The sequence below is a fragment of the Helianthus annuus genome, chromosome 15 (assembly GCF_002127325.2).
Source record: "Helianthus annuus cultivar XRQ/B chromosome 15, HanXRQr2.0-SUNRISE, whole genome shotgun sequence".
In the NCBI taxonomy this organism is placed as follows: domain Eukaryota; kingdom Viridiplantae; phylum Streptophyta; class Magnoliopsida; order Asterales; family Asteraceae; genus Helianthus; species Helianthus annuus.
Genome location: NC_035447.2, coordinates 91,590,688 through 91,734,866, shown reverse-complemented (window position 1 = coordinate 91,734,866; position 144,179 = coordinate 91,590,688). Strand labels below are relative to the sequence as shown.

At 37.4% G+C, this 144,179-nt stretch overlaps 7 protein-coding genes and 3 long non-coding RNA genes across 22 annotated transcripts; 6 read left to right on the top strand and 4 right to left on the bottom strand.

Annotated features, from left to right (window-relative positions):
* Positions 1-30,718: 30,718 nt before the first annotated feature.
* On the bottom strand, positions 30,719-57,925 carry LOC110885130 (protein WAVE-DAMPENED 2-like). 3 transcript variants are annotated; one of them, XM_035983941.1, is made up of 6 exons: positions 56,460-57,925; positions 33,456-33,497; positions 33,149-33,232; positions 32,699-32,770; positions 32,221-32,331; positions 30,719-31,068 (listed from the first exon to the last, which is right to left on the bottom strand). In XM_035983941.1, exons 2-6 carry the CDS (start codon positions 33,492-33,494, stop codon positions 30,913-30,915), a joined length of 462 nt encoding a protein of 153 aa, XP_035839834.1. In that variant the 5' UTR covers positions 33,495-33,497; positions 56,460-57,925; the 3' UTR covers positions 30,719-30,912. The 3 variants fall into 3 exon arrangements, with proteins under 3 accessions (XP_035839834.1, XP_021988514.1, XP_021988515.1); XM_022132822.2 differs by lacking the exon at positions 56,460-57,925 and adding an exon at positions 34,964-35,267; XM_022132823.2 differs by lacking the exons at positions 30,719-31,068; positions 56,460-57,925 and adding exons at positions 31,081-31,588; positions 34,964-35,280.
* LOC110885131 lies at positions 46,931-51,441 on the top strand. The gene is made up of 6 exons (XM_022132824.2): positions 46,931-47,760; positions 48,783-48,885; positions 49,590-49,645; positions 49,914-50,078; positions 50,963-51,076; positions 51,166-51,441. The coding sequence occupies exons 1-6, from the start codon at positions 46,942-46,944 to the stop codon at positions 51,256-51,258; spliced, it is 1,350 nt and encodes a 449-aa protein (XP_021988516.1). The 5' UTR covers positions 46,931-46,941; the 3' UTR covers positions 51,259-51,441.
* A 2,316-nt stretch (positions 57,926-60,241) lies between the features above and the next one.
* LOC110885132 lies at positions 60,242-63,376 on the bottom strand. 3 transcript variants are annotated; one of them, XM_022132826.2, is made up of 7 exons: positions 62,415-63,367; positions 62,206-62,299; positions 61,699-61,754; positions 61,437-61,583; positions 61,134-61,247; positions 60,568-60,660; positions 60,242-60,311 (listed from the first exon to the last, which is right to left on the bottom strand). In XM_022132826.2, the coding sequence occupies exons 1-6, from the start codon at positions 62,868-62,870 to the stop codon at positions 60,568-60,570; spliced, it is 960 nt and encodes a 319-aa protein (XP_021988518.1). In that variant the 5' UTR covers positions 62,871-63,367; the 3' UTR covers positions 60,242-60,311. The 3 variants fall into 3 exon arrangements, with proteins under 3 accessions (XP_021988518.1, XP_021988517.1, XP_035839833.1); XM_022132825.2 differs by lacking the exon at positions 60,242-60,311 and having other exon boundaries at positions 60,376-60,660; positions 62,415-63,366; XM_035983940.1 differs by lacking the exons at positions 60,242-60,311; positions 60,568-60,660 and having other exon boundaries at positions 61,171-61,308; positions 62,415-63,376.
* Positions 63,377-76,777: 13,401 nt separating this feature from the next.
* On the top strand, positions 76,778-80,875 carry LOC110885134. 9 transcript variants are annotated; one of them, XR_002561885.2, is made up of 10 exons: positions 76,778-76,935; positions 77,083-77,282; positions 77,424-77,481; positions 77,568-77,632; positions 77,730-77,768; positions 78,014-78,157; positions 78,428-78,576; positions 78,698-78,790; positions 78,882-79,858; positions 79,935-80,875. It is a non-coding gene; the product is annotated as an uncharacterized LOC110885134 (long non-coding RNA). The 9 variants fall into 9 exon arrangements; XR_002561884.2 differs by having other exon boundaries at positions 77,398-77,481; XR_002561882.2 differs by having other exon boundaries at positions 77,389-77,481.
* Positions 80,876-85,974: 5,099 nt separating this feature from the next.
* LOC118487259 (cytochrome P450 2F3-like) lies at positions 85,975-87,008 on the top strand. Its single transcript, XM_035983939.1, has 2 exons — positions 85,975-86,124; positions 86,215-87,008. The coding sequence occupies exon 2, from the start codon at positions 86,218-86,220 to the stop codon at positions 86,935-86,937; it is 720 nt and encodes a 239-aa protein (XP_035839832.1). The 5' UTR covers positions 85,975-86,124; positions 86,215-86,217; the 3' UTR covers positions 86,938-87,008.
* Positions 87,009-117,125: 30,117 nt separating this feature from the next.
* LOC118487486 lies at positions 117,126-118,662 on the top strand. The gene is made up of 2 exons (XM_035984369.1): positions 117,126-117,255; positions 117,956-118,662. Exons 1-2 carry the CDS (start codon positions 117,126-117,128, stop codon positions 118,660-118,662), a joined length of 837 nt encoding a protein of 278 aa, XP_035840262.1.
* Positions 118,663-120,327: 1,665 nt separating this feature from the next.
* On the top strand, positions 120,328-123,206 carry LOC110881740. Its single transcript, XM_022129907.2, has 6 exons — positions 120,328-120,501; positions 120,640-120,742; positions 121,397-121,452; positions 121,562-121,726; positions 122,371-122,484; positions 122,891-123,206. The coding sequence occupies exons 1-6, from the start codon at positions 120,406-120,408 to the stop codon at positions 122,981-122,983; spliced, it is 627 nt and encodes a 208-aa protein (XP_021985599.2). The 5' UTR covers positions 120,328-120,405; the 3' UTR covers positions 122,984-123,206.
* A 2,981-nt stretch (positions 123,207-126,187) lies between these two features.
* Positions 126,188-131,746, bottom strand: LOC110885135. The gene is made up of 7 exons (XR_002561892.2): positions 131,387-131,746; positions 130,368-130,500; positions 129,454-129,581; positions 129,212-129,283; positions 128,496-128,597; positions 127,975-128,076; positions 126,188-126,597 (listed from the first exon to the last, which is right to left on the bottom strand). It is a non-coding gene; the product is annotated as an uncharacterized LOC110885135 (long non-coding RNA).
* Positions 127,188-127,962, bottom strand: LOC110885136. The gene is made up of 2 exons (XR_002561893.1): positions 127,455-127,962; positions 127,188-127,368 (listed from the first exon to the last, which is right to left on the bottom strand). It is a non-coding gene; the product is annotated as an uncharacterized LOC110885136 (long non-coding RNA).
* A 2,013-nt stretch (positions 131,747-133,759) lies between the features above and the next one.
* Positions 133,760-137,590, top strand: LOC110885137. The gene is made up of 7 exons (XM_022132827.2): positions 133,760-133,947; positions 134,637-135,094; positions 135,282-135,384; positions 136,131-136,186; positions 136,299-136,463; positions 136,682-136,795; positions 137,266-137,590. The coding sequence occupies exons 2-7, from the start codon at positions 134,666-134,668 to the stop codon at positions 137,356-137,358; spliced, it is 960 nt and encodes a 319-aa protein (XP_021988519.1). The 5' UTR covers positions 133,760-133,947; positions 134,637-134,665; the 3' UTR covers positions 137,359-137,590.
* Positions 137,591-144,179: the final 6,589 nt, after the last annotated feature.

Below are 144,179 nucleotides of genomic sequence, written 5' to 3'. Positions count from 1 at the left end.
TTAACTCTTGGAGCCGATAAGAGAATCCATTCTTTAGGAATCTTGAAACCAGGTTTAAGCACATAACAACCGGCATCATCAAAATGCACGGTGAACTTTTTATCGCAGATTTGCGACACACTGAGAAGATTATGATCAATTTGACGAACATAATTGATCTTATCGAAACACACAATACCATTAGAGATACTTCCCTCTCCAGTGATGTATCCGCCTTTGTCTCCCGCAAATGCGACATAGCCTCCTCTAATATTTCTCACATCATACAGAAGCCGTAAGTCACCTGTCATGTGCCTGGATGCTCCACTATCAACAATCCAATGACTATTAATAGTTCCTCTTGGAACATCCTGCACATATCATTGAAAGATCAGTTGAGGATGGGGACCCAAGCCTTAGTGGTCTTGGGTCGTCCCTAAGCATCACGAAAAGTGATCTCAATTTCTTGATGATTTTCAAAAACAGCAGCTCCCCTGAACTATCACCCGTCTTAGGTTTCCAAGTTTGTTTTTGTTTACCAGATTGAGTGTAAACAGATTTTGAAGCTTCTGGTTTTAATGGTTGTGAGACACTTGGTTCCCTTTTTACTGTTTTGACTTCCGATTTTAAAGCCTTTTCAACAGCTTTGATGTTCTTACGTCGTTGTTTCGTTTCTTGTTCTTTAATAGTTCGTTTATCATGTTTTGGTGAAACTGGACGACGTTGAGGGTGAACCTTTTCAGGTGGTGCTTTCTCAACAAATTTATTTTTTGGAGTGTTTGTACAATTCTTAATGATATGCCCGAACTCCCCACATTTAAAACATGTTCTCCTTTCCACAAACTTAGGAGAATTTGATTGATCAACAGATGTCGAGCCCGTAGAACCTGAGGTACTTGCTTTCTCATCACACCCGTTGGTATGTTGAGTGTAATTGTTTTCACTGTTACGTTTTAAAATCGTGACTTGTTGTACAAAATCGGTGTTTGATTTGTTTTCAAAAGTCTCAATTTTATCCGTACCCTTCGATGCTACGAATTTGACATCTTTTGCTTTCTTTTGATAACGAGCTCCTTTTGTTTCAGATTTCGATTGAGAAACGTTAGGATTTTGAGCTCGCCTTTCTGGTTGTTTACCCTTAGAAGCAATAGGTTGTTGCTTTGTTGGTGGTTCTTGATTTCCAAATTTTTTTCTAATCTCAGCCTTAGGAACTGGATCACATTGAGTTACAACGACTCCTGGAAGTGTTTTTCCCAAAAACTTGTTTGTGTCATTTTCAAAAACTTTATCAATCGAAGATGGATTGACATTTTTAATTGGAAAATCGTGATCTGAATAGATTCTAGAATCACCAACCAAAGTATACAACACATTACTGCTCTTAATGGTAGACACAGATGTCTTGTCGTTCTTGACAGGATCTATCACTTGTTTGGCCACAGGTTGAACAGCAGGAGTATCAGGATTACAAAGAATATGATTCTCAAGTGGAATTTCTACTCCTTTCATCTTGTTAAGTGATTTATCCTGATCACTAATATCTGATTCAGATTCATCATCAGACGACTCATAGTCCTCAATGATTGGAGGACTTTGTTTCGTAGATGTTGAGGTTTCTGGTTGCTCAGATGATGTGTTTGAAGAACTGTCCGGTTTGAACCCTAGGCCAGTAGAAAATTCCTCATAATCAAGAGGCACACTGGGTTCATACCGTGGCATATCCTCTTCATCAGGCATTTTGGTATAGTTGTGTCTCAAAGGGGGCGGACATTTCTCATACCCTACGCCTTTCTTGTTTCCTTTCAGTTGTTGAACATCGATGATGTGATCAAGCACAAATCGGGAGTTAGAATAACTCTCCAATTTTTGCTTGATAGCATCATGCTCGCATTTGGCAATGGCTAGTTCCTTTTTGGCTTCCTCAACAATGTTTATGTAATCGTTTATGTTAACTTGTTTATGATAAACCACTTTGTTAACTTCAGAAACGCTTTTCTTTAAGGTTTCGATTACAGATTTAAATTCCTTTTCGTTTCGAACTAAAGCCATATTTGCCTCTTTGCATTTAGACAGTTCAATAACCAAACTTTGATTATGACTATAAAGCTTTTCGGATTCAAGCTTCATATCTGCACAAGATTTACAAACACTAGGAGCAGGAGTTTCAGAATTTACCTGACTCGTAGAGGCTGAGACATTTGCCATAAAGGCAGTATGAAAAGAAAAAGATCCATCTTCAGAGAAGAACTTCTCCATTTCCTTAGATGCTACAGCAGCCTTCTTGATCAGAACTGATTTCTGACACTTCAACTCCTCAGCTTCATTTAATAAGTCTTCAACATCAGAACTTGCTTCTTCTTTCACATCAGAATCAGAGTGATCATCTCCCGAAATAGAACTTTCTTCATCAGAACTCCCGGTATAACCCGAACTGTCGTCACTTTCAGAAAATTCCTCCTTATGAACATGCTTGATGTGATTGATGATCTTTGCATAACATGCTATTCCTCCTCCTTGATCACCTTCCCCAAACTGTACAGACCAGTCACACCCTTCGTCAGCTTGGACAGTCAATGCTCGATTGGGATTTGATGGTCCAGACTGGTTCTGATTGTAATTCACTGCTACAATCCTCCTATCATGATTCTCTTGTTGGGCATTGACATTTGAAGTACTCGTCTGGTTTCTGAATGGGTTATGATTGCCTTGTTTGGTTGGTCGGGTGCACTCACGTTTGAAGTGCCCCTTCTCGCCACAATTGAAACATGTGACAGCATTTATATCAAACCCGTACTTCGTATCCTTTTTGCCTTCCAACGAAGTTCTTCCAATTCGAGCCATGAAGTCTTTTGCCCTTCTAACTGCACTAGCAAAAGCCCATTTGATATCCATTAACTCCATTTCATCCCTATCGATCTGTTGATAATCTTCATTGGTCATATTGATGTTTCCAATTTGACCTGCGACCAACCCGCAGTAAGCACTGACCATTGTATTAATGAGTTCCATATGCTCCTTTGCTACTTAAATGCTAACTTGTGAGAGGTTTGAAGTATCGACTCTGACCGTGTTAGGGTTTAGGGGTGGAGGATTGTTGGCATAATGAGCTTGTTGTTGTGGTTGTGCTTGAGGTGTGGGTATTGATTGTGAAAGATAGGCACTTTGATCGAACTGTGGTTGAGCAGTGGTAACTTGAGGTGTAGGAATGGATTGTGAAAGATAAGCACTTTGATCCCACTGTGGTTGTGCTTGATTGAACCGTGGAAACGGAGAAGAGTTTGTATTGGATACAAACGCCGTTTGTAGCTTTGGTTGCTGAACGGAACTAGAACTAGCTGAAGGACCAAAACCAGGCAAATACATTTCTGTATTTTGAGGAGGTGCAGCTGCAATTCTTTTAGCCTTCCTAATTTCTTCTTCATTCTTGTGCTCCAACTTCTGAATGAATTCATAGAGACTGGCATTGGCTGCATCCAGTGCACCTGTATGTTTCAGAAGCTCAATGAATGGACTCCACTTAGGAGGTAGAGCATCAGCAAACCGAGCAATCATTTCCTGATGGGTAGCATTAACATTGTAAGAACTCATTTCACTAATCAAATGATAGAAACGAGAAGTCATATCATTTAGAGTTTCATTTTCCAAGAACTGAAATGATTCAAACTCTTTCTTTAACAAATCATGGCGAGTCTTCCTAGAAGCTGCATTCCCTTCTCCTCTCGCTACCAATGCATCCCATAGGCTTTTCATGGTCTTACAATATCCAAATTGATGATAGATTTCCTTGTGAAGCGCTTTTGTAAGAATAGCAAACGCCTTTTTCTCCAAGTCATAGGCTTTCTTATCATCTTCAAGCATATTAGCATAACCTGCTGAAGTTGATGCTGCTACTTCGAGGGCAGGGTTGGCTGCATTAATGAAACACGTCCAAAGTTCGGTGCTTTGCCCTTGAACGTAGGTATGGAAACGTCCCTTCCATGATGGATAATCATTCATGTGATTTAACTTGGGCGGGCGATTGTTGCTACCCGTCTCACTCTCGCTCAGCAAGAGATTTTGAATGCTTTGGTTTTTATTCGATACCAAGGCCCATTGACTTGCACTTATGGAAGGTTGTTGTTGAGGTATGGAGTTTGCTAAGTATGAGGCCATAGATGTCTGATTTGAACTTTGACCTGGTCGTGGGTGCATACTCCAGTCCCACGGACTTGTGCAACTCATCCTTAATGTATAAAAGTAGAATATCTGGTCAAACACTTGAAAACACAATGTTATGACAAATTTGCAGACCTTCTGTTTAAAAATGACAACACACACGACAAAACAGTTTTCCACAAAACAGATTCTGTTTCGTCGAAATCACTTATGACGAAACAGAGTGTGTTTCGTCGATGTATTATGGCGAAACACTTTTGAATTCGTCGAAGGGACCTTTGGCGAAACACTTTTTGATTCGTCGAAGAGACCTTTGGCGAAACACTTTTTTATTCGTCACGAATATGTTTCGCCGATTGTTCGATTCGTCGAGGCTTGTTTCGTTGAAAAAGGTAACCAGAGTTGGTGAGGTAGGTCAAATCTTATCCTTAAACTGTCAACTCACACCAACTTTCTCACTTTACCCCATGCTACGATTACCAACCAAGGTATGGTAAACAATTGTTTAATACTTTTCAATTCTTTTTCTGTTTTAAAAATTAATTCTATATCCAATGAATATTCAAGAACAACTTGAATATCCTTTGAATAAATGAAGAACAAACCCAGAAATTATGAACTTTCCGGTCACCAATAAATTTTCCGAAACACTAAAATGCACAAGACTTTCATTAAAAAACCCGGTTTATCACACAAACAAACAATCTAACGGGGTTTTTGATAAAACTCTTTAGCAAACAACCATATTTCAACAGATTTTTGAAGAACTTTTCCGGAAAATATGAGTTTTAAGAACAATTTTCTGAAAAACACACAAACACTTGATAAAACCGAACTATGTTTGATTTTAAACAAAGATAAGAGCCAAGGCTCTGATACCACTTGTAGGTCCCGAAATTGGAGGATCGATATCAACAACCTAATCCTTGTTTATAACAAACAATGTTACGGGTGCAGAATCCCCGTAACTATGCCAAATCAAACATATAACAAAGTAAGAACAATGGTTTAACCAATGAAACACACTCAATTGATTAAACTGGATAAGAGTACAACTGATACAAACACAGAATGACCTTTGGGTATACTCTTATCTCTAAGTTGTAAATGAAACATCTGGTGCCTATTTATAGCAGCTGGGCCATAGAACTCGACGAAACCAAACTAGGCTCGACGAAACGGAACTGGGCCCAACACTAAGCCCATCAGACGACGAAACAGGTCTGTTTCGTCGCTGACCATGAGAAACAGAAAGATAAATGTCACAAGCCTGTTTTGTCGTTAAGTGTTCGACGAAACAGTCTGTTTCGTCGATGGCTGCAACAGATCAGTTGTTTGCTGCAAACAGACAACAAAACAACAGACAACAAATAAACACCTAAAAAATGACAGAACTACCCTTTTCATGCAACATGCATTGTTCAAAGACTATTACATAACAGACGAGACAAAAAGTCGGACACAAGCGGATAGGAGGATATCCGACTTGGTCGACTGCAAATACAGACTCGATAAACGATAAAAGACTGTACAAAATACATCGTAAATTACAAGACTAGTGACAGACACAAAAATGCATCAACAAAATGAGGACTGAAGGGTTAATTGGAACGTGGGTAGTGGCTCCGGAAATGGCACATAACACTGGAACAGAGACCAAGGCCTACCATCCTTTAAAATACAAATAAAATCATCACATTAAAAAACAAAGAGACGTAAATACATACCGTACCGATATGTGTGGAAAATTCTTATAAAGAGATGAACTCCCCATCAGCGTCGTCTTCATCTTCTTCATTGTCAGTTCCAGAGTGTCACGGCCGCCTAGCTTCCTCATGCTTCCAAATCGTTGTCTCACACCCCAACCGATGGCGGAAACATCGGGGTGCGAGCACTAGGCATTCAGATTGCTCATGAGATTTCCATAACACTATTGTTTCGATAAAGATTAATTGTTTTCATGCAATCGTCTAACAAACGCCAACACAAATATCATATTAAAATCAAAACATAAATTGTTCAAATTGTTTAAAGGACTAAATTATCTAGGCGACGTTTCTAAGCATCCCCTAGCTTGATTTCCATGCATTCCAAGCAACCTATTAGCCTGCAACATGTATTAAAATATCAATACAAAAGTATTGGCGAGTATACAAGTTTGATAATAGAATAATAAAATAAAACAACTCATATCCACAATGTAAGTGTATAAAAATAGTTTCAGCCATGCTAGTGTCGTAGTCCACGCAGTGATAGCCCAAGTATCCCGATGCTTTAGTGTTTACCCAAGACTCAAGGTAAACTAGAATCCTCCTAACAATACCCCCTGAGAATAATGGGAGAGGTGCACCCCTTATAGCGCTATTATTGTTAAGGCGGAACTATACACATTGGATTAAACGTCACATAGCACAAAATAGAATACTAGAATGCACAAGTTTTCACATACACATAGGATAGAGTTTAGACTTCAAATATTGTAGTTTAATAGCATACATGTTACACCCCAAATTTTAAAAGTAGAAAGGGGATCGAGTATACTCACAGTGATTGCTTAACAGTCGCAGTTGTTATTGGATCAAAGGGAGCTCTTTTAGGATTAGCCTGATTAGGTTACAATAGGATAAGAGTCGGGCAGCATAACGAGATTGCATAATGTGTTGGAAACTGTCACTGGATCGGATGGTTGTCCAATCGGATGGCTATCCGATCGGATTGCCAGTCGAGTGGTGACATGGGTGTGAGGAAACGGACGGCTGCCCGATCGGATGGTTATCCGATCGGGTTGCCTTTTGATTTACAATTCACAAAGTGGGAGAACAGGGTGGCTGCCCGATTGGGCGGCTGTCCGATCGGGTTGCCACTCGATCCAAGTGTTAGAGTGCTCTGGTTCCCCCGATCGGGTGGCTGCTCGATCGGGCGGTTGTCCGATCGGGTTGCCACTTGATTGAGGTCTCCAAAACTACAAGTTTTTGAAAAGTTTCTAAGTGTTGGAAGATTTCAAGACTAAAGGGCAAGTGTCACCTGATAGGGTGGCTGTCCGATCGGACAGCTGTCCGATCGGGTTGCCGCTCGATTGGGCGACCCTTGTTCTTGTTTACCATTTTGTAAAATTTCTAAGTTTCTAGCTTAATGGTGACGGCACGACATGTATTGAGACAATGGTAAACTCTTCAGCACACAGGCATTCTGATCGGGTGGGAATCACCCCCGTCCGATCAGTCGTCTATCTCTAACGGGTTTATGTCGGAATCCGTTGCCATGCTCGTCTTCACCGGTAATAACTTAGATCCAAGCCGACTTTAGACTATTTATCAAGTCTACAGCCAATTTAGACCCGGTTTCCACCGAATAAAGTAAAAGTTTTGAAGAAAGGTGTCACGGCCCCCGACCCGGTTTGACCCGTTTCAGGAGCCGCGGAACAGAAATCCCGTGATATTTATTTATGTGATTTTAGCAGCGGAATTTTAACATTAGGATCGTTATAAAGCTAAAAACTTTTCCCGATTATTTTATTCACAACTCGGGATAAAACCCCGATAATTTACAGTAACAAGATTTTTCTGATAAATCTTTATTTCAAAACATATTTCTTTATTTTATATTGAGCCACTATCTTAAGCTTGAAATGCTCTCCGGCACTTTTCCTGAATTACAGTAGATCACCTGAAACATGTTTGAAAAAGATTTTGTCAGCGGGGAAATACTGAGTGAATCATTCAGTTTACTGAAAACGACACATTTGTTATAATTCACAGTATTAAGAGTTTTTACATATGTTTATTATCTACCAACTACCCACAGTATTTGTCACTCGACCGGATCTGTGACTGTGGTCATATCACCATTGGCTGCCCCAATGAATGACGAATATCACTTAATTTTAGGTTCGCCCACCTAATGTGATTAAAACTGTAGTAATGTGCACAATACCCCACATACTGGCTGTAATTTGGTGATTACATAAACTTAATCACTGTAATTATAATTCTGAAAATAATTTGGAGTATTGTAAAACGTTTGATAAAAAGAGAATGACTCACATTGCAGATTTAACACGGACAGAATATGATTTAGTCTTGTTAACCTAATTCCAATAATAATGCACACAAAACTGGGTTAGTGATCAATACAGCAGTCACGATAACTCACGAAATCAAATTCTCACAACGAACGACAAAGTGCAATACTTAAACATTCACCGATTTAACGACGAACGACAAAGTATAACCCAATGTGGGCGGCACTTAAACATCCATTGGATATATTGATCTCGGAAAATGAATCGTAATAGCGATCGAGTAATTACCCTGTTTTGCGGCAGCAATTCGAAAGCAGTGTTTGTTTAATTGTAGTATAACGACTGTAACTCAACGTACAGACAACAACTTTACGTCGTTTTCATTTCCAAATTCAAGTCCCAAGGTCGGCTATTTATAGCCAGAAAATAGCCTCGCTTACGGACCGTAAGCCATAACCCTTACGGTCCGTAAGGGTTCGGTCTAATTTGTAGAGTAGCCTAGTCAGTGGTATAGGCTTGATGAATCAACTATTTCGAAAATTCTCAGTTTAGACAACGCAATTTAAAGATAATTATCAATTAGGGTTTTACCCCCTTGCCCTTGAGTTTTAGGGGCCCTGATCCTAATTCCGATTGTTCCGATAATTTTAGGGTTAGTGCAGAATTACTTGGGTGTCTCAATTAGGGTTTCCTTATTGACTAATTATCATTCTAATTATAAATTTTAATGAGAGTTGTTACATCCTCCCCACCTTAAGAAAAATCTCGTCCTCGAGATTCATTGAAATAGATGAGGGTATTTCCGCTTCATTTCTGACTCCAGTTCCCAAGTATATTCTGGTCCTCTCTTTGAATTCCATTTGACTTTCACCAGTACTAGTCGCTTGTGTTTGAGAAACTTGATTTTCTTATCTTCTATTTGTTAGGGTTTCTCTATGAATTTCAGCTTTTCATTTACCTCTATGTCTTGAAGAGGTACTACCAGGGATTCGTCTGATAGACATTTCTTAAGATTGGATACATGAAATACATCATGTACTCCAGCTAGTTCTTCTGGTAGTTGTAAGCGATAAGCAACCGGTCCTATTCGTTGAATCACTGGAAATGGTCCAACATATCTTGGACTCAGTTTTCCTTTCTTACCGAATCGTACTACTCCTTTCCAAGGAGATACTTTCAACAGTACTTTGTCTCCTATCTGGAATTCTAGTGGCTTGCGGCGATTGTCTGCATAACTTTTCTGGCGATCTCTGGTTGTTTTCAATCTTTCCTTGATTTGAGTTATCTTGTCTGTGGTTTCTTGCACGATTTCTGGACCTGATAATTGACTTTCTCCTATTTATGCCCAACATACGGGAGTTCTGCACTTGCGTCCATACAATGCTTCGAATGGAGTGGCTTCGATGCTTGAATGATAACTATTATTATAGGAGAATTCGATTAATGGTAAATGGTTATCCCAATTACCACCAAAGTCAATTACACATGCGCGGAGCATGTCTTCTAGAGTTTGGATCGTCCTTTCACTTTGTCCGTCTGTTTGTGGATGATATGCAGTACTTAGATTGAGTTGGGTTCCCATTGCTTCTTGGAAACTTGTCCAGAAACGGGAAGTTAAACGACTATCTCTATCTGATACAATGGAGAGTGGAACTCCATGTAAAGATACTATTTCATCTACGTACAACTTGGCTAACCTTTCCATGCTAAAGGTTTCCTTTATTGGTAGAAAATGAGCGGATTTGGTTAATCGATCCACAATTACCCAAATCGCATCATTACCTTTTCTGGTTTTGGGTAACTTAGTAACAAAGTCCATTGTTATGAGTTCCCATTTCCATACAGGCATTTCTAACTGTTGTAGTAGACCTGAAGGTTTCTGATGTTCGGCTTTAACTTGTGAACAGGTTAAACACTTAGATACGTATTCGGCTATATCCTTCTTCATTCCTATCCACCAGAAATTCTTTCTTAAATCTTGGTACATCTTATTGTCTCCTGGGTGTATAGTATACCTAGATTTATGAGCTTCCTCTAAAATCTTTGATCTTAAATTTCCCTGCTTAGGTACCCAAATTCTGCTTTTGTGGAATTTCCAAATTCCATCATTTCCTTGTTCCAATTCTTTTAAGTAACCTTTCATTCCTTCGGCATCGTCCTTGATTGCCGTTTCCTGAATTTCTTTCAATTGTTCCATTAAATCTACTTGTAGATTTATTCTAAGAGCACGGACTCGCCTTTGCTTCTCATGATACTTACGACTTAAGGCGTCTGCGACTACGTTTGCCTTTCCTTCGTGATATTGAATATCACAGTCGTAATCACTCAGGATTTCCATCCATCTTCTTTGCCTCATGTTTAACTCTTTTTGCCCAAATATATACCTTAAACTCTTATGATCTGTATAAATAGTAAACTTACTTCCATACAGATAATGTCTCCATATCTTAAGGGCAAAAACTATAGCTCCTAATTCTAAATCATGAGTCGTATAGTTTTCTTCGTGCTTTTTCAATTGTCTGGAAGCATACGCAATTACCTTCTTGCGTTGCATCAACACACATCCGTATCCTAATTTTGAAGCATCACAATATACCTCAAAATCTTCTGTTCCTTCTGGTAAGGCTAAGATTGGAGCATTGGTTAATTTCTGTTTTAAAATTCTGAAGGCCTTTTCTTGTTTAGGTCCCCACTCAAACTTAGTGGCTTTACAGGTTAGCTTAGTTAATGGTACAGCTATCTTGGAAAAATCCTTAATAAACCGTCTATAATACCCGGCTAAACCTATAAAACTTCTAATTTCCATTGCAGTTTGCGGAACCTTCCAATTGGTAATTGCTTCTATTTTAGCAGGATCTACGTGAATACCTTCGTGATTCACCATGTGTCCTAAAAATTGCACTTCTTGTAGCCAAAATTCACACTTCGAGAATTTGGCGTATAACTTTTCTTTTCTTAACAAAGTTAAGAGTGCATGCAAATGTTGACAATGTTCAACCTGACTTTTTGAATAAATAAGTATATCGTCTATGAAAACAATTACAAATTTATCCAGATATGGTTTACAGATCCTGTTCATCATGTCCATAAATGCTGCAGGTGCATTAGTTAACCCAAAGGGCATGACTGTAAACTCATAATGTCCATACCTAGTTCTAAAAGCAGTTTTAGGTATGTCTTCTTCTTGAACCTTTAATTGATGATATCCGGAGCGCAAATCTATCTTAGAAAAATATTTAGCGCCTTGTAATTGATCGAAAAGATCATCAATCCTAGGTAATGGGTATCGATTCTTAATTGTAACCTTATTTAACTCTCTATAATCGATACACATTCTCATTGATCCATCTTTCTTTTTCACAAACAACACTGGTGCACCCCAAGGGGATGAACTAGGTTGTATAAATCCTTTGCTTAGTAATTCATCTAATTGCTTCTTTAATTCTAGCATTTCGGTAGGAGCTAATCGATAGGGTGCCTTGGCTATCGGTGTAGTTCCTGGAATTAGATGAATCCTAAATTCTACCTCCCTATCTGGTGGTAACCCAGGTAAATCTTCTGGAAATACATCTGGGTATTCTGAGATTACAGGAATTTCCTTAAGTTCTTTTCCTTTAGTACGAATGATTACTGAAATCATATATACTATTCCTTGTTTCCGTTCATAATTAGCAACTTTCATTACTGATATGAACTTTAGCGGCTTTTGAGGTTTATCTCCTGTAATCATGATTACTTTCCAAGTAGGTGATTGAATTTCTATAGAGTTTTTATAACAAATGATTTGAGCATGGTTGGCTATTAACCAATCCATTCCTAACACAACATCAAATTCAGCTAATTTTATAGGCAATAGGTTTGCAGTAATATGACCTGAGAGTTCTATTTCTACTTTTTGCAAAACCTGATTGATTTTTACTGAATTCCCATCTGCAGTTTCGACTGTAAAAATCTGCCTAACGGTAGTTAAGGGTAACTTAAGAGCTTGACAGAATGAAGTATTTATAAAACTTTGGTTTGCACCAGAGTCAAATAAAACTTTTGCATAAACGTTGTGAACTAAAAACGTACCGGCTATGACATCCGGAATGAGCTCTGCTTCTTGTGTAGTTAGCTGGAATGCTCTGGCATTCTTCTTAGTAGCTCCTTCAGTTGCCTTGGGTTTATTGTCTACTGGGTTGGCTAACTTAGGACATTCTGTTTTGAAATGTCCGGCTTCTCCACAATTGTAACAAATTATGGATTTATTCCTGCAGTTTTCTTCACGATGTCCTATCGTTTTGCAAAAATTGCAAAGTTTGTTACATTTTCCAAAATGTTTCTTTTTGCAAATTTTGCAGAATGGCTGTGCTGAAGATTGCCCTGCTCCTCTTTTCTTGAAATTACTACTATTACCCACCCTAAATCCTTGGGTAATTTTCTGGGCTAATTCCTTCTTCCTGTCTTCATCTCTTGTGCGTATCAGTACATCGGTTAGGGTGTTAGCTAATTCTACTGCATCGTCAATAGTGCGAGGTCTCGCAGCCTTAACGATATTGCGAATTTCGCAATTAATCCCCAAATATAGCGAGAAATGAGTACCGGTTCTGGCGAAGCCAGTGTTGGTACCACTCTAGCATATTCAAAGAATGTCGAAGTATAACCACGACAATCCACACCTAACATCCGATGAGTTAGGAACTTATTTGCCATTTGTTCCTTTTCATACTCAGGACAGAATTTTCTTTCTACGAGATTTTTAAATTCTTCCCAAGTCATAGCATAAGTCCTATTTCTTCCTTTAGCTTGTAACACAGTGTTCCACCATTCAAGTGCTCCTTCTTTAAACAGATTTGATGCGTACATGACTTGATCATCTTTGGCACACTTGCTTATTGCAATTACTGCTTAGGTTTTCTCTAACCAACGCAGTGATGCAGTTGCCCCTTCATTGCCTGCAAATTCAGTGGGTTTACAAGCAAGGAATTCTTTGAAAGTGCAACCAGGTGTTGCAGCTTTCTGTTTCTTAGGGAGCGGCGTGTGCTGAGATTCATTGTCATGATTATTGCCCCCATTTATACTATTACTGAAGTTATCTTCAGAAGTACGTTTACTAGGAACGATATGTTGCGGTTCGATTGGACCTTTTACAGCAGCAACGAATGCTGGAATAGCATTGGCTATCCCTTGAGCAACAATATTTTCAATATCTTGTCTAGTCATATATTGATCCCCTGTATGTTGCTCCGACTGATTAACTTCATTTACCGGTTCACTACCACTATTTGCCATCTGATAATATATATAATATTTTTATTAGTATCTGATAATTAGTAGTTATACACAAACAATCAGACAATTCACAATACACGTAAAGTCAAAACTATCGATTTCTCGATTCCATTTCATATCCGTTATAGTATGCATCATTGCACACAGATATTTTACAAAGTTTTATTCGGAGTTATGTTACAGACTGATTTCACTATTTACTATACTATTACACAACTATAGTTTTACCATCCTCCTATCCCTCGTCACTTGTCATCCTAAAAACGAAGTTCCCTTTCGTCATACTTCCAGGCAATCTGTCCCCCTATCTCCCTGATTCTATTCCCTGCATCCATCAACTCTTCACCGAAATGGTGAAGTTCAGCCATGTTCTCAGTGCTCAATGGTGGATTAGGTAGGGGTTCCGGATCGAATTGCGGAAGGAAGGAATAAGGGTCGTTGACAATATTTTGAAATTGCCAATCATTCGTCCACCATTCTTCCATTTCTATAGGTTGAGCGTGGACTATTGGTTCTGGGATTGCTGGTGCAAAATTCATAGGGATTGGATTTTCGATAGGATAGGTAAAAATATTCGTATTGACAGGCTGAATAGTCTCACAGTTTGCCAATAGGATATCTATTTCTTCCTGAAAAGTTATTCTTTGGCTTTGGTTGGAGCTCTCTCCGATTTCTACCTGAGTTGGTCTAGAACCTTGCCCTACTTCTATTTCTATTTCTTGAGAATATTCCTCAAACTGTATCTCATTTGCCTAGAATCTTTCTTAACTCCAATTTCCATCTTCGGCTGTTTACCAGTTTCTTTTGCTATTTCTAAAGGATTGTTTATTTTAGGAAGTTTTGGAGCTGGCTTTTTCCTACGTATACGATGTCCCCACACGTAATTCTTCTTTTTCTTTCGTTTTGGCTTTGTCAAAGGTGGAGCATGGAATTCTACAGGTTGGTCCACATCAGCAAAGTATCCAGTAAACTCTTGGGAAACTTCTATATTCACCGGGTAAAGATTGAGGTTCTGAAAAGCTTCAGATATCTCGCTCATGCCGTGTAGCATATATGCAACATGCACAAAATGCTAAGTTAAAACTTTGGAACAAAGTTTAACAAATAAACATCAAAGTTTTATTGCACACTATTTGTACAAAATAACAGGAAAGAACACACTCAGATTTATTTATTTATTTACTGGGAAATGCTATTACTAGATTTAGGGTATTTAAAGATTTGCATGTTCTGCTACAGTGGCTAGCATATACAAATTTGCCCATTTCTCATCTAGCTTGTCTTCCCAAGGTGATTTATTGATTAACTCCTGGGTTTCCTTTTTAATCCTCTTTTCTCGGATTTGCTCTTTACTTTTCTTAATAATCATACTCCTTTTTCTAGGAGAAAGCGGTTTCTCATATTGTGCTTTTCGCACAAATATTCCTTCTTCAGGAATTGTAGGGAGCTTTGTAAATTTAGTTTTGGATGAACTTCCCTCTTCGTAGACTGACCTATCTAATTTAAGATAGATATCTTGCAGCTTTTGCTTACCCATACTGTAACTAACAAATAGTCAATTTAATAAAACACATAATCACATAATAGTAATCAGGAAAAATTAAGTATCTTTTAAATACTTAATTAGCTTAACTCAGTGGCTCTGATACCACCTTATTTCTATCACGGCCCCCGACCCGGTTTGACCCGTTTCAGGAGCCGCGGAACAGAAATCCCGTGATATTTATCTATGTGATTTTAGCAGCGGAATTTTAACATTAGGATCGTTATAAAGCTAAAAACTTTTCCCGATTATTTTATTTCACAACTCGGGGTAAAACCCCGATAATTTACAATAATAAGATTTTTCTGATAAATCTTTATTTCAAAACATATTTCTTTATTTTATATTGAGCCACTATCTTAAGCTTGAAATGCTCTCCAGCACTTTTCCTGAATTACAGTAGATCACCTGAAACATGTTTGAAAAAGATTTTGTCAGCGGGGAAATACTGAGTGAATCATTCAGTTTACTGAAAACGACACATTTGTTATAATTCACAGTATTAAGAGTTTTTACATATGTTTATTATCTACCAACTACCCACAGTATTTGTCACTCGACCGGATCTGTGACTGTGGTCATATCACCATTGGTTGCCCCAATGAATGACGTATATCACTTAATTTTAGGTTCGCCCACCTAATGTGATTAAAACTGTAGTAATGTGCACAATACCCCACATACTGGCTGTAATTTGGTGATTACATAAACTTAATCACTGTAATTATAATTCTGAAAATAATTTGGAGTATTGTAAAACGTTTGATAAAAAGAGAATGACTTACATTGCAGATTTAACACGGACAGAATATGATTTAGTCTTGATAACCTAATTCCAATAATAATGCACACAAAACTGGGTTAGTGATCAATACAGCAGTCACGATAACTCACGAAATCAAATTCTCACAACGAACGACAAAGTGCAATACTTCAACATTCACCGATTTAACGACGAACGACAAAGTATAACCCAATGTGGGCGGCACTTAAACATCCATTGGATATATTGATCTCGGAAAATGAATCGTAATAGCGATCGAGTAATTACCCTGTTTTGCGGCAGCAATTCGAAAGCAGTGTGTGTTTAATTGTAGTATAACGACTGTAACTCAACGTACAGACAGCAACTTTACGTCGTTTTCATTTCCAAATTCAAGTCCCAAGGTCGGCTATTTATAGCCAGAAAATAGCCTCGCTTACGGACCGTAAGCCATAACCCTTACGGTCCGTAAGGGTTCGGTCTAATTTGTAGAGTAGCCTAGTCAGTGGTATAGGCTTGATGAATCAACTATTTCGAAAATTCTCAGTTTAGACAATGCAATTTAAAGATAATTATCAATTAGGGTTTTACCCCCTTGAGTTTTAGGGGCCCTGATCCTAATTCCGATTGTTACGATAATTTTAGGGTTAGTGCAGAATTACTTGGGTGTCTCAATTAGTGTCACACCCCCAAATTTCCACCTAGGGCATGTCCCTAATGGGGATGCAACGATCCAACAAAGAGCCACCAATCATATCAAACACAAGTTATAATGTACTGAAATACCCAATTGAAAGAAATGTATCGTTTGAAAGTTAAGCCAAAACCAAAGTATTGAGCGGAAGCATAAATGTATAAGCGTTTAAATGTATGAAAACCAAATCAATATAATTGTTTATTATGACCACAACCACTCCAGCAGCATCAGACGGCAAGCTCCCAAGTTCCTTCAATAATTACCTACAAGCATGTAAACAAGTGTGTCAGACTACGCTGGTGAGTTCAAGGTTTGTGTTTGTTTACCAAGTAGTGTTACCAATCAGGTGAGCAAAACAGTTTACAAGACAATATGTTGTTTGTTGTTATGATGTTTGATGTTTCGATGTTGTTATTACTCGATTACCGAATGGCCCTATGATATGTGATTGCCAACCCCAATGCCTCTATCAAAGCATTGGTCATGTTTTAAGGTAATTAGTTCACGCCCGTTCTCCTCGAACGTCGTGAGGGTGCCAAACCTAATAGCGCTATCAACTAATAACCCCCGTTGCCCTACAAGCAACGTGCCGGTAGATATTGTGGTCTTACAATGATAGAAAACTGAGTACAATAACCAACATCCCATTACCCATGCATTCCTCCTCGGAACGTTACCCGTTATCCCTTCCCTGGGATCCATGCTTGAGAAAGAGCAATGAACTCACCTTGGGTTTGCTCGGTTAGATGTGTTACTTGTTATTCAGTTGAACAAACACGTCCTAAAAGGGTTACCGATAACAGTCAGTTTTACATGCACAAGTACCACACCTTTCGCGTTCAACTAATTTAGGTATTCATGGTTCACATCAAGCATATTTATTGCTCACGTAACACACACATGTAATTCGAATCATGACAGTTTATTCATCCATCTAGAGCACCAAACAATCGCTTAACATGTAATCGCTCAAACATGTCATATACACACATACATAATCTGCTAGCACACACTTCAAGTCTAGTTATCAAACGTGTATGGCCCCAAAGATAAAACATGTATGTGTCACAATTACTAAAAAAATCTAAAACATTCAAAGTCTAGTCAAGTTATATCATGTGCGGCCCTGTTGATGTTGGGCCTGATAACACCAGTCCAGTCAAGCGAGCTGGCCCTGTGCCACCCGCAACTGGGTATTGCCCAAGGTACCAAAAATGTGCCATTCATGTGATACTTAATATTTTCTAAACAGACTACATACAAGTTCTCGGCCCCACTTATTACATATGATTTCATACAAGTTCTCGGCCCAAATTCTGTGTAACATGCAGCCCAATGTTCATCCAGTTTGCATTACCAAGCCAATCATTCATGTCATCATCAAGCAACAGTTCTCATTCCTCTCATTAATTAATTCACATAATTCACAAAAATCACCGACATCATTTATCAGATCTCATTAAACATTCATCACATCATTCAATACAATTATCATTACTATAACACTCATTGGTTTCACAAAACCCTATCACTATCCTAGCCACATGGAATTAAATTGAAGATAAGACAGCCACATGGTTGTATGGTGCGGCTCAATCAGATTGCAGGTTATTGACTCAACTTCATTAAGTGAACGTGCAGCAATGATTGTCATCATGCAATATAAGACAGACATCATCACATCGATTTTCTTTGACTATTTTGACAATAACATTACAAGATAACACATGGCTGATCAAATCGAGACTACACTTATACACACATAACAGCTATTTACTCATACCAACTATGTTCAAGATAATATCAACTATGTTCGCTGTTCGAGATAATATCAACTATGTTTGTAGTTTCCGATCATACTTTATTCATGTTATTTGCACATGGTTTCACTTAGATAACACAACAACCAACCAAGTTCAATAAACGTAATAAAATACTAACCGGAAGGCTGGGAAGAATGGCTGATCACTACGGGGGGGGGGGGGGGGGGGGAGGGTCTTCCTGTTGTGCGTAATCTTTGAAAGAGAAGGTAGGGTTTGCTTATTATACACAAACTATGTAGACGTATCCTACCAGGCTTATTCTTAAAGATATCCTAACTAACAACCTATCAGGCTTCCTTATGGGCTCTAATCTAATTAGGAGATGTGCGCATAAAGAGTCGGCCCCAAAGTAAAACCTATTTGGGCTCCACCAGGCCCAAACATCATCATGAATGTTAAGTATGAATGTGCTTATTTAAGCATACGGTGCTTAATATTAACCGGCCCAATTCAAGAATGACCGGCCCAAATCAAGAATGTGTAGTAATTTAATATTAACCGGTTCCATTCTAGCACAATGTTCGCAAGTAAAGGAATAATAACAGAAGACTTGGATCACAAGGTTAAACGACGCTGACCTTGAATGCTCGGGTTGTCACAATTAGGGTTTCCTTATTGACTAATTATCATTCTAATTATAAATTTTAATGAGAGTTGTTACAAAAGGATAAGATAATTCAAGTTTTATATGAAAAAGGTCTAGATTTAGCTTGGATTTAGTGTGAAAATGCATGAAATACCTTAGATCTGAGCTAGATCTTATCGGAAATGACGTCACATAGTAGTTTGTACAAACCACCATGATGACATCACCCTCAAGAACTCGGATCTGAGAGATTTCACGGTGAATCAAGAAAAATGGAGGAGAAAGGGTGCTTGTGGGTCTCAGTCGAGCAGCGCTGTCACATCAGTGAAGGACTGATGTGATAGCTCCTAGTTATAGTGTGGGAGTGAAATGGAGGCGGTGCACATGGATAGGGTGGTGGCCCGATCGGGTGGTAATCCGATCGGGTGGCCATCCGGTCGGGTGGTAATCCGATCGGATTGCCACTCTGGCCAATCCAACCTTTCTGTGTTCCCGTCCTTGATTCGTTTTGCGAGTTAGATTGAGTGTTGCGTATTATTGAGTAATAGAATAACTAGATTACAACTTACACATCAAAAGTTTACAAGATTAATAGATTCTGACAGTGACAAGACTCTAGTCTCTCGTTCAACCAAGAATCAAGTTTCACGAGTCTAAAGAGTTAAGCACCAAAGTATATAGATTTAGGCATTCCAACATAGATTTAGACATTCCAAACATAGATTTAGACATTCCAAACATAAATTTAGACATTTCAAATATGGAATTAGGCATTCCAAGCATATAGATATAGACATTCCAAAGATTTAGACATTTCAAGTATATAACATAGACTTCCACATAGATTAGGGGCTTAACATGACAGATAGACAAACTCCAGGGACTAATCTTGACAAAATCCTAAAGTTTAGGGACGCTGGGCGTTACACGTTGAACCTTAGCAAAATCGAAGGAGTATGGTGGCTACTAATCGTGGCGGGTGTTGATGTTGATGTTGAAATGTGACTTGCGATTTAACAAACTCTCCACAATCACCCATATAGTATCGTTCCCTGCCTGTGTTCGGTAACCCCGTAACAAAATCCATAGCGATCTGTTCCCATTTCCACATAGGTATCTCCGGCTGCTGAAGTGGTCCCGAAGGCTTCTGGTACTCTGCCTTGACCCTAGCACAGGTCAAACACTTACTCACGTAGGTGGCAATAATAGCTTTCATGTTCGGCCACCAATACAAAACCTTGAGGTCCTGGTACATCTTATCAGACCCTGGATGAATAGAATATCGTGACTTGTGTGCTTCGTCCATCACAAGTTCTCGAAGATCACCAAATGAAGGAACCCATATCCGTTCCATGAAGTAGTAGATATTGTCAGACCGTTGCTCGAACTTCTTCTTGTGTAGCCCTCGTAATCCTTCGGCTTCGATATTTTCTTCCTTTAACGCTTCAATCTGAGCTGAACGAATCCGGGCAGGTAAATCAGAGTGAATAGTAAGCTGTAGGGCACGAACACGCTTCTGTTTCGGTTTCTTGCGACTAAGGGCATCAGCTACAACATTAGCTTTACCCGGATGATACTTGATAGCACACTCATAATCATTGAAAAGCTCGACCCAACGACGTTGCCGCATATTCAATTCCTTCTGGTCGAAGATATGTTGAAGACACATGTGATCGGTATAGATGGTACACTTGGTACCGTACAGGTAATGCCTCCAAATCTTCAACGCAAAGACTACGGCTCCTAACTCCAGGTCGTGTGTCGTATAGTTCTTCTCGTGTACCTTCAACTGTCGAGAAGCATAAGCTATCACCTTGTCTCGCTGCATCAACACACAGCCGAGACCCTGAATAGACGCATCGCAATAAACCACAAAATCTTCAGTAACCTCTGGTAGCGATAAAATCGGCGCGCTGCACAACTTCTGCTTTAAGAGCTGAAAAGCTTCTTCCTGGTTCGATCCCCAATAATAAACAACTTTCTTTTGAGTCAGGGCGGTGAGGGGTTGAGCAATCTTAGAAAAATCCCGGATAAACCGACGATAATATCCCGCAAGACCAAGAAATTGACGCACCTCCGAAGGATTCTTTGGTGCCGCCCAATTTCGAATAGCATCGATCTTGGCAGGATCCACATGAATACCCATTTCGTTAACGATGTGCCCGAGAAAGTGTACTTCCCGAATCCAGAAGTCACACTTAGAAAACTTTGCGTACAACTGCTCCGTCCTCAGGAGCTCCAAAATAAGGCGAAGATGGCGCTCGTGGTCTTCCTTGTTCTTGGAGTAGATCAATATGTCGTCAATGAAAACGATAACGAAGTCGTCAAGGTAAGGTTTGCACACGCGGTTCATGAGATCCATGAAGACCGCTGGTGCGTTGGTCATCCCAAATGGCATAACCAGAAATTCATAGTGGCCATACCGCGTTCGAAAAGCTGTTCGAGGCACATCCTCCTCTCTAACCCGTACCTGATGATATCCGGACCTCAAATCAATCTTGGAATAGAAACTTGACCCCTGCAGCTGGTCAAACAAGTCGTCAATGCGTGGCAGAGGATAACGATTCTTGATCGTCACCTTGTTGAGCTCGCGATAGTCGATGCACATACGAAAAGACCCGTCCTTCTTCTTCACAAATAATACAGGGGCTCCCCAAGGAGAAGAGCTAGGACGAATGAAACCCCTGTCTAGTAACTCTTGAAGTTGATTCGATAATTCTTGCAACTCTCCTGGTGCAAGACGGTATGGAGCACGAGCAATCGGTGCTGCTCCTGGCTGGAGTTCAATCTGAAATTCTACCTGACGGTGTGGAGGTAAACCAGGGAGCTCTTCAGGAAAAACATCAGGAAACTCTCGAACAACAGGAAGGTCTTCGAGTTTCCTCTCGTCAGTCTGAGAGTTAGTAACAAGGGCCAAAAGGGAAGGATAACCCTTACGTAGACAACTTAGAGCCTTCATGGCTGAGATAATACCTACTGTAGCACCGCTACGATGACCCTGAACCGATAAAGATTCACCACTAGCAAGGGGAATACGAACGACTTTCTCCTTGCAGAGAATTTTCGCCTGATATTTGGATAACCAACCCATTCCGACAACTACATCGAAGCTTCCGAGCGTGACAGGGAGTAGGTCAATGTCAAACACTTGACCTAAGAGATCTAATTTGCATCCCATGAGGACATGAGACGCTTCAATAGTTTTACCATTTGCTATTTCCACTACATGCTTAACAACAAGAGGTGTAGGACTCAATCCTAGAAGACTACTGAACCCCGTAGACACATAACTCCAATCGTCACCCGAATCAAATAAAATAGAAGCATAAACACCATTCACAGAGAACGTACCAGTAACTACATTGCCGTCGTTCCGAGCTTCACCAGCTCCAATAGTAAATCCACGCCCACGCGCCACGTTGCCCCCATTGTTCCCATCATTGCTCCCCGCGTTGTTACCACCTGTATTCTGTTTCAATTGTGGGCAATCCCGCTTCATATGTCCCTCAGCCCCACACTGATAACATCCTTTTCTAAACCCCTGACCCTGCTGAGATTGCTGCCCTTGCTGTCTCTGATTTGGCTGAGTCTGCTGCTGCTGCTGTTTTGGCTGAGGAGCCCTACAATCCTTGGCCTCATGGCCTACCTTGTCGCACCTGCGACAAACTCGAGCACACTGCCCATAATGATGAAACCCACATTTGCTACACTGAGGCTTCTTTCCCACATAAGAGCTCTGATTTTGATTTACTGAGGATGATTGGCTAAAGCTGCGAGTACTGCCAGTGTCTGTCTTCTTTTGGGGCTGAATCGAGTGGGACGCCTTGTCCATATCACCCCACTTGCGCTTACTATCAGTGACAGGAGTAGTGGCTGTGGTGGTGGCAGCAGTAGCTTTAGAAACACGCGGTGGTAGTGAGTTGCTTTCCACCTCCTGATCAATAATCTTGTGAGTCAACCGGACAATCTGGGTTAAGTTATTGAGGTTTGTAGCAGTAACCAAACCCTTCACTCGTGGAGGTAACCCCTTGATGAATAACTCAATCCTTCGAGACATAGGTCGAGACAAATTCGGACACAAGTCAGCCAACTCATACGACCGCTTCACGTACGCTTCAACCTCAGATCCCACCAGTTTCAGATCGTAATACTCGTTCTCTAGCTTCTGTATCTCATCACGAGGACAGTATTCCTCCCTCATTAATTCCTTGAAGTCGTCCCAAGTAGTAGCGTTTGCTGCATCAATACCCAGCAGCTGAACCTGGGCATTCCACCAGGTTAAGGCACCATCCTCAAGCGTGCCTGTCGCATACTTCACGCGGTCCCCCACGGGACAGTTGCACATAGCGAACACTGACTCAGCTTTCTCGAACCACCTCAATAGTCCCACAGCCCCTTCCGTCCCGCTGAAGGTCTGTGGCTTACAATCCATAAACATCTTGAACGTACAGGCAGGCTGGTTGTTCGGGTGCGCTGGGTGAAAGAAGATACAACATAGGAGTAAGAGTTGTGTACACGATACAGGATTAAAAGTATTTGGTACAGTTCATACCAGCTTGGTAGGCTGCCAGAGCCTCAGCCACACGTGTGTTTATCAGATTTGTTAACTCAGCCTGCGTCATGTTGATGCTACCACGTCCGTGTCCTCGTCCACTCATGTTTCTATATATGGAAATGAACTAATTTAGGAGTCGAAAACGAGGAAAGTGTTCAGGTTTATCACGTTAAGAGCGATTAACTACCATGTTCACACACAAACAGGGAAGAACCCCTCTTACACTCGTTAAGCCTCATTGGGATTTGCATGCACCACGCGTTATTATTATGTGTGCACCCATGATAATAAGGCGGTTTGCATGCTCCTCTCGATGCTTCTTAACTTATGTTTGAAGTTTCTTCCACCCCAATCAACACAAAATATGCACTACCAACAAGATTAGGATTTACTAGATGCAAGTGTTATGTTACACTGTCAATGTGTCATGATGCCTACCATGTCGTATCGTGCATGCTATAAATATAGTTGCGTTTACTAGACATATAATGCATAAGCTAACGAGGAACGAACCTTGCAATCTGAAGCTGAGTGTCATGGTCATCGTTTGGATCAATTCGGTTATAGTCTGGTTCTATGAAAACATTTTAAAACCGTGTTCTCTATAACCAGTGGCTCTGATACCAAACTATCACACCCCCAAATTTCCACCTAGGGCATGTCCCTAATGGGGATGCAACGATCCAACAAAGAGCCACCAATCATATCAAACACAAGTTATAATGTACTGAAATACCCAATTGAAAGAAATGTATCGTTTGAAAGTTAAACCAAAACCAAAGTATTGAGCGGAAGCATAAATGTATAAGCGTTTAAATGTATGAAAACCAAATCAATATAATTGTTTATTATGACCACAACCACTCCAGCAGCATCAGACGGCAAGCTCCCAAGTTCCTTCAATAATTACCTACAAGCATGTAAACAAGTGTGTCAGACTACGCTGGTGAGTTCAAGGTTTGTGTTTGTTTACCAAGTAGTGTTACCAATCAGGTGAGCAAAACAGTTTACAAGACAATATGTTGTTTGTTGTTATGATGTTTGATGTTTCGATGTTGTTATTACTCGATTACCGAATGGCCCTATGATATGTGATTGCCAACCCCAATGCCTCTATCAAAGCATTGGTCATGTTTTAAGGTAATTAGTTCACGCCCGTTCTCCTCGAACGTTGTGAGGGTGCCAAACCTAATAGCGCTATCAACTAATAACCCCCGTTGCCCTACAAGCAACGTGCCGGTAGATATTGTGGTCTTACAATGATAGAAAACTGAGTACAATAACCAACATCCCATTACCCATGCATTCCTCCTCGGAACGTTACCCGTTATCCCTTCCCTGGGATCCATGCTTGAGAAAGAGCAATGAACTCACCTTGGGTTTGCTCGGTTAGATGTGTTACTTGTTATTCAGTTGAACAAACACGTCCTAAAAGGGTTACCGATAACAGTCAGTTTTACATGCACAAGTACCACACCTTTCGCGTTCAACTAATTTAGGTATTCATGGTTCACATCAAGCATATTTATTGCTCACGTAACACACACATGTAATTCGAATCATGACAGTTTATTCATCCATCTAGAGCACCAAACAATCGCTTAACATGTAATCGCTCAAACATGTCATATACACACATACATAATCTGCTAGCACACACTTCAAGTCTAGTTATCAAACGTGTATGGCCCCAAAGATAAAACATGTATGTGTCACAATTACTAAAAAAATCTAAAACATTCAAAGTCTAGTCAAGTTATATCATGTGCGGCCCTGTTGATGTTGGGCCTGATAACACCAGTCCAGTCAAGCGAGCTGGCCCTGTGCCACCCGCAACTGGGTATTGCCCAAGGTACCAAAAATGTGCCATTCATGTGATACTTAATATTTTCTAAACAGACTACATACAAGTTCTCGGCCCCACTTATTACATATGATTTCATACAAGTTCTCGGCCCAAATTCTGTGTAACATGCAGCCCAATGTTCATCCAGTTTGCATTACCAAGCCAATCATTCATGTCATCATCAAGCAACAGTTCTCATTCCTCTCATTAATTAATTCACATAATTCACAAAAATCACCGACATCATTTATCAGATCTCATTAAACATTCATCACATCATTCAATACAATTATCATTACTATAACACTCATTGGTTTCACAAAACCCTATCACTATCCTAGCCACATGGAATTAAATTGAAGATAAGACAGCCACATGGTTGTATGGTGCGGCTCAATCAGATTGCAGGTTATTGACTCAACTTCATTAAGTGAACGTGCAGCAATGATTGTCATCATGCAATATAAGACAGACATCATCACATCGATTTTCTTTGACTATTTTGACAATAACATTACAAGATAACACATGGCTGATCAAATCGAGACTACACTTATACACACATAACAGCTATTTACTCATACCAACTATGTTCAAGATAATATCAACTATGTTCGCTGTTCGAGATAATATCAACTATGTTTGTAGTTTCCGATCATACTTTATTCATGTTATTTGCACATGGTTTCACTTAAATAACACAACAACCAACCAAGTTCAATAAACGTAATAAAATACTAACCGGAAGGCTGGGAAGAATGGCTGATCACTACGGGGGGGGGGGGGGAGAGTCTTCCTGTTGTGCGTAATCTTTGAAAGAGAAGGTAGGGTTTGCTTATTATACACAAACTATGTAGACGTATCCTACCAGGCTTATTCTTAAAGATATCCTAACTAACAACCTATCAGGCTTCCTTATGGGCTCTAATCTAATTAGGAGATGTGCGCATAAAGAGTCGGCCCCAAAGTAAAACCTATTTGGGCTCCACCAGGCCCAAACATCATCATGAATGTTAAGTATGAATGTGCTTATTTAAGCATACGGTGCTTAATATTAACCGGCCCAATTCAAGAATGACCGGCCCAAATCAAGAATGTGTAGTAATTTAATATTAACCGGTTCCATTCTAGCACAATGTTCGCAAGTAAAGGAATAATAACAGAAGACTTGGATCACAAGGTTAAACGACGCTGACCTTGAATGCTCGGGTTGTCACAATTAGGGTTTCCTTATTGACTAATTATCATTCTAATTATAAATTTTAATGACAGTTGTTACAAAAGGATAAGATAATTCAAGTTTTATATGAAAAAGGTCTAGATTTAGCTTGGATTTAGTGTGAAAATGCATGAAATACCTTAGATCTGAGCTAGATCTTATCGGAAATGACGTCACATAGTAGTTTGTACAAACCACCATGATGACATCACCCTCAAGAACTCGGATCTGAGAGATTTCACGGTGAATCAAGAAAAATGGAGGAGAAAGGGTGCTTGTGGGTCTGAGTCGAGCAGGGCTGTCACATCAGTGAAGGACTGATGTGATAGCTCCTAGTTATAGTGTGGGAGTGAAATGGAGGCGGTGCACATGGATAGGGTGGTGGCCCGATCGGGTGGTAATCCGATCGGGTGGCCATCCGGTCGGGTGGTAATCCGATCGGATTGCCACTCTGGCCAATCCAACCTTTCTGTGTTCCCGTCCTTGATTCGTTTTGCGAGTTAGATTGAGTGTTGCGTATTATTGAGTAATAGAATAACTAGATTACAACTTACACATCAAAAGTTTACAAGATTAATAGATTCTGACAGTGACAAGACTCTAGTCTCTCGTTCAACCAAGAATCAAGTTTCACGAGTCTAAAGAGTTAAGCACCAAAGTATATAGATTTAGGCATTCCAACATAGATTTAGACATTCCAAACATAGATTTAGACATTCCAAACATAAATTTAGACATTTCAAATATGGAATTAGGCATTCCAAGCATATAGATATAGACATTCCAAAGATTTAGGCATTTCAAGTATATAACATAGACTTCCACATAGATTAGGGGCTTAACATGACAGATAGACAAACTCCAGGGACTAATCTTGACAAAATCCTAAAGTTTAGGGACGCTGGGCGTTACACGTTGAACCTTAGCAAAATCGAAGGAGTATGGTGGCTACTAATCGTGGCGGGTGTTGATGTTGATGTTGAAATGTGACTTGCGATTTAACAAACTCTTCACAATCTCCGTCACCTCGCGAAGAAAGAGATTTGTTAGGTTTTGAATTTCAGAAGGTAGCTGATCCTTTTGATTTGAATAAATAGTCAAAAACTTAAATTTCTTTAAGTAGGTTATTATTTTAACTATAGACTATTTTTGTTATATAAGATTTATTTATTTTTATTATTTCAGAAGTGTAATTTATAACTAATTGTTTAGAATTTAGTTAAAAATAAAGGAGTTTAAGTGTAATTAAGATGAAGGATTAAAATGTTAATAAGAACAAAAACAATTAACATAATTGCCTTTTGTTAAATATCATATGAATACATTGCTTTAATGACTTGTACACTGAAGCTTCATTTGCTTGTACCTTTTAATATGTGCGTTGATACTAAAACAAAACAAGTATCGAAATGTCGACAAAAATATGTAGGTCGTCATGATATCTTTGGATTTTTTTTAAACATTATAGTTTATAAGATTTGACAATAATACATAAAAAATTATAAGGTTGTTGTGGATGGGGAAAGTGTAACTAATTATCTATAATTTTGTTAAAACCTTAGGGATTTAAATGTAACAAGTTTAGGGGTTAAAAAATAAATAGTGTTTAAAAGACCAAACTACCCTCATTTTAGGGGTCTTTCTATAAATAAAAGGGGGGAAAAGTTCTTATTTTTTGGGTATCTTAAAATGCCCTTGTCTCATGCATTATAATATAGTATACATTGCTTTAATGACTTGTACACTGAAGCTTCATTTGCTTGTACCTTTTAATATGTGCGTTGATACTAAAACAAAACAAGTATCGAAATGTCGACAAAAATATGTAGGTCGTCATGATATCTTTGGATTTTTTTTAAACATTATAGTTTATAAGATTTGACAATAATACATAAAAAATTATAAGGTTGTTGTGGATGGGGAAAGTGTAACTAATTATCTATAATTTTGTTAAAACCTTAGGGATTTAAATGTAACAAGTTTAGGGGTTAAAAAATAAATAGTGTTTAAAAGACCAAACTACCCTCATTTTAGGGGTCTTTCTATAAATAAAAGGGGGGAAAAGTTCTTATTTTTTGGGTATCTTAAAATGCCCTTGTCTCATGCATTATAATATAGTATAGATATAGATATAGATAGATTAAAATTTGGTTTATTTTTAGTTATATCTATACTACATTATAACTAGTGGAGAACTCGCGTGTTGCAGCAGTGTCGACAATTTACACCGGTAAAGATGTAGCTAATGTTGTAAATATTGCTTTTATACGTACAGATTTATAAGATACAATTCGAAATGCATACACGTTGATGACTCCATTGTTTAATATTTTGGTTTTAGAGATGAAAAATATTAAAATTTAAAAGTTAAATATTTTGAGTTTTTTTTCATATTCTATTAAATCTTAGTGGTGAAATTAATTTCTCTATTGATTTTTTTATCTACTGTTCACTTTCAAAATTTTATTTTATTACTTCTCACAACCATTCTTTGATTATTTATTCCTTTGTTCTAATGTTTAGCTAAATATATAAACCCAACTTTGTTAATTATGGAATGAGAGATAACTACACAAAAGTAATTAAATAAAACAAATTAAATAATGTTTCATATGAGGAATCGGAGTAATTAATTGTTTAGATTGTTACAAAATCAGAGGTATTACTTGTAGTCATAGATGAACATAAAACCAGTCGACCCAAATAGAACATGACATGATTTTAAGTGGGTTTGACACCAGGGGCGAAGCATTGAAGGGGCCCGGGGTGCCGATCCCCCGAACTTTTCGCTCAGTAGTGTTATTTATGTACGTTTTTTTATAGAATTTTTTAGGTATATACGTTTTCGACCCCCGGTTTTATAAAAAAAAAAATTAGGTAAATCCTTTTAGGTCCGGTGACTTCCGACCCCCCGGTGAAAATTTTCATGCTTCGCCATTGTTTGACACGATATGGGTCGGGTTAGAGTTGAAGAATTCAACTCGCCAACGTGACACGACTTAACCCCTAGTTAGAATCTGATGTCTTGTGGCCTCATACTCCAGTTTTAATCTTGAAAGTGTTGCAACCACAAAGCACTTTCTTGTTGCACAATGTCCATTTTGTACGTGTGTTGACAAACAACATAAGTGCATCAAAATCTTGTATAGGTGTATAAGACTCCCTACCGCCACATTGTTTCATAGTTTGAGGCTTTGAGCGTTGATAGTAACAATAAGCTGATGTTGAATATCCTTAGTGCAACATTTGGTTGATGTGTGCCACATCTACCATCTTCAAGACCCACGTCCAACTTTATTCACATGCATATTACCATTTTACTTGATTCTTAATTAGTTATTTTATAGTGGAGTAGTGGGTAGTTTTGCAGTTTATTCCCGTCAGTTGTTTCGTAAGGCAATAAAGCCATATGCATTTGTTTCTAAAAGATTATGAATGAAGAACATTAGTCTTGAATTCTCTCTCTAAATTGCTTTCTGGTTTCCTTTCTATTTTCTTTGGCCAACGAAATCGTCTTTTGAGCTTAATCCACTCAACGGATTATTTATCCCAAATCCGATTGGTTCATATCAATTTTGTTATGGACAAATACCATTGCAAGGTATGGGACTTGTCCCATATCGGTTGTATGGGCAACTAATGTGGGGTTTATATACCAAATGGGCTCTCTCACCCATCAGACTAGTTTTTTGAGTTGTGTTCTCCTGTTTGGTATGTAAGGTCAAAAAGTTGAATGATAGAAGGATTAATAAAATGTTTGGTCATCATGTTTTAGATGATGGTAGAATAGGTATTGACAACAGGATCTCCAAAAATAAAACAAATACTCTGATTGAAGATGGAGATCTCATAACCTTAAAAAAGATTAGGATTTTAGTGGCTGTGGCGGTTCCAATGACAGTATAGGGATGGTTATTTCACACTCGTAAAAAATTACCAGAATTTGAAAAGTAAGTGGCGCTTGGTGGCGTGGGTGATTTGGTTGTATCAATTTGGATAATGTTTGTGGATGATGGTTCTAGGTTGTGATCGAGGTGGGGTAGAAATGAAAAAAAAAAATGATAATGTAAAGAGATGGTAATCTGAAAACGATACACAGCTGCGGAAGGTGGTATCAGAGATTTTAATCAAATGAATCTGTATGATACAACTTTACAAGTAACAAAGAGCCAAGAACCCTAACAGGTTGAACTAAACATAATATATTCTAGATATGCATGTAAGAAAGTAATAGTTATATACCAAAAAAAAAAAAACTTATATGCAACGTACATGAACTTATAATCAAAAGTTGAAAACTCTGTACACAACTACTTCTAATGGAAGTACAACAAAACTAAAGACTAAATTCATGAGTTAACAACAACATTTGTATTGCTGTTCGCGGTTGAGTTACAAGATATAGTTTATGGTCGAGCCTCGTCGGCCCGTTTTGGGCAATTCTTACTTTGTGATTACTTATTCCTCTTGGGATTTGGAGTAATACTACGCCGTCCCTTGAGAGGTGTAGCCCGTGAAGACGGGCCCCTGCCATCCATGGATAAATGGCGTGTACCATTGCAGCTCCTTCCCCGGGTTAAGTTGGGTGATTTGGCACGGGTCACAGGCATCTGTAAATTTTATAAATTTTTTTAATACTGAAGTAAAAAATATCCACCCACTCGCAAACGAAATACAAGCATTCGCTATGCTTTTGTGGTTGTGAAACCGTTATTCTAACACGATGCCTAAAGTCTAGTTAGATGGACAAACACGACAAAGGCCTAACATGAAAGTAACCAGGTTTTGGGTTGGCAAGTGTTAACATATTTAATATACATGTCGTGTTTCCGTTGACATGTCTAGCCCACGGTTAATCAAACAGGTCATTTGCGGTTGTACACCAACCCGATCCAGTTACACCATGTCTAATTCGTTTACAATTTTATTACAACCCATTTATAACATGACGTCTCATTTATGACTTGTTTAACCCGTTTACATCTTGATTCCAACTCATTTAATCTGTTTTGACTTGCTAAACAGTTTAGATAATAAACAGGTCACACAGGTGTTTGGGTTACTTTCATAAGTCTTTGACATGATTAAATATATGAGCCATATTCGGGTTTATCAATTGAACCCATAAACCTGGAAACCAAAACTGCAAACCCGTTAGCGTGACACAATTACCACATTGAAACATTCTGATGCAACGATAGCAATAAGGATGAAAAGGAGGTAAGATTTTTTTTCTATCTTGCTATAAAATAGAGTAAAATATATACGATAAAAAGAATTTAGTCTCCGTTGCTGGTTTTGGCATGCTTAGAGCTTGCTATTTGTTTGTGGAATTATTTAATCTCATTTTCTTAACTACTTTGATATTATAAAAGGAAAAGTGGATTTAATAATCCAAACCATTGCCTGATAATAATAATTCATACTAGCAATGTGACCAACAACACTCCTAAAGTTCACTTTGTTTCCAACGGCAATTCCACTATAACGGAAGCGTAGCTCTGTATGCCCCCTAAGGAACAATTGACTGATAATATCCTTGTGGCAATGTTGTAAATTGTTTTAACTACTTCTCCATTAGAGTGGGATTGTCATTGGCAACGAAAGTGAAAGTTATGAGTGTCACTAGTCACATTGTCAGTAAGAATTATTATTGATCAATGAGTCATAGTTTAGATTATTAAAATCCAATTGCCTTTATAAAATAATTAAATATAAAATATATGTTGTTTATTTGTTTAAGATGATGAAAGGTCATGTACCTTTTTAGGTTCAAACTTGGGTGGAGGTTCTTCATAGTAAAAACTTGGAACAGTATGTGCTTTTACAACCATGCCCTTTCGGAGCTCCTTTATAGCTGCTTCTTCCTCTTCCTACCATTAACATCAAGCAAAGTTTATGAAGAAAAAAAAAGACAAGCTTTGGGTAACGGGTCAAAGCGGGTTGAGATTAAACCGCAGCACTTTTGAGGCCCATCATCACTTTTTGTAACTTGTATGAAACTGGTCCATTAAATATGGTTACAAAACTACATTATCAAAATAATAATCATGAATTTTGAAAAAAAAAAAATTACGATGAGAGTGTTTAAATACACCGTGACTTAGTTTTGCTATTAAAAAGGGGTAGCGGCACAACTTATTGCCCGTTTACTAAACAGGTCTTTTTATAAAATATCTTTATTGTTTTCTAGATAAGTTTTAACAGTTTTAGCCATTTGATCGCTTATCTCAACATTACCATGGCCCTCATTTGGCATTCCATCTTCTCTGCTTCCAAAGCTTGGTTCTTTTGCTCTAGCTTCATATGGAACTAGAAAAAAATACCACTATAAGAATACAATGTTATTATTTAGATGACCCTTGTGTGGGTTACTAAAGCTTTGTATAATCTCTTTTGCTATCATTGATAGCTGGTAATAAATCATATCTTCGTTTTCATGTATTTAAAAACCAATAAAAATATATCTATAGTACCTTTTATAAAGTTTACTTTGTTATATTTCATGGGTAAATTGCATGTAAAAAGAATATATATTCAACCAATTACTATTTTAGAAAATGCACTTCCAAAATCAAGGCTTTAGCCTCTAAGGGCTTTATAACTAAATAAAGAACGTACTGTATAATCAAGTAAGGTAATGTCTACAGGAAATTACAGAAAAAAATGCAAGTAGAACTAGGAAATTACCTCCTTACGTTTCTCAGCACGTTCAGCACTTCTAAAAGAGGGAGCTACTCCAACCGTTACTCCTGGTAATCGAGATCTAGCTGACTGCGCAGAAATATTTTATTATAAATCAAAATGAAAAATATATTAGAAGGGGATACAGAGAAAGCTAAAGAGTAACTATCTTGTTTGATAATTTGAAGAACCAACAAATGTCTTCACCCCTAACTAATTACTATCATGTGACTAATCATTTCCTTTGTTTGCACACACACACACACACATATATTGAAATTGGAGAATGATACATCATAAAGAATATGTATACCGGTGGGGTCTTATCTTCATCCTCAATTCCATTGCCCATTACCTGCAGAAATTAATGTAGAATTAAAATTAACTACCAGAGTGATGTGTTATAGTCATTTGAAGTCTGAAGATGAACCTATATTGTTTAGTCTAGATTACTAATGCCTTCGTTTGCAAGGAAAAAAGACGATATTTATTTATTTATTCAAGATTGATGGACAAAGGAGCTATTGTAACGAACGATCATGCTATTAGGTAACTGTAGTTGCTTACATTCCATTCAATTATTTTGAATTTTCTCCTTATGCACTTTTCATCTTTTTTATAACTACTGCAAGCTTAAATTTGAGTAGGCCCATGTGTGTAACCCGCATATCAACTAAAAAGTATTAAATACGAAGTTACAAGGTGAGCTCAATGTGATGGGCCAAATGTGTGAAGATCGTAACTACTCAAAACGTGCTTAAACGCTTGGATTCCTGCATATCTTTTGGAAGTGCCTCAACATTTTGAGGAAAGGTGTGTGCCAGAAGTGTTTATTAACCTTATCATAACCACAAACTTCAAAACAGCTAACTAATAGCCAAGAAGCAACCCTGAAAAGGAAAAAAAAAAACAAAGAAAAAAAAGGCAAGCCTACATATACAAAACCCAAACAGAGACACCAATTATTGAGAATGTTTACCTAAGACCACCCAATTGTCAAAACATCATTCATGGCACCCAAATACCAATCTGATTCTAATTTACGCAAACTCCAGCCAAAACGAGCTCATAGGTTGCTAACTACTGATCAAGGGTTTTAACAACAAGTGTCTTTCACAACTCTTGCTAATAAATCCTAACAAGTCTTTTATGCAAAATTTCTTCTGCAAATGCACAGAACAAAATGTAACCCTTGACACATTAGGTCGTGGACTCTATTGTCAAGGCTCACCCAGGTGAGAGCCTAGGGCCCACTTTTTAGGCCAAGGGCAGCCTTCTCGCTTCGCTTCAAAAGCCCAACTTTCAGGCCCTCGGGCACATGTTTCAAGCCACATTTCGGCCGAAAACCATCTGAAACAATTATACCAGCCCAAAGCAAACCTGAAATCAACCTAAACAGCTAAACTAGCCCTAAACAAGCCTAAAACATGTCCAAAACCCCTAAAAATTGTACCACTGAACCCGAAAATCAAACATGAGATATTCAGCGTTGAGTTGCCTCATTTCACATTTGATGAGCACCCATGCATCAAATGATGATGTCAATAACCCTCACATTGCAAACCTATTTCAATTATCTTAATAACGTAACGCCTTAATTCCAAAATATGTACGCAATAACACTAATTAATTATTATTTTCAAGTTTCTGAAAAACTCAATTTTCGTCCGCATAAACAAACCCTAAAAATCCAAAATCAAACACATAAGCGCTAGCTAGCTCACACATACAAAATCAGACTAAAATCAAACATAATAACTAAACGATTACAGAATAATTGATACAATTTAAGGAAGCAGATTGTTAGGAAAAATTACATACGAGTTGATGTGTTGTGATATTCACGGTCTATAACGGGAATTGTTTCGTTGAAAACAAAGAAATGAAAACCTAAATTCTTCTACATTATCTATCTCTCGCTCTGAATTGAATGGTGGATCATGAATCTCCATTTTCAAAACCGTTATTCTCGGTCTGTTGTTCATTTGCATGACGACCTTCTTCGATTTGGTGATCCCTACAAAAATATTGTACTACGTTCGTTTAAGCAGTACATACAACTCACCCGCTACGTGGTGTATTTTTTTTCTAGTTGGGCCACCTTTTTTTAACTACAAACAAAAGCCTACCCATGTAAACTCAAAGAAAAAGACCATCTACGTCTGCTAACACAGATGAGACTAGTTGTTCTGTCATTAATCCAAAAGAAACCCACTCTTATTTTCGTTAATATAAAACACGCTTAAATATTTGATAAGTTATAAAAAAATTAGCTTAAAGAATTAAATATAACTTAAATAGTTAATTTGAGTTGATCTAGGTAAATATTTTTTTTTTTTGAATGGCGAATTTCTTCTGTTAGGCAACCACACTTTCCAAATTGACGAGCTATGTTGCCCCATTCTGGTCATACTATGTTGTCTTAACCAGACTCACGCTGGCTTTCGAGTTTGGCTTGGACGTTCCCCTAGAAAACCTACCGCCGACTGTCACTTGACAAATATTATGCCACCACAAGTGCTGAATGTGAGATTAAATATATTATTAATATAATATTTAATCTTTTAGCCATTATAATCATTTATATTATATTAGATCAAAATATAATAATAACTTATTAATAATTAGTTGGTAATTGTTGATGGACCATATTACCCTTATTAACTAATTAGGTTTCCTCTTGGGTGTATATATAAGGAGATTATTAGAGAGTTTAAGGGTTAGACAATTACACAATTCACACAACCCTCATAACATCATAATCAGCTCTCTCTCCCCAACCGATTCTCTCCCTAGTCTCGGTTCATCACCATCATAATCTTACACCCTAAGGAGGAACCAGATCATCCTGACAAGTATGTCGAACTCGATGGCTGCATCTCTGACTGGATTCTCTACTGGCCTGTCTGCTGTAACAGGTATTATTTACATGTTTTCCATTATATTTAAACAGAACTGATCAACATGTGGTATCAGAGCATATGTTGATAAATTAGTTCTGTTTTCGTATCCATTATTCTGGGATCAAAAAAATCTGGAAAACAGAAAATTTTAAAGCCTTAAAAATCTCGGCTGTTTTCGGTTTTATTTGAGCCGAAATCATTGTTTTTGTGTAAAGGATGGTTTATTATGTCACTCGAAATCATTATGGGTAAATTGATATCCGAAATCTGTTAATAAAAATCTTAAAATTTAGATTCGGAACCCAGAATTATGTTTTTTATTTTTTAGGGTTCATCACTTGTTCTAAGAAAACTCGAAAATTCATTAAGTTTTGGAATATAATCCGGATTAGTGGGTGTTTTACTGATTTTGATCTGAATTTTATCTATTAAAATTTTCGAAAACTGTTAATAGATTTTCAGTTATTATTTTCGAAATCTTTGATAAGTTTAGATCAGCAACAAAATAGGAAACATATTCCTAAAAGTTTGAGTTTTCAGTTATTATCACAATGACAGCTATTAACAGTGGGCTTGAGACCATCAGATTACGACTCGAGACCATCAGTCTCGACTCGAGACCATAAGGTCTCGACTCAAAATCATCAGGTTCTCAAAATTTTATAATTTGAGACAACAGTCTCGGCTCGAGACCACTGAGATCTCGACAAAGGGCCTAAAATCTTTACAACTCGAGACCATCAGATCTCGACTCGAGACAAAGGTTGCGACTCGAGACCATAAGGTCACAACTCGAGACCATAAGGTTGCGACTCGAGACCATAAGGCTACAACTCGAGACTAAGGTTGCGACTCGAGACCTCATAACTGACTCGAGATCTCAAAACTCAGTCGAGACCTAACTCGAGACCTCATTACCTTAGGTTGTTTGATGTGAACTAAATACTTGGTTTTGTTAACACTTAATTAACTAATCAGAATCAGATGATTTTTTACAAAACCAAAATAGCTTAACTTGAATGAGCTTCTGATGTATTAATTCTGGCCAAAGCTGATTTAATACATCTATTTATTGTTCAAGTATTATAAAAGCTATGTTAAGTTTGCATTACAAATGTGAAATGTCTTAATTCTGGCCAAAGCTGATTTAATTCATTTATGTTTAGCATGCTTGACAAGTGCATAACTAAAGTGATTGTCTCATTTCTGGCCAAAGCTGATTTGTCACGATTACTTTGCACACATACTTAAATGATTACACTTCTGGCCAAAGCTGATTTGTCTTCGTTTAAGTAGAATTTTTTAACTAAGTCTATTATTTTGATGTTAGTAATAGACAATATCACAGCTTCATAATTAAAATGGTCATTATTTATGCCTGCCTTAGTATAACATGCCCTTAGATCACATTAGGACTTCTTTCTTAGTATCATAACTTGCTCATCTTATTTCCACTATCAGCACCCAATTGCGGGATTCCACCTTTGACTGGTGATAACTTTGCTGAATGGAAGGATGCCCTCATGCTTACACTAGGATTGCTAGACTTCGATTATGCTCTTAGAGAGAATAAGCCAGCAGATCTTACTACTCAAAGTACTGCTGCTGATCAGATAGTTCATGAAAAATGGACTAGATGTAACCGCATGTCTCTCATGTTCATGAAGCAATCCATTCACAATGCTATTAGAGGCGCCATTCCTGATTTTGAAGATGCTAAAACCTACCTGGCTTCTGTGGAGGCTCAATTCAAAGGAACATCAAAAGCACATGCTAGCACTCTTATCCTCAAGCTGGTGACGACTAAGTATGATGGGAGGAGCGGCATTCGCGAGCACATCATGATGATGCATGACATGGCCAATAAGCTGAAAGGGCTAGAGATGGAAATCAGTGATGGTTTTCTTGTTCACTTCATCATCACTTCGCTTCCTTCGTCCTATGAAGCATTCAAGATCAATTACAACACTCAGAAGGACAAATGGACGATGAGTGAGCTGGTCGCTATGGGCGTACAGGAGGAAGAGCGTATGAAGATGGATCGCACTACTGATGTTGCTAACTTCACAACCTCCAACTCTAAGAAGAGGAAGCACAATCATCAAAGGAAGGATGCTTCTAAAGTTCAAAAGCCAAATCCTAATACAAGTGCACCTTCCAGCTCTAAGATCTCCTTAGGCAAACCTTATTGCAAGTTCTGTAAGAAAACAGGACATAAGCAAAAGGAATGCCCTGACTTCAAGGAGTGGCTGGCTAAGAAAGGTAACGATTTTTTCATGATACTTGAGTCCTTTAATTTAAATGTTCCTACTAATTCTTGGTGGTTTGATTCTGGTTCTATGATTCATGTAACTAACTCTACTCAGGGATTCCTTTCAATCCGGAAGCTGGGAAGAAACCAAAGAACACTTAAAGTTGGGGATGATCGGGAATTAGAAGTGAAGGCCATAGGAACATTACAATTATTTTTGAAAACTGGTTTATGTGTTAAACTTTATGATACCTTATATGTTCCTGAGGTAACTCGGAACCTTGTATCAGGACCAAAGTTAGACATGGATGGTTTTGTGGTTTCTCATGGTCATCGCAAACTCTCTATTCTCTATGATTCCGTTGTTTATGGTACTGGCATTTTGGATGGTGGTCTCTATAGATTAGAACTAGATGATAATTTTTCCAAATCTTTGTTGTCATATAATATCAATGAATCACTCACAAAGATGAAACAAATTCGAGACTTAGAGACTTCATCTATGTTGTGACATCAACGTTTAGGCCACATCTCAAGAGAACGATTAAATCGTCTCGTAAAGGATGAAGTCTTACCTCCTCTCGATTTCACTGATTTTGGAACATGTGTCAAATGTCTTAAAGGCAAAATGACATCAGCGAATAAGAAAGGTGCCACTAGGAGCTCTAATTTATTAGAACTCATTCATACCGACATTAGTGGTCCTTACCAAATCGCTGGCATAACAGGACATACTTCATTTATCACTTTCACTAATGATTATTCTCGTTACATGTACTTGTATCTTATTAAGGAAAAGTTTGAATCTCTTACAACTTTTAAAGATTATAAAGCTGAAGTTGAAAAGCAATTAGATCATCATATTAAAGTTGTGAGATCAGACAGAGGCGGTGAATATTATGGAAGACATACTGATGTGGGTCAAGCTCCTGGTCCATTTTATGAGTTTTGTAAGGGCCAGGGGATTGTGAACCAATACACCATGCCTGGTACACCTCAGCAGAATGGTGTCGCTGAACGAAGAAATCGTACCCTTATGAACATGGTGCGCAGTATGTTAGCCAACACTAATTTACCATTATTCCTCTGGACTGAAGCGTTAAAAGCAGCTGTTCATATACTCAATAGAGTTCCTTCTAAGTCTGTCCCTAAAACTCCTTATGAACTTTGGACAGGAAGGAAACCGAGTCTTAAATATATGAAAGTATGGGGCTACATTGCTGAAGCAAAACTCTATAATCCTTTCCTAAGGAAACTTGACCCTAAAACAGTTACCTGCTTCTTTATCGGGTATCCTGATCATTCAAAGGGTTATCGTTTCTATTGTCCTTCCCATGTCACTCGTATTGTTGAAACCAAGCATGCTGCGTTCCTGGAGGATTTCAAGGTCAGTGGGAGCAGTACCAACCCTTACGAAGAATTGCAAGAAGTACAAGACGCGGGGGGGGGGGGGGGGGGAGACTCGCCGCTTACCCTTACTCCGTTTACTCCTCTTGTACCCCATGCAACTGCACCTGAAGCCACTGCACAAATTCCATCTCCACAACCAGAACCCATTATACCTCATAACGAAGGCACATCAAACGCTCAAAACCAAGACAACGCTGAACCCGATAATCAACTCAGGAGGTCATCTAGGCAAAGACGGCCTACTAATTGGGATGATTATGTTACCTACCTGACTGAAATGGATGCTGGAAAGCTCAACGATCCTATCTCTTATAATGAAGCCATTAGCAGTTATCAGTCTTCTGAATGGAACAAAGCAATAATTGATGAGCTTGAATCCATGAAGAAAAATGACGTTTGGGATTTGGTAGAATTACCCAACGGTGTTAAACCTGTAGGTTGTAAATGGGTGTTCAAAACAAAACTGGATCCGAATGGGAACGTTGAACGCTACAAAGCGAGATTGGTTGCAAAAGGCTACACTCATAAAGAGGGAATTGATTATCAAGAGACGTTTTCACTTGTCTCTCGTAAAGATTCATTAAGGATCGTAATGGCCCTAGTAGCTCATTTTGATTTAGAGCTACATCAGATGGACGTCAAAACTGCTTTCCTTAACGGAGACTTAGACGAAAATGTTTACATGAAATAACCTGAAGGCTTTAAACCTGAAGGTCAGGAGCATCTAGTCTGTAAGTTGAAGAAATCCATTTACGGGTTAAAACAAGCATCACGTCAATGGTACCTCAAGTTTGATGAAGTCATGAAGAGGCAAGGTTTTATGAAGAATCAAGTGGATCAATGCACCTACCTCAAGATGAGTGGGAGTAACTTTACTATACTTGTCCTTTACGTAGATGATATTCTATTGGCAAGTAATAGTTTAGACATGTTGCATGAGTCGAAGCGGTTACTCTCGCATAACTTCGACATCAAGGATCTCGGAGATGCTTCTTACGTCATTGGCATCGAAATTCACCGAGATAGACACAAAGGGATCTTAGGATTGTCTCAAAAGACTTACATAGATCGTGTCCTTACACATTACAACATGCAACAGTGCAAACCCTCCGTTGCTCCAGTAGTTAAGGGAGATGTTTTCGGTTCATTCCAGTGTCCGACAACAGAGGTTGAAAAGGAGCAAATGAGCCAGACACCTTACGCGTCAGTAGTCGGGAGCCTGGTGTATGCTCAAGTCTGTACTCGCCCAGATATCGCTTATATTGCTGGAATGCTAGGCCGTTATCAGACTAATCCTGGTCTAGATCACTGGAAAACAGCTAAGAAGGTCCTTAGATATCTGCAAGGGACGAAAGACTATAAACTGACTTATAGAAGAAGTGATCACTTAGAAGTGGTAGGTTATTCTGATTCTGACTTTGCCAAATGCAAAGATGAAAAGAAATCCACTTCGGGCTACATCTTTATGTTAGCAGGCGGACCTATCTCATGGAAGAGTCATAAACAACAGTTAACTACAACTTCCACCATGATGGCAGAATACATTGCTGTTTACAACGCAACCTGTCATGGAATGTTGCTTAGAAATCTGATAACTGGACTCAAAAGCGTTAATTCCATTTCTAGACCATTGAAGCTTTACTGTGATAACTCAGCTGCCGTTAGTTTCTCGAACAGTAACAGTTCGACTGAAGCTGGTTTATATCTCGATACAAAATATTTGTTCGTACGTGAACGAGTTGAGGAAAATAATCTTTGTATTGAGTATATTAGTACTAAAGATATGCTTGTGAATCCGATGACTAAAGATCTCCCACCTAAAGTTTTCGAAGAACATGTATCGAATATGGGACTTACTAAAGACCTTATTTAATGGCATATTGTCCTAGCTTACGTTTTAATTAATAAAATTTCCTCAGTATGATTTTGTATGTCTCTAACATATGTTCTGCCGGTGTAATGACATATAGACAAATATAAATACAAATCAGACGCTAAAGGGCTTATGCGTATTTTGATCATAACTATTAGGTTTTAAATTGAGGCTATAGTATGATTAATGGGGGTCCTGAGTCGAATGATGATTCAAAGGCTGTATTTCTCTGCTATAGTTTGGTTTAAGGCTAAAATGAGTGTTAACTCCTGGCCAGGCTCATCTAATACTCATGATAAATGATTACTCGGCTAAGTGGGAGAATGTGAGATTAAATATATTATTAATATAATATTTAATCTTTTAGCCATTATAATCATTTATATTATATTAGATCAAAATATAATAATAACCTATTAATAATTAGTTGGTAATTGTTGATGGACCATATTACTCTTATTAACTAATTAGGTTTCCTCTTGGGTGTATATATAAGGAGATTATTAGAGAGTTTAAGGGTTAGACAATTACACAATTCACACAACCCTCATAACATCACAATCGGCTCTCCCTCCCCAACCGATTCTCTCCCTAGTCTCGGTTCATCACCATCATAATCTTACACCCTAAGGAGGAACCAGATCATCCTGACAAGTATGTCGAACTCGATGGCTGCATCTCTGACTGGATTCTCTGCTGGCCTGTCTGCTGTAACAGGTATTATTTACATGTTTTCCACTATATTTAAACAGAACTGATCAACACTGAACACTCTCTGGCGTAACGCATGGTGGGACGAAAACCCGGGTAGGCTCAGGATAAAACCTGGCACCCCTACAAGGAGGCTAGACTCTATCCATAATTGTCTAATTCACCAAAGTGACACAAGTGGGGATTGAACTTGGGTCTCCATTGGAGAACCCAAGACTCTATCCATTGGGTCTCCATTTGAGTTTACTAGAATAACACAACGGATCGATTTAGTCTACTAAGGGCGGTGGGGGTGGTATCACTTGCAAAAATTTCATCACTCACAACATCCAATCAAGTTCCGCCATGTCATCAACCATTTTTCCATCACTCAACTTTTTAGTGGCAATGGTCATCACTCATAACACCCAACAATAAACCCTTACACCCTCTCACATATTCCATCACTCACAAGCCATCACTCGTGAAAAAAATCACGGAAATTGTTCTTCACGTGATAAAATGCATGGTGGCGGTGGTTTGTTTGTTCCCATCACTCGTGGAACTTCTCATGGAACTTGCCTCCCACCCTAGTCCCCTAAATCTATACAACGGGTTATTTAGGCAATACACTCATTTTGGACTTTGCTTTCTAAATCTCCTTAAAAGTTAGCACCAGTCAATATCATTCCACACGAAAAAGGGCAATTACAAAGCAATGGCAGGTAGTCGGGCAACAAGTTGCGCCGCCACCCCCTTTTGAATAGAAAAACCAATTCTACTAAATACAAAGTTTGAAACCTTTAGCGACGAAGAATTACTATTAACGACTTTTTGAACCCGATTCAAAAGTCGCACAACGTCAGGAGTGAGACCACCAAAGGTATCAAACGCAAACGGGACAAACAGATGTTGATTCTCCATGCAGGCTTTCTCATGTTTTGCCACTTTGTTTGCCTCTACCTTGAACACCGCTTGCCCTACGACAAAGCCCTTGTTCTAAATCTGGTCACACAAAAAAATAGGGGTGTGATGACATATGTTCTTACTTGGGTTATATGCATAGGCCTGATAATTATAATATTGACTCATTGGCTCATACCAACTCATATGAAATAGGTTCAGTACTCAGTAGGGTTTACTCTCACACCCTCTATAAAATAAGAGCGTTTATAGTTCTTAGTATTATTGTTAAGATAATGGATAAAAGAACAATCTAACAAGTACACTTCAAAACTAAAGTGTGTCAAAAGATACATCCATGGTCTACAAGGCTACTCGGTATGGCACCCGTCCCCGGGTCATCTTGGTCCGGCGTCGCTGGGCACACCGTGCCGCCCCCCCCCCCCCCCCCCCCCCCGTCCCGTCGGCAACGTCCGAGTTCTGACGTTTAGGACGCGCGCTAAATGACAAAAAAGTTGTGGGGACCGATGTGTTTTGACCGTTTGAAAAAAAAAATTAAATTCAGAATTTTAATTATTTAAAAACTAACGGTCAAAATTCAAAAAACAACCCATTTCACTTCCATTTTTATAAATACTCACCTATTTAACCTCTTTTTTCATAACTTTTCACTCTCTACCAACCCATTCTCTCTCACATTTTATTACCACTCTTCCCTTTTTATAAAAACTCTTCATATTTTGTACCATTTTTTACCCGCTACCACCCCATCTCTCGCTAAAAAATTATCATGGCTTCACCCATTTCTTCCATTTCTTCAATTTCTTCTATGTCTTCATCGTCTTCGTCCGCGTGGTATTCATCATCTTCGGAAGAGGATGCTATTATGTACAACATGATTATGAACGCGGCTCAGGTGTTCATGGCGGCTGATGAAGGGTCGTCCCAACGGCTAACTAGACGAGCAAAATATAACCGAGACCAAGAAGGTATTTTACTTTTTTTTCCTTATGTTTTATATAGATTTGAAAATGTATTTTATAATTAATTTCATTTATGTTTTGTTCTAAATTTATAGCCGGCCACGATAAACTAGTAGCCGATTATTTTGCCGACGAACCCGTGTACCCAGCCGAGATTTTTCGACGTCGTTTCCGCATGAGTCGTCCACTGTTTTTACGTATTGCAGGCGACATGGCCCAGTCTGATCCGTTTTTTACATTGCGAAACGACGCTAGGGGGCAAAGGGGTTTCAGTAATTTACAAAAATGTACGTCGGCCATTCGCCAACTTGCGTACGGTTACGCACCCGATTTTTGATGATGTAGTGGCGGGTACAGGTCCAGACACAAGCTTTACGGTTTCAGGGGTGGAGTACAGGCGAGGTTACTACCTAGCCGATGGGATTTACCCAACGTACTCGACAATCGTTAAAACTATCCCGCACCCGACCGACGACAAAAGAAAAAAGTTTGCAAAGTTTCAAGAGGGCGCATAAAAAGATATTGAACGGGCTTTTGGTGTTCTACAAAAAAATGACACATCATTTCACATCCAGCACGTTCGCAAACACCAAGGAGGTTACGACACATTATGTACACTCGTATCATCCTTCATAACATGTTCATTGAAGACGAAGGGAGAGCGATATGCGAGTATGACGAAAACGCGTCTACTGGAAATTCTGTTCCAGTTAGTGAGGAACAACAAGATTTGAACGCCTTCGCTCTACGTAACGAGTACACACATCACAACCTACAAGCGGACTTGGTGGAGTACATTTGGAACAACGCTACCAACGAACTCAGCCACGACATGGAAGACGAAGACTAGTAGATTATTTTAATATATTAGGATATTTTTAAGTTTTTTTTTAAATTTATTTTTTTAAGTTTATATTTTTTTTAATTTATTTTTTTTAAGTTTAATTTTTTTTAAGTTTATGTAATGTTTTTTAATATTAATGAAAATATTTTGTTACTTTATTTGTTAAATGTTAAAAAAAAAATAGAAGATTAAAAAAAACATAAAAGTGGTGGTAGACTATGACTAGGACCATCCTCCCATGCCCCCTAGTTTTGGAGGATGATCCATCCTTGGGAGGACTATGACGTGTCGCCCACGTGGCGGATCATCCTCCAAGGATGGTCCATCACCATACCTTGTAGTCTAAGAGGTTGATGACGGTGCGTGACTTATGTGCTTTGTTATGTTACCCCATATATCAAACACTTTGTTTTTTTAAAAAAAAATTGTGCAGTCTCTTATGTCTAGCCATGTAGTTGTTATCTACAGACTGTTTGTTTTTTTGAAAACGTTTCATTAAAAAATGTTTGCACGAGCTCTTTTTTGGTGCAGATTTGGCCAGCTGCTTCTAAGATCTTCTAAGGTTTGCAGAGGGTTAAACAACATCACCCACCACCACCACCACCTACCACCAATATTCGTACACCACCACCAGATTATTTTAGAAGTCTAAATACGTGAAAAACAAACAACCTTCTTCTTGTAGACTGCAGAGGTTTGAATGTTTGATCAATTTTTTTTTTCTACAGATCTCTGCAGATGTGATTCGTATACTGCAGACATTTTACATCTTAAAAACAAAGTGCACCTATACCACTTTCAAAGAAAAACGTTAGTATTGCACACAATGTAGAGTGATCATAAGTATCTTTCAGATCACATTCTCAATATCAAGAACAAAAAATCTCAAGGGTGAAACAAAAGAAGTAAAGTTGTGAACTAAAGTAAAAATACTCATTTGTATTAGCAACCAGTTAATCATTACTAGTGAAATGATACTGGGTAACCACTTCTATATTAATAAAACGAGAAGAAGTCATTATAATTTGTTATAATTGCTTGATTCCCATTGAATACACTACCATCATCAATATCAATATACGAGGTGGTAAATGCATTTACAAACGTTTTTAGTTGCCACATCAGATTTCCACAAATAGATTAAAAATACACATTTTCTCTCCAATATTACAAACATCTTTACTAATACTTCTATTTCCACATCATCACCACTTTTACATTTATTTTTAATAATCAAGTTATTTCTATCAATATACATTTTTTTATTTTAAGATTATTTATATGGAAAGTTATAAAAACAAGACATTAAACTTCTAAACACGAATATTAATATACACGTATCTTAAACTTTTGTATTTTTTTTATTAAAGTAACATTAATAAACTTATGTTTTAAAATAAAAACATTACAATTTCTTTTTGTTATTTTGTCCAATTATTGTGTTTGAAATGAAAATAAAGTAATATACAAATCACTAAACCTTATAAGGTACAACACATTTATGCATATCAAAATAAATTAAAAAAAAAAGAATAAAATAAATACAAAACAAACATAGAAGCCCACAATCCCACTAAATGCATCATTCTTCCCAAAAAAAAAAAAAACATTACATTCAAATGAAAACCCCCTCCGATACATTCCCCTTAAATGCTGAATTCGCATAAGCCAAATGGAAAGCTAAATGCTCTGCATTTGCCATGCTCTAAGTTGGTTTTGTTTGAGTTTAATTAATAGATTTGCCCTCAAAAGAAATAACAGATTAGTTTTATTTTTGCCAATAGGGTGGTGGTTCATTTACAAAAAAATATTAGGAGAGGAAGGTATTGAATTCAACTCTAAAAGACGACACGAATAAAAGAAATTTTCCGTTAAAAGAAAAGATTAGTTTTATTTATTGTAGTTTGACTTCAACAAAGTTCAAACAATGGAAAAGATAATCATGATAACAAGATTCATTCTTGCAGGAGACAAACCCCATCCGCAGGTGTCAACACACATATCCCCATTATCCTCTTCCTGTTCCATTCATCCATTCACCACCACACCCCAATTACAAACCCACCCCTGTAAAGAAAACCTGCAACTCCAACACTCTCCAATGGCGACAACCCCATTTCTCCTTCAATCCAAGCTCAATTCCACTCATCTCCTTCACCAAACCCTCAATTCACCCCGAATCCACTCTCCCCCAATCAAATTCCCCCACACCCACATCACTTTTTCCAAAAAAACCCACTCATTTTCCCCTAATTTGAAGATCAAATGCTTCTTCACAAACCCCAGACCCCAAAAAGATCACATTTTCAAACCAATTGTTACCGAAAATGGAGTGAATCAAGTGATTTGGCCCATTTTGAGGTCAATTAGTGGTTTTATAAAGGGGTTACAAAAGCCCTTAATAACAGGGGTTTTGTTGGGGTTGTTGTTGTTGTGTGATCAGCACAATGTTGCGTTGGCGGCTTCGGGTGGGCGAATGGGTGGGAGGTCGTTTTCCTCGGGTTCGTCCACTTCGAGAAGCTATAGTGTTCGAACCCGAGGGCCGGATGTGTCGTTTTCGGCACCGTATTATGCTCCCACGCCGTTTGGGGGTGGGGGGTTCTTTGTTGGGCCGGCGGTTGGGGTTGGGTCGAGTTTTTTCTTTGTGATGATGGGTTTTGCTGCGTTTATTTTGGTGTCGGGGTTCTTGTCGGATAGGTCAGATGGTGATGAGGGTGGTGTGCTTACTGCTACTGAGAAAACTAGTGTTCTTAAGCTTCAGGTATTGTGATGTTTATGATATAAGGTTAAGTTTAAATTGAGATGTGATGTGGCTTGCTTGTGAATTTGAAAACCAAATATTTTTGTATTCCCATTATTGTTTTTTAAAACCACTTATGCCCTTTTGAACAGTAGGGGATCCAAGAACTTTTTACACATAAAAAAGTATCATATGCTGTACGACTATGTAGCTACGCCTTGTCTCGATATAAAGTTTAATAATGTGACGACCATCACACATTCTGTCATGAATTAACTTCGCGTGTCTCATAGTAATAAGCTATCTAAATGGTCTTTGGCGTTGCGTTTAGAAGGTGATCGTCTGATTATTATGTTTACAAGTAGCAGATATCTTGTTATTTTCTACTGTTGTGGTATCGCAAAATTGATTCCGTTTATGTGATTATGTAGGAGTAAAAAAAAGAATTATTAGGCCAATTGATTCCGTTGTGTTTTAAAGCTACACACTTTAATCTACTCTAATATTCACCTACAACTACTTCAAGTTAGAGCATGCACTCTAATGCATTTTATAATGTGATATGCATGATAGGCACGGTTTACGCCCCGCTTGGGGTATGCGCATATAATGTATATATGTGTGGACGCTTTGGGGGGAAAAGTGAATGTGCTTAACGTTATTTTACTAATTTTGTGAAAATAATGTTAAAAGAGGGGGATGGTTAATCATGCATCATGTGGTAGCGTTGATAGCCGAAAGACAAGGGAGTACATGCACTAATTGGCCTTTGTCTTAATTGCCGAGTGTTATGTTTCTTATGTCCAAGGTTTGATGCAAAACTACCATCGAGCCGGGGGTCTCACTGGAAGCAGCCTCTCTATTCCTACGGGGTAGAGGTAAGGCTGTCTACATCTTACCCTCCTCCTCAGACCCTACCTTAGCTTTGCTATTGGTGGGATTTACTGAGTATGATGATGATGATAGGCACGATTTGATATGTAGATCTTCTAATGCATAGCCCTAATACCGTTCACGTTAACTATTGAGCTTGTACCTTCTAGGTTGGGTTGTTAGGTATGGGTAGAACACTACAAAGGGATCTCAATCGGATTGCTGAGGCAGCTGATACATCTACCCCAGAGGGCTTGAGCTTCGTATTACAAGGTAATGATGTTTATAGATTAACATTACATGAAAATACATTATTGAATCATTAGCTTTTTTCTACTATGCTAATCATATAAGAAAACACTTTATTGCTAATATACATGCTTACATATATGTGTGTGTGTTGTGTTGACTGTACAGAAGTACATGACCGATTTTCAAGGAGAGAACATAGATGTCAATAGCGCCTGTAGCGAGCACTATAGCGCGCTACGTGGCAAAGCGGATTGATGGCGCAATATAGAATTTAGCGACAAAGCGAGATTTTTGTAATTTTTTTTGTTTTATTGATAAAATATACGTATAAAATATTTCTCAAGTTTTCTTTTAGTTTATCGCTAAACATGAAATAACGCCCACTATTTCATCGCTATCTTTACGTAGCATATAGGTAGCTTGTCACTATTGTCTGCTATTCTCCATTGGCAACTACGGTAGAGAATCACGAGAACTACATAACCACTTTTGACGCATAAGGCGGTTGCGTTACAACATTACCTCCTCTTTCTCTCTCCCACTGTATCTGATAAGCACTATGCACAACTCACAAGTGCTTATGCAGTTCTCTTGGCTCTCTACTTAATTTTTTTAAATCTGGTTCTGTTTTGTACGCACCCCTTTATATACGTACAACACGTGTGTATGCATATGTGTGTATTATTTTCTTATTGATGTTTTAATTGATTTTGTTTTGGTTACAGAGACAACACTAGCTCTACTTCGGCATCCTGATTATTGCATTTCTGGTTATTCCTCTGTAAGTGACTGGCTTATCCTTCTACATCTTGCTTCTGCTAGACAATTAGCCACATAGTCAACCAATTATAACACTAGACCCTTTAAAGATTCGGGTAACATGTTGGATATTTGACACATAGATGATCCAAATGAAACTCGTTCATTAGACCTTCTCCTTGCAAAGACTTGGTCAATATCTGGAGGAATAATATTTCTAGGTCAATTACGTTTTTTTTTTTTTTTTGAACATTGAATGTTTTCATTTTGGTTTTACTAATTTGGTGCAGGCGGATGTAAAGAAGAGTGTAGAGGAAGGCGAGAAACGATTTAATCAACTTTCTATTGAAGAAAGGGGCAAGTTTGACGAGGAGACTTTAGTCAATGTCAACAACATCAGAAAGCAAAGTACAACAAGTCAAAGATCAAATGGGTTCCGTAACGAGTATATTGTGGTGCGTACTTTTTATATTATCATCATCATACACACGTTTCTTTCTCTTTCATATTCTGCGTGAATTTGGTTTCATTACTGAATCTAGTTGAGTATTCCGTTTGATGCTTTTTCCTCATCCACTGGCACTCCTTAATTAACTGAACCCTAACCCAGTTAGCTGATGTCAGATGCCATGTCATAAAAAATGCCACGTCAGCTGTCACATCATCAAAACATGCCACGTCAGTAAAAAGGGCCACATCAGCAAAAACTAACTGGGTTAGGTTTCGGTTAGTTAGGGAGTGTTAGAGGAACATAAGGTGGGAGTGCTGGTGTACAAATCGAAAATTGGGAGTGTTATCGGCCAATTGGTGAAAGTTGAGGTTATTTAAATCCAATATCTCCAATTTTAAAACTAATAACACAATTTTTGTGGAATGTATGTTAATTGTTAAAAAGAAAATATGACTTTTCCAGCATGGCAGGGGTATTAGTTAGAGAAAGAACACAAAAATAATTATTTTCTTGGGTGTGTTGTACCTCCTATATGTACATAGCCATGGTAGAAACAAACAACTTATTTTTCCATGAGATACTCTACCAACACTTTTACTCACGTATTAGACTTTTTCTGTTAATAATGAATTAAACTGATGTGATACGCAACACCATATTGCATATACATTATTATTTGCATGTAGATTCACATACATATTATAAAAAGTAGATTGCATATCTAATGGTTATGTGTGTGTAATTGTTGTGATATGACCATAGAGGAATGACAACTTTTGTGATTTTCTCTTTTAGCTATTAAATGTTCTGATTTCGGATTTGTGCCGAGTCATATTATTTCACTCGTGTACAAGTCCTTGACCACATAAAACGTTTCCTGGTTGTTAGATTACAATCATCGTGGCAGCCGGAGGTGTACATAAACTGCCGCCCATCAACAGCAGTGCGCAATTAAAGGAAGCCTTGCAAAAACTGGCGTCTATTCCTTCATGCAGAATTATGGTGAGATCTATGCACTTGTATTCTAGCCTAGAAATAATAGTTCTTATATATATTTATTATTAAATAAATACTATTTGATCATCTTACAGGCAGTCGAGGTGTTATGGACCCCACAAAATGAAAATGATACTCTTTCAGAGCGCGAATTGCTTGAAGATTATTCTCTGTTGCGCCCTCTATAGGCAAGCTGTTATGATACTTTGTACATAATATGTAGGCAATGAATGATGCAGTTATCCCAACACAATTTTCGATATGGGTTTTATACGTTAATGTGTGCTATCAAATATGTCACTGAAATAATATTAACAAATTTTGTGGTTGTATGGTATGTTTTATAGCAACAAGAAAGAAAGTTTAGCTTATGTTGCATGAATAGCATGGTTTTTGACCATAATTGTTTTGGATTTAAATTCAACCATGTTCACATCAGAAATTGAAAAGTTGTTTAAAGGTGTTGCATCTTTTTTTGCAATTTGTTATAAATTTGATAAATGATAAATTGAGTGAAGTAACAAAATGGTATGTGAGGAATAGAAGAGGATAGTAGAATTGTATAATTAACTTGATTAACCCTCCAGCTAATTCAACTGATATATCTTGTTGACTTAGTTGTTGGTCCTGGTTGACCACAAGTCCACAATCTATATTTTATACTTCTATGCAAAAGGTTGGCACGCTGTTCAAATAGCTCGTGACTAGAAAAAAGTTTGTTCGAAAACAGCTCGATTTGTACGCATCGTCATAAGAAGTTACCTTATTAGTTAACATACCTTATAGATTAGACTCATATGTCAGTTGGAAAACTCAAACGTAGTAGATCTAACAGGGGTTTCCCCCCTTGTGGGTTTAGTGGGTAGTGTTTTCACGGTAGGTTATGCTCCTTTAAAGCTGCTTCGGGCAAAATGACCAAACACGAGAAAGCATGCCTTGACAACCAGCACGTGTTTATCCCATTTGCTTTCGATACTTTTGGGTTCCTTGCGCCAGAGGCTGTGGACCTACTTAGTCAAGTTCAAAGGGTCATGCACAGTAATATTATGACCCTGAGATCTATGGACATAGTTTTTAAAAGACTTAGTTTTGCTATTCAAAAAGGTAGCGGCGCAGCTTGTTGCCCGTTTACCTTCTATCTCGATGTAATTTCATTGGTTTTTACCGTATGGTATATAAAGCTACAAGTGACATCAAATATTTGTAAGATCTGGAAACTTAGAAGGGGGTGTTTGAATTGGAGTTTGAGTAAGTGAGTTTTTAATTTGTCCTATATTAATGGAGGCCAAACTTGAAACACGAGCTAAAGAGAGGAGCCGAGATGCTTGGTAAGCTCCTTTCTCTTCTCTAGCAGGTTTAGGCCAGCATATGTCTCGCCCGTGGAGTAGCGTAATATCCTTAAGTATTGCCTCATGATTCCATTATTTCCTGTTGATGAGATATTTGGGGAGCATGCAGTGCATTGTAGAGAGTTCCCGGGTTTCAACTTGATTTTATTAGGGATGTCCTCTTTTACATATTCAGGCGTTGCGATTTCTGCTAAGAGGCACCGGTGAATTTCTTAACTGACACATTCGAAGAAAGATCTACCCTCAGACCAACCGACATTTTGGTCTTTGGATGGACAGGAGGAAAACACGCTTGTGTGGATCTAATAGGGGTTTCCCCTCTACTGGGCTTAGGCAGTAGAGCTTTTACGGTGGGTTGGGTTGCTTTAAAAGCTGCTTCTGTGAAGAAACACGGGTTCATCGCCGGGATGACTGGACCGCGTTCTACATGAGGGTGAAGAATCACATCTTGTTCCTCCTCTTGAACCTAGACCTGCAATAGAGAAGAGAAGAAAGTGGAGCTGTAGAGATTGCCGGTAGGAGATGACTCTCCTGTTTCCAGCTACAAAAGGTGTGGCGGCTCCATATGCCATGCCCTATTCAAGAGGTGAAGACCTCTTTATATAGGGGATATGGGCCTCCCCTAACCTCAATGGGCCAGGCCCAGTTAGGGGTTATCTCTACAAGCCCCGACCCAAAGTAGTGTAAACTACAACGCGTTGGGTCTCGCGGTTGGGTTAGTAGCAACAATAATAAATAATTGATATAAAAGCAATAGGTAACGGGAAGTCCGACCGCTCGGGTCGGGTTTAATACCGTACTCCATCAAGTCCCCCAGTCTAGTGCTGCTCCGCGTGCGAGCGTGGTAGGAGTACTAGACTTGTTAGGAGTGCTTGAAAGTAAAGATTGAGTTTTAGGTTTACCTGTCGCTCGGGTGCGGGAAAGTTGTTGGCCATGCTTGTTGCGTCTGTCTTTCGATGTGAGTAAAGATAATGGAGCGGTGAATATTACATGATACTAGTTGGGCAAACCTGACGCATGCTGATTGGTTGCAGGCGGTTGCTATTGTCGGTCTCTGTCATCAGCCAGTTAGTGGAGATCGTGGGGCATGATTGAGCAGATCTTGGAGGATGCGGATTGGCTCTTTTCGTCTGCCATTTGTACCCTTTGTACTTTTAAGATGCCTTTACGCCACATCCTTGCGCGACCCTTGTTGCACATGGTACTGGCCTGCGCAAGGTATGGGCGCTTGGAGGCTTGACTTCAGGATGCTAAGTTGTTGATTTGGCCTCTTTAGACCCCGCGCGACGTTGTCGAGTGTTGCCCTACCCGCGCGAGGTTGAGATCAGAATGTAGTTGATTAAGGAGTATGGTCCGTCACGCGACCTGGAGGAAGAATTGCGCGGCCTTTTGGGACCATACCCCTTCAAGTCCCCCCAGTCCAGTGCTGCACCATGCGCGAAGTAAATGGTTGGAGCTCTGGACTTAGGAAAAAAGAAGTTAGATGCTTTGATGGTGCTTGCTTGATCCTGGTTGATGGCGCGCGTATAATTGTACTGGCGCACTGCCATGAGCTTGTCATGGTTGCGCGTACGTGGTTAGGCCTTGTGCACGAGTCTTGGAATTGGCTGAGTGTTTTACGGTTGAGTGTGGTTAGGGCCCAACATGCGTATGACTGATGCAGCATTTGGGACCATACCACTCCAGTGGGTGGAATTCTGGCCTAAATGAGTTGTCTCCCTTTCGGGTTATTTTCGAGTGTGGGAAAACTGTAGCAGTGCGCCCACAGCCGTGTGGCTACTCTAAAATATTCACCTTTTGATGACTTCGCATGGTGCGCGTGTCTTAGGCCATGAAGCATACGTATATATATAGTCTTTAAATCTGTGTAAATTGTTGTCTACAATATTTGCACGTGTTAATCCACTTTGAACAGGTTATCGCGAATGAGAATTGGCATAAAGTTGCATCAGGATAATGAAGTGGAAACCCGAGCCTGCGCTAGTCCTCTAGTGTGCCGCGACGACAATGTGGCGTGAAGCAAGGAGATGTGGCTTGTCTTGAAGATTGTAGGTGTAAGCGAAACTTTATTTTAGCCAATGTGTTTTTGCGTATACCCAAAGTGGTGCGTGCATTTGTAGCTCAATTTACGTTTTGTAAGCGTTTTCATATATGGATGAGCATGCGCGCTGAGCATGCGCGCTGAGCATGCGCGCGCGGGTGACACGCACGGTCATATGTAAAGCAGCAGGGCCGCGTGGAGATTAGCGTGCTTACATGTGTAGCAGCAAGGCTCGCATGGAGGCTGAGGTGATCGTATGTAGAACAACAGACTCGTATGGAGATCGACGTGTTGGTATGTAAAAGAGCCTGCGCGCATGGCGACTTACGTGCTCGTAAGTAATGTAGTATGCGCGCGAGGCTATTAACGGGCTCGTATGTAGAGGAGCATGCGCGCGTGGCGCCTTACGTGCTCGTATGTAAAGGAGCATGCGCCAGCTGGCGACTTACGTGCTCATAAGTAACGGAGCATGCGCCAGCCGGCGACTTACGTGCTCATAACTAAAAGAGAGCATGCGCCGGCCGGCGACTTACGTGCTCATAAGTAATGGAGCATGCGCCAGCTGGCGACTTACGTGCTCAATGTAAAGGAGCATGCGCCAGCCGGCGACTTACGTGCTCATAAGTAACGGAGCATGCGCCAGCCGGCGACTTACGTGCTCATAACTAAAAGAGAGCATGCGCCGGCCGGCGACTTACGTGCTCATAAGTAATGGAGCATGCGCCAGCTGGCGACTTACGTGCTCAATGTAAAGGAGCATGCGCCAGCCGGCGACTTACGTGCTTATAAGTAACGGAGCATGCGCCAGTCGGCGACTTACGTGCTCAAAGGTAAAGGAGCATGCGCGTATGGCGCATGTTTGCTCGCTCGTAAGTAAATGAGCATGCGCGCGTGGCGACTTACGTGCTCATATGTCTTGCACTTATTTATTATATATATATATATATATTTTTTTTTAAACTTCATTGGTGTGCGTGAGGATTGCTCTTTGCGTTTTACCGATTGGATGTATTACCAAACCTTGTTTGTGTTATTATCGAACGCGGGTGTATTATGAGGCGCCCCGCCTTATGTTACTATTTCTTGAACTTGGAGTAAGTTGACAAGATAAACTGTAACAACGGGTTTGATATATGGAAAGGATTGTATCGTAACATTTTTCTTATAAGGAGCTCGTTCTATGTATTTTTATTTTATAATTCATGAAAACAATTTTTACCCTCATAAGAGTGTTACATTATGCTAATCTCCTGCTACTAAAATTGGTTGTATATAACCAATACAAGCACAATATACGTGAATAATGTACTCCTTCACGTTTTTGCTAAAAACTTGACAAAGGGACCTTTTTGCAAATGGCCTTATATTTACTATTAAATTGTATTTGCAGACAAAAAATGCACACGAAGGCTGACATCATGATCAAGTATTTATTCTTAACTTTCATTGTATTAAATGTCATGCATTATCCTCTTTTTAGAAAACAAAAGTCTTAAAAAAAAGAGACTCAAATTCATTTAAATTTTAAAAAGGGGCGCGAGACTAGCATGCATGGGGTGACGTCTTCTAGCGGGAAAAGGTTTACACTCGCTTGACGCTGCGTTATGGCAGACAAAGCATGCTCGCGCGGTGGGCATGTCCGTTTGTGTAGAAGTTGCTCGCGCATGAAAGCTTGGTCATGTGACGTAACCGTGCCCGCGCATGAAGGTTTACCCATGCGGCGGGACCGTATCCACGCATGAAGACCTTGCTCGCGCGTGAAAGCTTAGTCACGAGGCGCACCCGTTCCCCGCGCATGAATAGTTACTCACGCGGCGGGACCGTATCCGCGCATGAAGACCTTGCTCGCGCGTGAAAACTTAGTCACGAGGCGCACCCGTTCCCCGCGCATGAATAGTTACTCACGCGGCGGGACCGTATCCGCGCATGAAGACCTTGCTCGCGCGTGATGGGGTTGTAATTGTTTGAGACATAAATAGAGATGAAGGCAAAATAGTACCTTGTTTGAAGCTCACTTGCGTTACATGTTGGAGAAAACTAGTTCATCGTTGTTGCACACGTCATGATTGATGATGTAGATGACATGTGATTTGTTGCGCGCGACATGATTAATGCTGTAGATGACAGTCGGGTTTGATGTGCGCGACGTGTTTGATGCAGGAGATGGCAGGCTGATTGTTGCGCGCGATGTGGTTCATGCCATAGATGGCAGTTGGTTGCGCGGGACATGGTTTTTGCCGGGTGTTTGAAGCTTACTTGCATCACGTGTAGGAGAAAAACACTTCATTGTGCGCAGGGTGGACGAGGTACGCAACACAGTTGATGCGGGGTGGCCAGTGGTTGGTTGACGCGCGACGTCGTGGAAGAGATGTCTTCCTTTGATGGCCGGTGGTGGTAGCGTGACCGGACTCCAATTATAGCGGGTAAATTATGGAGATCAGCAAGATGGGTGTAAATAGGACATGGCGACAAAATAGGGGATGTCCAGTACACCTCTTTCTGTCTTGTCAGTATGTGTCCCCCCAAATGGAAGTGCATGCATCTAGGGTTTATACTTTGTGCAACTTGATTTGTAACTTGACAACTGTACACACTTTCTAAAAAAAAATTTAATACAGCTATATACATCCATTGTGAGATATTTTGATTAGCCCATGCACAATATGCTTATACATTATGCAAAATAACTTGTACTTTTAGGTTGGAGGTACACCACGCATCATAACTTGTACCATATATAATTATAATTTGATATCATGCACGATGTAGTGGTTTGAGGCAAGCAATAAAAGGGGATTGTGCAACTCCCACTTGTACATTATGCTTTACCATCTGTAAACTCACTTTTACCATATCAGAGAAAGATAATGTAAAATATGATTAGCATTAACATGATAGGATGGACAGATCTCATCTCAAGTTGTATGATAAACAAGAAAACATCATCCCATCGGATCTGTGTCTTTATCACAAAAGAGAAACTTGAGTTTCAGATCCAAATTTGACACCCCTCTCTTTTTTTTTTACAAATTAAAAATTTCAGATCTGAAACAAAATTTGAGGACGAATTTCTCAAGAACACGTATCTAGAGCTTTGGGAAGAGAAGAACCACAAGATGTGTTTCTCAAACCATAGAAGTATCAGATCTAGGAATAAGAAAACTCAAACCTGAAGTTTTTGACCGAGAACCGTTTGTAAAACTCAGGAAAGCAGATCTGGAAGGTCGGGTAGAGAAGAAACCGAGTTGTGACTCTTGTTGGGTTTAGAATTCATATCGGTGGGCGCCAATGAAGAAACACGGGTTCATCGCCGGGATGACTGGACCGCGTTCTACATGAGGGTGAAGAATCACATCTTGTTCCTCCTCTTGAACCTAGACCTGCAATAGAGAAGAGAAGAAAGTGGAGCTGTAGAGATTGCCGGTAGGAGATGACTCTCCTGTTTCCAGCTACAAAAGGTGTGGCGGCTCCATATGCCATGCCCTATTCAAGAGGTGAAGACCTCTTTATATAGGGGATATGGGCCTCCCCTAACCTCAATGGGCCAGGCCCAGTTAGGGGTTATCTCTACAAGCCCCGACCCAAAGTAGTGTAAACTACAACGCGTTGGGCCTCGCGGTTGGGTTAGTAGCAACAATAATAAATAATTGATATAAAAGCAATAGGTAACGGGAAGTCCGACCGCTCGGGTCGGGTTTAATACCGTACTCCATCATTCTGGAAAAGTGATCAAACACGAGAAAGCATGCTTGACAACCAACACGTGTTTATCCCATTTGCATTTGACATTTTTGGTTTCCTTGCGCTAGAGGCCGTGTATCTGCTTAGTTGAGTCCAAAGGGTCATGCATAGTATTGTCATGACCCCGAGATTGATTAATATAACTTTTAAAAGACTTAGTTTTGCTATTCAAAAAGCGGTAGCGGCATTGCCCGTTTACCTTCTATTTCACAGAAGGACAAAAAATCAATACATCTACCATTGGTTTTATAACAACACCATCCCGGATATAATTTCTAATCTAGTAGAGGTCTCATGTTCGAATCTTGCTTCCACTCTTTTCTTATCATAAGCTATTAGACCATCCGTAGTGGGGCGTGATTTTTTAAAAAAAATTGAAAAATAACGCCCCAAAACGCCCCCACTACCATTACATGGGGCGTTATTTTCTTTTTTTTTTTGAAAAAAAGGTGCTTCGGCGTTTTGATTAAAACGCTCAACTTGTTGCTTTGTCTGACATCATGTTTGACTTTAGAAGGGGGCATACCAATGGGAAGGAGTATGGTGGACAAGTGGGCTGACATGGAAGGGCAAAAAGCTTTTTAAATAAGTTTTTTTGTTTTTTTTAATCTTTTTTAATGATTGGAAGGGCATTATTGGCATAATGCCCCATTACACCACTTTTGCTATAATGCCCCAACGCTGACTAGGATGCCACGTGTCGGATAATGCCTCATGGTGGGGGCATTATGTTAGTTCACCACTACACATGGTCTTAATGGTCACCTGCCGGCCATAGTTAAAAAAAACGGCTGAGGCGTGCGCCTCAAGGCGCGCCTCGAGGCTAGGCGACGAAGAAACAAGTCTAAGGCGGTGCCTCGAGGGGGTATTTTGTAGTGCAACTCATAGGGCTGAGGCACTAAGAAAAGTTGCATCTCGAGGGGTTTTATTATTAACTTTTGATGTTTTGACTTTTATTTTTCAATTTCAAACATTTCAATTCTTTTTGGTGTATTTTGAAGTTTGTAATGAATCTCGTGATGAAATAAATTAGTATTTTATTTTTTATAAGATATATAATTTTCATATTTATTTTTTAATTATGTTTCGGGCTTAGGCCTCGATTCGCCTCGTGAGGCAAAGAGAAAACGTCTCAAGGCACGATTCCATATTTTCAAACCTTGCAGTGCCAACACAAGCTGCGATTTACCAGATCTTGTTGGTTACCAGGCAGGCTTCGTGAGTTTTTTGAGATAAGGTTCTCATAGTTACAAAGAAAAAAAAATGCCAGCAAACACACCTAGAGAAGACACTTGCAACTCTAAAGATCGGTTCCAGAAAACATGAAAGAAACTTCATGCAATTTTCAAGCAACCAGGCCATCTTAAATAATGTTATTTTGGCTCTTGTACCATTTGTCACACACAAAATTTGTTTTAAATTAATTGTGTTAGACTTGTTACATGTTTGTCTTATCGTCCTGAAAACAAAAAAAAAAATATATTCTTTTCTAGTTTTTTTTTTTTTTTTTTTTAACTCTTTAACCATAAGAACACGTTACCAGGAAATTTATGGGACTCCACCAATACTCTCTTAGACCTCTATGAGAGAGAAATCAAACGCTTTACGACTGCATCACTCTTTGACCTGTTTGTCGCTGATTTTGGAAGTTATTGTTGGCTAAAGATGTTTGTATTTAAGTTTTTTTTTTTTTTGGTAGGATTGATGTGGTGTTCGGTCTGTAGGAACATAAGTTTTTGTTTGGGATTTTTTGTTTGGGATTATACTCATGCCAGTTGAATCAGCAAGTAATTACTGAAATTTTGATTTTACTATGTTTATTAGTGGTAGAGATTGGGTGTATCATTTAGTTTTGTATATATTAGTTGCAGCTCCTTTATGAGTTTGTATAATTCATTTTAGTGACACTTATTAGTATTGCAAAGCATTTATTAGAATTAAAATTGATTTTTGCATAGGTAATACACAAAGATTTTGTTATGTTACAAAAATAACCCTGGCTCTAACCGTCAAACTAGCTTTGAACGTTAAGAGGGGGGGGGGGGGGGGGGCACCCCTGGCCCTATGAAGCTTCGCCCCTGCTTTCCGCCATGCTTGTGTTTTCGACTACCTAGGCAAATACAAGAAGTAGAGTTCAACCCCGAAACAACAATGTCCGAAAAGCATGCAGCTCATGCCACAAACAAAACTTAAACTTCCTCCTTAATTATAGATATAAAACACACCCTATAAACGTGTAAAAATTTCAAAGTAACATTCTATTTAACATTCGCGTATAAAACCCATTTCGACAATTACAAGGGGATGTGGACTTGTCAAGCTGCTCATCACCTATAGATGATGTAGACAGTATCATAACGGCTTACCTAAATCGGGTTCAGCAGTGCATAGTCTTCAAGCAATTCTTGTGCTGTAAGAAAATTATTTTCCTGTTGTGGGTTCCAGAACATCTTAACTTTCTGTAAAGTGATCAAAAGTTAGCAAAGAAATAGGAAACTCATGATTTACGGGATAGGAAACAAGGGCAAACAGGTCTCACTATTAACAAAGGTCGGGACGGGTTGGGTAACGAGTCAAAACAAGGCGGAACAATCCAAACGTATTTGTGACCTATTTGACCCACTATTAATGTTTGAGTTATAGGCAATGTTGCCACACATACTTCATCAAGTTTTTTTGAAATTATTATACTAAATGATGTGCTAAAAATGATTACAAAAACAATCCAAATGTATTTTTGATAAAGCAATATTGGAGATTATAAAACATCTGGCTACACTTTAAACCACCCAGTTGACACGTGCGACCTTTTTGACCCGTTAGAAATGAAATAAAACCCAAAATAACGCCTTTAGAATCAAATGGGTCGAAATTGCACACTCTCCTAAATTCATGATTAATGAGCTAGAAAACAAGTGCATACAGTTCTCACCTTAATATCTCTTGAAGGAATAGAGGCCAGTATTTGCAAGGCATTCTTCAACTGTGCACTGCTTCTAATGGGTGGCAGTTTAGATACACCGTCCACAACCACGATGATGGTAACCTTCAACCAGAAGTACAGAATACTTTTCAGTCAACATTTGATATGGCATGTTCAAGAAGGGCTGAAAATCATTAAATAGTTTTAGCAAAATGTGTTTCAGGTCAACTATGCCAATTTCGACACGAATAAATGTTAACCGAAAAAAGCAACATTTTAATTTTTATTGATAATCATATCGAAAGCACCAACCACAATATACTCGTTATTAGAACTCTGACTTGTTGCACTTTTCTTTCCGATGTCATTGGCATTGACGACATCGAATTTACTCCTTTCCTCAATAGAAAAGCGATTAAATAGTTTATCACATTCAAATAAACTCCTCTTTACATCCACCTGCACCACATAATAAACCAAAATTCACCGCTCCAAGAAAGGTAAAAAAAAAAACTTCATATTCAAAATTTTCAAGCAGAGGCAAGATGCGAAAGGAAATAGCCTAGTGACTTACAGAGGAATAACCAGAAATGCAATAATCAGGATGCCGAAGAAGAGCTAGTGTTGCCTCTGTAACCAAAATCAGAGATTATATACACATACACTGTACACATATGCATACACGAGAGAAAGTGATATACCATATTAAAACTTATAAGAACCAGGGCCCTTTGTTAGAAAACAATGGGAGGGCCAAGATTCAATATATAAATGCACTCACTTACATATTGAAATGAACTGTGATCAGGGGAGGACCCAATGCTTTAGCAGCCGTAGCATGGGCTACGGCTCAAGTGCGTATTCGTAGTGTATTTTTTTATATTGGGTGATTGCACGGTAATTTTTTTTTGGGATACCCCTGAGTTAATGGGCTAGTTCTGCCACTGACCGTGATCATTGATTGCTAAAGGAGAACCTCAGAACCATATACATATAATAGCAAATAGTGGTTCTTTTAACGATTATCATAGTAGCAAACAAATTGATGAGTCACGCTCATCATAGTCGATAACATAATTACCTTGTAATGCATAGTTCAAGCCCGAGGTGGATACAGCAGCAGCAATCCGCTTGAGATCGCTTTGCAGTGATCTATTCGTACTCAACAGGCCAACCTTAAAAACTTAAAGGGTTAGTAGTTATGACACATGCCATTACATACAATTCAAATCATAATATGCATCACAGTATGAAAACAGCAGCAGCATTAATCCTTGAAAACTAGAATACCTGAAGCTTGAGGACACTTGTTTGAGCTGGAATTAGGCTTTGTATTATAAGGTAAGACATTAAAACCACAGGAAATGTTAAGACAGTTAGAGCAAAAACAAGTTGTGCATAATAACGGACCGGATTTCTGGGGTAAGAGGATGCTGCCGGGCTGCTGGTCTGAGTGTTATAAACTTCAGAAGAAGAGGATTCCTGGCCACTCATTTTGCAACGAGAAGCATGATGGTGATGATCATACAAAAAGAATGATGCCTTGACAACATTCTCCATTGGCCTCCAAGTCACTCCATTTTTATCTCTCATGATGAAGAAGCATTTGATATTGAATTTTGTGGAAACTTCAATGCAACAAGGATAATAATACTTCCTTTCGAGAGCAATAATATTGCGGAAGTTTTGTTGGAGCATAGGGTTGGAATTGAAGCTGGATTGTAACAGAAAGTGTGTGCTCGCCATCACAGAATGTCCTGCTCTGCTGGTTGGTTTTCTTATTCACCGATATTTTCTGGTTTTATAATATATGAAAATACACATACACATAATAACAAATCCCTAAAATTACTCCAAAACCCTAAGATATCTCATTTCCATATAAAATCAAACCTAATTAAGGATATGATCTAATCCTACACAACTATATATTATTATACTCAATTTCTTTAGTTAAAGCAGAAAACTCATAGCATACTAATGACGGTGGAGAAGTGAAGGGGAGACCGGAAAGCAGGTTGATCCAATTTTGCCATGGAATCCGGGAATGTAGGTTCATCGCAAAAATCAAACAGTCACACACGTAGTTAAAAAGATGTTGATCATGAGGGTTGGCTTCACTCTGCACCAGAGTTTGAACCTGCATCTCTCAAGAGCCTTTCACCGAGATTATTGGCTTACGGATGACGATATACTTGTCAAAGGTATCCTATTATTAATTTATCGGCTTCGTATCTCCGTTTGAAGAAACTTATATGATACGTAAAGGTATGCTATGCGTTGGTTGTTTTTTAATTCATATTTACTGAAAAAAATTTAAAACTTTCTACGTAATTTTTTTTTTTAAATTAACTATTGGAGGTTTATCTAGGCCTGTAAACGAACCGAACAAACATGAACATAGGCATGTTCGTGTTCGTTCATTTAATTTTAACCGAACACGAACATGAACATAAACATATAATCGAACACATTTTTTTGTTCGTGTTCGTTCATTAAGAAATCGAGCATGTTCGTGTTCGTTCATGTTCGTTCGTTTAAAGCCTAAACGAACAGTTCACGAACATTAACGAACATAAACAAAAAAACTGAACATATTTGAATAAACATAAACAAACATAAATTAATATGATTGAACAAACAAGTCTAATATATTACAATTCATCTGAAACACATCTAAATTAGAGTTCACAAATATACTAATTAGTCATATTAATATAAGTAGTTAGAAAACCTAATATTAATATAAATCTAACTATTTATGTATTTACTAAAATTTAAACGAACGTTCATGAACATAAATGAACGAACATAAACGAACGTTCACGAACATAAATGAACGAACACAAGGTGTGTTCATGTTCGTTCATTTAATTAAACGAAAAAAAAAATTTGTTCGTGTTTGTTCGTTTATTAAATAAACGAACATAAACGAACTTCCCGCCGAACAAGTTCATGAACAGTTCATGAACGTCCGGTTCGTTTACAGGCCTAGGTTTATCCATAAACTTGATTTGAGTTTAAATGGAAGTTTTAAAACTTTATACGTATTTTCTTTTTTATAGAGATTTAAATGGAAGTTTTAAAACGTTATACGTATTTTCTTTTTTTGTTATAGAAATCGAACTATTGGAGGTTTATCCTTAAACTTGATTTGAGTTTAAATGGAAATGATATATTTAAGGATTTAGAGTGATTTTAGGGGTTTTGTTACCTATGCTTGAAATATATATTGTTCATGTATATATAGATATAAATATAATATTCGTAAATAAAAAAATCAAGACCGCTGTGATGGCGATCACACACTTTCTGTTACAATCCAACCATTTCCCTGCCAAATGGCAGCAGCATAATAATATTATTACCCTGAAAAGGAACTACTACTACTCTCCTTGTTGCATCCCGAAATTCGATATCAAATGTTCCATTGTGAGCCATAAGCCTCAACTGGAAAAGGATTTTGGTGAAAACAGAGGCGGAGAGGGTAGATATTTTAAAAAAGCTGCTACTGATAAAAATGGAGTGATTTGGAGACCAATGGAGAATGTGATGAAGGCGCTACGAATACCAGTAGTAATAACTGGTGTTTTATTGTTGTATGATCATCACCAACCCCCCCTTGCGCTGGCGGATTCGGGTGCCCAGGCATCTTCTTCTGAAGTTTATAGCACTGAGATCAGCAGCCCAGCCTGCATGGAGCCATCAAATGGACATGATCAGTACGAGATACTCCTAATATTTCCTCTTGCTGTTGTTTCTTGGTTAATAATAAAATGGTTAGATGATAAGTTATTCAATTTCAAGGATTACTTCGTTTGCTAATTACATATTTCGGCTATATCTCAAGTTTTAAGTTATGGCATTCATGTAGAATTCTTACACGTACCAAACACCATAATTAGTCTTCCTTTGTTTACCGCTTTTTCAGTTATGCCCGGCATTAGTTCTGGGTAGCAAGTTAGATTTGTTAGATCATTGTAAGAACTTCCGCAATGGTTTTAAGTTATGGCATTCATGTATCGTTACCAGATATTACTTACTTGTGAACCTTTAGTGTGATCTGCTTGACATCCAAAGTTGCATTCTATCTTCTTTATTATGCACTTCAAGAATTATTTAAGTTATTAATTAGGCAATAGTGAGTTATCAAATGCAAGTTTCCTATAGGGTATGTTTGGCATGTAGCTTTTAGGACCTTCTAGCTTTAAGCTTTCATTTCAAGAAAAAACTTATACTCAATAAAAAACCTTGTTTGGTTGAAGGATCTTTAAGCTTTTAGGTTAGAAGTTTGAAGCTTTTGGTTGAACGCTCCTACTAGTTGCGTTTAGAAGGAGCTAGAAGCTTTTAGGGGAAAAATGATGATTTTAACCTCTAAAGATAATAAACTTTTTAATGCACAAGCTTTTTAAATTTTTAGTTATGTCCATTTTGGTCATTTTATACATTTTATTAAAAGCTCCGGCTACTCTGCCAAACACCAAATATATCTAAAAAACTACAGCTACTAGCTACCAGCTACAGCTTCCAGCCACCAGTTATCAGCTTCCAGCCACCAGCTACTTTTGCCAAACATACCCATAATCTATATGTTCCATAGATACACACATATCTCTGCTTTTGACAACACTGTGTTAGTGTCAGTAATATGATTGGAGGATCAAAAATCTTATTAAATTTTATTTAGCCAGAGACACATAGGCTGGTGGTAGTTAAACTGCAGAATGCAGTGTGATGCTTATTATGATTTGCTATGCATGCATGATGCACATGTTTTGAAACAACGTTCCTAAATAGGCTAATTAATGCCATTTGTGATAACTACTAACCACGAATTTCCTAAGCTAGGTTGGACTGTTGGGTTCGTCAAGCACATCACTGCAAAGTGATATTAAGCGGATTGCTGCTACATCCACCAAGAAGGGCTTCAGCTATGTATTACAAGGTGATTGATTGCGATGTGTCACAAATATTGACTTCTATTATTTAATGTTTCTGTAAAACAAAACACTATTTGCTATTATTAATTTGTATATACATATGGTTCTGAGGTTCTTCTGCAGAGTCAACACTAGTAATGTATGTTGTTTAGTAATGTATGTTGTTTTGGTTGCAGAGTCAACACTAGCTCTGCTTCGGCATCGTGATTACTGCATTTCTGGTTATTCGTCTGTAAGTCGGTAGACTATCCATCTTCAACATTTTGCTTCTGCTTAAAAATATGAAGTTTTATTACCATTTTTGGGATGGTGCAGGTGGATCTAAAATGGAGGCGAGGAGAAGGTGAGAAACAATTTAAACACCTTTATATTGAAGAAAGGGCTAAATTTAACGAGGAGACTTTGGTCGATGTCAGCGACATCAGAATGAAAAGTGCAGCAAGTGAGAGTTCTAATGACGACTATGCTGTGGTTAGTCTTTTGATACGATTATCATGATATCTTTAGAGTTAAATGCTATTTTAGTCCGTTTGGTTTGAGCCATTTTGCTAGTTTAGTCTAAAGGTTTCATTTTTCGCATGTGGATCCTAAAAGGTTTTACCGTTGCCATTTTAATTCACTAGGTTAAATTCATCCATAATTTCTGTCAACCAAAAGGGCAATTCGGTCATTTTATATGGCCGAATTGCCCTTGTAGTTAACAAAATTACATATAAAATGATCAAATTGCCTTTCTCGTTAACATAAAAAAATGGATGAAGTGAACACAGTGGACTAAAATGGTAACGGTGAAACTTTTTTGAACCCACAGACGAAAAATAAAACCTTTGTACTCATATCTTTATCTTAGGAGGTGGAATCATGGTGGAATGGGTAGCTTTTGTTGAAATTGGCCTGAAACGTTTTTTGCTAAATATATATTACTACAAAATAGTGTCTACATAAATTGAATCATTTAATAAATCTATCTAATATTTTGAATAAAAATAAATTTAGAGGTTCATCTATAGGTTCATAAACATATTTTAGGTGACTTTCAACCCGTATATAGTATTATTATTTTTACCCATTTAAACCATAACCTCAATAACTCATTGATAAAAAAATAGCTTACAATTGCGACATCTAACTTCTCTCATATTTCTCCCACATTATGCCTCTTTTTTTGCTTGATGTTAGTAAATACTAGTCTAAGAATTCGCGAGTTTCGCAGGTGGCTTAACACCAACTAAACACATAAAAAATTCTAAACGTTAAAGTGTTAACCTGTGATTTGGTAAGCCTAATATTTTGAGACTGTTGACCACATCCCAATAGTACATCTCCCTAATGTTCGTTACATGTTAAGTTTTTGTCAACTAAACCTTCATGATGTTTTCATGCCTTTTGGCCAATATGACTTGAACCAGCAGTGTTAACATCTAAATATACATTAAGACATGAACGTAGAGTCATAGATAACACACACCAATACATCTTCGTAAAGCTACTAACGAACATTGTGCCAAAAAGTTGTATGTGAGCCGAATCCACAAAATGTGTTTAAAAATTGAAATCTCTTTCAATGTGTGCAATAAAACATGTTCATGTTAAACAGGAACATCAAACCTAACAAAGAAGAAAATCTGTTGCATTTAAAAAAATAAGAATAACCGATAAACCAGCAAATTACGATACCTCGGTCACGTGCAACAACTCCCAGTGTAAGCAACGGCGTTTCAAAAGCACTTCTGGTATGCCATACAACTCAAACAATTCTTTTGTGGATTCTCCAAGATGAAGAAGATCGTGACGGTAACCATAAGACTTAGAGTCTGTTTGGTATAGGGTACCTAAATACAAAATACTAACAAAAAAATAAGCAAAATTAGGAGTATCATTTTGGTAAATAAAAAAAATAGGGAATAAATTTTTAATCCTATAAGAAATTTAGATGGCTTTCTATAATTATAAGCACTATAAATAAGGAAATACATTGAATTTCTACATTTCTTAAAATATTAAAAAAAACAATATGCAGAAACATAGATTAACCTATTTTAGTAGAAGTTATTTAGAAAGTTCATAAAAATATTAATATAATCATTTATATCATTAACATAATTAACATCATTTACGAATGTTCTAAAATTATAAAAATACAGTCAACTAAAATTCGAATCAATTACATATTATTTCAATAAATATATCAACCTATTTTATGCTAACTTAGTTATTTAAAGGAATACTATCATTTGTATATAATCTTAAATCATTAATTTTATATTCAGAAGGATTGACAGTCAAAAAACAGATAGAGTTCTAACTATTATTACTATATTTTTAATATTTGTACATAAACAACCATGGTAATATATTTTTTTAAAATAAACAGCTATCTTAGTATCTGAATATCTGAATTTCTTAATATCTACATTCTTCTTAAATATGATTGTTATATGTACATATCATCTAATATAAGAAATTAGAATGTGGTTTACTATTTTAAAAGTTGTTTCTATATGGTTTTTGATCTATCTTTTATTTAACATTCTAATAATACAGAGTCACATTTTAAAATATTTATGATATTACGATAATTGATGATGCGAGAATGGGAATACAAAGTACTTAAAACATAGATTAAACTTTTTAGACATGGCGTATTTGATAATCATATATTATATTATATATTGTCATTATAGTCGTTGAAACCACAGGTAAGATATAATAAGATGTAATAACTTTAACTTCAAAACCATAAACCAGTTTAAAAACTAGTAACCATAACGAAGTTAATATCTATCATATGAAAACAAAAAACCAAACATAAATGTCAAAGAACTAATCAGTATGCCTCATGTGAGGTACAACCAATTCAACACTCAAGACTTGGTCAATTTCATCAAAAGAATAGTAAACCGTGTCACCCACCTGAATGCCGGCAGATTTCATGAATCTCGACCAACTGGTTAATGCATAACGAAAACAATCAACTTTCTTTTCACGTCTGATACCGTTAATAAACTCATTTTGCGGACTCCGATGCAGAAGTCTGATGGTGATAGGGTTTAAACCAAAATCAAGTTTAGCCATCCTCGAAACAGTATCAGGCAGCCTCTATATTGTTTTAAAAATAAAAATTAATAAGAACATGAATCTAGAAAGAATTATGTATTATTATGTCAATAAAAAATATGTAATATTTAATATTTATTAGTTACTAAAATCATATTAAAACTTACAAAATAGTAGCAGCCATACGAACAAACTGATAACGACGGCCATGTGGTTATTCAGCAGCAGCAGGCGCTGCAACTGAAATAGAAGAAACATCATGTACAGAATCAATAGGTGCAACTACAGCCTGCAAATTACATATAACATTAATTAGATTAACAATATAGTAATTAAATATATACAGAAGCAGCCAAATGTATACTTACCTCCTTGACATCTACATCAGCAAAATTCTTTTCAACACCGTTTTTACCAAAAATTCTTAAATGGAAATAATTACAAAAACATTTTGTAAATACCAAATAACAACTGGCCTCCAATTGAAACTGACTAACAATTACATCAATACCATTGGTAAAACCGACTTTACCATTAACCGTTTCAATCTTAATGTGAAACGTTTTGTTGCCTATATATATAGTTGAAATTAAATCATTTGATGTATAATCATAGCACTTGGGCAGGATACAATCAGGAGTGACCTGTAGGAATGATAACAAAAATAATAAAAAGGTTAGTTTTCTAATCAGTTCAGAAAACGTAAATATATTAAGAAAAATAAACAGAAAGTAAAAAATAATTTTACACTAAAGTGAGATGTTGTAGATACCAGAGATGTCCAGAAAGAGCTACGACTCACGCCATCAACGAAATATGTTAGTTTGAATGTAGTACACTCTACATGATTGAAGATTACCAAACATCCTTTTTTTAGTCGTAAATGTAGGACAACATTCGACCAACCATGGAAAAGGAAAAGCTTTCCTTTTGCTTCGCTTAAACAAACAATAAACGTTCGGCCATCCTCAGTTTGTAGCAGAACATTTGTAGGCGCTTTATCCGTACCCCACAATTTACACGCAGCGTCAGATGGAATCGCATTATAAAGCAAACAATCCAAAATGAATTATAATTATAATTAAAATATATAAACAATACAATAATAATAAATTGTTTTTCATGACAAAAAAAAGAGGATGACCATCAGATGCCACGTGGCATCAAGCAGTCTTTTTTTGTTATCATGAAAGACAATTTATTATTATTGTATTGTTTATATATTTTAATTTTAATTATAATTTATTTTGGATTGTTTGCTTTATAAGGCGATTCCATCTGACGCCGCGTGTAAATTGTGGGGTACGGATAAAGCGCCTACAAATGTTCTGCTACAAACTGAGGATGGCCGAACATTTATTGTTTGTTTAAGCGAAGCAAAAGGAAAGCTTTTCCTTTTCCATGGTTGGTCGAATGTTGTCATATATTTACGACTAAAAAAGGATGTTTGGTAATCTTCAATCCTGTAGACTGTACTACATTCAAACTAAGATATTTCGTTGATGGTGTGAGTCGTAGCTCTATCTGGACATCTCTGGTATATACAACATCTCACTTTAGTATAAGATTCTTTTTTACTTTCTGTTTATTTTTCTTAATATATTTACGTTTTCTGAATTGATTAGAAAACTAACGTTTTTATTATTTTTGTTATCATTCCTACAGGTCATTCCTGATTGTATCCTGCCCAAGTGCTATGATTATACATCAAATGATTTAATTTCAACTATATATATAGGCAACAAAACGTTTCACATTAAGATTGAAATGGTTGATGGTAAACTCGGTTTTACCAATGGTATTGATGTAATTGTTAGTCAGTTTCAATTGGAGACCGGTTGTTATTTGGTATTTACAAAATGTTTTGGTAATTATTTCCGTTTAAGAATTTTTGGTAAAAACGGTGTTGAAAAGAATTTTGCTGATTCTTTACAGAATATGTCGAGGAGGTAAGTATACATTTGGCTGCTTCTTTATATATTTAAATACTATGTTGTTAATCTAATAAATGTTATATGTAATTTGCAGGCTGTAGTTGCACCTATTGATTCTGTACGTGATGTTTCTCCGATTTCAGTTGCAGCGCCTGCTGTTGGTAACAACCACATGGTCCTCGTTATCAGTTTGTTTGTATGGCTGCTACATATTTTGTAAGTTTTAATATGATTTTAGTAACTACTAAATATTAAATATTTTTGTTGACATAATAATACATAATTCTTTCTAGATTCATGTTCTTATTAATTTTTATTTTTAAAACAATACACAGGCTGTCTGATACTGTTTCGAGGATGGCTAAACTTGATTTTGGTTTAAAACCTATCACCATCAGACTTCTGCATCGGAGTCCGCAAAAGGAGTTTATTAACGGTACCAGACGTGAAAAGAAAGATGATGGTTTTCGTTATGCGTTAACCAGTTGGTCGAGATTCATGAAATCTGCTGGCATTCAGGTGGGTGACACGGTTCACTATTCTTTTGATGAAATTGACCAAGTCTTGAGTGTTGAATTGGTTGTACCTCACATGAGGCGTACTGATTAGTTCTTTGACATTTAGATTTGGTTTTCATATGATAGATATTAACTTCGTTATGGTTATTAGTTTTTAACATGGTTTATGGTTTTGAAGTTAAAGTTATTACATCTTATTATATCTTACATGTGGTTTCAACGACTATAATGACAATACGCCATGTCTAAAAAGTTTAATCTATGTTTTAATACTTTGTATTCCCATTCTCGGATCATCAATTATCATAATATCATAAATATTTTAAAATGTGACTCTGTATCATTAGAATGTTAAATAAAAGATAGATAAAAAACCATATAGAAACAACTTTTAAAATAGTAAACCACATTCTAATTTCTTACATTAGATGATATGTACATATAACAATCATACTTAAGAATGTAGATATTTAGAAATTAAGATATTCAGATACTAAGATAGCTGTTTATTTTAAAAAATATATTATCATGGCTGTTTATGTACAAATGTTAAAAATATAGTAATTCAAATTCCAGTTCTACTCGCTTTCCACCCAAACATGTTATCAATTGAATATGACAAACCAAACAAGTTACAAATTAAATTCAGATTCCTGTTCCATTGAATTACAACGAAGCAAAAGCGCCCCTTAAGTGATTAGTGGAATGATTATGAAACATCGGTTGCCCCTTTGAGACATTAATGGAACCATTATTAACCCCTATTATTCCTTAGTGATTTTTTTATTCCAAGTTTAACCTAAAGTTTAACTGTGGGAGAAAAGAATATCATTAGATAACTAAGTTTCATAATTGTTCCATTCAGGTTACTCTGTTAACTAGTTGTTAAAAAATTCATAACAATAGAACAATATTGAACCTTATAAATGGTTTATGTAGTTGAATTACTTTCTTATGTGAGTTAAGTGGAAAAATATTGAAACTTTGTTACTATTTGGTAGTTTTCACCTCTTCTTGAACCATGTTGTTTGACCTGTTTCAATTGTATTATATACCTTTAGTAAAAGAAAGTTTTGGTTGAAGGTTACAATCCTTGTGTATGCTTGGTATGATGAATGGAAACTGCCACCCATTACGAGCACTCAACAGTTAAAGGAAGCCTTGCAAAATTTGGCATCTATCCCTTCAAACCGCATTATTGTGAGACCTATTTGGCCTTCTTTTTTTCTTCTCACATGAAATTTCTTCTCAAATGAACCTTCCCCTATATATATATATATATATATATATATATATATATATATATAGGATCCTGTAAATTAATCTAATATTGTGAGAAGTGTGAGAAATAATGTGGTGATGACAAGTGTCCTATATCTAAATTAATTCAAATGGTGAATTAATAATTTTCTATTTCTTTCAATTAATTGATTAAAAGATAACTGCCCAAAATAACCGCCACCCTTTATTATAGGATTTCGAATTTAAGAATTAACCTACGAATTTGTGTCATCTTGTTCACTGGTTATTAATTCTGTAGTGTTATATAATTTTGTAGTGCAACCACCATTCAGAACTGTATAGTGTTATATATTTTTATATAGTGTTATATAGTGTTACATGGTGTTATATAATGGTTTTTGGTGTTATATAATTCTGTAGTGTTATATAATTTTGTAGTGCAACCACCAAAAAACACTATATAACACCATCAATTATTAATTATGTAGTGCAACCACCATTCAGAACAGTATAGTGTTATATATTTTTATATAGTATTACATGGTGTTATATGGTGTTATATAGTGTTCTTTGGTTTATATAGTGTTATATGATGGATGCATAGTGTTATATAGTGTTATATTTTTTCTGGTAGCATGTCTATGATGGATGTATAGTGTTATATATTGTTATATAGTGTTATATAGTGTTACATGTGTTATATGGTGTTATATGGTGTTACATAGTGTTATATGGTGTTATATAGTGTTATATGATGGATGTATAGTGTTATACATTTCTTGTAGTAGTTATATATTTCTGTATTTTTAGAATTTATGATCGATAGAATTTAGCATTTAAATTTGAATCGCTAGAATATATAAGTGAATTCCTAGAATTTAGGAGAGGTTACCTAATTTGAAACATATACAAAGACACTATTACCTCCTACAATTTTCAAATCAGTCCATATAATTAAAACACAATTTATAATTTGGTCCCTATTGATCTCAACCAATAGATCAAGGATCTAATGGTTTAAAACACTTCTTACACTTTAGACACTTTGTACACTATCCCTACCCTATATATATTTGGCTAGGAGTTGGTTAAAAAGTCCAAATTTCCTAAAAAGTGTACAAAATCATAAAACACCAAAATATCAACCATAAACACATCCAAAACCCACAAATAACAAAATGAAGATTACTAAAACAACATATATATGGTTTGTGTTTTGGATGATAATTCTCTGATTATCGAATGACAAACATTATTATGTTTTATGTTGATTAGCATGTTATGCTTTATATTCATAGTTCTACGATTATGTGTTTGAAGTTTTTATAGACTATTATGGTTTAAATATGGTGTTTTAGTAGTCTGCACTCTGTTATTTTTGGGTTTTAGGTGTGTTTTATGCCTAAAATTATAGTGTTTTATGACTTTTTACACTTTTTAGAAAATCTGGACTTTGTAGCCGAACCCCACCCATATATATATACGGGATGGATCATGAAAACTACTTTAAATGAGAAAATCAAAGAAACTAACTAAAAAAACATACCAATTTTTTTTTTTTTTTACAATTTTGTATTAGATGTCACTACAATTTATGTATAAAAAAAATTGTACTGCACATGTGTAACACTATCAAAAAGCCAAAACCACCTAACCCCCCCCCCCAACACCGACAACCTCAAAAACCTAAACCCCCACCCCCCAAAACCTAAATTCACCATCCCACCAAGAGCCTAACCCCCCCCCCCTTCCTCACAAAAAAAAAAAAAAAAAAAAACAAAAAAACCAAACCCCCTCCACCCACACCCAAAAACCTAATTCTAATCCTAAACCACCAAAAAAACCTAATCCTAAAAGCAAACTAAACTAAAAAGCTTACTTTAAGCATATAATGCACATAAGTATACATATAATGCACATTTGCAGTACAAGTTTTTTATACATAAAAACTAGTGAAATTTTATAAAAAATGTAAAAAAAAATTGGTATATTTTTTAATCTTTTTTAGTTAGTTTTTTATATGTAGGTTTCTCATGATTCTCTCCCTATATATATGTATATATATATATATATATATATATATAAGCGGAAGATTCATTAAAAAGTGGGTTTTGCTAAGTAGTCTAAGAAGAATTATGGAGATGACATGTGACACTTTTTATAAGTAGGACGAAAGGGTATTTTGGTTCAAAAACACCAATCCTTACCCTATTGTTTTCTTAAACATACAACAAAAAAAAAGTCTAGTACAAAAAGTATAACACAAAAAATCTAGTACAAAAAATCTAGCACAAAAATATAACACAAAAAATCTAACAGAAAAAGTTTAGTACAAAAATTTAGTACCAAAAATCTAGAACAAAAATATCATACAACATAGAAATATAACACAATTTTTAGGGTATTTTAATTTTCGTATTTTATATAGCAATATCATACTCAAATTAAAGATAAAAAGATATTCTTTTATGGTGAATTTAAAAAAATTATAATAATATAAAAAGTTATGCACGTTTGAAAATGGAAAGAAATATGTATGCACCTTGCATGTGGAGAGTGAAAGTCAACAAATAGACTTTTCCAAGAATGTTATTTCACTCATTTTTTTTTCTACATTTTCATCTTAGCCATTAATTAGAAAAATAAAAGGTTAAGATCTCTTATTTTCCTACTTGAGCAATATATATATATATATATATATGTATATATATATATATATATATATAGGGAGCCGCTAGAATGAGAACCACCTCGAGTTGTAAGAACCGCGAGAACTACACCCCACGGAGCGCCGTTCGCCATGATTTTTTTTTACAAGTAGATGTGTATATTATAAACACAGCCGTAAAAAATCATGGCGAACGGCGCTCCGTGGGGTGTAGTTTTTTACACCACAAGTTTGGTGAAAAAAAAAAGAAAAAAGAAAAAAAATTAAAAAACACCAAACTTGTGGTGTAAAAAACTACACCCCACGGAGCGCCGTTCGCCATGATTTTTTACGGCTGTGTTTATAATATACACATCTACTTGTAAAAAAAAAATCATGGCGAACGGCGCTCCGTGGGGTGTAGTTCTCGCGGTTCTTACAACTCGGGGTGGTTCTCATTCTAGCAGCCCCCTATATATATATATATATATATATATATATATGGATGATGAGAAAATTAGTTTAAATGAGAAAACCAAAAAACTAACTAAAAAAGCCCAAAAAACATACCAATTTTTTTTTTAATTTCTATAAAAAATCGCAGGTTTTTGTACATGGAAAAAAAATTTCAAAAAAAAAATAAATTTTTTTGTTGTATTGCACACGTGCACTATTACGGATATAGTGCACATGTGTAGTACATGTGTAGTACACATATAATCACATATATTGCACATGTGCAATACAAAATTTTTTTTTTTTTGAAAATCTTTTTTATGTATAAAAACTAGCGATTTTTTGTTAAAAAATTGTAAAAAAAAAAAATTGTATGTTTTTTAGCTTTTTTTTTAGGTTTTTTTAGTTAGTTTTCTAGTTTTCTCATTTATATGTAGTTTTCTTATGATCCTCTCCCTATATATATATATATATATATATATATATATATATAGAGAGAGAGAGAGAGAGAGAGAGAGAAAGGTTAACATACTTCACGGCTTATCATACTTTACGTAGGAGACAATGGTAATAGTTGAATCATGGGTATAATCACGCATGGAACATATAATCACGCACGTTATTTTGGTCAAAAAAATAATTACGCATGTTATATATTTCGTGAGGTACGTTAATGTACGTTAAGGCATGAAGTACATTATACTTTCTCCATATATACATATATATAAATATATATAATATACATATCCAAAGGACTTCTTAAGGTCATTGAAATTTTCTTAAAACACCCCTAAAGCATGATATACAAGTCTTTTAAGCATCAGAAAACATCCATTTCCACTTCTACCCTTCAACTAAAAAAACACGGATACAATAGGGTTTCACTCTCGTTTCAAAACATTTCAAAATGCCCGCTCCTCTCTCTCTTCGGCGATTCCAGATCTAGGGTTTTTCTCCATCACGTTTCTACTGCTCCAATTCCTCATGAAAATCATACAGTCCTCTCAAGAACTTCGAGTAAGTGCTTTTCTAGATTTTGTCCAAATTCATTGGAATTTTATATTGTAGATCTAGGTTTCAAACTTTTGATATGAACCGATTTCGTTGAGGTAATTATTGTTTGGATCTGTAAATATGAAATCCGTACCATTTGTTTTGTTACAGGAGTTGAAGATGATGCAAGCTGTTGTTTTAATTGGTGGTGGTTAGCAACGATAGAGATGGTGGTGGTCTGCGGCTTGTGGTGGTAGTGGTTAGCGTCAACAGATTCTGGTGACCCAACCTAGGGTTTAGAGTTTCCACATTCTGGTAGCCCTATATAGGGTTCTGACCATAACCCTAATCCGGTGAAAGTTGTAGATCTGGTCAGTAAGGGAATGACATCTTTCCTTACATTCTTTTGATTTTCAAGCGGTTTATAATTATAGTTACATGATCTGTTGATTTTCACGCGTTTACGTTTGATTGAAGTTGAATCAGACGATTAATAACATATATGATTCCAGAGGTAAAGATTGAAACATGAAGATTTCTCCCAGATCCGATTTAGGTCTCGCAGATCTGGTAAGTTTTGCTACTCACTTCGCCCAAATTTCAGCAGATCTGATATTATAAAATATAAGTTCACATTAGTTTCGCTCTCTTTACAGTCATTAATCGGAAGGTTACGGATCAAAAGATGTACCTCAGCTTCTGGACATCATCTTTACCAAAGGTTGTTACTTATCAAATGTTTATATGGCTGGTATTTCAAGTAATCATCCACAATTTGTGTGATTTAATCCAACTTTATGTATTTGTTAAATTTACAGAGTGGCGGGTGGGGTTCACCAGACCAAACATGTACACAGGTAGGCTCATTGCCCTTATTTTTCAGTGGGTCATTGCCGAGTAGAGTTTACTCATGCTTCTTCATGTAAATTCTTCCTCATATTTATGTTTATTTTTGTTACGATCTGGTTAATTTGGGATTGGGGTTTTTTTATAGTTGGTTCAGTTGAAACTGATCTAATGTTATTTAACACATGGTGTTTATATTTCTTTTGTTACTTCTAAAATGCTTGGATTTTCATGTATTCTATTTGTTTTGCTGCAGGGTAGATGATTCGGCTATTAAGTTAATGCATTAGGTACAAGTTCATTAAAGCATGGTGAAGTTTTGGGTTGCTTGTGTGGAGACTTGATGAGCATGGGTGGCCCGACATCAACAACAGGCGGCGGCTAGGGTTCCGACCACCCGGTAAGTGCAGTTCATCCAAAAATTGTTACCGATTAAAATGAACTATCACTTAAAAAGAGAAATTTAAAAAAGATTTCTTAATTTAAATGTAATTTTATTATATGCATTTGTGTTTTTAGTGAATTTTAATATATTGAATTGCGGGAAAAAAATAAAAAAAATCGAGTTGAACGGGTCGTGTTCGGGTTCATATGTATGACGTGTTTTAGTCCTATCAGCGAGACTTTTCGACTGTGTTGAATGATGTTTTGGATATAAATTTCATAACAGGTAAACGGACTTGCATCGAAAGAGTTTGCAGCTCGTAATGATTTGGTTCGCAATACCTGATGGGGGGTGCTGCTGCGCCCAAATGCCCAATCAGACCGGAGGTTGGGCTGCGTCAGTATCTCGTACAAATAATATCAAGTTTGATTCAGGTGATCTGTTTGTTCAGTTTGCCAGATGTATATAAGTACGTTACATTTTGTTAGATTCCATAGTGGTTACATGGACCTGGTCTACTTATGTATTACTTATTGTGATGCATGAATTTCGTAGATGGACGATTTGATTATGATGAATACTTTCAGCAAAGTGAAGAGTCGAGCCAATTCAGGAATGAATATGAAATGAGAAAGATGAAGCAGGCTTGTATTTGTCTTTCTATTTTTTGTGTGATATAACCTTTTCCATTTTTCTCCTATTTTATATAACATGTTCAATTTATTCTTATTTTATATAGGATCAAGGCTTGGATATGAAATCAGAAGGTCTCGATACTTTGAAAAACATGGCACAGACGAGAGGAGGATCAAACCTTCTAACCAAGTTCCGTTGAAGATTCCAGCAACTCCAGTAAGGTTGTTTCACAATTTTATTATAGGTTTGTTTTTTCACTGGAAAACAAACGACACCCATAAAGATGAATCTTTAGGTGATAAAGATCATCTTTTGTTGGTAAAGTTGGAGTCCTTTTATGTAATGTGAAGTGGGTATTGTTGTTTCAAGATTTTGAAGGGGTTTGATTTGAAGTGGGTCCTGATTGAACAGATCTTGATGTTGTTAATAGATGGTTCTAGAAGGTCTATGCTTTTTGTGTGTGTGGAAGTTGGTGTGTGTGAATTCGGAGAAGGTAAATTTAGTGTTTATAACCTTTTGAAATCAGTTAGAATAGTAATGAGTGGAATTGAATGCTGAATTTGTCTATTTTCGCTGAAAAATATATTTTTTGGGTTCTGTTAGGACGTGACGATGAAGGTTATATCGTTCTCACAACATGGACCCTGTGCGATTAAATGTGATGTTTTTCTTGAAATTTTGACACCTTTCTTTGTTCTTAAGGGCCGTTTTGAGATACTTTCGTTGGTTGGATCATTTATTCCGTCTGAGAGCCGAGGAATAAGAAACAGATCGGGTGGGATGAGTGTTTTTCTGTCAAGCCCTAATGGGCGTGGCGTTGGCGACAGTGTTGCGGGTCTTTTGCTTCTCGTCATTCATCTTTTCTATTAGTTTTTTGGGTGTTTGTTTAATTGTTTGTTATAAACCAGATTATCGTTGGAAGTTTCTTGACAGGCGTCCAGTAGGAACAGAAACCCGCCAAGAAACAGAAGCCTGATAACATAACAATCACACTCCCAACTACAGCCGTGGTTCCAGTTCAGGTTCTGTTTTCAGTTCAGACATCAGCACCGGTTCTCGTGCCAGCGCCAACGCCCGCAGGTATGTGAGCTACCTATAGTTGATTATGCTCATGATGGTTTCCTTATAAATGATTTAGAATTATTTATATATGGAGGTTGGTTGGTTCGATAAGCCGGAAAACTCTAGCGGTGCAATCGGTGCACGGTTGTCTGCCAATGCTGCCAGTGTTCGTGGGTTAGTTGGTGATGCGCTTGCTCAGATCGTTCAAGACTTATCATCCGCTATCAGCGATTTATTCATCGCTTTTACAGCTTGCTGGCAGTTGGCTCTCATAATTCTTGCTATGATTCCGTTAGCGTCTATTAATGGATATGTTCAGATGCGGTTTATGAAAGGGTTTAGTGCTGATGCTAAACTGATGTACGAGGAAGCGAGTCAGGTGGCGAATGATGCAGACGTACAGTATTGTCTTTTTGTGCAGAAGAGAAAGTTATGCAACTGTATAGAAGTAAATGCGAGGGTCCGAAAAAGACCGGGATTAAACAAGGGTTAATTAGCAGGACCGGGTTTGGGATTTTGATTTTTATTTTACTTTTTTGCATGTATGCTGGCAGTTTTTATGTGGGAGCTCGGTTTGTTCAGGCGGGAATAACTCATTTCACAAGTGTTTTTAGAGTTTTCTTTGCTTTAACAATGGCAGGATTAGTAGTGTCTAATCAAAGCTCGTTTGCACCCGATACAAGTAAAGCGAAAAGCTTTGCGGTCTCAGTTTTTGCTATTCTAGATCGGAAGTCAGAGATTGACCCAAGTGATGAATCTGGTGTGACTTTGGACACGGTCAAAGGGGAAATCAAGCTCGTTTGCACCCTATCAAGCCCAAAAGCTTTGCAGTCTCAGTTTTTGCTATTCTAGATCGGAAGTCAGAGATTGACCCAAGTGATGAATCTGGTGTGACTTTGGACACGGACCAAAGGGGAAATCGAGCTTAGACACATTAGTTTTAAATATCCGGTCCAGACCTGATGTTGAGATATTTGGTGACCTATGCTTAAAAAAATCCTTTTGTGCAAAAGTTCATACTGATTTTTCTTAATCTATTTTTGTGCCACTTAAAAGTATCATAAGACTAAAAGCTGAAGTGCAAAGCCGTGAAGGTCTCCTCCATCCATAACTTTTAAACTGGTTGATAGTATTTAAGGTCAATAATTCAATATTTCCTACAATGTTTTTGAAGCTACATTATGAAGACACTCTTAATTAAGATTTCTTAAAATGAGACCTACCTATATTGTTTTAAAATAAAAAAGTTAAATTAAAATAATTAAATTTGTATATCAAATAAAAAGTTTTATCAAGTATAACCTTAAATACTTAACAAGGGTATCTACTGAGTTGGTCTTCAAGTCATTTAAATTCTTGTTAAATTAGGTTGTCTTTTTTAAGTTAAGTTACGAGACAAATACTTACATTAACAATACATAAGCAAAGCAAATAATATATGTATCTTTTTAAACTTTAATTACATTGTTGTCTTTTACTTTTATGTTATCAACAAACTATTACATTGGTGTCTTTTTACTTTTGAGTAATCAATAAAGTATTTTTCTCAGTTATCTTTTAAAACCTAAAATTAAATTATTATCAATCTCATCTATTTTTTTAATTGTTCAATCCTTTGATGCATCAATAGAGATGGGCATAATCGGGTATTCTTAAAACCCGGAACCGGTTCAAACCCGGAACCGGGTATGGATACAAGTGAGTGGAACCGGGTTCTCAGTGGAACCGGGTTCTCAGTGGAACCGGGTCTGGGTACAACCCGGGTACACATCAATATTTTTAGAACCGGTGTAACCGGTTTCGGGTACAATAGAACCGGGTCCGGGTACTGTGTGGAACCGGTTACGGGTACTATTTGGAACCGGTTGCAGTGAGTATTTCAATAAAGCTGATGGTTACTGTTCAGAACCGGTTCCACTGAAAAAGTTGTTTTTTTTTTATTTTTGTACCGTTAGGAACCGGTTTTCAAATATAAAAATCGATTTCGGTGCATACATTTCAATTTGCATCCAATCCATCCATCTTCTGTCTTCTGTAAACACATTCAAAGAACAATATCGCATCAGAAGAAGGAGTTGTTTTGATTTTAGAAACCAAGCGTAACCCCCGCAATTTGGAAATATTTTGATTTGTGTTTTAGAAACCATTGGGCCTTTTGCGAACCATCGCTCTCATCTCGACTAAATCCCAATTGCACCAAACATCCATATTGCGGCTATGCGATAATGTTCCCACTACAAATGGAGCATTTGAACCTTGTGGAACATTATTGACGGATGGGGAGTTTGTGGTTTTAGAGTTCTTTGAAGCCATTAAAAATATGTAAATAAGGAGAAGAAATAGATAGAAGAAGAAGATGATTTGTGAAAAAAAAAATTGTGATATATATACTGTAACCGGTTCCAACGGTCATATAGGAACCGGTTCCAACGGTCAGATTTTGCATTTAATGTGTTTAGATATTCAAGATTCGGTTCCAACGGTCATATAGGAATTGGTTCCGACGGTCATATAGGAATCGGTTCCAACGGTAAAATACCGGGTACAGATAGGAACCGGGTACGGGTAGGAACCGGGTACAGATAGAAACTGGGTACGGTTGTTTTTTTTTTTACAAAAAATGGGAACCGGGTAATACCCGTCGGGTTTTTTAAACCTGGGACCGGTTCCTCTGAGCATCGGGTAGGAACTGGAACCGGGTCCGAGTCCGGGTCGGATCAACTGGAATCGGGTAGGAACCGAGTATTATGCCCATCTCTATGCATCAATACCATTCACATCCAACCCATAAGTCTAACAACCATAAGAAACGCTGGCGAATAAAGTGATGTGGCAGGTAGTAACTTACCCATAAGTCTAAAGCTTTTTGTGCACAATCAAACAAAGAAGGTCATGTTGATGCTTGCATCACCTATGACAGGATGTGTTTCAGTTTGGTGACAAATGTATCATTAAGTGCCTCAAACCCAGCTCATAGGAAATGTCATAACCATCTTATTAATCAAGTTTTGTTTTGTTCTTGATCTTTCTCACATTTAAGATGGACGGGTTGGGGTAATGGGTCAAAACGGGCCCCTTAAATGGAACTGTTGAAATGCGTTGGGTTAGTTGACTTCATTCCCCCTTTTTGCTAATTTCTTTCATGGTCTTACTACACATGTAATAGAGGTGGTAAGATGGACGGGTTGGGTAATGGGTCAAAAAGTGGTTTTACTAACTGATGAAACATGAAAAGGGCTGGTCAGGTCGGCTCCTTTTCTCTGTCAAAGGGTGTTTTCACGTCAATGGCCAAAACGGCTTATAAGTCGGTTCAAAGAGGAGTTCCAAAGATTTAAACGCTTTAAAACACGAAACATAGATATTCAACTTAATGCTTATGGCATAGATAAACCATACAGATGTTACGAATAAGAAAACCAAACGAGTATCGCAATATGTCGTCACACAATTTTCTTTGTTTTCTCCTAAAGCCGGTAACCGGCCGTCACACAATAACCACCAAACGCCATTACGAAACCACCAATTGCCGCACACCGCTAATTCTCCGCCGCCGAAGAAGGCCGTAACTGACCCTCACGTTCTGCTACACTGCCACCATCGTTGTCGCATGCCACATCGGAAACTACATCCTCGTACATAGCTCTAAATTCACCAGTCTAAGTGATATGTTTCCCGCCGCATCGCGCGGGTAAACGACTAGTATATATATATATATATATATATATATATATATATATGAGAAGGATTCGGTAGGAACCACCCTTTATTGCGAGAATCGCGAGAACCAATTTGAACACAAACAAAAATACCTAAAGAAATCTAAAAAACACATAAAAAACTTTTTAATATCTTTTTTATTAAAATCGCTACTTTTCGTTAATAAAAAATTGTGTTTTTTAGATTTTTTAAGTTCTTTTAGGTTTTTTTTGGGTTTAGTTTTTAGCATTTAGCTGGGGGGGGGGGGGTTAGGTTTTTGGTGGGTGGGGGTAGGTTTTTTTAGGTTTTGGTGGTGTAGTGGGTTTATTTTGTTGTGTTCACATTGGTTGTCGCGGTTCTCGCAATAAAGGTGGTTCTCGCATAAACCCCGCCCTATATATATATATATATAGAGAGAGAGAGAGAGAGGCCAGTTAACGTACAATACGACTTAAAACGCAATGACTCAATTTAAAAAAAAAGGTGTTTTTCCCTACTTTGTAAAACGCAATGACACAATTTAAAAACCTAGATCGTAAAAATGTAATTCCAAAATTTCTTACATAGATCGAAGCTGATTTCTTCAGATTTCTTCAACGATTGACGAAATTTGAATGTTAGAAACACTTATCAGCGATCGAATCGAACCAATCGAGTGATTTGCTTCAAAATCACATGAAAAATGAGATATTATATGAAATTAAACTGGGTTTCTTCAAAAAAAGTCAAAGAACACGTTGACTGGGTGTTTGAGTCATTGATTGGTGACGAAAATCGCACTATAATGTAGTGATTATTGAGATAAAGTGAAGAAAAGGTTGAAGATGGTGAGTTTTGAAAATGGTGGGTTTTGAAGTTATAAAGAGAAGAAGGGAGAAGGCCGGATGAAATTGACAAAAATACCCTTTCTCTTTATTTTAAATTTTGTCACATGTCATAATCCTATTGCTTCCTATCCTTCCTAGCCAAAATAAACTTCATATTTGATACTCACCCATATACGTATCATATTAACACATAACATAATACGAATGTACATATATGTATATGTTTGTGTTTTGTACATAAGGAACTCAAGTCGGCTTCCTGTTATTGATTAGAATGTTTGAAGATAAATTCAAACAAAGGATAAAAAATTTTTAGTGGGATCGAGAGAAGCAGTGGCAGAGTATTGTGGGTGCCCGGGGGTGCACCCGCCCACCCCAATGTTTCGGTTATAAGTGTATAAGTTCCGATTTTTCGTCCGAGAATTTTAAAATTATATAGGATCGCCCCCCGATTATTTTTCCTAAATTGTATATCCTAAATATTTATAAACTTTGTATATAAATGATGGGTAGTTTGGTAAATATACACTTTGTTTTATTTGGAACTATTGTTATTTAACCCGACTTGAATCGAATAGCCAACCCGACCCGACCTGACCTGTCACATCCCAACCGATGGTGGAATCATCGGGGCATGGCACTGAGCGAAACAGATTGTTCAGAAGTTTCCACAAGAACTATTCATGAAATCCAGTTATAGATACGTCCCATACCGTATCCCGAATAAACAAATACATTATTACAGATAACATCCAAACAAGTAATTCTGTTCCGACAACTCAGATTTAACATAAATAATTATTGTTCAATGCTTCTAAGACCCAGCCTGACAAGATCTACAGATAACTATGCCCTAGTTGCTTGTTCCTGACAGACAACTATTTGTTGGGGGCCTCTAAAGCTTTATTCTAGCTTCACTTCCCTAGCAAGCAAATATATTAAACACCTGTCACATACGTTAAAATAAAGTCAATACATAAAATGTAAAGGTGAGCATACAAGTTTAATAATAGCATATAGAGTTCGAATAGTTTACGCATAACCAGCACGTACACAGGGGGAAATGATGCATGTTAATTATCGACATGGATCTATCGATACCAACGACTGCGGGTTGACTGTTCGAGACACTTCGCAATACATGATTACCACCGTAATCCATGCAAGTAATGGTCCTTAACAACCCCCGTGAGAACGGGTGCTGAGTCCAAACTATAGTACTATGTTGTTAAGGCAGGTAGACAGCATTCCACGTGTAAACATAAGAACAAGCTTTCATTTAGTCACGTAATACATGCAATCGGTTAGCGTTCAAATAGTTTGAAGAGTAAATTTCAAACTTCGTCCTTTATGTATGTCTAATATATCAAAGTATGTCCTTTATCTTTATTAACCTCAGAAAACATCCTTAATGTTTGAAAATCCTTACATGTTACGTCCTTTAGTCCTAATCCAGTTACTTTTCATGGTTAAATTTGACTAAGTCAACCCCACATAAGGGTATTTTGGTCATTTTATCATAAATATCAAAATAAATAATCATCAAAAACAATAAATATATACAGACTAAATGTTTCTCCTTCTCTCTCTAACTATCCTAACCCTAAATGTTTCTCCTTCTCTCTCTAACTATCCTAACCCCACCACCACAACCCAGCTGCCACCGCCACCACCACCACAGATCTGCCACCACCACCACTTCACCTGCAACTTTAATCTGCTCCAAACTAGTTTTCCGGCAAATTTCAAACCAGCTTTCCGGCAATAAAATCACCAGTTTTCCGTTGCCATATTTAGTAACTTTTAATTTTAATGTTTTAAATAAACTTATGTTAAACTTTTTATCAACAGGAAATGATATTTAGAGGAACCGACACGGTAGCAGTGCTGATAGAGTGGATCTTAGCAAGGTTGGTGTTACATCCTGATGTACAACAAAAGGTCCAAGAAGAGCTTGACCGGGTCGTGGGTAGGTCGCGTGCGGTGACAGAAGCCGACATCACTAGTTTGGTTTATCTACCCGCGGTGGTGAAAGAAGTTCTGAGGCTACACCCACCGGCAAATTTCAAACCAGTTTTCCGGCAATCAAATCATCAAGCTTATTCATCATCACCTGCAACTCATCTCACCCCTTCAACTCCCCTTCAACTCTCTTCCGTAACCGACTCTCACCCCTGCAACTCTCTCTTCCGTAACCGACTCTCACCCCTTCAACTCCCCAATTATTCAAACCCTAACTCACCCTCAAATCTCCAAATCTTCACAGATCTACGATCCAAATCAAAAAATTTCCGATCAATTCATCTAGATCTGATATTCAACACGATGGTAGTCAACGGTCGTGGATTGAAACGGATGAAACGGCGAGTAACCGCCGATCTCAACGACTTTTTAACGTTTCCGTCCAGCGAAGTTACGGCGGCGGAACCGTTTCGGACCGACGTGAGAACGTTTTTGCTCCGGCACGCGCTGCTTCCGCCGATGTCGTCGCTGATTCCGCATCTGCTGAAGTGGCAGATGTTGTTTAGGGTTGGTGAAAGGAGTGGTGGTGGTGATGATGCGTGTGTGTGTTGAGAGAGAGAGAGAGGGGGGTGTTTATGTGTGAGAGAGAGAGCTGATGTGTTGTGAGAGAGATAGAGAGAGAGTTGTATGTATATATATATATATAATTTTTTTATTATTTATTTTACTATTTATGATAAAATGACCAAAATACCCTTATGTGAGGCTGACTTAGTCAAATTTAACCATGAAAAGTAACTGGATTAGGACTAAAGGACGGAACATGTAAGGATTTGCAAACATTAAGTATGTTTTCTGAGGTTAATAAAGATAAAGGACATACTTTGATATATTAGACATATATAAAGGACGAACTTTGAAATTTACTCACAGTGATTGATTATGGATTGAAGGGAGCGCTGAGAGTAGCGTTAGCCTGAATAGTTCGATAGCATAACGATAAGTAACACGGAAAATGCAAACAAGTGTAAATGGATCGAATAGCCTGGTCGATCGAACAGCAGGTTCGATCGAATGGGCTGTTCATTCGGTTTGAAAGTCCGTTTGAACAGTCCTGTTCGATCGGCCGGTAGGCTCGATCGGCTGGACCATTCGAGTGGATTGTTTCTTCCTCTGAGAAGGATGTGTTTGTGTATGATGGTCCGAACTTTTGAAGTTTTTGTTGTAGCATTTGAGAACACTGAAGTGTTCTTACCTTTCAGGTCGATCGATCGAACGGTCTGTTCGATCGGCCGGCTTAACCGATCGGTTAGGAACTTCAGAAGTGATCCTCAGCAGGATGTCACTCGATCGAACAGCATGCTCGATCGGGTGGCACTCCATACTACGAACGAGTTGTAAAATCGATTAAGTGTTGAAGCATAGTATCTCATGATCCGAAGAGTAATGTTTACCAATCGAGTAGCATATTCGATCGAACATCACCTCGTCAATAGCATACTTCATGAAGTTTGAAAGTGTGGGACCATGTGCTAGCCGATCGGCTGGCCCGGTCGATCGGCTGGTATGTCCGATCGGCTGGGCTATTCGTTCGGACAGCCTAGCCGTTCGGCCAGCAATTCTGACCTGGTCGGCCTTTCGTCTACCACTTGGCTGTTTTGATTGTTTTGATATGATTTCAAGGTATTTTGACAGCGAGTTAAACCATAGAACGTGGGTTCTTACTTGCTTTACCGGTTCGGACAGGAATCACCCAAGTCCGGCCGGTGAATTGTTTAGAACGGTAGTTTGATGTTTTAACCCGAAAATGTTAAGATTCTTGCAAATCCTAGTTTGTTTATGTGGAAATCGGTTAGATATAAGCTATTCATGGTTGAATGAGGCCAAGGTATGATGTTCTTCAAGAACACCATGATGACATCATCCAAGAACACTTAGATCTTGGTGATTTCACGGTTAGAATTCAAGTTTTGAAAGATAGAAAGGTGTAGAATCGTGTAATGATCAAAACATACAAGAATTAGAGTGAAAACTTACCGGAGTTGAGAGAAATCTGAGAAAAGGTGAAGAACAAGGGCTGGTTCGGTCAGAGCTTTCCAAAAGTAGAAAGAGTGACAACGACAGGGCTATTTATAGGCTCCAAAAGAGGAAAGTGTCAACCGATCGGCCAGGACCTCCGATCGAATGGCCTGCTCGATCGAACAACCTGTTCGATCGGCTGGCCTGTTCGATCAGGGTGCTTCCTGTTCGATCAGCAACCCTTTTCGAGTGTTTCGCGACGGTTTTCGATATTTTGATTTCGATGGACAATGATACGAATACGATAGAGTTCCTAGTCAAATTACTTTCAGTCCCACTACTATTTCTAACATACAATCATCTGTAATTCGCGTTTCGATGTCGGTTTCGATTGAGTTTGATTGCTTTTCGAGTTTCGATTCGAGTTTCGATTGATCACCACACAAATCATAAAGTAAACACGCACAGGTAACACATAAGGCACACACACACGTATAACCATACCAAAATTCGCGTAATTCGAGTTTTGAGTTCGATGATAGTTAGATCAGTTTGATTACTGATTAGTTAACTTTATCGCATTGTTACTTCCTACTATTCACAGTCGTAAATCGGTCACTTTGGTTAAACATTCGATCATTTCATTTAGACAACACTTATTCCACATAATACAGAAGTAAAAGAAACATTAATAGTCAAAGAAGTCAAAGTTGACTTGGACTTTGACTTTGACTTTGACATTCGAAAACACGGGGTGTTACACGACCCAAAACATAACGATAGGAAAAAAATTTGGGTCCTATCACTTTACGCCCCCTCGAAACTTTTGGTCAAGCTCCACCACTGGAGAGAAGAGACAACCAAGAAAAAGCTGTTAGACTGATGATTTAAACTTAATTATGCTATAACTTATGTATTTGTATTATAACTTATACTCTCGATATGTAAGATGACCGATATGGCGGTGATAAGCGGGTACAAGTTTCAAACTGCCATGGCAGTTATTCCCGCCAAAATGGAACCGCCAAATTGTCATGTATATAAGTTTGATATGCGGCAACTACTTCTGGTATCAAGACATATTCAGTTATATATGAATTGTTCAATTATTCAGTTTGAACTTCTTGTATTCATATCTTCTTTCTGAACATTCAATTCGGTTCAACCATGAATATGAATGCATCCATGTCTCAAACTTCCGCTGCAAATATGATGTCTGATTCCCAACATAGTGGTACCAGAGCACCGTTGGGAAGGAAGACAGAAATCAAACTCACATCAAGCATGTTGCCATGTCAACACGGCATAGACGAAGAGAACCGTTGGGAACGACAAAGAGACTCTGTTATTATTGTCACCAACCAGGGCACCAGATTTATTCTTGTAAGGTGAAAGAAAATAACGAAGCGAGCCAACTGATTCATCAGGCGGTGAATGTAGGAATACAGAAACAAGAAGGAGTAATCAATGATCATCAAGAGATGATTGTTATCGGTACCGAAGGAGGCCAATGGGTAGACATCTGGTACGTTAGTTCTGTATTTCACATCATATTGCTGGAAATTTGAATGTTTTTAAACGCATTAAACACATCGTTGGGGTTGACACAAGATCTGGGGAAAACAATTTCTTATTTACTCGAGGGGTTGGGGCGGTAGAAATAAAATCAAGCAATGAGACCATGACAATACAAAGTGTATTATACTCACCAGAATTAGACCGGAATGTGTTGAGTTTGGACCAATTAACGTTGCAAGGTTACACCGTTAACAAATCGGGTGACACTTGCAAAATCTTTCCAATGTTCTCAACACCGGTTATTAATTCCGTGAATGATATGAGCGGCTTGACAAAGGAAGAGGAAATCGGTCTAAAAGAAAAACAGGGAATTCTTGATGTGAGTACAGTGGATGATGAATTCAAAGAAAGATATCTTAATTCCTATTTCGAGGAATTGAATCTGTCATCACAAGAGACGGATTGGAGTTTGATGATTATCAAAGCCATGGAGTTTCACGAATTCGCCGATTGCAAATCCATACATGATATGATAGATGATAGGGAGTTTGTATTCAAATACAAACACGTTTTGGAGGCAAAGTTCGAGGAGATGGTGACGTGGTTCCTGAACGTCAATATGGGAATATCTTCAAGGCCGGTCCCTCCATATGCACCGAACAAAAGAAAAATTGATCTGCTAGGATTATATGTGTTGGTGGAAAGAGATGGCGGCTACCAGAGTGTCACTAATGACAACTTATGGTCGGTGGTTGCTAAGGATCTGGGATATGATTACCAAGACGGTGAATACATGAGAATTATATATGCTATGTACCTCGACGTCTTAGTATATTATTACAGGTTTAAAGTGGTTCAAGAGAAGGTGTTTGACAAGGAGGTGGTGAAAGAAGGAGAAGGTTCTTCATTCGGCTGCCATGAGAGGAGGAAAAGTGTTGGTGATGCTCAAGATGAGGCTGCTTCGGAACTTTATGCTCTCTTTGCCAGAAACGAATGGGAGGGTACCTGGAACCTGCAAAAGAAATGGAGGCGCTTTGATTTCAATCATGCGAGGAAGGCCGTTGAAGAAGCAAATAGGAGTGTCTTGATGTATGCTGCAAAGCATAATCAAGTTTAAGGGGGTTATGTTAGACTGATGATTTAAACTTAATTATGCTATAACTTATGTATTTGTATTATAAGTTATACTCTCGATATGTAAGATGACCGATATGGCGGTGATAAGCGGGTAGAAGTTTCAAACTGCCATGGCAGTTATTCCCGCCAAAATGGAACCGCCAAATTATCATGTATATAAGTTTGATATCCGGCAACTACTTCCGGTATCAAGACATATTCAGTTATATACGAATTGTCCAATTATTCGGTTTGAACTTCCTGCATTCATATCTTCTTTCTGAACATTCAATTCGGTTCAACCATGAATATGAATGCATCCATGTCTCAAACTTCCGCTGCAAATATGATGTCTGATTCCCAACAAAAGCCTTCGTATTCACCAAGCTACCAATTGTTGGAATGATGATATCGGCCAAAATATTATCTTCTCCACAAACAAATCAATATTGATTCCAGATTTTATGTTTGAAATATTTTGTTTTCCCCTTTTATAATGTTTCTGAGATTTCTTGATGCGGTTTCTTAATGACCATCGATTACTTATGCGATGATTACTGGCTCATCTGAGAGATGCGATGGGGATGTTCATGACAACGATGATGACGTTCGAATTGTATCTCAATGACGATGACCACCGGCTCATCTGAGAGTAAGTTTATGGTTGTGATTATTTGACTTGCTTTCATCTAAGCCTCGATTGTTACCTATCGTCCATCAAATCCATGCGGAATTACAAATGGCCATCGAAGTGCTTTACGCATGTTATGAAGCTCACACGGATGTCAATGAACTAGATTAGATTAGGCCCTAAAATAATTGATTGTGTGAAGAAACAAGAGAGAAAGTAGAGAGAATTCTACATTCAAGTGTGTATCTCCTTTACATAAAGCTGATACGAACCAAGTCGTAATCAAATGATCCAAAGAAATTAGACGAAAGCCAGAAAGAACTTTAGAGAGAATTCAGATTCAATTCATAATTTTTCATTCCTAATAAAATAGATACTTGAAGAGACTATAAATAGTCTTACAAAACCATAAGAAACTAACCCACTCTTCTACTAACTAAAATTAACTAACCACTAATATTCTAATAACCAACAACATGCATAACAAGTGATTATAAAAGAAACATGCAAATAAAAGATCATGGAGTAGGCATGCTACGTGGGTACTTCGTGGGTTGACCGAATAAGGCACACATCAATCCACCCCACTCGAACCCGACTTGTCCACAAGTCGAAAATCCGGACACGACTTGGTGTAAACCACGGCGGATGCCACTCGACTCGTACGGTAGCATTCGGAGCTGTTTCCATCAAGCGCCACTCAGTTTTTGGAGCCACAACATTCTTGATATATTATGAGGTAGTGTTCGTCAAAGATGGAGAAGAAACTGATGAAGTCATCATAGTGAGCTTTTGGAGTGGTGGTGATGGTGTGAACTGGGTGGCGGGGGCTAGTTTTGGTGGTGGTGTAACTGCTGTGAACACTTGTTTTGGTGGTGGGGTAGTGGCAGATAGTGGTGGTGTGATAACTAGAACCGGTGGCTCAGTGGCAGAAATGGGTGGTGGTGGTGTGGCTATAGGAATGGGTTTTGGAGCAAGGGTAGGGAACCGAGGTCGATTTTTGAGAATATCAATCTGTAGGATCGTGTGATGACCCGAACGAGTCGTTCAGAGGCTTTCTCCTTGGTTTCAGGTGCGGAATAACAAGAAACTAAGGTAGAAACAGCAGGCAAATCACTTTTAACTACTTGTTTATAGATTTCAAACGTTTACAGCTCAAATCTCGCACCGGCAGAGCTTCGGCACGATTTCTACACACACGTTACAACTGAGATCGCCTTTTGGACTATATATAGAGTGCTGGGACCGCTTATTGGACATGGTCCAATGAGCGGTCCATGTTGTTGACACTAAAGCGGTCCAACACACAAGCCATATTAGCGGTCCAAGCTGGTTTGCCGTTCGAGCGGTCCAAACATGTCCGCTCGAGCGGTCCAAACTCTTAATGGTCCAATGAGCGATCCATGAACCTAAATTTGACTCTAAGAGCGACCCAACTATCTAAAACCTATACAATCTCACTATTTCTCGTATTTCGAGCCCAGATCTAACGTTCTAAGACAATGACTCGATACAAGACGTAATCAGCAGATGTAGTGCACCAACAGACTCCCCCTCAGATGTTGATGGAGTCGACTATCGAGTCACAACAATGCTATCTTCAGTTCTTCAGTCTTGATCAGTCTTCGGACTTCTCTTTCTTTGTCATTCTATCAATCTTTAGGAACTCAGCCTGGAATAATATCTTCTTCAGGAATTCCTCCTGGAATCATATGCCTGGATCATTCTCTGGCTCTAACTTTCATCAGACTCCCCCTAACATAATGCTGAGATCTCTGTCTGGAAATCGTTATCACCATTGAAATCAATTCCTGGCTTTCTCTGTTTAAGCTCTCCTCTGGTTCTGATGTATCTCCTGGCTATTCGTAGCAACAGGATCAGAAACCTGCAAAACTCAACCATACTATTACAAACTAATACAATTTGCAATTCAACTTAATGAATCAACAAATCATATAAGAAAAATTATGAAGATCAAACTGTAGGTTACCATTCAACTTATTCATCAAGTTAATGAACCAAATTTGCATTTCAAATCTTCACAATTTAACACTCTCTCCCAAACCACAAGTTCAACATGTTTAGCACTTGAAATGACAAAAATCAGTTCTTCACACTCTGTTGTCGAAAATCTTTTTGTAGTTTTCAAATATCAAACAAAAATACAATATTTTTGGATTTTTGAATTTTGAACAATACAGAAATGAACACTATTTTTGAGAGATTGTGCAAGAGGATCATATCGGTTTTTTGAGACATATCACCAACACCGTTGATCTTGATTAATCAGCAAATGTTAAAAACAAATTTACTTCTGATTGTCAGTATTGTTGTCCACTTAAACCTCTACACAAATTTTCAATTGATTCAAGATACGTATTTAATGTATTAGCACTTAAACTTATTTGAGTGTCCCACCTCTTGAATATACTCCCGTATCCAGATCCCAATATTCTGATCTACAGGTAAGTATAACTACAAATGATATCTGTATATAAATTAGGGGAAAAATGCGAGAACTGAGGGATCTCAGGTCAGAACTTCCGTTCAGCAGAGAGATATCAGCTTCGACTTAGCAGTGGGTCCCCTTTAGAGGATCTTTTCAGCTACAACAACTGATCATCAATTTTATTGTCTAATCAGCTGAGGGCTTTATGCTATGTTTCAAGCATATGAAGAAAGTATTAGCCAGGGACTAGGTCAGAACTACCGTTCAGCAGAAGTCCCGGAATAATACCCCAGACATCATTTGAGTACAAGAACCTAGTATTCCAGAATAAGAAACCTTTCAAACGAGATTTCAGGGGTTACCTATATATCCAAGTAGTGTTCCCCACAAAATAAGTAAGTTTTGATTTTATGTTTATATCTCGAATACAATCTACTAACTGTGTGAAGCCTACTGACACATCATTAGTAAGACTTGTTTAAAAACAATTTTGTCTTTACAAATCTCTAGCATGCTGTGATAGTCCACCAATGTACTATCATCTCCTCTTTTTGCAACAAAACTCATTTTCATTTTTCAATTTTTTTAAATTTTTCAAAATTTTAATACTCCCCCTAAAATCAAAATATGTTTTAATTTTGATTTTTTGAGAAAAAATTGAAAACAAACTATACAAGAAACTTGACAACATTATGTGAATTACTTCAATTCACCATTCTCGTGCAAAAACAATCAGAACTCCCCCTCACAACAAACTATTTTCCCATAATGATTTCAAAACACTTAAGTTTGTTTCAATCAAAATGGTTTTTCCGGAAAAATTAGTTTGTGTTCAAACCATTTGTAGATTCGGGGTTATCTCTTCATCTTGTTTTCTTCAAACCTTTTAAAGATTTAACATTTTCAGTTTGATCATAAACCATCAGTAGAAAATCAAGTACAAATTAATGTCCCTGATTTACCACTTATGAGGCGAAAAATCACCAAAGTGAAATTTCTCAAGAAATGTGCCGATTCATGATCCACGATACCCTCTTGGGATCTCCGGCAAGTCAGGTTTTTCTATTTAAACAATTTCACCCAAGCCTGACTGACCTTGGGTGATTTTGAATTCTTGCTCAACAATGGTGGAAAATTTGCATCATCCATTGCTAAACTAGAATTCTCAACTTTTACCTCAACCAATGGCTCCTCTGGTTTTACCATACCAGAATCATTGCCTGCAGGTGGCTTGTCCGACTTTGATCTGTCAGATTCATCGCCGACCTTTTCTTTCTTCTTCTCTCTCTGTTCTGTCCTCAGATTTGTATCTGATGAATTCGTCTTGCTTGTTTTTGCAACTGAAGGAGTCGATTCATCAGAACTTTTATTCTGTTTATCCTGTGAACCTGAGGACAAAATCTTCTCGAGATACTCTCTCGCTTTCTTTCTCTTCTTCCTCAGTCGGTCTTTCTGTCCCTGAGAAAGTTTAACTTTCGTCTCTAGAACTTTCGGTTGTTGAACTTTTGGTTCTCGAACTTTTAGTTCTTCGGGCTTGACCTTGACTGGAATTCCTGCCACTTTCTGAGACCTAACCCTTGATCTTCCCATTGATCTTCTCGAGCAATCTCGGGCAATATGACCTTTGATGTTGCAGTTATAGCACCTCCTGGTCTCATATCTCCAATATCGGCAGTTAACAGCAATGTGTCCGTGATATCCACAACTATAACACATTCTGTTATCGTACCTATCACCATTTTTAGTCCAAATGCTCAGATCAAAGCATTGTTTGGCTTGGTGATATTCCTTCCTTACCTTTGCTGAATTTGACTTTGAAGCACTATGATCTGTCCTGCACCCAACAATTTTTGAATTTTTAATTTTTAAATCTATTGATTTTTGATTGTGATTGGATGATTGAACTGATAAGATTTTTTCTTCATTTTTAATCTTTTGTTTCTGTTTTACAATCTTCTTCACAGGTTTCTGCTTAGAGCATTCTCCCTTTTCAGTCGAGTGTAAAACAGTTTTCTGAAATTTTTCTTTTAATTTCAAAAATTTCTCCTTTTTCTTAATTTCAGCATCAGATTTTGTCTCAGATTCATCTGCTGAATAAAATTCCTCATTTTCATCATCAGTTTTCTCATCACAATCTTCAATCTTTTCACTTATCGGCATAGAATTGAGTGGTTTTGGACAGGGAAAACTCAAACTGTCAGATTTAGTCACAAAACCTTTCAATTTCTTCTCAAGTTCATCAATTTTGTTCCTCGAATTCTCAGCTTCACTTTCAAGCTGAGATATTCTCCCAAAATGAGACTTGATAGTTTTCTCATTCTCAGTCTTCAAATTTTCAAGAACAGATTTTTCATTCATCAAAACTTTTATCTGTTCCTGAAATTTTGATTCATTCGCTTTTAGGTTTTTGTTTTCCAATTTTATCCAGAAATCTTCATTTTCAGATGATTTCTGTTTGTTTTCAAACACCTTTTCATTTTCTTTCAAACCTTTGTTCTCTAATGTCAAACTGTTCACACTATCCAACAGTTTAACATTTTCGGCTTTCAGCTTCTCACAAATACTCTGAACTATAAGAATCTGTTTTTCAGCAGTATGCTTCTCGTGTTTCAACTTTTTGACTTCAGATGTCAAACTTTCTGCATCCTTCACAAGTTTGTCATTGACTGTCTTGAAGTTATGACACTTTGAACATACTGAAGCAGACCTTGACAATTCATTCTTCCCAGATTCTTTGACTTTTACTGCTTTTTCTTTCTTTTTCTTATCTTTGATCTCCATCTGTTCTTCAATCCTTTTAATGAGTGGAGTAATTGTCAGTTGAGAAAATTCTCTAGAACTTTTCAAGTTCAAGACATAATCTTCCCATTCTTCTTTCGGTAACGCACTGATAAATTTTTCAATCCATTCTTTTGGTTCTTTTGTAATATTTAAATCAGACATTGAACGAACAAGATGTTTGTATCTCTCAATGACACTTCTTGTACTCTCTCCTGGAAAACCTGAAAATGAATCAAAATCATTCTTTAATATTATTATTCTATCAAGTGTTTCTTGAGTCCTGTTAACGAGATTGAAATCCATGATTCAATAACACGTTTTTCAAACACTGTGACGAATAAGCGAACCAAGTTTGTCCAGATGAGCGATCCAAATAAGCGATCCACCAAATGTCCGAATAAGCGATTCAGTATCGGTCCAGATAAGCGGTTCGAGAAGTTGTCCGGATAAGCGGGCCTGATCCAGTCGGATAAGCGGTTCAGACGTCCGAATAAGCGAGCCTGAACCGGTCGAATGAGCGGTTCAACCGTCCGGATGAGCGATCCAAATACGTACGAATAAGCGATCCGACCAGAAGAGCGATCCTTGATTTGGTCCGGATAAGCGATTTCAGAGTAGTCCGATCGAGTGGTCCATAATCAAATCCACATTTCACCCAGTTAAAATTTAAATTTTAATCCGAAACTTTCCAGGATTTGTCACGGTACTATTTTGCACAATCCCTGAGATTTTGAACGAATTCCGACCGTGAAATCTTCCCGAATCAGAAAAAGAAGATGTAGAAGTAAGAAAAAGTGACAAAAACCGGCTGATTTCTGTAGAGAACCTCCTCCTGTGCTCTGATACCAATTGTAGGATCGTGTGATGACCCGAACGAGTCGTTCAGAGGCTTTCTCCTTGGTTTCAGGTGCGGAATAACAAGAAACTAAGGTAGAAACAGCAGGCAAATCACTTTTAACTACTTGTTTATAGATTTCAAACGTTTACAGCTCAAATCTCGCACCGGCAGAGCTTCGGCACGATTTCTACACACACGTTACAACTGAGATCGCCTTTTGGACTATATATAGAGTGCTGGGACCGCTTATTGGACATGGTCCAATGAGCGGTCCATGTTGTTGACACTAAAGCGGTCCAACACACAAGCCATATTAGCGGTCCAAGCTGGTTTGCCGTTCGAGCGGTCCAAACATGTCCGCTCGAGCGGTCCAAACTCTTAATGGTCCAATGAGCGATCCATGAACCTAAATTTGACTCTAAGAGCGACCCAACTATCTAAAACCTATACAATCTCACTATTTCTCGTATTTCGAGCCCAGATCTAACGTTCTAAGACAATGACTCGATACAAGACGTAATCAGCAGATGTAGTGCACCAACACAATCATTCGAGCAATACTTGACTCGATTCGATCGAATAACTCATGTTTGGATAGAGTTTGAGCAGCCATAGGTCCGAAGGGGGATCACGACGGCTCTGATACCAATTGATACGAACCAAGTTGTAATCAAATGATCCAAAGAAATTAGACGGAAGCCAGAAAGAACTTTAGAGAGAATTCAGACTCAATCCATAATTTTTCATTTCTAATAAAATAGATACTTGAAGAGACTATAAATAGTCTTACAAAACCATAAGAAACTAACCCACTCTTCTACTAACTAAAACTAACTAACCACTAATATTCTAATAACCAACAACATGCATAACAAGTGATTAAAAAAGAAACATGCAAATAAAAGACATGGAGCAGGCATACTACGTTTGTACTTCGTGGGTTGACTGAATAAGGCACACATCAAAAGCTTCCTGGGGTTCTAAATGAGAGCCGTGGGTGTGGGTTTGACTCGTAATCGTCTAGCAACCCATGTGGCTTATAAGGTTCCTGAACACGGTTCTAATGGTTCCGGTTCGTGGGTCTCAATGGTAGGTACCGGAAGTCGCTCACCCCTACATTTTGCCCGTATGATTATACAACGTGTTTGACACATCAGAGATATTTGTAAAGTGTGTTAGTGGTGGTTCTACAATGGCCACTTTTATTGATATGTTTTCTAAGGCTATTGGCTAAGTATTATTTATTATTTTATTTTATAAAAAAAAAAGCTTTATACATTATATTAGGGTGGTGGTTCTACAATGGCCACTTTTATTGATTTGTTTGGGCTCGTTTAGGCTCGCGAGCCTACACGAGCTTTGTATTTTAGGCTCGAGCTCGAGCTCAATAACTAAACGAGCTCTAATTCAGGCTCGAGCTTGGGCTCGGGCTCGTTCGAGCTTTTAACCGAGCCGATAACGAGTTGCTCTCGAGCTTCTGGGCTTGTTTACACCCCTAACCATAATGTAACAGGAATTTTTTCAACACAAACAACACCATAGAGTTAACATATTTTATACCAAAATCCACAAAATTAAAGACTTCAGAACATCATCAAGAATAACACTATCTCAAAAGTCCAATTAAATCATGAAATCTTCAAATTAACAATGACATATCAAGAATAACACTATCGCATATTGAATCATTCATTCTAAATCAATACAAAACGAGAATGAAGAGTGGACTTACGAGAGCAAAGCTGTGGAGAGATGTGAGTGCCGAGATGTGCGGTGGCGGAGAAGAAGGATGTCGAGATATGATTGCATCCCACACCGTGACGGAAGATGGGCCTAAGCGCAAGAGGCGATGCCTTTTAACACTATGCAATAAAGTAGTTTCCCATCGTTCACAAACAGAGCTGTATTAACAATCATTACTATTTTCCTGTAAATTCATATTATTTCTTTGTAAATTAAAATGTAGCTCCTCTTTAAACTTAAGAGATCATACTTCTTTCTGACATCCATGGTTAACTTAACTAACATCAAATATGCAATACCCCAAGCACAAAGTAGCAACTTAACAGTACTGAACTTGAAAATCTCTACACATGAGATCTCAATCAAATTCAAAACCTAGAAAATTACATAGGAGGACGCTGAAAACTAGCATTTCATCAAAAAACAAAAGAAAACTTAGATATTACCGCACAGGCGATGAAATTGAGGACGAGAATACGCTGAAAGCATCACACAATCTTTAATCAATCGATTCATCAATTTGAACAACTGTATACATCAGTTGTATAAATCAGTTCTGCTAACAATTGTATACATCAGGTCTATTAACAACGGAATCATGAGCAAAATCAAGTTGTATAAACATACCTGTGTCGGCTGGAGTGGAGGGGTGACGGAGGTGGGTGTCGGCTGGAGGAGGAGGGCGACGGAGGTGGGTGTCGGTTGGAGGAGGAGGGCGACGAAGGTGCAGGGGGTGGTGGAGGTGCAGGGCGGCGGAGTTGGAAGGGGTGGCGGAAGAGGTGAGGTGCACTGGAGTGGGTTTGGGGTGCTAGGGTTCTGTTTTGAAAGAGGGAGGATTGGAGAAGAGGAATGAAGATGTTGAGCCTTGTCTGCGCGAGGAAGTGGTGGGGAAGAGGTTTTTTAATGAAACCTCTTCCAAAAAACAAACAAACTGCAGACCTCTACGTCTACGCGTGGTCTGCGTGGAGAAGACAAAAGAGGTTGTGAAGTACTTCTTCTAAAAAACAAACACCACCTTAGTAAAGCTTCTGCCAGATAAAAGAGCTTTACAAAATAAATGGGTTTTCAGGGTCAAAGAAGAACACGATGGTTCTAAACGGTACAAAGCCCGTTTAGTAGTCAAGGGGTTTCAGCAGAAGAAGGGAGTTGATTATGATGAGATTTTCTCTCCGGTGGTGAAGATGACTACCATCAGGTTGGTTTTTAGTATTGTAGCCGCAGAAAAGTTGCATCTAGAGCAGTTAAATGTGAAAACAGCTTTTCTACATGGTGACCTAGATGAAGACATTTATATGGCACAACCTGAGGGATTCAAGGTTGTTGGGAAAGAGAATTGGGTCTGCAAATTGAAGAAGAGTTTGTATGGTCTTAAACAGGCACCCAGACAGTGGTACATGAAGTTTGATAACTTCATGGAGAGGTCAGGGTACAAGAGATGTCAGATGGACCATTGCTGCTATTTGAAGAAGCTCAACAACTCTTATATCATATTGTTACTTTATGTTGATGATATGTTAATTGCAGGTTCTGATATGAAAGACATAAGCAGGTTAAAGAAGCAAATGTCCAAAGAATTCGAGATGAAAGATTTGGGTCCAGCCAAACAGATACTCGGGATGAGTATAACTAGAAGCAAAAAAGATGGCTCAATAACACTATCCCAGGAGAAATACATCGAGAAAGTGTTAGAGAGATTTGGTATGAACAGTGAGAAGACCAAGCCTAGAAACACGCCTTTAGGAAGTCACCTCAAGCTTACTAAAGATCAGTGTCCCAAAACAGAAGAAGAAAAAGCTGATATGGCTAGAGTTCCATATGCATCTGTTGTAGGAAGTCTAATGTATGCTATGGTATGCACGAGACCTGACATAGCACACGCAGTTGGAGTTGTCAGTCGCTTTATGTCAAATCCAGGAAGAGAACACTGGGAAGCAGTTAAATGGGTGCTTCGTTATTTGAAAGGTACGTCAAAGATGGGGCTGTGTTTTAAAGGAAACGATGTGGTTCTCAAGGGTTGTACAGATGCTGACCTGGGTGGCTGTAAAGATACATTTAAAAGCACTACAGAATATGTCTTTACAGTGGGAGGAACAGCAGTGAGTTGGATGTCCAAACTTCAGAAAAGTGTGGCTTTATCTACTACAGAAGCTGAATACATGGCAGTAGCTGAGGCCAGTAAAGAACTAATATGGTTGAAAGCTTTTCTGAATCTACTCGCTGTATTGTGACAATGAAAGTGCGGTGAAACTTGCAAAGAATCCCGTTTATCATGGGAAGACGAAGCACATAGGGATGAGGTATCATTTTGTCAGAGGATTGATCAGTGAAGGATCAATCAGTTTGAAGAATGTCCCAGGTGCTAAGAATCCAGCAGATATGTTTACCAAGGTTGTGGTGCTGGATAAGCTGAAGCTATGCATAGCTTCAGCTGGCCTTCAGGAATAATGTTTAGAAGGCGGGGTAACTAGGGAGTTTTGAAGATCAAGGGGGATGTTCATTACAGAAGTACAGAAGAGATGGTGCAGTTCGAGGTCCGAAGACACCAAGTGGGAGATTGTTGGAGATGTTGTCTTCAGCCCAGCCCATTAAGGCTAGCCAAGAATTAGAGAGAAGAAGGGAAAGGGTTCGACCGGCCCTAACCCTAATGGGTTTTAAGTGTTTTAGGCCCAGATGTTTAGTTACTTGTTTAGCAAGGGACTAACCCTAATTCTAGCCTATAAATATATCTCTTGTACTTGTAACCATTATCACTCAATAAAATACAAACCCTAGTTGCCCCCGTAGACGTAGGTTACACACTGTGACCGAACCACGTAAATCTCGTGTCTACTTTTCTTGTTGCTTTCGTTTATTGATCGTGTGTGTGTGATCTAAATCCTAACAGATCTGCCTTTTATTGTTTTATGGTGAATCATTGATCTGTCTTTGTATAAATTGGTGGCATATCGCAAGTCTATAATTTGGCGGCAACCCGTTTTGATGGTGAGTTTCAAATTGTTTGCTTACGCTAGATAGAATTTCTTGATTTATTGAGTTTTGAACCTTCCAGTGTCACTATGTTAACTCATTCCATTTGAGCATTTGATAGAATGTCTTAGTAAAATTCTATGGAAATTACAAGGCTTTGAAACTACAAAACTTTAAACACAAATTAAATGATGTTCTTTTGGGGTTTTATGATTTATTCAACTTGGTGTGCAAGAAAGTGAAGAACAATAGATGGGTCTGCAGGTAGTGTAGCATTAAATACTGATGTAATTGAGAGAAAAGGATGATCTGGAGGTCGCAAGCTTGAAGGATTCTTCAACAACGGTGGTAAAGAAAGAAAACAATGTAGCAACTTCACCAATGGCAATTGCCACCTTAACTGATACTACACTGGTAGTGACTCCCGCTATCAGCAGTGAAGACGCCACATCAGAAGATGAAAGTAATTTTTACAGCTATGATTCAAATTACATGTATGTTAACACATACGATCCTAGGATGTTATCATTTAGTAAAATAGCTCTGCTTTTTTGCAGGCCAGTCGCAAACAAGCAATGGCAGTTTATGGTGATGGAAAACAAGCGCGAAGTTTTTAATACGTATTTGACTTGGTATGCTATTTCATAATCTCTGGGATAATTGTTATTAAACTTTATAGTGAAATGGTGTCAAACAAATGCCAGTTTTGGCCTTCTTGGCTGATGGCAGGAGAGTTTACCATATTAGAACTTGCTCAGGTTAGTCTGGTCCTAAATAATTAAAAACAAAACCCTATTTTAACCCGTCACTCGATCTACCCATTTTCCACCTCTAAACTTCAAGTTAAATAGCATTAGGAAGAACAAGGATTCTTATTTCCCTCATCAAGGTATTGTTTAATTTATTTATTTATTTTTGCTGTTTGATTACTGATTATAGAAATTATCTAAATTGTTAAGCGAATCAGATTTCAATGTTCATGGTATTGATTATCTATTTCTGTTATTGGATTATTAAAAGGTATATTTTTAAATTTATTATCTAAGATATCATTTGTATTGACTATTCAAGTATGTTAATATTCTTCCTATGCTTTCTATGTCATAGTTATACTATTTTTTATTCTTGAATTACATATCAAAATTGAAACATGCATTGAGTTTAGCTTGTGATAATTTATAGGTATACACTTGACATTATTGAATTGATTGTTCAATATGGATGGATGTGTTAGGCTTATTCCTGTTGTTCAAAATGGCTTATCCCTGTAAGTTTTTTCTTCTTTTTTTATAGTTTTCAGTATGTAACTCGATAATGTAAGTAATATGAGAATTTTACATTGTTACATGCGATTCAATTATTACAGATACAAACAACGGCATCGTTACTTTCTTCACAAGACCTGTGATTACATACACATGGTTTTACTCGTGTGACAAAAACCACATGGTATGAGTATGGCAAACCTTTTTTTAACATTTAGAACTTTGTAATTACCTAGAAACGTAAAGTAATTTGTTTAATAATTTTTAGTTTGTTTTTTTACACTATTTGTTTCCTTCCATTTTCGTTGTGAGATTTCTTAATGGCATGATCAACGTTCTTTGGAATTTTAGGGAACATAGAATTTCGGTTGGATGAAAGAGACTTGAACATGAATTTCGTCATTTAGAGGTTTACTTTATTATCTTTATGGATTAATTGTTTTATCTTTTTGTTTTAAAGTGGTCTTTTGCTATGTGTCAATGTTCTTTCTTTTGGTCAATTAACGATGCTAACATCAGTTAGTATTACGCTTTTTGTAGGTAATTTTATGGAGCTATACATATTGATGGTTGTTTGGGGGGAGTTAACGGGCTCTCATATTCATCGTTTTCATTTTTCATGGAGGTAATTTCATTTCTTAGATCATTTAATATCATTTTCGGTGGGCTAGGTAAAAGATCAAGATGGGCTGAGTCAGGTTGGTGACCCATTCATGCCAGTTGACCTCTGATAATATATCTTTGCATTAAAAGGCATGATACAAGCTGGTCGGATGAACTTTTTTTTTAAATCATTTGACCCGTTATAATAAAAGTCATGATGCAAGCTGATCTTTTTTACAGATTAAATGTAATCTTTAATTTCACCTTTGTACAGATTAAATGCAATCTGACCAATATGTGAAGAAGTCTTTTTTTTATTCAAGTTTAGGGACTTAATCATGAAAAAAGGACCTTTTTCGTTTATATTTTGACACATATAGGAATTTTATCTCCCAAAATAGAACTTTTATGTTAATAACAAAGTGTGAGGACTTTATTGTTAGTAATTGCAAGAAGGGGATACATGTAATTCTTTTATGAATTCAAGCTTGATTCTTCACTGACTATTTATGCCTTTATACTTCATTTTTATTTTGTTTTTGTTGTCACTCTAAGTACAAGTAATTGCCATTGTACTTTTAGTAAGATTTAGCATTGTACAATGATATGATATGCAAGGCATTGTAACCTTAGTGCTGTATTGGGCAAATTGCACCTAAAGGCAACACTACTTTTGGTCCACCATCAGCACCGTGTTTAAAGGTCTTATTTCAGCCCTGATTGTGAACTTACTTATAAAGCATATGATGAATCGATTCAGAGTAAACTAGACATGGAAAAGATAAACTTTGTAGTGTTTTTATCATTTTATGTTAGCTTATCTGGTGCATGTCTTACTGGGATGAAGTTGAAAATTTAAATAGCATTAGGAAGAACAAGGATTCTTATTTCCCTCATCAAGGTATTGTTTAATTTATTTATTTATTTATTTTTGCTGTTTGATTGCTGATTATAGTAATTATCTAAATTGTTAAGCGAATCAGATTTCAATGTTCATGGTATTGATTATCTATTTCTGTTATTGGATTATTAAAAGGTATATTTTAAATTTATTATCTAAGATATCATTTGTGTTGACTATTCAAGTATGTTAATATTCTTCCTATGCTTTCTATGTCATAGTTATACTATTTTTTATTCGTGAATTACATATCAAAATTGAAATATGCATTGAGTTTAGCTTGTGATAATTTATAGGTATACACTTGACATTATTGAATTGATTGTTCAATATGGATGGATGTGTTAGGCGTATTCCTGTTGTTCAAAATGGCTTATCACTGTAAGTTTTTTCTTCTTTTTTATAGTTTTCAGTATGTAACTCGATAATGTATGTAATATGAGAATTTTACATTGTTAAATGCGATTCAATTGTTACAGATACAAACAACGGCATCGTTACTTTCTTCACAAGACCTGTGATTACATACACATGGTTTTACTCGTGTGACAAAAACCACATGGTATGAGTATGACAAACCTTTTTTTTAACATTTAGAACTTTGTAATTACCTAGAAACGTAAAGTAACTTGTTTAATAATTTTTAGTTTGTTTTTTTACACTATTTGTTTCCTTCCATTTGCGTTGTGAGATTTCTTAATGGCATGATCAGCGTTCTTTGGAATTTTAGGGAACATAGAATTTCGGTTGAATGAAAGAGACTTGAACACGAATTTCGTCATTTAGAGGTTTACTTTATTATCTTTATGGATTAATTGTTTTATCCTTTTGTTTTAAAGTGGTCTTTTGCTATGTGTCAATGTTCTTGCTTTTGGTCAATTAAGGATGCTAACATCAGTTAGTATTACGCTTTTTGTAGGTAATTTTATGGAGCTATACATATTGATGGTTGTTTGGGTGGAGTTAACGGGCTCTCATATTCATCGTTTTTCATGGAGGTAAGTTGATTTCTTAGATCATTTAACATCATTTTCGGTGGGCTAGGTAAAAGATCAAGATGGGCTGAGTCAGGTTGGTGACCCATTCATGCCAGTTGACCTCTTATAATATATCTTTGCATTAAAAGGCATGATACAAGCTGGGCGGATGAACTTTTTTTTAAATCATTTGACCCGTTATAATAAAACTTATTGTTGGTGCATACGTCTGTCGACTTCGTCTTGTATCGAGTCTAGTATTAGAATTGTTAGATCAAGGCACGTTGTTCGAGAAAATAGGAGGTTTTAGGGTGAATTTGATCTGATTTCGCTTGAAATGCTGATTCCGCTTGAAATTGACATGTGACATGTTCAAGCGAAATCAACCTTGGTGATTTCGCTTGAACTGACACACATCACTTTCAAGCGAAATCTCAGCCCTTATATATATGCATCCAAGCGAAATCATTTGTTGTGACAACCCTCAAAATCCCATGTATTCCGTACAAATTATTAATGATAATTAAAGTGCCTGACGACTGTGTGGAATTACTTAACTGCTTTCTGATATCTGTGTTATGCTTACACGTATTTGTGAATATGCTAAGGAATATCCTAAGGAATATGCTAAGGAATATGCTAAGGAATATCCTAAGGAATATGCTAGGAATATGCTAGGAATATGCTAAGGAATATGCTAAGGAATATGCTAAGGAATATCCTAAGGGATATACTAGGAATATGCTAGGAATATGCTAGGAATATGCTAGGAATATGCTAGGAATATGCTTGGAATATGCTAGGAATATGCTATATGGAAGATCTTATAAATACCACCATTCCACCAACTCTCTTTCTCTCCTCTCCTCCCTAGCTCACGGCCGAGACCCCCCTTGAACACACCACTATTTTCGGCTCTTGATCTCCTCATTCCAAAGTTATACAAGTGTTACGGGTCACGCATAAGGAGTCTTGGAGCTAACGGAAGGCGAAGGACCTCTCTATCTTGCTTTTATCCACCTCTTTTTCGCATAGTTTCTTCCCTAGCCTTGTGCTAGTTGTAAGTGCTTCTAATCAACTTCTTGTTCATGTTTGATGTGGTTAATAAGAGATTAGTCGGTTAAAAATTATGAACATACAAGATCAAAATCTAAAAGTCTACTAAAATGATGAACAAGGTGGTTAATGGATGAATATTAGTGTAAAGCATGTAAATCTTGTGTGATTGTGATTATTGGTTGATGATCTGAAGTATTGCTGGATAATATTAATGTTTGATGTTGTTGTGAATACTAAACTTGTTAACGGTATCGATCGAACACGATTTAGAAGGTTAAACACTAAAAATCAGAATCTGTCCAAGTTTTACAGCCAACTTCAGTTGGCTGTAAACAGGTCATAAACCTAACGAAAAACTGATATTTTAAGTCTAAAATGTGATATTATGAAATACGGTTCTAATGGCACCGGAATCGTAATTTTTGGACTTCGTTTACTATTTTTAAAGTGTTAAATTGTAACAGCAACTTACGCTGAATTTTGACAGCAATAAATGGGTGTCGTACTTTCAGTCATAACCTGAGTTTTGTGATGAATCGGACCATGAAATTTGTACAGTAGATGACAACCGATGCATGTGTAATTACCCCATTGGAATTTCGTAAATCGGACACTCGATGAACTTTTAATAAATTGTTCCGTGGACTGTGGTCAGAAATACATAAATCTGAGTTCAGTCCGGAATATGAATTTTTATAAAATATTGGTAGTGAACCGGACCCCGATATTTTTACACAATAAAATATGAAACGTTTAAGACATCTTGTAAAAATTTGGGAATTTTTGGAATAATTTAACTATTTATTTAAGATGTCCGAAAACAGTCGGTTTTGAATATAAATGCTGAATTGAGATAAGTTGTGACTTGCGTGTCTAAATGTCGAAATATGCTATCCGTGAATGATCTAACATGTTATATATGTTATGTGCATTATCGTATGTTTGATTTTGAGTGGGGAATGGATGGGAAACTTAGATGGGCATAAACCGTTAAAACGATGCATGTTGTGTGATAGATACGTGTAGGAACTTTGTGTTCTATTTGAAAGCCACTAAATGACTAACTCGTAATTATATTAGGACGTGATTGACCGACCTCGACTGTTAGCTATATTTGAGAATCTAACCGAGCAAACCAAGGTGAGTTCACACACTTTCTAAGGCATGGGATTCCCGGTGGTTTGGGAATGGGTTAAAGAATTAAAACGGAATCTGCATATCCTACTTAGGTAGGATATGTACGGCCATCCTCCTCGGGTAGGATGCCAGTATTAATCATGCGTATTCTCTTTGGGAGAACTACGTACGTTCGTCCTCCTTGTGTAGGACAACAACCTTAAACTTACTAGACAAAACTCTATCATAAGTCCCTCATTTTATATCGACTTAATCGCCGAGGCCAATGGCGAGCGGGTCATTAGTTAATAGCGCTATTAGGTTTAACAAACCTCACACCGTGCCAGTCGGACGGGCGTGTACTAATGGACTATGGCAAACCATCAGTGATGATAGACACTGATGTAGGGCACAACTTACTTGCGTAGTAGTCGATACCATACGGTCTAGTAGTTCACATGGGGAAGCCCCCACTAATCATGGAAATGGTTTGGGTAATAAAGAATGAACTGGTTAATCTTACTTTCAACTACGGGGTAACCCCCACGGCAATTACGCCAACGAAAGACAAACCTCGTTTTCGGAAAACAACTTAAAACTAAACAACCAAACGTGAACTCACTCAACTTTGTTGTTGACTCGTTGTTACATGCCTTACAGGTCGCTAAATGCTTGGAGCTTGCACGAGGAAGGAGTCGTTGTGGTGTACGGACTGTTATGTTCTGTGCTTAATATTTAAATCCTTATGAACTTATAAAACTTGCGTTTGAACTTTAACTTATAAACTATGGACTTATGTTTTGGACTTTACGTTTATGCTTCCGCTGTTTAATTTAAAACGCGGTTAACTAGCCTTTGGTCACCAATCGTATTGTGGTTGGCTTTATTTACTTAAATACGTTGTTCAGTATGATTGGTGGCTCGATCCTGGTCACGTCACGCCTCCAAGCGGTGGTACTCCGCATGGTGGATTTTGGGGGTGTGACAGATTGGTATCAGAGCCATTGGTTATAGTGAACTTGGTTTTAAAAAGGGGAAAGCTTTTTGATAAAACCAGACTATAACCTATACAGTGCTCAACGATCCACAACGACGCTTCGCTCCACGTGCAAGACTCGACACCATAGGTGGTATGATTTATGTTATACTGTCGGTTAGATAGTTTACACTGTGCATTAGTTAACGTGAAAACTGCTGTTTGAACCTTGTGTGCCTACTCTCCACTGTCGTCCCACACTTACGCACATTCACGACACTTTTCACATTCACGTTGCTTCGCGGTGAAGATCATGAACAGACGCGGAGGACGTATCAACCTAACTCAAGCCCAGTTGACGGCTCTGATCAATGAACGAGTTGTTGAGGCACTCGCAGCTGTCCCGGCAGGAGGTATAACCTGCCATATCAACCCATCTTAGGACGATTAGATCCTACCTTCGCGAACCGAATCTTGTGCTTAAACTTGTCATTTATCTTCGCGCCACAGGACAACATGCCCAACCTCCCGTTCCTTCGATCCGCAACCGATATAACAAAACGCTAACAACCACACCACGATTTCTACCGATCACAAAATTCCCCCCCCCCCATTACCTTGTTGGGTAGCTAATTGATATCTTATTTTGATCTACACCCTCGTATACCCAACTTAGCAAGCGGATGCCTCCTAATGATGGGATAGTCTTCGGGACATTCGAGGACGGCGATACGGATTACTCAACCTACATACGGACATGACGAACTACACATTTACCTCACCCCTCCCCCCCCCCCCCTTACACTACAAGAGTCGCACTTTGATCCTAGGATGGTTTATCGTACTTATGTGAAATCTTTTCGCTAGCCTTTGTACCGACCTATGCTTAATGCAATGCTTAATTTCTACTATTGACTTACACAGAACCATCATTCCTTTACCACAGTGACGCTAGACACTAATGCGAACTCACTCTAGATTAGAGGGTTTAGAAGGCTCGAATTTCTATCATTGGTGATCACTTATTGAAACCTTGAGCGTGATGATGTGATTATACTCTCTCGAATGCATTTTCACGTCCTTTCTTTGGAACCTCACGATTACACAAACGTATTTTTAAATTCATTCACACGACCTAAGGAAACTCCTACGAACTTGATTGCTTACCGACTTGATAAATCGAAAACTCATCTAAGTTCGTGGATCTAGGTGAATTATTCCTCCTTCGCATGTGGGTGATGCAAGGAACGATCCCAACGTTGTGACGGGTAAGTTTCTTCTGGAGGATTCCTTTGTTACTGTTTTATTTGATTCGGGTGCCGATACTAGTTAGTCAGATGCTTAAGCGTACCCCAACACTTTTGAACACCAAACACACAGTAGAACTAGCAAATGGTAAGAGTCTTGAAACCATACACATAATTAAAGGTTGTAACCTCGTCTTAGTTGGTCAGACTTTCTCTATCGATCTTATTCCTATCACACTTGGTAGTTTCGACGTCGTAATCGGGATGGACTGGCTATCTCATCATCAAGCGGAGATTATTTGAAAGGAGAAAATCGTCCGCATTCCTCGTTCTGGTAAAGAACCTCTCATAATTCATGGCGACAAGAGTGGTGCTGTTGTGAGCATCATCTCTTTCCTTAAGGCCCAGAAGTGTTTGCGAAAGGGCCACACTGCTATCCTAGCCCTCATTTCTAATACATCCTCAGAAGAAAAGAAGACAGAAGACATTCCTATTGTACGCGACTTTCCCGAGGTATTTCCTGAGGAATTACTTGGCCTTCCGCCTCATCGACAAGTCGAGTTTCAAATCGAGCTAGCTCCTGGAGCAGCACCAATAGCTCGTGCGCCTTATCGACTTGCCCCATCAGAACTCGAAGAACTGTCTACGCAACTACAAGAACTTCTGGAAAAGGGTTTTATACGTCCTAGCTCTTCGCCATGGGGAGCTCCAGTCTTGTTCGTAAAGAAGAAAGACGGTACCTTCAGGATGTGTATTGACCACCGCGAAGTCAACAAGGTGACCGTGAAGAATCGTTATCCTCTTCCACGCATCGATGACTTATCCGATCAATTGCAAGGGTCGAGTGTATTCTAAGATTGATTTGAGATCGGGCTACCATCAGCTGAGAGTCCGAGAGGAGGACGTCTCCAAAACAGCATTCAGAACTCGCTACGGCCATTATGAGTTTCTGGTTATGCCTTTCGGATTGACGAATGCACCAGCGGTCTTCATGGATCTCATGAACCGAGTATGCAAGCCTTACCTAGATAAGTTCGTTATTGTGTTCATCGACGACATCCTGATCTATTCTAAGAGTCAGGAGGAACACGAGCAACACCTGAGACTTATTCTGGAACTACTTCGTAAAGAGCAGCTGTATGCCAAGTTTTCGAAATGTGACTTCTGGCTTCGCGAAGTCCACTTTCTAGGCCATGTGGTAAACAAGGACGGGATTCAGGTTGATTCATCCAAGGTTGACTCGATCAAGAACTGGCCTGCACCCCGCACACCAACAGAGATCCGCCAATTCTTAGGTCTGGCAGGATATTACAGAAGGTTTATCAAAGATTTCTCCAAGATTGCGCAACCTCTCACTTCACTGACTCAGAAGGGTGTCACCTATCGTTGGGGTGATGCACAGGAGTCCGCATTTCAGCACTTGAAAGATAGACTCTGTAGCGCACCTATCCTCTCATTGCCTGAAGGCACAGATGATTTTGTGGTTTATTGCGACGCTTCCATCCAAGGACTTGGTTGTGTGTTGATGCAACGTGACAAGGTCATTGCCTACGCATCGCGCCAACTTAAGGTTCACGAAAGGAACTACACTACACACGACTTGGAATTGGGAGCAGTTGTTTTCGCGCTTAAGATATGGAGACATTACCTCTACGGTACCAAGTGCACCATTTACACCGATCACAGGAGTCTTGAGCAAATCTTCAAGCAAAAGGAGTTAAACATGCGTCAACGTCGATGGGTCGAACTCTTGAATGACTACGAATGCGCGATCAAGTATCATCCGGGCAAGGCCAATGTTGTGGCTGACGCCCACAGCCGGAAGGATACTATACCTAGGCATGTACGTGCGTTACAGCTTACCATCCAATCCAACCTTCCAGCTCAGATACGTGATGCTCAGGTTGAAGCATTGAAAGCAGAGAACATTAGGGCTGAGTCCTTACGAGGATCGAGGCAACGACTAGAACAAAAAGAAAACGGCGCCTACTATGTTAACAGACGCATCTGGGTTCCGCTGTATGGAGACTTGCGCGAGCTTGTGATGGATGAAGCGCATAAGTCTCGTTACTCAGTACATCCTGGTTCGGACAAGATGTACCATGATCTCAAGACTACATACTGGTGGCCTGGTATGAAAGCCAGCATAGCAACCTACGTCGGTAAATGCTTGACTTGTGCCAGGGTCAAGGTCGAATACCAGAAACCATCAGGCCCACTCCAACAACCAGAGATACCTAAATGGAAATGGGAGCAAATTTCCATGGATTTCATCACTGGCCTGCCCAGATCTCAACGCGGAAACGATACCATCTGGGTGATCGTAGATCGACTGACCAAGTCTGCACATTTTCTGCCTATCAAAGAAACGGATAAGTTTTCTACTCTAGCCGACATCTACCTAAAAGAAGTGGTGTCAAGGCACGGAGTGCCAACCTCCATCATTTCTGATCGTGACGCGCGTTTCACCTCTGAACTGTCGCAAGCTATGCATAAGTCTTTTGGCTCACGTTTAGATATGAGCACCGCTTATCATCCACAGACGGATTGGCAATCTGAACGCACCATCCAAACCCTCGAAGACATGCTTAGGGCATGCGTAATCGACTTCGGCAATGGCTGGGAAAAACACCTCCCGCTAGTGGAGTTTTCATATAACAACAGTTACCACACCAGCATCCAGGCCGCTCCATTCGAGGCGTTGTATGGACGAAAGTGCCGATCACCTCTCTGTTGGGCAGAAGTTGGTGACAGTCAAATCACTGGTCCAGAACTCGTAGTAGATACAACCGAGAAGATTGCTCAGATACGACAACGCATGGCGGCAGCCCGTGACCGTCAGAAGAGCTACGCCGATAAGCGAAGAAAGCCACTTGAGTTCCAGGTTGGGGATCGAGTGCTGCTCAAAGTCTCACCTTGGAAAGGTGTAGTTCGCTTTGCAACCGAGGCAAACTCAACCCGCGTTATGTCGGACCGTTCGAGATCATTGAGAGAATTGGCAAAGTCGCTTACAGGCTGAACCTACCTGAAGAACTCAGCGGAGTTCACAATGTTTTCCATGTGTCAAATCTGAAGAAGTGTCTGTCAGATGAGACCCTCATAGTTCCTCTCAAGGAGCTCACAATCGACGACAAGCTGCAATTCGTTGAGGAACCCGTAGAGATTACGGATCAAGACGTTAAGATTCTCAAGCACACCAGAATACCTCTCGTCCGAGTTCGTTGGAATTCCCGTCGTGGCCCAGAGTATACCTGGGAACGAGAAGACCAAATGAAACTCAAGTATCCCCAGCTGTTTAAGAAAAATGCAACCACTACTGAGACTGAAGCTACCGCAGAATTTCGGGACGAAATTCCAAATCAACGGGGGGATGATGTGACACCCCAGGAAAATCAGGAAAACAACGCAACTTAACTAGCTTCCGCAGTAACCACGCACTAAATTTCGGGACGAAATTCTCTTAACAGGGGGAGAATGTGACAACCCTCAAAATCCCATGTATTCCGTACAAATTATTAATGATAATTAAAGTGTCTGACGACTGTGTGGAATTACTTAACTGCTTTCTGATATCTGTGTTATGCTTACACGTATTTGTGAATATGCTAAGGAATATGCTAAGGAATATGCTAAGGAATATCCTAAGGAATATGCTAGGAATATGCTAGGAATATGCTAAGGAATATGCTAAGGAATATGCTAAGGAATATCCTAAGGAATATGCTAGGAATATGCTAGGAATATGCTAGGAATATGCTTGGAATATGCTAGGAATATGCTATATGGAAGATCTTATAAATACCACCATTCCACCAACTCTCTTTCTCTCCTCTCCTCCCTAGCTCACGGCCGAGACCCCCCTTGAACACACCACCATTTTCGGCTCTTGATCTCCTCATTCCAAAGTTATACAAGTGTTACGGGTCACGCATAAGGAGTCTTGGAGCTAACGGAAGGCGAAGGACCTCTCTATCTTGCTTTTATCCACCTCTTTTTCGCATAGTTTCTTCCCTAGCCTTGTGCTAGTTGTAAGTGCTTCTAATCAACTTCTTGTTCATGTTTGATGTGGTTAATAAGAGATTAGTCGGTTAAAAATTATGAACATACAAGATCAAAATCTAAAAGTCTACTAAAATGATGAACAAGGTGGTTAATGGATGAATATTAGTGTAAAGCATGTAAATCTTGTGTGATTGTGATTATTGGTTGATGATCTGAAGTATTGCTAGATAATATTAATGTTTGATGTTGTTGTGAATACTAAACTTGTTAACGGTATCGATCGAACACGATTTAGAAGGTTAAACACTAAAAATCAGAATTTGTCCAAGTTTTACAGCCAACTTCAGTTGGCTGTAAACAGGTCATAAACCTAACGAAAAACTGATATTTTAAGTCTAAAATGTGATATTATGAAATACGGTTCTAATGGCACCGGAATCGTAATTTTTGGACTTCGTTTACTATTTTTAAAGTGTTAAATTGTAACAGCAGCTTAAGCTGAATTTTGACAGCAATAAATGGGTGTCGTACTTTCAGTCATAACCTGAGTTTTGTGATGAATCGGACCATGAAATTTGTACAGTAGATGACAACCGATGCATGTGTAATTACCCCGTTGGAATTTCGTAAATCGGACACTCGATGAATTTTTAATAAATTGTTCCGTGGACTGTGGTCAGAAATACATAAATCTGAGTTCAGTCCGGAATATGAATTTTTATAAAATATTGGTAGTGAACCGGACCCCGATATTTTTACACAATAAAATATGGAACGTTTAAGACATCTTGTAAAAATTTGGGAATTTTTGGAATAATTTAACTATTTTATTAAGATGTCCGAAAACAGCCGGTTTTGAATATAAATGCTGAATTGAGATAAGTTGTGACTTGCGTGTCTAAATGTCGAAATATGCTATCCGTGAATGATCTAACATGTTATATATGTTATGTGCATTATCGTATGTTTGATTTTGAGTGGGGAATGGATAGGAAACTTAGATGGGCATAAACCGTTAAAACGATGCATGTTGTGTGATAGATACGTGTAGGAACTTTGTGTTCTATTTGAAAGCCACTAAATGACTAACTCGTAATTATATTAGGACGTGATTGACCGACCTCGACTGTTAGCTATATTTGAGAATCTAACCGAGCAAACCAAGGTGAGTTCACACACTTTCTAAGGCATGGGATTCCCGGTGGTTTGGGAATGGGTTAAAGAATTAAAACGGAATCTGCATATCCTACTTAGGTAGGATATGTACGGCCATCCTCCTCGGGTAGGATGCCAGTATTAATCATGCGTATTCTCTTTGGGAGAACTACGTACGTTCGTCCTCCTTGTGTAGGACAACAACCTTAAACTTACTAGACAAAACTCTATCATAAGTCCCTCATTTTATATCGACTTAATCGCCGAGGCCAATGGCGAGCGGGTCATTAGTTAATAGCGCTATTAGGTTTAACAAACCTCACACCGTGCCAGTCGGACGGGCGTGTACTAATGGACTATGGCAAACCATCAGTGATGATAGACACTGATGTAGGGCACAACTTACTTGCGTAGTAGTCGATACCATACGGTCTAGTAGTTCACATGGGGAAGCCCCCACTAATCATGGAAATGGTTTGGGTAATAAAGAATGAACTGGTTAATCTTACTTTCAACTACGGGGTAACCCCCACGGCAATTACGCCAACGAAAGACAAACCTCGTTTTCGGAAAACAACTTAAAACTAAACAACCAAACGTGAACTCACTCAACTTTGTTGTTGACTCGTTGTTACATGCCTTACAGGTCGCTAAATGCTTGGAGCTTGCACGAGGAAGGAGTCGTTGTGGTGTACGGACTGTTATGTTCTGTGCTTAATATTTAAATCCTTATGAACTTATAAAACTTGCGTTTGAACTTTAACTTATAAACTATGGACTTATGTTTTGGACTTTACGTTTATGCTTCCGCTGTTTAATTTAAAACGCGGTTAACTAGCCTTTGGTCACCAATCGTATTGTGGTTGGCTTTATTTACTTAAATACGTTGTTCAGTATGATTGGTGGCTCGATCCTGGTCACGTCACGCCTCCAAGCGGTGGTACTCCGCATGGTGGATTTTGGGGGTGTGACAGATTGGTATCAGAGCCATTGGTTATAGTGAACTTGGTTTTAAAAAGGGGAAAGCTTTTTGATAAAACCAGACTATAACCTATACAGTGCTCAACGATCCACAACGACGCTTCGCTCCACGTGCAAGACTCGACACCATAGGTGGTATGATTTATGTTATACTGTCGGTTAGATAGTTTACACTGTGCATTAGTTAACGTGAAAACTGCCTTCAATTAATTAAGAATTCAAAATGGGATGTTCATTCTTAGCACTCATGATTACAATTTGTTATAGATAGGTTTCTTATGGACATGTTGATGGTCATCATATTGGTCCCAGTTCGGCTAATTTACTTGGGAAATGGTCGATTTAAGTAGTGTTTTATCTCTAACAACGTAACTGGTTAGATGTGTAGATATAAAGTTTGGCTAAAAAGGAAATGGGCCAAAGGCTTGATGGTCTTGAAATTTTCTTATTGTTAAAATGGCTAACAATATGAAGGAAGCCGGAAGAACAATATATGGCGAAAAGGTCAAAAGACAGGAAGCTCATGAAAAATTCTGGTCAAAGAGCACATCAATTATTAAGAGATTCCCTGACGGGAATTCGGTTGGTATTAGTTTGTTCCTTTAGCGTACTGGCACTCGCGATATCAAATTAAAAGAGGAAACAAAAGAAATTAAGTTGTGATATATCTAAAAGACATCGATACGTGGCGACACTCTTAAATAATATAATTTACTTTGATGAAACACTGTCGACAGGATCCACCACCATCGGCACCTCATTGTCATCATCGAAGGACGTTTACACGAGGGATATGAAGAACAAATGTGTTAGTATAATGAATTCTTTAACGACTTGTGATCATTTTCTTATTTCTTATTTCTTCTTTTTTGTTTATTGTGTTTACAATCTTTACATAAGTAGTGGATAAACATGTCTCGGTTATTTAGGTTTATTATACAAATGGCATGTTTCAATGGAGTGGCCATTAGCCAAGGTATTTATCCAAGTTAATGGGCATGCTTATTGTATTGCTTATTTGATTTGTGGATCAAACTTTTAGACGTGTCGGATTACAAAAATGAACCAGATAAGTTAAAGAAAGATTTATGTTACTGGTACTATAACGAATAACATCAACATTGATCGAATGCCCGTCGTAATGCGTGGGTAATCTTTCAACAGGTGGTATAACAAAGAACAAACAGCTCATTTCCAAGCGAGAGAAGCATGATAGAAATGCAATATTTGTTTCATTTCCAAATATTATTTACAAGTTATCATTTTAAACATATAACATTTAAAAGTTTATGTCAACACTGTTACCCACCTTTTCTACGCGGACGACGCTCTTATTTTAGGAGAGTGGTCTCGCGAGAATCTTCAGAGCACCGCCCGGATTCTTCGTGTTTTTTACTTATGCTCGGGTCTCAGGATTAACCTTCACAAGTCTAACTTGTATGGAGTTGGTACCCAAGACAATGAAGTTGATAACATGATGGAGGTGTTGGGGTGTAGACGAGGTGCTTTTCCGTTTGTTTATCTAGGGATTAAAGTGGGAGCTAAAATGTCTCGTATAAATAATTGGAACACGGTGATTGATGTTGTTAAGGCTCGGCTTGTGTCATGGAAAGCGAAAAATTTATCTATAGGGGGTCGATTGATTCTTATAAAATCGGTTCTTGAAAACTTACCGATTTATTATTTTTCTCTCTATAAATCCCCGGTTGCGGTTATTGATAGTATCGAAGCTATTATGAGACGTTTTTTATGGGCGGGTTCTAACGAAGAAAAAAAGATACCTTGGGTGGCTTGGGATGTGATAACAAGACCGAAGGATGAGGGTGGATTAGGTGTGAATAAAATTCAAGATATTAACGACGCTCTTCTTCTTAAATGGGCGTGGCGATTCAAAAAAGAGAGTAATTGTTTGTGGAAAAGGGTAGTGATGGGCTGTCATGGTTCAAGTCGGTTGTGGTCCATGCTTCCATGTTCTTTATCGGCTAGTGGATAGTGGATGTTGGAAACAAATCGTCAAAATAGGGGAAAGGAAGTTGTGTGACAGTAAAACTCTAAATAGTTTTTTTGTAGGTACAGTTGGCGAAGGGTCTTCGATTCACTTCTGGGGAGATACTTGGCTACATGAAGAACCTTTACGCTTAACTTACCCAATGTTGTTTAATTTGGAAAAGAAGAAGTGGGCCATGGTCGACGATCGGATTCAGCTTGTAAATGGGTCAAAAAATCTGAACTGGGAATGGAAAAGAAGCCCTTCAACATATCAGGAGGTTAATGAGTTGTTTCAATTATTATCGGACATCCATGATTATCAACCGAGCTTGGGACATGATCGCTGGTGTTGGAAAGGAGATAAAAGTGGAGTGTATACCGTGCATAAGGCAAAGAAGATGATTGCTGAAAATAGGACACAGGTGCCGATCAACTCGAGTATGAAATGGAAGTGTTGGACGCATTGAAGTGCAAAATTTTGGTGTGGAGGGCAGACATTAATCGGCTCCCAGGCGGAGCTTCTTAAACGTGGGGTTGCTTTTAATGATGGATCGTGTGCCATATGTAATGAGGATTTGGAAACTACGACGCATTTGTTCACGGGTTGTGTGTTCTCAGATGAAATTTGGGCGCGAGTGGGATCTTGGTGTCGTTTAAGTCCCATCTATGCTTTTAAAGTGAAAGATCTTTTGAAGATGGCGGGTACTCAAACGAAGACGAAGAAGGAGAAATACATTCTTAGAGGCATTATCTACACCACAATGTGGTCGATATGGAATGAACGTAATGCTAGAATTTTCAAGGGAAACTCTCGTAAACCCCGATCGAGGTGGTGGAAATTGTCAAATCTACGGCGTTTTTGTGGATTCGTCATAGGTCTAGTTTGAAAGGTATTGATTGGAATGTTTGTTGTAAATATCCGATGGACGTGATGTAATGTCGTTTTTTGCCCGGGGGTCCTTGCTTTGAGGACCGCTTGTGGCTTTGTGCGTGAATGAAGCTTTCCTTTCAAAAAAAAAAACACTGTTAAATGATATATTTTATTGTGAAACCACCCGTATAACACACGGGAACTTAGACTAGTTAATAAATACAAAAACAACGTTATGTCCGTTCACCATTACCCCCATTGTCAAACTCCCCTTATCAGATCCTCCTGAAGATATCTATCTACAACACTCTATATTCTTTCATGGCAATCACACACTTTCTGTTACAACCCAACTTAACTGCTACCCAACAAACCTTCAGTTATAGATCAACCAAATGCCACCATAATAATATTATTCCTCTCAAACGAAACTACTACTACTACTATCCTTGTTGCATGAATACTTCTCCGAAACTCGATATCAAATGCTTCATTACGAGCCATAAACCCGAAGGCGAAAAGGGTAGCAGTTTAACAAAGGCTGCTACTGAAACCGGTATGCATGGAGTGATTCGTAGATCAATGGAGAGTGTTATTAAGGTGTTACACGTATCTGTAATGACTGGGTTTATATTGGGTTTGTTATTGATGTATGATCATCAGCAAGGACACGTTGCGTTGGCTGCTTCGGGTGGGCGTATGGGTGGCCGTCGTTCATCTTCTTTTAGAAGTTCTTCTGGAAGAAGTAGGAGTAGAAGTCATAGCTCTCGAAGCAGTCGACCGTCATACTCTTCTTCTGGGAGTTATAGCACTCTGGTCGGCAGCCCGGCTCCCATAAACACAGCGGAAGCTGAGCAAAATGGTTTTCATGTTTTCATGGGTTACTCTATCCTTGTTTGTTTGGCTGTTTTTGCTATAAAAGGGCTTGTTGATGCTCACGATGCTGCAAAAACAAGTGTTCTCAAGCTTCAGGTACTCTAGTATTTTCAAACAGTGTATGGGTTGTAAATTAGAATTTTGATGTTCTAACGATGGGATCAATAAAGCGCTCCTGAGGCGCGCCCTAGTCGCTTAGGTTATTTATATACTACTAACCGTCATATTTTCAAGGTTGGATCCTTGGGTACTGGTAGATCGCTACAAAGGCAACTCAATCGGATTGCTGAGTTAGCTGATACATCCACCTCAGGGGGATTGGATTATGTATTACAAGGTAATGGTGTTATTGATTATGATTATGATTTATCATCTAAGCATGTATGTGAGTGTATATATACATATATACAAACATGTGTGATGTGAACCACAAGAAATTTGTAACAAGGAAACCAATGTGATGTCTTACATTAAAAAAATCAAGTAGAGTTTGAGTAACCACATGTGAATGAATTGTTAATCACATCTGAATATAGGTATGCACATGTACATGGGGTCTGTTCAGAGGCGTCTCTGAGAATTCACATATCCTGTTCGGGCTTGAAAAAATGTGCCCTTCCGTTATGTTTTGTTATTATTTAAAAAAAAATCAATTTAGTATTGGGTTCAATAAACCTAATTTCAAGTGGGCTAAATTCTAAACAATAAAAAATGATTTGTAAATGGGCCTATATTGGAAGTGGTATGTGTTTACTATTTAGAAAAAATAACATATACGTATTGGATTTTTTTAAATCGCATGCCTCTCGAAATCGCGGGCCTTGTGCTCCACGGCCCGCACACCATCAAAGCCTCCCATGGGTCTGTTTCTTTTTATCTAAGGAGCCAGATTGGTTCCATGATTCTCAAGTCTTTTTGTGGTTGTGTCCGTATTTGTGTATATGTGTGTGTGCATATGTGTATGAATTGTTTGATTTTGTTTCTGTTGCAGAGACAATACTGGCTCTGCTTCGGCACTCTGATTATTGCATTTCTGGTCATTCATCTGTAAGTCACTCGGTTATTTCCTTCAACGTTTTGCTTCTGCTAGAAAATATGAATTTTAAGTTTTGCTACTCTTTCTGGAGCCTGAATTTCGGTTTATTATGTGGTGCAGGTGGATGTCAAGGAGAGTGTATCGGAAGGTGAGAAAATATTTGATCAACTTTCTGTTGAAGAAAGGGGTAAATTTGATGAGGAGACTTTGGTCAATGTCAACAACATCAAAAAGAAAAGTGCAACAAGTCACAGTTCTAATGGGCTCCCTAACGAGTACATTGTGGTTAGTGCGTTTGATATGGTTATCTTTTTTTCTGTAATACGTCTATGATAAAAAAAAAAAGGCCAAATACGATGACAAAATTTATTTTTCAATAAGTATCTGTTTTTTTTAAATAAAGTTATTTAGGACTTAGGAGGTTTTATGCATTGAATATACGTGGTGGATGACTTTCGACCCGTTTCCATTTTAGTGATTTTGCTTCTTCTCATACATATGAAAATTTATTATTTGTTCACTTGTTGTGTATGCATGTGGTGTCTTATCTTCATATTTGTTTGTGATTTCTAACTTGGTAGCACTTGTTTTTTTTTTTTTTTTATTATTAATGTTTAAATTAAATGATTCTGATTATTTTAGGGTGTAATTGGATAGTTAGTTTCATATCAGCTGCAATATACACTTTTCATTGGTGTTGATAAATTTATTGGACCTGTAGATAAGACAGCTTTATCTAAAAGTTTATTTATAAATATTATTATTGTTTAGTTGATAACATTGGTATGGTTGCTTCCTATTAGTTTAGTTGATAGAAAATAAGTTATCATCTTCTTAATTAATATTTCAGAAATACATAAGTATGACTTGTATGTAGTATAACATATGCAATACATAATAAATTGTCATCCTCCTAATTCTGGTTGAAGGTTACGATCCTCGTGGTTGCTCATGGTGTACTTGAACTGCCCCCCATCAAAAGTGGTGAAGAACTGAAGAAAGCCTTGCAAAAGCTGGCCTCTATCCCTTCTAGCAATATTATGGTGAGAATTATATGCACTTGTTTTCTAGCCCTTAAATCATGAATTTGAGGTAGCAATTCCGACCCATTTAGCTATAAATGGGTTGATTTGGGTGTTGTACTTATCTCAATAGACCAAATGGTTAACACTTGTTAATAACATGTTAAATCACTTTACTAAAAACAATTGAATTGTACTTATCTCTAACAGGTCAAATAAGTCACAAATTCACATGTATGAGGGCCGGCCTCCTTAATTACTTTACTAAAAAAACATTTTGAAATACCATAGTTTTCTAATCATATTTAGCATATTATTTATTATAAAATCAAAAAAACAAAAGTGTTCGTAGGGTGGCTTGGCCCATTTTGACCCTTTACCCTACCCGTCTAGACTTTGAGTTTGCCTCTATCCCTTTATTTTACAGGGTGCCGAGGTGTTATGGACCCCACAAAAGGAAGATGATTCACTTACGAGGGAAGAACTATTAGCAGATTATCCGTTGCTGCACTCTATTTAGTTAAGTCATTATAACACTATTTGCATCACTACAGGTGACGAATAGATATACGAAACTGCATTTTGATTTTTTTTTTTTTAATGTTTTATGGTTCATATTTCAGATTGTTGTCTGTCATGTCTGCTTCTGTTAAGAGATATATTGATTATTTAGTAGGGATGATTAATTAAGTAACTTATCAGTGTGATAGGTTCAGTTATTTGGGTTGTTTGGATTATTGATTTGTGTAGGGATGTAAATGAACTGTATCAACACTGGCATGTGTAGGGTCCGTAATTTTTTTGTATTATCTTTGTCATGTGAACAGTGGGGAAGCTTGAGATTTCGGACCGGGGGTCGAAAACGTACACACCCAAAAATTTCTATAAAACGGAGGGTCGAAAACGTATACACCCAAAAATTTCTATAGGAAAACAACATGCTCTCCACTACTGAGCAAAAAGTTCGGAGGGTCGGCCGCCCCCTCCCGCCCCCACTATCCTACGCCCTTGCAAGTGAAGGGTCATCACTAAAAATTCAGAGGCTCTTATAGGCTCTGTACGAATAGAAAAAAATGAGCCTCTAAATATAAACTTCGATGTAAAAAAAGTCATTAAGAGTACGATACAATGGACTCTGAGTGGGCCAAAACTAAATAGGCTATTGTATAACTATTTTTAGGTGGTATTTGAATTTAATTATGGGGTTTTGTTTAAAAGAAACTAGCGAATTAAAGCTTGTACGGAAATGTGGTCATAGAAACTAACGATGCGCTTTGCGATGGGCCAAAACTTATAGGGACATGTGGTTATAGAAACTTAGAAACGAAACGTTAAAAGCAGTTGCGTACTTGTACGTGTGTGCCTCGGACATTTAAAACAACATATTTGAAAGAGTAAATTACGATTTTGGCCTCTGTGGTTATATCACTTTTACCCTTTTAGCCCAAAAAGGAATTTTTTAACATATGAGCCCTCAACGTTTTTTTCTAACCCTTTTGGCCCCCAACGTCTTTTTTTTCTAACTCTTTTGGACTTTAAAAGTAAATGGATGAGGTTAGTGTTAGGGGCCAAAAGGGTTAGAAAAAAAGACGTTGGGGGTTCAGATGTTAAAAGATTTATTTTTGGGCTAAAAAGGTAAAAGTGATATAACCATAGGGGCTAAAATCGTAATTTACTCTGTTTGAAAAAAAAAAAAAAAAAAAAAACACAGTTTGGAACCATTTTATAAAACGTGTTATAACCAATAATATAAAGAAATTATATTTATAAAACGTGTTATAACCAATAAAATAAAGAAATGATATATAGGCCAAATGTTTTGGCATTCATAATTATATCGAACTTGGGGAATGTGGGGATTGAAGTATTGAACATCAAAGAAATAAAAGAACATACTATAGGCAAATGTTGTTGGGCGAAGTTATACCAGATTTAGGGGATTTAGGAAAGGCAGCAAAAATTTTCACATCGGGTATCGAACATGGATGACTTTTTGTAAAAAAAAAAAAGGGGGGGGGGGGGGGGCAGAGGCAATGCAACCATTGGGACAGTTTAGAAAACTGTAAGCCCCGGAGAGAATAGGCTCTGTACGGTTACGCACCTTGCACCCGACCCAGCCCGGCCCTAGGACTCATGTCACAATTATGTCTGGCAGGTTGTGAAACATTGGGTTAAAGTGGTATTGAGTGTACTCGTTTAATTAGAGAGATTAAACGTGTTAATCCGAACACAACTTATTCATTAAATGGGTTGGAGATGAATATCGAAAACCAGATTTTGTTCATGTCGTCCCGGAAATTGCCTACCCCTTGTAGTTTGTTACTATATGTTTGTATATCACTATACTATGTTAGTCCTATTATTACACGAACTAAATAATGACAAATGTTTGTTTGCAGAGCACAACAAGATAAGTAGGCGTATCTGATAATCATCCCACAAACTTGTAATCTATTGCTTATAGTAATCTAAACTCGCTTTTGAAGTGCTTAACAACTCTCGTCACAGTCAATAGTTTTTTAGAAAGCTTTTTAATTATTTTTACATCGTTAACCAATGAAGTAACCGTTAACCAATGAAGTAACCGAATAATTTTTATCAAATACATTAGATAATTTGCTGCATACTTTCATCAAAAACAAAGTTTTAAGTATCAAAAAAACCAAATAACTAGATAATCTTTTCTCTTAATTTTAATATTATGAGTGAGGTTCTAGAGTGAACACTAGTGTATTTGCGAACTGAGTGAACAAATCCTAGCCATTGATTTACACACGTGTAAAGCTAGGATTTCATCATCAAATCGCAAAATACACTAGCCATTGATCTACACACATGTATGTCCAGGATGAGTTCGCAAATACACTAGTGTTCACTCTTGAACCTAATCCTTAATATTATATATGAATAAGAATTAATTTTTTACAGGTTTTATTTAAGGATAAAACTGATACTAAATAATTAGATATAGAAATTGGGATTAAACATACTATGTATTTTTGTTACGAGTGTCCGGTGAAAAACTAAAACGTAATATATCTCTTATCCCAGAAATTTTAAAATTCCTATGTAATATAGTTAGGTCAGGTATTACTTAATCTCATATTCGTGGAATTTTTTTTTCTGAATCCCATACATAGCCCAATACCCGTCTCGAATGTTTTGGGTATTTTAGCCATCCCTAATGACTATATATTACCCAATTACATTATATTTATTTAAGAGTAAATTACAAGTTTTGTCCTTTATGTTTGTACCAAATTGCAGGCGGTATCCTTTACCTTTAAATTTGACAAGTTTTGTTCTTAATGTTTCAAAATCCTGCACGTTATGTCCTTTAGCCCTAACTCAGTCAGATTTTTTTGTTAAATATGGTCATGTGCCTTGCACATGAGGGTATTCTTGTCATTTTACCTCTCCAGGGACTATTGAGTAAATAACTTATATCAATGGACTAAATGTGCAAAAGATTAAAAGAATAATATATTAATTAAATACCCAAAAGTGTCTCACTTCTTAATCTCTACTCTCTCTCTCTCTCTCCTTCATCTCTCATCTTTTTCCCTTTATGTTCAGACTAAGAAGATGACAATTTTTTATCTTTTTCCCTTTATGTTCAGACTAAGAAGATGACAATTTTTTTGCTATCAACTGCAGGGATGAGTCAATCTTCCTTTTTCTAATATTTCTGATGAGTCAACAAGCACACTTGCACCCGAACAGATGCATCAATTATAAACACAATCTATTAAATCTCTAATCCAATTATTCAACATTCATCTTATCATGCCTACCAAATATACAATTAACTAATATACAATTAACTAATCATGCATCACAAAGTTTACATTCAACCTTAGCCCTAGAACAGCAACATAACCACAAATCAAACTCACATAACACACCACTAAGCTTAAAAAACTACCAGCAAAAGCCTGACTCCAGACACGAGGCTGTGACAACGGAACAATCGTAACCGACATCACAACACGATCCGCATTACACAGCGCCAACGCCAACGCCAACATCGCAACAACTTTAACTCTCTCTGATGTAATAAACTCCAGAAAAGTCGGCTCAGATGCTTCATCTTCGTTAACCAAAACTGTAGGCTGTGCATCGTCCGATGAAACCCTAGGTTTTGGGAGAAAACGAGATGAAATTAGAGTTCTACATGCTTCGTGGTGGATTTGGATAGTTGGCTTTGAAGTTTGGAGAGTTGAATTTGAAGTAGATGATGATTTGGAGAAAGATTTGATGGTTCTGTTTTATCGAGGGTTTTGGAAAAAGTTACAGTGGTATGAAAGATAGATGAAGAAGAGAGAGTAGAGATGAAGGAGAGAGAGAAGAGAGAGTGTGGGTTTTTAATTATATATATATATGGAACCCATTAAGTCTAACCACCCCCCAAATCCATCTCCACCGTTAGATCTCGCTGAGATTAAATCTCAGCCGTGTAAACTCAAAAAAAATAACTGAAAATACAGCAGTTAGCAGCAGTTCCACAATCTCTCTCCCACTTAGATGCAGTTATCGAAATAATTTGTGCAGTGAGCGCAATAATCGCAGATTAACTGCCCCATCAGTGCTGATAAATTGCAGTTTACAAAAACGTGTAGCTAAAAACATGTTGTCAGTTACTTGCAGTTTACAAAAAAACGTGTAGCTAAAAACATGTTGTCAGTTATTTGCAGTTTATTTGTTTCCCTATATAACGAGGATCATGGGTGAAGTTCATTTTAGATTTCCTTTATGATCGTATGGAGCAAGAGCATCCGATCCACTGACAAGGTGCATACAAATTATCACATCAATTATGTGTTGTTTTACAGCCTACATCTCTAATTAGTATCTTCTTTCTGTAGTTACCAGTTATGATTGAACAAAAAACTGATGGAAAAATACCTGCAAGTGAAGGTTGAACTTTATATCAGAGTTTCTTTAGTATTGGCATTTAGTTAACATGAATTATGAATTGTATGTACAGATACCTGCTGGCAGTGTTAAGATCATCGACCACAGTCAATTCGAATCCGACAAGGTACATTCTAACAATATGAATCCGCAATGAACATTCTCTAATCAAATTTTTATTTTTATGTACTCAACATTTGTGATGAAATAGCAACAAACCTGATGAAACAAATGGACAACAAGTGAAGATTTAACTGTTTATTATACTTTTCTTTAGTAGTGGTAGTGTTTTGTTACCATTAACTACGATTTGGAATTTGTAGGTACAAATACCTGATGATTAAGAGCATTGATCACAGTCCACACAAATCCAACAAGGTACACACTAATCAATAAAATATATATCTAACAAATATCAGTAATGTGTTGTTTTGATTTGTTATTTTTTGAAACAGTGGAATGCTGCTGATATTTGATGTTATTTAAAGTAGAACAAACATAAAAAAATATGCAACATGCAATGCATTAGGCATATTATATTAAATTATATTTCGGAAAAAAATTATAAAGTTTAAAAATTTGAGCCAAACTGGATACCTCTAGGATATGTAGCCTTGAATTTATGGGCAACTCAGCCTTGAACTTAAGTCTGGTAGTGTCTCGAGCTGGCGGCTACCACCGGATTTCCAATCACCGCCCCTGAAAACACACAAAACGATATTAATTATGGATTTTTTTTAGAATTTTTTGTATTTGTTAAGCTTTTTAGAATTTTTAAGATTTTTTAGAATTTTTATTGATTTTTTATAATTTTTGACTTTTTGAATTTTTTATTTTTTATTTTTTTTATTTTATTTTATTTTTTTATTGTTTTTTCATCTCATCTATACCCAAACCTGTATTAACCTAAACCCATCCCAACCCAAATCCATCTTGACCCATTACCCATCCAACCTTTTTTTTAAATACCAGATCTGATGTACGGCCTTAAGGATTAGGTTCTTTTATGTTTATATAAAAGAGTCTAGCGTTGAATCCCACATCTTTTAAGCATATTATATTAAATTATATTTCGGAAAAAAATTATAAAGTTTAAAAATTTGAGCCAAACTGGATACCTCTAGGATATGTAGTTTTGAATTTACGGGCAACTCAGCCTTGAACTTAAGTCTGGTAGTGTCTCGAGCTGGCGGCTACCACCGGATTTCCAATCACCGCCCCTGAAAACACACAAAACGATATTAATTATGGATTTTTTTAGAATTTTTTGTATTTTTTAAGATTTTTTAGAATTTTTAAGTTTTTTAGAATTTTTATTGATTTTTTATAATTTTTGACTTTTTGAATTTTTTATTTTTTATTTTTTTATTTTATTTTTTTTTATTTTATTTTTTTATTGTTTTTTCATCTCATCTTTACCCAAACCTGTATTAACCTAAACCCATCCCAACCCAAATCCATCTTGACCCATTACCCATCCGACCTTTTTTTTAAATACCAGATCTGGTGTACGGCCTTAAGGATTTCCCTAAGAGTATTCCCTAAGGGATTCATACTCTTTGGGTTTTCGTGTTCATCAGATGAATCATTTTCAATATATAATTAAAGAACAAATATTAGAAGAGTATTTCGTCATTGATTTTTACAACGAAAATCTTTACCTTTTCAAACCAAATGCAAAATTCCAAATACTTTTACGTAAATTAAGTCCCCAAAATATACAATTTATCTTATACATTTTTATGAACTTGATTATGCAAAATAAAGTGTAGTTAAACGTGTCCATGGCACATTAATTTCACTAAAATTTTTCTTAGGAATCATGTAAACTTACTCTCATTAGGAGACTTCCCATAGTTGTGTCTAAGAGCTTCAAGGAAAGCATTGTCTCTTTGTTCTTGTGTCACTGAAGCGAAATAAAAAAATATCAAACAAATTTTTGCACGTGAGTACTAAAGAAATAAGCGGTCATTTTTCGTCAAAAACGTATTCTAAATCTCGGCATGTAAAGTTTTAAGGAAATAAAGCATCGTCCATTAGAAGAGTATGAATCAAATTTTGTGAGCAGGCACTTACCGCAGCCAAACCCGGCACAGGAACTGTTATTGCTGTAAAAAGATTGAATCAAGACGGTCTTCAACCTTGAACTTAAGTCTGGTAGTGTCTCGAGCTGGCGGCTACCACCGGATTTCCAATCACTGCCCCTGAAAACACACAAAACGATATTAACTAAGGATTTTTTTAGAATTTTTTGTATTTTTTAAGATTTTTTTAGAATTTTTTGTATTTTTTAAGATTTTTTTGAATTTTTAAGATTTTTTAGAATTCCGGCAAGCTGATTTACATAACGTTATGAATCAAATATTAGAAGAGTATTTCAGCATTATACAGTAGGGATGAGCAAAGCGGTATCCAATACCGAACCGATACCGATACCGCCTAATACCGATCCCGAATTTCACCCAAACTAGGTACCGATACCGATACCGAAACATGTTGGTTCGGTATCGGTACGGTACGGTATCGGTATTTTGAGGGTCGGTATCGGTATTATACCGATACCGTACCGTACCGATACCGAAAACGCCTAAAAGTGGATACCGTATGGGATACCGAAAAAAATCGGTATCGGTATTTCGGGATCGGGATCGGTATGGGATCGGTATGGCATCGATATTCGGTGGCATATGCTCATCCCTTACACACACATAAAACATTAAAAAACAGTTATTGATATTTTGAACTATTGTAATAATAATGACTTTTTTTTAATTTGTAAACTGTAATTTTTTTTTCAACAAGAGTATTGCGCATTGTCAAGATTACAAACTGGATCATTAACACAACATAAAGATTTAGCTTGTCTGTATGTACAAAGTAGTGCAAAAAAATTGCAATCACCAATCTGAATAAATTAAAAACCAATATTTCTCAATATTTACTGCTGGTGCTATTTATTCAAGGGCTTATAAAAAACTGCATTTAGATACCTAGAAATGCCCGGGACTAGGATTCCCCGTGTTCTTTTGCCTGTCGAATTCTTTCACTCTTTCATTCTGAAGTCTTTCTTCCCAATATGTTGGACATCTATTTAAGTTTAAAAGCTCTTGTAAGTATCATCTTCTGCAAACATGGTTAATCAAATAAAGTTTTAGTAAACTATACCTTCTACGTAATAGAATGTTTAGCTCATCCAATTCTAAATCTTGGCATGTAAAGTTTTAAACAAATAAAAGTTATTCTAAATAAGGACATAAGAAGTTCTTCACGCGTCTCCTAATTTGGGACTTGCACCCATTACACTACCCGAAAACGGTAGAATGTGAACTTTTTAGATCTTGATAAATATTCGTTTGGTCAGATGTCGAACCAATTATGAACACATCATGCTCAAGAAAATAAACCATTCATAGCTTTTCATGATTTAAAATTTTCCATTATGTATATACAATGATATAATTCCAGAATTTCGCTCACAAAAAAGGATTGATTTGTTATGAAGTTTTACTCTCATAACTACAATCAAAAGTTTAGTAGATACTGTTTGAGGTCATGTCCTTTAAGAGCCCAGATCTCCTCCCTATATGGATAGAGATTTGACTAATACTTTAATTTTTTAGAAGAAAAATAATTTTAAAATATATTTTTTTTCTTAAAGATGAAGATAAGAGCTAGAAATTTTTTTAAATATATAATTAAAGAACAGATCTGATCTGATGAACTCGAAAACCCAAAGAGTATGAATCCCTTAGGGAATACTCTTAGGGAAATCCTTAAGGCCGTACATCAGATCTGATGAACACGAAAACCCTAGCTCGTACAACATTGATAAATGGAAAATAATCATGAACAACATACACACTTTACATAGAATCGTTCATCAAACACACGACAAAAATTAGTACTGATTACCCAAATATGAATAAAAACAGTAACAAATCACTATATGTGTACATCACAACAGAAATAGATAAATCACATGATACATATTAAAACTTTAAGAACTGACCTTGCAAACTTTAAGAATCTGGAGCTGTGGTATCTTCGCCTTGAAGGTTTAACCACACCACAACCATTTCCCTTGCGGCATCTCCGTAAATCCTAGATCTGAATGACTGAAAACGACCGAGATGATGAAGATTTGATTTCCGGCGAGATTTTGGAGTTCTGATTAGGCGGAGGCTTGTGAGGTTTTGTTGGAGGTGTGCGCATCTTGAACTAGGGCAAAATTTGGAATGAGGTTTGTAGAAAAAGATGTTAGGGTTTCGGAGCACCCATATATATGTGTAGCAGACCAAAGCCCCAAAGCCCACTATAACACCTCCAACTTATTTGTTTAGAAAAAGAATTATGAGCCCATTTGACCTTAATTTGAATAATAAGCCCAAACATGATAAATATAATTCTTAAAGGATTAAATTATGTTTCTTAAAGGGATTAAATTATTTTTTTAATAAAATAATATGTTAATGAATTGAACTTGAGCTGAACTTCAATGAAATAGAATGTGATAATGTATGTTGAATTCGTATAATTTTGAAATTTTTAAATCAATATCTTCAACTACTATAATTATAATACTAGGTTATAACCCCGTGTATTACACGGGTTGTTGATGGTGGATAAAGAAGGTAAATATTGAAATTGCAGAGTTGGTGGCTGGAGGATGAAGAAGGATTGAGAGGAAAGGTGTTTAGGTGATTTGGGAAGATTGGTGGTAGAGGTGGAGAAATTAGGGTTTGAATGAGATGTGTGTGATGGATCACCTACCGTAGTAAGGGGGAACATGTCCCAAAGTTGGTTTGTTTGATTGTAGGAGATAGATTATTAATTTTAGTTAAGAAATTGTTTGATGTCCACCTTGAGAAAATCAAAGGACCTGAAACTTTAAAAGTGTACACATTATAGATAAAAAAACCAAAAGAAAAAAAATATATATAATACTTCAATCTTGTCCGTTCATTTCTTTTAACCTCCTCTTAACTTACTTTTACTACCATTCATTTCTTTAAACCTCCTATAACTTTTTCATTTCTTTAAACATCCTCTTACTTTTACTAAGGTTATAAAAAATTTAGGTTGATATAATATTACTAAAATAAGTGGGATTGGAATTAATTTATTAAAACTATTTAAGCTTAGACCGTGTGGTATGGTGGGGCGGGGGTTTGGAGGATGGGTTGACACGTGGACTTCGAGGGGCACCACTGGTCAGTTGCATGTTGGGTCGATATGGCGGGGCGTGGCTAGCCCGCGTGGGTTGGCCACGTGTTATAATTTTTTTTTCAAATATTATAAAAATACACACAAAATTAAAAAAAAAAAAAAACCTAGCCACTATAGCCTAGCCAACCCAGCCAATGAGAGCCGGCCATGGAAGACCGCTAGGCCCGCCCAAGGGGCCACGCCGAAATCCAAGCCCACCCGTGGTGGTGACTTGGGCGTTTGTACTCAACCCACGCCCCAACCCCCGCCCCACACTCCATAGTCTTAGGAGCAGTGGCGGATCTAGGATTCCGACCAAGCGGGAACGTTTTATAAATAGGCGGTAACGAAATCGAAAAAACGTCAAATTTTTCTAAAATTTACACTAAAAACGTCAAAAATTTTCCGACCAAGAGGTAGCGAAGGCTACCCCTTGGTCCTCTATATGTCCGCCCCTGCTTAGGAGGATCTTTACGTTACAATTAATACAATGAGTTTTAGTGGTTTGAAAGAAGAAAATGAAAAGTTAGATGACTGCAACATTTTCAAAAAAGGATATGGAAAAGAAGAAAAGGAGAAGCGTTCCCGAACACCCTCAATATACATTATCTTTGTTTGTTATGTTGTTAGCGTAAGCCGTCCAACGGACGGGTATTAAACTAGTTAATATTTTATTCTTTAATCTTTTTATATATTTAGTCCCTTAATATAACTTATTTATTTAATAGTCCCTGAAGAGGTAGAATGACAAAAATACCCTCATGTGCAAGGCTTGCACATGATCATATTTAACAAAAAAATCTAACTGAGTTAGTGTTAAAGGACATCACGTGCAGGATTTTGAAACGTTAAGGACAAAACTCGTCAAATTTAAAGGTAAAGGACACCGCCTGCAATTTGATACATACATAAAGAACAAAACTTGTAATTTACTCTTTATTTAATCCGTGTAATACACGTGTTTGTTCAACTCGTACAGTAAACGAAGTTTTAAAAAGTATTACTTTTTTATTACTTTATAAAATATTTTTTTAATGCGTGTAATAAAGAGGTTTTAACCTGGTTTTTAAACAGGAGTTATAATATTTATCGTTTTACCTTTTTCTTTTTCTTTTCTTTTTTTTTTCTTCTGCATTAAGTTTCTTACCTTCCCCACGCGTACTATACCCAATATCAACCTGTAAAATGTTTGATTTCTGTTATCAACGGTTATTCGATTCCATTGCGATTCACGTTTTCCGATCTCCCCTCCGTTCTCGACTGTCATCGGCTCATCGCCACCGTTTCGCCGTCAACCACCGCCCTATCACCACCGTATTAATAGCTTGTTTCTCACTTCAACCGCTGCACTCGTCACCACTCAAAAGGTACGCTATTAGTTCTCTGTCTAATCACTTGAATCCGATACGATACATGTAGATTTAGGTCATCTTTACCGAACAATGCAGATAATTACTCATGAAAACTTGTGATATTGCACACAATCTGGTGCAACACTTGTTGAGTTGTTGAAGTTGATATAATTTCATCTAGGTTAAATTAGATGACGAGTATTTAAGTTGCTAAATGTTTGTTAAATAGTTTATGCACATACATGCAAGATTGTTGGAGATTTCATCGTTAATTAGATCTGGTTTGATATTGGAAATAAGAGATGTTAGGGTTTTTGGAGTGATATTGATGAAATAGAGGAATTGGATATGATATTGATATATAGAGTTGTGCATTGGATATGGTATAGATACATATAGTTGTGCATGTGTGTCATATATGCAGTATTGTTGGAGATTTCATCCTTGATTAGATCTGCTTAGAAATGGAAATAAGAGATTTTAGTGTTTTCGGAGTGATAGCTTCAATAGAGGAATTGGATATATGATATTGATACATATAGTTCATATATGCAGGATTGTTAGGTATTTCATCCTAAATTAGATCTGCTTTGATATGAAAATCTTTATAGGGTCTTTTACCAGTTACCACTGCTTAAAAGTGTGTCCTCTGTTTACATTATTCCTTATATATTACAATCGAGAACATATTGGTAAATTGCAGGTGTTAACTACCACCATCACATTCTGCAATGACACCCTTTCTGTTAGAATGCAACTACAATTCAAACCATTCACTCCTACAAAGCTCCTATCTGCGCTCGCTTCGCTCTTTATTGGGATTGTTGTTTTTATATGATCATCACCGTGGTCGTGTTGCGATGGCTGCTTCCGGTGGGAGTATGGGTGGGAGTGACTTTTCTTCTAGTGATCATAGCTATGGTGATCACAGCTATAGCTATGATGATTACAGCTATGCGTGTAGTGACCCGACCTACTATTCTTCTGGAAGATATAGCCATCGGACCAGCAGCCGGGCCCCTATGAAGGCCACAAATGAAGTTGAGCCAATTCGTTTACAGGATGTCATCACTGTCATTGCTGTTGTTTTTTTTGTTCTACTCATATTTATATATACTCCTGGTCAAGATCGTGCACAAACAAGTGTTGTGAAGCTTCAGGTATTTTATTTTCTAAACAGTTTATTATTTGATGCCATAATCTATATCTCAAATCTAAATTTTGATTTTCATGTGGTTCTCTTCCAGATTTGAATTATATATTTCCCTATGCATGCATACAACCTTATAGGCTAATGGCATTTGTGTACTCTGGTAACTACTAACCTTCTGTTTTTCAAACTTCAAGGTTGGATCATTGGCTACGGGCAGATCACTGCAAAGGGATCTTAATCGGATCGCTGAGGTTGTTGATACATCCACCAAAAAGGGCTGGCACTTTGTATTACAAGGTAACGGTGTTATCAATTAGGGGTGTTTGGGGTCTGGTTTTGACGGGATTTCTAGGCCGAACTGGTAAGTACGATTTTTGAAAAAAACTAGACCGAACCGGCCTGGTGGATGGGTGGGTTGGGTCAGCGAGGCTAGCCAAAATGGTTCGGCTTTGGCGGTTTGGATCTGTTTTTCATGAAATCGTAGCATTAAATCTTCAAAAGTTGTGAGTAATAAAGATTAAACCTTATGAGTACTAAAGGGTTTTAAAAAGACAAAAGTGAAAAAAATTAATCACACGAAATCATTTAAATTAAAAATATATACGTATTATAACTAAAAATATTTATACTTATTATAATTGTTTGATTCCCATACGTGCTTTTTTTGCGTTGATAAAATTATATAGATTAAAGAGTTTACTGTTTTTATTATTCTTTTAATATTTCTGCCACTTCGGTTTTGACGACCGCTTCCAAACCGTAAACCGAACCCTGAAACCCAGTTCCCAAACCATAGACCAAACCACTGCACTCCTAAACCAGTCGAACTAGCCAATGTAGAAGGTTCGGGGGGTTTCAACGGTTTCTGAACACCCCTATGGCATAGCCCTATGATCGATTATGATTTGACACAAATATTGTCAGTTATCATCTAGTCATCAATTTGTTTGCTACTATGCTAACCTCAAAAAAGGAATCACCATATACTATTATTTCTATATCCATTAATGTTATAAATAGTATTTGATTTTGTTTTGTTGCAGAGTCAATACTATCTCTGCTTCGGCACTCTCATGATTGCATTTCCGGTTATTCCTCTGTAAGTCACTAGGCTATTTCCTTCAACATCTCGCTTCTGCTTGAATATTTGAATATTTAAGTTTCGTTTCTTTATTGTGGAACCATAAATTTTGATTTATTATGTCGTGCAGGTGGATGTAAAGAGGAGTACAGTAGAATGTGAGAAACGTTTTAATCAACTTTCTGTTGAAGAAAGGGGTAAATTTGATGAGGAGACTTTGGTCAATATCAACAACAACGTCAGAAAGAAAAGTGCAACAACGAGTTCTAATGGGCTCCCGAATGAGTATATTGTGGTTAGTGCTTTTATTATGGTTATCTTTCACATGTTTCTTGCTCCTCTTTTCAGTCTATCTTATGAGGTGGAAAATGAGCGTAATAGATAATTTATATTTTGGGTTGAAATGGGCCGAGTCGACCCAAAACACTTGTTACTAAATATATTTCGTACTTTTATGATAAATAGTGTTGAATATGATGTCTTTTTTAAAATATTTCTAATGACTGATTGAAGGTTACGATTATCGTGGCTGCTCGTGGTGTACCTGAACTCCCACCTGTCGAAAGCAGTGCACAATTGAAGGAAGCCTTGCAAAAGCTGGCCTCTATCCCTTCTAGCAATATTATGGTGAGAACTAAATCATGAATTTTGAGCTGGCACTTTTGACCCATTTACGTTTAAAACAGGTTGATTTGGGCTTGTTTTTATGGTCAAATGGGTCGCATCGCTTAATTGAAATTAGATGATTTGTCACGTCTAAATTCTTGATTCTATCTCTAATGGGTCGCAAGTGTCAATCTGGTTGATATTCATACATATTTGGATGTTTAATACATCTTAAATTACATTACTGAAAATGCTAAATTGTTTTTTAATACGATGATTTAAGTAGTCATATTTAGGATAGCAATTATTTATAAAAATTCAAAAATGGATACGAAAAAGTGTTTTATAGCCCATCGTGTCCCATTTTGACCCGTTACCTTACCCATTCAGGCCTTTGTTTTTACACGATCAATATTATGGTGAGACCTATTTGCATTATTTTTGTGGCCCATAAATCATGAGTTTTGTGTTTCTTTGTTAACTTTTTACAGGCAGTCCAGGTGTTGTGGACCCCACAAAAGGAAGACGATTCTCTTACAGAGCAAAAAATGCTCAAAGATTATCCTCTGTTGCGCCCTCTTTAGCTAAGCCATCCTGATAACATCCTCCGCATCACTATAGGTGATGAGCACATACACAAAACTGCATCAAGTTTGATTTTTGTTAGTATCTTAGGGTTCGTATTTCTGTCATGTCATGACGGTGTTAACTTCCGTTTATCATGTTTGGCTTATCTGGATTACAGATTTATGGTGGTTATGTTCCAGGTCCTTAGTTGTGTTCATATTCCAGATTGTGAGCTTGGGATTTGGTTTATAGTTGGTCTTGTTTATGGAAAAATTCACATTTTAAAAGAAAATTCGTAACTACAGATAATATTCACGTATAAAAAACTGAATAAAATTAGCAAAAACATCTCTTAATACCATCTGATACGTGACTTTCCATCTACCTACCTATCAGTTTAGAACACGATATGAATAAATAAAATATAAATAAATGAAATATCAAATGGTTAGCGATGTTAGATATTACAAGAATATATTTTGAGAATTAGCGATGTTAGATATTACAAAAATATATTTTGAGATAAGATATGGTGTGCAAAGTCGGTTAACCGACATTGAGGGTTCGGTTAATTGAAAAGTATTAACCATAATCGATGGTCGGTTAACCGTTGGTTATGGATCGGTTTCGATTAATTTCGGTTAACTATCCAATGTATATAAAATATGTAAAATATAAACTCATGAATATGAAACTTGCAAAATTATATATATACCACATGCATATTGAATTTATCAAAAATCAAAAGTACACAATGCCTGGCGGAAGCATGCATACGTATCCTCATCATCTAGTCCCAATCAAAAGTACAAAGTTACTAAAGTTTTAGAGTAAATTTCATTTTTTGTTCTTTACGTATTATCTGAATTTTGAAACGTGCCATTTAAAAGTTTTAATTTCGGTTTATGTCCTTAAATCACATGTTTTATATCACTTTAAGTCTTTTACACCAAACCAGAGTTAAATTACTCAGTTAAGTTTATTGCAAGGGTATTATTGGTATTTTAATGAAATACTTTATTACTCGCCCCAAAGAACAACAGCAACGACTAACTATCTTTGTCTCTCTCTTTTAAACCCAATTCCTTTTTTTAGTTTTAGTGCATGTTTGGCTTAGCTTATTTTCAACTTTTGAAAAGTCCTTTTGGCCAAAATAAGTCAGGAATTCCTGACTTTTGCCAAATCCCTCTCACATAAGAAGAAAAGCCAAACACTTTCAAAAGGACTTTTGCCCTTCAAAAGTCCTTTTACCCTCAAAATAAGGAACCCCAAACACCCTCTTAGTTTCTACCCATCATCTCATCTCTTGATCCAAACCCTAAAATTCAAATCCACATCAATTATTGGAACTAATTGCAATAAGAACACACAAATCGACAAAAAGTTGATAACTTTTACAAAGTATAATGCTTAGGGTTTACAGGGAGAATATCACACACAAGACACTCACCAAGCTCCACTCTCTCAAATAATCTCTCACACATAAATCCTAGAATGGAATAATTAAACGATCGATTACCGGATTGATGCACGCTAACCTGACCTTGATTAAATTGTTTTGTTTGGAATACCAAAACCCTAAATCGCAGATCGCTCGCTTGGGTCGGGTCGGGTCACACTCCACTCTCGGATCTCTCTTTCGCTTCCAGCTACGCTCCTCTATTTTGTGATCATTGTACAGTTGCCGGTCAACGTTATTGGCGGCAGGATTCCAGTGGTGGGACGGCGAATTAGGGCAGAGATCTTCGCCGGAAAGCCATGAAGTTTGTTCACCACCATTAACTCCTGTAGTAGTACTGTCTTATTCCAAATCGAATACATGTTTGTTTGGTTTGGTCTGAAGTTGAATATGTGGATTTGAATTTTAGGGCCTGGATCAAGAGATGATGGGTTGAAGAAACTAAAATTGAAAAAGGAAATTGGGTTTGAAAGAGAGAGACAGAGATAGTTGCTGTCGTTGTTCTTTGGGATGAGTAATAAAGTATTTCATTAAAATACCAATAATACCCTTCTTTAAATAAACGTAAACGTAACTGAGTAATTTAACTCAGTTTGGTGTAAATTACTTAAAGTGATATAAAACATGTGATTTAAGGACATAAACAGAAATTAAAACTTTTAAAGGGCACGTTTCAAAATTCAGATAATACATAAAGAACAGAAAGTGAAATTTACTCAAAGTTTTATATGCACCAAAGTGGCTAAAGTTATAATCCAACAAATGAAAATCATCCCTAGTTGTGAGTACCGCGAGAACCACTTTTCAACCATTAGATCTTCAAGATGGATGGAGGAGATTAAAAGTAATTAAAAACATTATAAAATTCTTTTGTCTTATTATGTTTTTAAAATATTAATGTTAAAAGGGTGTTTAAGAAAGGCTCATTCTAAATACACCCCCTTAATTACTAATTACACCAAACATCACATCAATTAATAAAAGAAATTATTTTGTTTTTAGTCTATTTTCTCTTTTAGTTAACAACTTTTGTTAAGTTTTTAGCTTTTTTGTCTTTTAGTTGTCTTTTTTTTAATCTTTTATTTAGTGATTAGTTATATTATTATTATTATTATTATTGTTATTATTATTATTATTATTATTATTATTATTATTATTATTATTATTATTATTATTATAACTAATTATTTATCCAATTACATTTATTGTAGTAACAGAAACTATAAAAAAATAAGTGCATTCTTACAAAATTATATCATTAAATATTTTACATACCGAGCTTTAATCTACAACATAATATGTAACAGGTTGTGCTATCCAAGAATTATACATATTTTGACGTGATTCAAATATATTCTCCCAGCCAGCCGCATCATTTTCTCTCATTAATGTCCATAGGTTGTTTGTGGTGGCAATTGGATACTCTCCTTGCAATTCTACCATTATAAAATGGCTACCATTCACGTGTGCAGTTGAAATTATTTTTTTTTTCTAGGAACTGGTGAGGGCCTCTCCAAAGCGAAAAACAAGTCGAAGTGTTTCTTTTTTCTTTAGATAAAAATTGAATGATTACGTTAAACTTGTTCGCAATCAAGAATCCTGCCTCTGGCATAATCATCCAATGTTTTTTTTGTGCAACCCCCGACCCTGACCAAGCCAAGGACGTAAACACATTTTCAAGTGAGCCACAGAAAGCTTTAGTGTACTTATTTCTAAACTGAAGTAGCTCTTCCAACAGTGATATTCGGATAAATAACCATTCATCTTCATTGTACCCTAGGGCAGAAGCCGTCGCCCGAAATCCACAATTTCCATCACCTAACACGTTATGTATGCGTGTAACATACGCATGGAAGATTTTTGGAATTTGACCAATATATTCGTGTATCACTTGTGATGTTTGATCTTGGTTCAACCCCATGAAATCATAGTGCGGCGCACTTGTAGAGTTGGTGAAAGAACTCTGTCCTACAACATCTTGGTTTAACCCCATGAAATCATTGCCCAATGTGTTTAGAAGGCTGGCAACAAAAACCTTGTCCATTAGTATCTTGGGTCATGAACGGACTTGGTTCACCAGGAACTTGGTAGTTCACAAATGGACTGGTGTAACCCACTTTATCATCATACTCCTTGAACGGTTTTGTAGGATCGAAGATTCGACCTAATAAGTCGATCAGAAGAGTTCTAGACCAAACCAAAGGTGGAATTCAATGATTTGGACATTTGTAGCTTGATTAACACTAAGAATCACTTTAATTGTCGTTTAGATTGATTTGAAATTGATTACAGATCGTTTGACACTTCGGCAGCACTTCGTCTCCGGAATCAGAATGTTACAAATGAAATCCAAGACTCACCTATTTATAGGAGATCCAGATCCCACGAACCGTTTCATTCTTTCTGGCATTTCATGCTTTCTGGCCAGACCCCATGAACTTGTCACCTCGTGAGGGGTGGCTGGTTCAGGTTTGTTTCCCGTTTCTTTCGTACAACATGTCCTGGCCTATCTATTCTAATTACATGACTCGATACAAGACGAAGTCAACAGACATATGCACTAACAAACTCCCCCTTGGATGTTGACGAGTCTTCAATGTATTGAGTCTTCAGTCTTGGGCGGTCTTCTCGCTCTTTCCAAAGTATCTTTCTCTTGTAAGCATCCTTTTATCTCTCTCTTACTCTCCCAGAATCTCAACCTGACTCTTCAAATTCTCTTGATCAGATCTCTTGATTCCTTAAGCTCATCAGCATCAACATCAGGAACATCTCCTGGCTCTCCGTAGCAACAGGATCAAGAACCTGGTAACCTGCACAATTCTCTACCCAAATATAAATTTCACAATTTTTAAAATTTAACAAATTTAGAAACCACTTGTAGATATCATTCAACATCAACAATAGTTATATCAAGTTCAAATTAATGACCTTGATTAACTAACAGTAAAATCAGTCTCAAATCATCACTTGTAAAATTATCTTATAACATTTTTCAAATTATCTCAAACTTTAACTTCATTTTTCATTTTAAACACATTTTCCCAATCCACTGTTGTTCATCATGTTTAGCACTTGGAATTTTGAAAATCAGCTTTTCAACATCAGTTGTTGAAAATAAGATGAAATATAATCTTTTTGATTTTTCACAATTTTATGCTAAAACACACTGAAAATCTTTTTGGATTTTGGGAAATAAACTATATACAAACATATTATTGTGAGTTTGTGTAAGAGAATCATATCAGTTTATGACAAATTACTAGCACCGTTGACCTTTTTAGACTTTAAGTTCTAAACGATTCACTTAGATTGTCAGTATACTGATCCATTTAAATTTTCACACAAAGTTCAATTGTTTCTAGATACGAGAATTAGTATTTTAAGCACTTAACTTATTCGCGTGTCCCACCTCAGAATATACTCCCGTATCAAGATTCCCTAGATTCAGTCTTACAGGTGAGTATACCAATTTGATATCTGTACTCTGGGTTAGTGCGAGACCTTGAGAGCTCAGGTATGAACTTCCGTTCAGTCAAAGAGATGAAGGCTCGACTTTAGGTGTGTTCCCTTTAGGGAATCTTTTCTTCAACTGCAATTGATTCATATCTTTCGATATTTTTCAATTTTTATGCAGAGGGTAAGCTTTAAAAGCGCGTAAAGTATTATACGAAGTCTAGGCCATTGCTTCCGCAATATCAGAAGACTATGTATAATACCCCAGATATCAAACAGTATAAAGACCTAGTATCTCAGAATCAGGCAATCTCTCAAACAAGATTTCGGGGGTTACCCATATATCCGAGAGATGTTCCCCACGAGATAAGCAAGTATTGATATTTAGGTTTATATCTCGAAATCAATCTACTGAATGTGTAAAAACCTACTGGCATATCATCAGTGAGACCGTTTATCACATATTTAACTTTCCAATTCTTTAGCATGCTGTGATTGTCTACTTATGTACTATCATTTCCTCTTTTTCACAACAAAACTCATTTTTTATTTTTCGATGTTTTTGTATTTTTTATTTTATCATGTTTTTGGATTTTTCAAATTTTCAAAATTTAATTTTTTACTCCCCCTAAAATCAAAAATATGTTTCAATTTTTTATTTTCCGGGAAAATTTGAAAGTAAAAGCAATAAATTGTACAAATAAAATGATAAACTGATGTGAATTGCTTCAAATCTCCATTCTCTTGGCTTAAACAATCAGAACTCCCCCTGACAACAAACTATTTTCCCATTATGATTTCAAAACACTTAAGTTTGTTTTAATCAAAATGGTTTTTCCGTAAAATTAGTTTTGTTGATTTCACACATCATGGGGATTCATCACATTGTTTTTTTTCAACCACTTGTAAAAACTATTATTTGTAGGTTTTTCACAAAAAACATTTTTCAAGAATGATGCCGATTCATGCTCCACGATTACCAACTTTGGAGCTCCGGCAAGTCAGGATTTTACTTTTTAAAGAATCTCACCCATGCCTGATCAATCATGGGTGAACCATCATCATTTGGTTTAACAATTTTCGATTCATAAAATTCTTTCACTCACTTCACCTTCCCATCAGCCATCTTACCAAAAATATGTAGCACTTTATCATTAAATGCTTTTTCAGCATCAAATTATTTCTTATCAGAGAAGAATTGATCTGAAATCTCAATCTTACCAATTTTTGATTTCAAGTTTCCGTTTGACAATGGTGGAAAATTTTCATCATCCATTGTTGGAACGGATTCTCATCATTTAGCACAACAGGCTCCTCTGACTTTGACGAATCAGATTCATTGCCAGAAACAACCTCTGATTTTTTAACAACCCATTTATGTTTGTTTAAATTGGCTCTTATTTTGTAAAAATGTTTCGAACTTTCACCAACTTCGAAAGTCGAATTTTTGAACTCGTTAAATTTTTCTGTTGGTTGTTCCTTTTTATCAACACATTTTTCTTTCAATTTAGAGTTAGAAGAAACTCCCTGTTTTGTGTTGGTGGGCTTTGAGCAATTCCAAGCAATATGTCCAACCTCTTGACATCTGAAACAGGTTCTTCTTTCAACTCTCGGTTTAGATTCCTTCAACAGATTCTTTTGCTTTTCGGCAAGAAACTCCTTATTTGACTGTTTCCAGAAAGGTTTCTCCTTCTCCTCTTCAGAACTTGCTCCTGAAACAAATTTAGTTTTTGGTTTATAAATTTTCTCATTTTTATGATTTTTGGGTGGAATAAAACCTAATTCTTTCTTTTTGAAATTACTGTTATGGTTTGGTTTCTTTCGATAAACTGAACCAGAACTGTAACCCTTTTTCTTGTTCAATCTTTGTTGAACTCTTGAAGTGTATGATGTGCTAAAAGTGGTTAAATAAAAACTACTAAAATT

Excerpts from the sequence above, each read along its gene's own strand:
- LOC110885130 (XM_035983941.1), bottom strand. The coding sequence starts at position 33,494 with ATGGGCAATGGAATTGAGGATGAAGATAAGACCCCACCG. Across the intron at positions 33,233-33,455 it reads ATGAAGATAAGACCCCACCG|TCAGCTAGATCTCGATTACC; the intron begins GTATACATATTC and ends ATTTCTGCGCAG. Across the intron at positions 32,771-33,148 it reads GTGCTGAGAAACGTAAGGAG|TTCCATATGAAGCTAGAGCA; the intron begins GTAATTTCCTAG and ends ATTTTTTTCTAG.
- LOC110885131 (XM_022132824.2), top strand. The coding sequence starts at position 46,942 with ATGATAACAAGATTCATTCTTGCAGGAGACAAACCCCATCCGCAGGTG. Across the intron at positions 48,886-49,589 it reads CTTGAGCTTCGTATTACAAG|AGACAACACTAGCTCTACTT; the intron begins GTAATGATGTTT and ends TTTTGGTTACAG. Across the intron at positions 51,077-51,165 it reads TTCCTTCATGCAGAATTATG|GCAGTCGAGGTGTTATGGAC; the intron begins GTGAGATCTATG and ends ATCATCTTACAG.
- LOC110885132 (XM_022132826.2), bottom strand. The coding sequence starts at position 62,870 with ATGGCGAGCACACACTTTCTGTTACAATCCAGCTTCAATTCCAACCCT. Across the intron at positions 62,300-62,414 it reads CAAGTGTCCTCAAGCTTCAG|GTTGGCCTGTTGAGTACGAA; the intron begins GTATTCTAGTTT and ends TAAGTTTTTAAG. Across the intron at positions 61,584-61,698 it reads GCATTTCTGGTTATTCCTCT|GTGGATGTAAAGAGGAGTTT; the intron begins GTAAGTCACTAG and ends TATGTGGTGCAG.
- LOC118487259 (XM_035983939.1), top strand. The coding sequence starts at position 86,218 with ATGATATTTAGAGGAACCGACACGGTAGCAGTGCTGATAGAGTGGATC.
- LOC118487486 (XM_035984369.1), top strand. The coding sequence starts at position 117,126 with ATGGCTAACAATATGAAGGAAGCCGGAAGAACAATATATGGCGAAAAG. Across the intron at positions 117,256-117,955 it reads CCCTGACGGGAATTCGGTTG|TTTATGTCAACACTGTTACC; the intron begins GTATTAGTTTGT and ends AACATTTAAAAG.
- LOC110881740 (XM_022129907.2), top strand. The coding sequence starts at position 120,406 with ATGGGTTACTCTATCCTTGTTTGTTTGGCTGTTTTTGCTATAAAAGGG. Across the intron at positions 121,453-121,561 it reads GCATTTCTGGTCATTCATCT|GTGGATGTCAAGGAGAGTGT; the intron begins GTAAGTCACTCG and ends TATGTGGTGCAG. Across the intron at positions 122,485-122,890 it reads TCCCTTCTAGCAATATTATG|GGTGCCGAGGTGTTATGGAC; the intron begins GTGAGAATTATA and ends TTTATTTTACAG.
- LOC110885137 (XM_022132827.2), top strand. The coding sequence starts at position 134,666 with ATGACACCCTTTCTGTTAGAATGCAACTACAATTCAAACCATTCACTC. Across the intron at positions 136,187-136,298 it reads GCATTTCCGGTTATTCCTCT|GTGGATGTAAAGAGGAGTAC; the intron begins GTAAGTCACTAG and ends TATGTCGTGCAG. Across the intron at positions 136,464-136,681 it reads TCCCGAATGAGTATATTGTG|GTTACGATTATCGTGGCTGC; the intron begins GTTAGTGCTTTT and ends GACTGATTGAAG.